General features: G+C 39.0%; 2 protein-coding genes, 1 long non-coding RNA gene, 1 other non-coding gene and 1 pseudogene across 4 annotated transcripts; 3 read left to right on the top strand and 2 right to left on the bottom strand.

Moving 5' to 3' along the window:
• The first annotated feature begins 12,061 nt into the window (after positions 1-12,061).
• Positions 12,062-12,164, top strand: LOC131503343 (small nucleolar RNA U13). Its single transcript, XR_009257432.1, has one exon. It is a non-coding gene; the product is annotated as a small nucleolar RNA U13 (small nucleolar RNA).
• Positions 12,165-83,456: 71,292 nt separating this feature from the next.
• On the bottom strand, positions 83,457-103,642 carry LOC131502145 (large ribosomal subunit protein eL13-like). The gene is given in 3 exon segments (XM_058712735.1): positions 83,457-83,606; positions 103,003-103,585; positions 103,587-103,642. Coding segments are annotated over 3 exon segments (789 nt in total).
• Positions 103,643-107,853: 4,211 nt separating this feature from the next.
• Positions 107,854-110,577, bottom strand: LOC131502144 (olfactory receptor 13H1-like). The gene is made up of 3 exons (XM_058712734.1): positions 110,545-110,577; positions 109,762-110,429; positions 107,854-107,890 (listed from the first exon to the last, which is right to left on the bottom strand). The coding sequence occupies exons 1-3, from the start codon at positions 110,575-110,577 to the stop codon at positions 107,854-107,856; spliced, it is 738 nt and encodes a 245-aa protein (XP_058568717.1).
• Positions 110,578-136,317: 25,740 nt separating this feature from the next.
• LOC131503350 (U2 spliceosomal RNA) lies at positions 136,318-136,416 on the top strand (annotated as a pseudogene).
• Positions 136,417-138,458: 2,042 nt separating this feature from the next.
• LOC131502782 (uncharacterized) lies at positions 138,459-140,711 on the top strand. Its single transcript, XR_009257185.1, has 2 exons — positions 138,459-139,823; positions 139,857-140,711. It is a non-coding gene; the product is annotated as an uncharacterized LOC131502782 (long non-coding RNA).
• The last annotated feature ends 3,468 nt before the right edge of the window (positions 140,712-144,179 follow it).

Genomic DNA, 144,179 nt, shown 5'->3' with positions numbered 1-144,179 from the left:
GGCTCCAAACAGTCACAGGGCTCAAACACACTACCTGTGAGATCATGACCTGAGTTGAAACCAAGAGTTAGTTGGACGCTTAACCAGTTAAGCTACCCAGGTGCTCCTGTTCACCCTTTTTATAATTCCACAGTCTTGAGGCAAACACTGACCACATCTTTACATGTTCCTAACCATGTGTTATATTTGTCAAAATATCTTGATGCATTTAAATTTACATTACATACATATGTACATACATGTTTATAATAATTGTTTATTTTCTTGCATATATTTTTCATTTCATTCCTTTTTCTTTTTTGTATTTTATGAGTATTTTTACAGTATACTTTTGTTATCAAAAAGCATGATTTAAACATATGAACAAAAGCTGTTTTTCTATTTATGAAATACCTTTTTTGTATATAATATTTAGTTAATATGGGATTCTGATAAGTGCACACAAAGTGACCTAAAAAATTACTCTAATCTGTGTGTATTTTTTCTTTAAATGTAAGTTGGATAATAATATATGTTGGAATTTTTTCTTGTTCACTTAGTTTCCTTTTTTTTTTTTTATTTTTAAATTTTTTTTTTCAACGTTTTTTATTTATTTTTGGGACAGAGAGAGACAGAGCATGAACGGGGGAGGGGCAGAGAGAGAGGGAGACACAGAATCGGAAACAGGCTCCAGGCTCCCAGCCATCAGCCCAGAGCCTGACGCGGGGCTCGAACTCACGGACCGCGAGATCGTGACCTGGCTGAAGTCGGACGCTTAACCGACTGCACCACCCAGGCGCCCCTTAGTTTCCTTTTCTTAATCCACTCTTCATTTTTCTGCACTTACCTATGTGTCAAACAGCTGACCTATACTGACTACATAATCTGGTTGTATTGTTATAGTTTGTCATACAGGGTTCTGGTAGGATTTCAAAGATAGGTTGAGGTATTTATTTAATCAGATATGTGGGTTTGGCTTCATGTCTTGATCAAATATCACTGATCTTAACAGAATCCAGGAGGAGTAATGGAAATGATTGGTAAATAGCCAATATCATAATAGTATAAGGGAGGAAAAAAAATTTTCCCTCATCCCTTCTAGGTTTGTAGCTGAGACACCCCTGCCATAAAAAAGAAAGATTAACAGGAGAAAAAAGTTTAATAACATATATACCACCTGTATATGTAGCAGAGACCCTGGAATATTGAGTAACTCCCTGAAATGGCCAAAGCCATCACCTTAAATACCACTTTCAGCTAAAAACAAAAGGTGTTGGGAGTAGGGAGTCAGTTAAGGTGTACAGGAAAAGCACAGTAAACAAGGGTATGGTTGTTAATGCAGATTTAAGGCTTTGTCTTGTCCATTGGTAAGAGCTTTTAGAGATTGAATTATACCCCTTTTACCGGTACAGCAACAAAGACACCCTTACAAATGGTGATTTTTCCTTATAAATTAAATGTCTCTTACAAAAGTGTAACTTCAACTTGGTTTTTAGAGTTTCTCTCTTGTCTGCTTTTTAAAAAAATAAAAAAATAATCCTTATGCCAATGAGGCATATTTTGTGGTGCCAAATTATGCTCTTCAATAGCATACTGAAAAATATAGAAATAATATCAACACACACACATCCATATATTCAAATAAACAATGTCAGTATTTTTCTGACTCTTAAAACATTGGTATGTGAATGTGGCCGCATTCCTCTCCACTCCCAATTCCAATTTATCATCTTCTGAGCCAAAGGAGTTTTTGGATCTATAGGTGGCTGAGTATAGGTGTGAATTTTCTGGGAATTTCTCCCTTGGGTTGCTTCCCTAAAATAAAATCAATTTAGGGGGAATTTACAAAGTTTTAAGGCTTCCAGTGAAAAGCAACAGATGGTAGAATGGTGGACTAATGATTGGAAAGTCAACCAAGTCTGATTTATTTCTCCCTATTGTTCTTGTATACCAAGAATTTGAGATAGAACTGAATTTGTTACCTGAGTTTCCCTGCATGTGAGGCTTAGAGAATGCAAGAAAATCAGGAAAAGTTGGGCAACTGCCTCAGTGCTTCAGAAGTGGGGTTACAGCTTGCCTCTCCAGTGCTTAATAATGTGAACTCTGACGTCTGGCTCATCTGATTTTAAAATTTGTCTCTAACTGTTATTGGGTTTGTGACCTTGAATAAGGTATTTATACTTTTCCTGCTACCTTTCCTTATTTATTAACTGGTAAGAATCATATTACTTATCTAGAAGGTTGCTGCAAAGAATCAATATAAGAATCTTTATCAAGAGCCTTAGAATATTCACTGGCACATTGTAAGTACTCAATAATTGTTAGCAATTGTTGTTGTTGCCCAGAAATGCCCTAATCCTTCCCTTGAGTTTTCAGAATTTTTTTATTCCTTTTAAGCCTAACTCCTTGAGACTTGCCCTCTACTACTTGATAACATAGGGAAGTGCATGAAATGTAAGGCTGACATGAAGAAGAACAGAACTAGGACAATTCAAAATTGAGTTCTTGCAAAAGAAGATGCCTGATGAGGATGGGTAGTTTAAGCCTCAGTTCTGATTTCAGTTGGGAACCAAAAGCAGAACAACAATAGTGTGAGCTTCTTAAAACTGGGCAAAATTTAAGGCAGAGAGATGACAAAGAAGAAAGAATAGTTGAAGAAATAATGGCCAATGTACACATCCAAGAAGCTCAACAAACTCTGAGATAGCAAAGATGATCCACATTATAATCAACCTGGCAAAAGTCACAGATGAAGTGAGAATCTTGAAAGCATCAAGACAGTCTCAACATATACAAGGCATCCTCAGTAAGATTAATAGTTGGTTTCTTCAGAAATCATGGAAGCCAAGACATTGAGAGAACGTATTTAAATTCTAAAAGAAAAAAACCTGTCAACCAAGGATTTCATATCCAGCAAGACAAACTTTCAAAAACCACGGTGAAACTAACACATTCCTAAAAAAGAAAAACAAATGGAGTTTGTTACTAGAACACTTCCCATACCAGAAATGCAGAAGGGAATCCTCCAAGGTGAAATGAAGACTCTAGACAGTAACTCAAAGCCATATGAAAAAATAAAGAGCAAGGATAAAGGTAGCTACATAGATATAAATGCCAGAAGTATTTTGTTTTGTAACTCCATTTGTTTTCTATATGATTTAAAAGGCAAGTACAGAAACAGTAATTCATTTGGCACATAATGCTTGATGATGTAATTTGTGAAAATAAGATAAAAGTTGTTGAAACTGTAAATGAGCAGTTTTGTGTAGTATAAAAACTGTTATTTAATCAAAATGATGGTTATACTGTTAAGATATTAATTGTATTCCCCAGGATAACCATTAAGGAAAACATTTAAAATATACAGCAAAGGAAATGAGAAAGGAACAGAAATGCCGCACTGGAAAAAATCAATCACAAAAGAAGGTACTAACTGAGGAATTGAGAACAAATATTTATAAGACCTATAGAGAAAAAATAGCAAAATGGCAGTAGTCTTTTCTCACCAGTATTAACTTTAAATGTAAATAGATTAAAATCTGCAATTCAAAGACAGAGATTGGGAGAATGGATTTAAGAAAATATGATCCAATTATTTGGTGTCTAAAAGAGACTCCCTTTACATCTAGTTTGCACGTAGGTTAAGAATAAAATGATGAATAAACATATTCAATGAAAATAGAGATAATGCCTGATATAATACACATTTAAACAACAATTCCTTCAAGAGGCAAAGAAGGACATTATGTATTGGTAAAGTTTCAGTATATCAAGATGGAACAATTATAAACATCTTCACTTCACAAGTGTCCCAAAATATATGAACCGAGAACTGAACCAAACCAAGAGGAAAAATAAGAGTTCTACAGACTAGATGGACTTCAATACACACTTTAAATAAGGGATAAAACAACTAGGCTGAAGACAATTATGGAACTAGAGAATGTGAATATTTCTAAGTACACATGGAGTATTCTCCAGGATAGATGGAATGTTAGACCAGAATACAAATCTCAAAAAATTTAAAAAGATTAAAATCATATAAAGTGTCTTCTCTGACTACAGTGGAATGAAACTATAAGTTAATAACATAAGAAATACTGGAAAAGTCACTGCATAAGTGTTTTCCAGAGAAAAACATACACACACATATATATAATGTACTATATTTTACATATATAGTTACAATTACATATTAGATATTATGTATTATATATGTAACATAGTTATTACATACTATAGTGTATATAATATATAGTATATAATAGTATGTATTATATATAGCATAACGGTATATATGTTATACTATCATATTTATTATATATTACATATTATATATAATACATAGCATAGTATGTAGTATATATAAAACATAACATAATTGCATATATTATAGTACATATATATTACACATATACAGTATATAGTATACACTACATATTATAAGTAACATATAGCATAGTATATAGTATATTGTATATGATGTACAGTATACAATATGGAAATATATGATGTAATCAATGTATTTATTAAAATATATGTATAATGCCTCATAAATTACATATATTATTCCACAAATTCTTTCAATTTGAAATTGAAATCTGGAAAAGAGAAGATACCCAATGATGGTAGGTGTCCCATAACTCAGTTTGATATCTAATGGAAACTGAAAGCAAAACGCTAAGATGCTGTTTCTGAGCAGGTTTCCTCAAACTGAGCAAAATACAAGGCAGCCATATTTTCCGGTGTCTTTGCGTCTCCACGGTGTTTTTTCAAACTCGAAAGGGCGGGAGGACAACGTCTCCAAGCGGGGTTATTTGGCTTTTCTGAGACAATACTGCCATCCTGCGGAAATAGTTTGATCAGTCCCAATCCCTGAACGGTTCCTCCCTGCATGGCCTCGCCACTGAGGGATTTCAGGCCAGTGGGAGGCTGGACGGGTTCTGGACCCAAGCCTGGCCTCCCTACCTTTTTTCTCTGTGGCCTGGCAGGAGAAAGGGACCAAGTCAGGGTCTTGGTGTAGCATCGGCTAGGTTTAGAGGCCAGCACCCTGCCAGCGGCCACCAGGAAGTCCAAGCACAGGAAGTATGGAGGCGGGGCTTGACTCGGTTGCCTAACTGTGTGGGCTGGGACTTCAGCCAAGTGCAGGCCTTGGGGGCATGTCTTGAGAATATGCACTTTGGGGGTTTAGACAGGCTGGCTAGCCTGGTGTTGTAGGCCCAGGCTCATTATGATAGCAGTGGCAGAGCACAGTGCACAGGCCACTGCCAGGTACCATATGTAGTCAATGTCATTGATGGAGCTGAGGCACACCAGAGGTGTAGTGTAAGACTTGTCTGGAGCAAGATGGGCCTGTATAGAAGCAGTGGGGGGACACTGACATGCCAATGTGGGGCAGAGCATCTTCTAGGAGACTGGAGTTGCTCGAGTGGATGAAAACCAGAAGTGTAATGGGAGGCCTTGAGGGATTCTCAGAGCCCACCAGCTAGCAGTTTCTGTGGCTCTGCAGGCTAATTGTGAGTGAGGTCCAGGGTTAATTCCTTTCTCCCGACAGGATTCTGATGGCATGTCAGCTCTTGCAAGGAGAGCAGAGAGGTGGTGATTTTTGTTCGGTATTCCCCTGAGGAGGATAGCATTATTTAGGCCTGAGGAAACCATTCTTCACCTCATATTAGTGTTCTTCTCTGTGCCAGCTTCGTACATAGTTCCTGATGGATTCCTCAGTGACCTTATAAGTTATCCACCCTTTTGGTATGGAGACCTCCAGATACCTCATCCTCATAATTGTAAAATTGAGAAGGGTGGCTAAAATTTCATATGTGCCTCTCTCCTTGTATTCTTACTCTCTATTATGTCAGTATCTGAATTCTTAAAGAAAGGAAATAATGTTGGTCTGGTGCTCTGCTGTGATGTTCCAGTGGTTCAAGATATGTTTTAGGTATGGACTTTCCTGGACTCTGATGGTCCAGGCAAACATTCCACTTTGAAAGACAGGCTTCTATCAGTACTGAAGAAAACTAGTGTTTATGGAGTGCCTGGGTGACTCAGATGGTTAAGCGTCGGACTCTTGATTTCAGCTCAGGTCATGATCTCACTATTCGTGAGTTTGAGCCCTGCCTCAAGTGCTCTGTGCTGACAGCATGGAACCTGCTTGAGATTCTCTCTCCCTCTCTCTCTCTCTCTCTCTGCTCTCCCACTCATACTCTCTCTCTCTCTCTCAAAATAAACAAACAAACTAGTTTTTGTTATATCCTCACCTGTGCCTAGCTCTCTTGTAGCATGGTCGTGGTCGAGTTCACTGATGGTGTGTAGACATTTTTGCCATTGGCTGCGATAAGTTCCTTGGAGATTCTTTGGGGAAACTTGCCTCATTTTTGTGAGTGAGAGAAATGACCTCTACCCTTCTATTTCACCCACAAAGTATAGACCAGATGAGTTGTGCTGTGTCCTATGGAGTAGTCGACATAACTACTTTATTAAATACATAAAAGTACAGCCTTATGTATGGAGATAACATCCTATATCTAAAGCTAAAAATGTAGTTTCTTTTCCTTGTGGAATTCTTTAGGTTCAATACTCTTGTGTTCATATCTTGCTGACTGTCTTTAATAAAACCATGTGCCTGGCAGTGGTTGCAAGCCTAAGGCAATCACGCTTATCCAAGTCCAAGTGGTAGAGCCAAGGAATTTTGTTGACATGTCCTTTGTAAGCAAGGATAGTGTGTGTGTGTTGGGGGGGGGGGGCAGGGAAGGCTCAATGAGCCCATCATTCTGGTTGTTTATGGATCAATTCGTCTGAGCTCTATCAAGTATTCTCTTCAGCTTTCATGAAGACTGAATTCCATTGTCTTTGTCCTGATAGAGACATTTCCTGTTATTAGGGAGAAAAGCAAGATGTTGGACTTTAAGGATCAAAACATAAGTTTTCTCACACCAGGTAAGAGAAATGGTAAAACAAATTGTGTTTTATCCTACTTCTAACATATGTGAAAAATTTAAGCCAAACATGCACAGATTTATGTATTCTAGAAAGCCAATATTCCCATTTGGATATATGCTTAAAAATTTGAACAAAACAACTAAAAGCGTCTTCTTTTTTAAAGTAATTTTTTGGGGGTGTACAAGTTTTACATATATATAGTGAAGGCTTAAAATGTTGACAAACAAGGCTTAGTTTTTGATAATATTCATTGTAATCTTATATTTTGTATAAAGACACACTGCACTATCTACATGATGGAATGTTTAAATATTTTGTTTTGTATAGTCAAGGAGACTAAATGCTTCTAATAAATTATTACTTAACATAAAATCCAATCCTCTAAAGTATATTTAGTGACATTTAAGTAGCTTCTCTGTGTAAGATCTAAGAGAAATGAGAGAAGGAAGAATCTTAAACCACAAGGAAATTTCACATAAATGATGTTTTCTGAAATCTGTAAGAAATAAAATTTTCACACACATACACACCTGCTGCAACCCCTACATAAATACAAGTAGACAATCAGAATTCAGTAAATACAAATAGTTAAGGAAAAATAAAATAAAAACAGGGAGGCAAACCATAAGAGACTCTTAAATACAGAGAACAAACTGAAGGTTGCTGGAGGGGAGGGGGATGTGGGGATGGGCTAAACGGGTGATGGGCATTAAGGAGGGCACTTGTTGGGATGAGCACTGGGTGTTATATGTAAGTGATGAATCACTAAATTCTACTCCTGAAACCTGTACTACACTGTATATTAACTAACTTGAATTTAAATTAAAAAATTAAATAAAAATAGTTATTGAGCTTCTGTGATAAGGAATATTCCTCGCTTACCTTTTTATAATTGTTCAATTTTGCATTTCTTTGCTAGAGTTTATATTTAGGATTTCAGCAACAGTAAAGAAATGTTTTGAGATTTAGTAAGAAAGCACTATCAGTTATCTCATGAATAGTTTATGCCATTGGAAATTTCCCATTACCTAATAATTGTGTGAAATATCCATGCACTGAATTTTACCTGTAGTGTGACCAGATGGAATTGAAGAAAGATCTGATGTGATTGTCCATGTATGTGTGTGTTTGTGTGTTTGAACAGTCCTTTGAGCAAATAGGGGAGTGTATTGATGAGCCTTTAACTAGTTAGTTAAATGGTGTCAGCTTTTGTGAGCAATCATATATAATATTTGTATGTATGTATCTATCAAGTTGCTAATGTTGGTTGCCCCAGGAAAGTGAGATGTATGATAAAGGATTTCTATTTATCCTTCAAATATTTATGAATTCTAAGAGAGTTTTCAGGAAGCTGTCACATGAAGAATTTGAAGAATGCTTGATGACACAAGAAAGTGCTGTGTTCTAATGTTAAATGATGAAACTGTGAGACAAAACCCTGCATAACTTATGACTGAAATTTATACACATGTAAGTACAGGTATCATGCCATGTGGAGCAGTGTATCGTGTACCGTGATGTGAACTATCTGGGCTTTCCTCGATAACTCTTCCAAACACTTGTCACTATATTCAACATGAGACTAGAAAATGGAGGGCTCCGTGGTTGCCTGGGTACAAAGCCAGGTCAGAGACTGCTTGGGTTTGTGAATTGGCAGCTGGGGTTGGTCTACAGTCTTCAGGTAGTTTCTTCCGACTTTTCTCCCTGGATCCATTTATCACTTGAGGAAGATGATCTGATGCCATGTGAAAAGACAAGTAACATTGAATGAAGAAAAGCTGATGCACAATAGACTAGTTTCAGTGGAAATTTAATACCTGAAAAACAAGATGCCTGATGAAGGTGAGTAGTTTTATTTCAGATAGAAATGAAAAGCAAGTGCAGTGGTGTGAGCAGTCCCTTGAGGGGGCAAAACGCAAGGCTGCCATGCTTTTTGGCGTCTTTGTCTCTTTCTCTTTAAGACTCAATGGGCGGGAGAAGAGGGCACCCGGACAAGGCTTGTGGGCATATCTGGAGCACTACTGCCATCGTGAGGAAATAGTTTCAAAACACCCTAAGTTGTTACAGCTTTCTTTGTGAGGCCTACTAGTTGGCTGGAGCAACTGTTGACACTGAAGCTTTCAGGTACACCCAATTCGTTGGAGACCCATTGCTTGGAACTAGGAAGATCTAGGAGTTGAACCAACCAGTCAGGCAAAGAAGGTTTAGTTGTTTTTCTACTGGAGCAGATGGGCATAAACAGATGAGCACCAAAGCAGTGAAAAGAATCGAAGATTAATCTACATTTTAAAAGTCCTTGTCTGTTGGAGGTGGCATTACCTGTGCTCTTGTTTCATTCACTTCATAAATGGCTCTTATAGCAGGTATATTATAAAGAAGTGTGATTGTTTCTAGAAGTGTAAAACCAGGTGGCAAATGTGACATCAATGAAAATGGTGGAATTGGAAACCTGAGTTCTGTATCCTTCCACAAAAGCAACTGAAAACACTCAACAAGCTAGAAGTAGAAGGGAATTTCCTCTACATGATAAGGGACATTTGTGAAAAACCCACAGCTGATAGTATCCTCAGAGATAGAAGACGAAAATAGTGAAAGACTTTACTTCTAAGATCAGGAACAAGTTAAGAATGCCCACTGTTGCCAATTCTGTTGAACATTGTACTAGAAGGTGTATCCAGGAAAATTAGGCAGAATATCTACAAGAAATACAAATTAGAAAGGAAGAAGTAAAATTATCTCTGTTCACAATAACTTAACTATATGTAAAGAAAATCCTAAGAAATCCACAAAAATAATATAGGTACTAATTAATGAATTCAGCAAGTACTACAGGGTAGAAAAGCAACTCGCAGAAATCAATGTACAATCTGAAAATGAAATTAAGAAAATTCTGTTCACAGTAACATCAGAATGAATAATATACTTAGGACAATATTTGACTAAAGAGATGAAAAACTTGTACATTAAAAATTGCCAAAGGAATTAAAGATGGCCTAAATACATATCCTTTGTTTATAGGTTGGAAGATTAAATATTGTTAAGGCAGCAGTACCACCCAAAGAGATCTATAGGTTCAATATAATCTCTATCATTATCCCAGCAACTGGTTTTGCAGAAAATGTGTATGGAATTGCATAAAACTTCTGTAGCTAAAACAATCTTGATTATGGAAAAACCAAGCTGGAGGTGGCCCTTCCATATTTCAAAAATTATTACAAAGCTACTGTAATGAAAGCAGTGTGGTACTCAAATAAGAATGGACACATGAGAGTACCTGGCTGGCTCAGTCAGAAGAGCATTTGACTGTTGATCTCAGGGTTGTGAGTTCAAGCCCCACGTGGGGTGTAGAGATTACTTAAATAAAACATGAAAAATAGACACATGGATCAATAAAAAGATTGAGAGCACAGAACAACCCCATACACTATGGTCATTGATTTTCAACAAAGGTGTCAAGGTCATTCAATGGGCAAAGAACAGTCTCTAACAAATGGTGCTGAGACAACTGGATGTCCATATAGAGAGGAATTATTTAGACCCCTCCTTCACACCATATGCAGAAATTAACTCTACATGGGTGAAAGTTCTAAAAGTAAAAAGTGAAAGTATAAAACTTTAGAGGAAAATATAACAGCAAATCTTCATGACCATGAATTGATAATGGTTTCATAGATATGCCACCAGAAACACAGGCAACAAAATAAAAAATAAATGAACTTCATCAAAATTTAAAAAACTTGTGCATCAAAAGACACCATGAAGACAGTAAAAAGACTATGTGCAGTATGGGAAAAATATTAGTAAATCATTTATCTGACAAAGTTCTAATATCCATATATAAGGAACTTTTACAGCTTAACAAAAAGACAAATAATTAAAAAGAACAGGTAAAGGACTTGAATATACATTTTTCCAAAGAAGACAGATGAATGGCCAAAAAGCACATGAAAAGATGCATGAACATACTCAAGATAGAAATGTAATTAAATTAAAACCACCAAGTCATACCACTTCATGGCTAGTAGAATGGCTACAATAACAATAAAAAAACTTACAAGTATTGGTGAGGATGTGGAGAAATTGGAACCCTCATACAGTGGTCGAGGGAATGCAAAATGTGCAGCAGCTATGGAAAAAGGTTGGCAGTGCTTAAATTTAAACAGAATTACCATAGGGCACAAAATTCTTTCAAAAATTTTACTATCACAACTTTGTGTCCGAAGGCAAGATCCTTTCATTTGAAGATAATAAGAATTTCAGGTTAACTATGAAAATAAAAGACTATTTGGAGTTCTTTTAGAGTTTACAAACTGCAATAAACCAAATTAAATATTTAATTAAATCTGAGTCTAGTTCCAAACAATGCAAGCCAAAAGAAAAAAAAAAAAAGCCTAATTTTAAGATGATCCTTAATCATAGGTCACTCACCCAGGGATATTGCTAAATGTGTGACAGACAAGTAAAGCAGAAAGGCTAAAAAAAACCCAAAACAAAACAAAACAAAATTACCATATGACCCAGCAATTCCACTCCTAGGTATATACCCAAAATAATTGAAAACAAGTACATGTATACACATGTTCATAGCAGCCTATTCACAACAGCCAAAATGTGGACTCAAGCAATGTGACACACACATATAATAGATATTATTCTGCCATAAAAAGAAATGAAGTATTGAAGATGTTACTACATGGATCTTGAAAACATTATGCTAAGGAAAAAAGGAAAGCCACAAAAAGGCACATATGGTACAATTCCATTTATATGAAATAACCAGAGTAGGTAATTTTGGAGAGGCAATAAGCAGATTAATGTTTGCCAGGGGCTGAGCAGAAAAGGGAATGGAAAGACTATTTAATGGGTCCTGGGTTTCCTTTCAGGGTAATGAAAATGATTTGGAAGGAGATAGAGATAATACTTGCACAGCATTGTGAATGTAATAAATGCATTGAATTATACCCACTAAAATGGTATAATGCATGAATTTTACCTCCATTTTAAAAAATGGCAATATTTTTAAACATGTCAGTATTCCAAAGAATTATTAATGATATTTGAAAAACATTCAGGCATAGTAAAGAACACTTGTTTTAACAATTATTGTACTGGGGAATTTAAACAGTATTTTATAAACGTACAGATCCTTTTGTAGTTCATAAGCATGATGATTGGGTGTTCACGCCGTTGTGTGACATGTGCCACCTTAAACCTTGCTCTGACATCAGCACATTACCCGTCTGATGTTAAAAAAAAAAAGTACATATTATATGTGCATAAGGAAAGGATGATAATAAATGGCAAAGACATTTTGAAAGTGATTATTTCTTCTCACTGATGGTCCATATACCATATATTTTTGATTATAATTTTTTAAATCTGTTCTAGAATAAAATTCAAGAAAATTCAAGCACTCAAAAATATACATTGATATATTGATGAAATGATATAAGGTGGTAGTAAAGACTTTGTGCAAAAGTACAAATAAGTTCTGTGTCTCAGTTACTAAGGAGGAAATACCATAAGACTAATAATCCTTAAGCAAAAAATAGTGACAAACATACACAATAAAGTCATAGGAAATTGTCTTAAGGCCATTTAATGGCATAGAAAATGCTTGTTTCCCAATGATACACGATGACACCATTAGACAAAATCATGTGTCCCATTTGGAATTTATAGTAATTTAAGTATGTGTCACTCCTAGTAGGTATTGTCTGGTATTCAGGCTTGAGAGCTATCTGGACCTTACCCGTAGAGCTCCACCAAATGGCTACCTCCAACTCAACACACAGGCCTAATACTTGCAGACCCTGGGAAACTCGGGAAGTGAGATAATAACCACTGGGCCTATTGCCTAGGTTTGCTCTTCTTCAAGCCCTTAAGTATAATTTTCTTTTGCCCCCTGATACCATCCCCCCCAAAATTGATAGCTTGAGAAAATGCTAGAGATACAATACTGAGTAAAGAGCAGATGTAGGAAACGTTATCAGATAGAAACCAAACTCTGGAAAAGAGAAATGCCAGACAAGAGTAGGTGTCTCAGAACTCAGTTTGATATCTAATGGAAACTGAAAGCAAAACGCTAAGATGCTGTTTCTGAGCAGGTTTCCTCAAACTGAGCAAAATACAAGGCAGCCATATTTTCCGGTGTCTTTGCGTCTCCACGGTGTTTTTTCAAACTCGAAAGGGCGGGAGGACAACGTCTCCAAGCGGGGTTATTTGGCTTTTCTGAGACAATACTGCCATCCTGCGGAAATAGTTTGATCAGTCCCAATCCCTGAACGGTTCCTCCCTGCATGGCCTCGCCACTGAGGGATTTCAGGCCAGTGGGAGGCTGGACGGGTTCTGGACCCAAGCCTGGCCTCCCTACCTTTTTTCTCTGTGGCCTGGCAGGAGAAAGGGACCAAGTCAGGGTCTTGGTGTAGCATCGGCTAGGTTTAGAGGCCAGCACCCTGCCAGCGGCCACCAGGAAGTCCAAGCACAGGAAGTATGGAGGCGGGGCTTGACTCGGTTGCCTAACTGTGTGGGCTGGGACTTCAGCCAAGTGCAGGCCTTGGGGGCATGTCTTGAGAATATGCACTTTGGGGGTTTAGACAGGCTGGCTAAACCATTCTTTACCTCAAGTACCTCAACTAGTTTTTGTGATATCCTCACCTGTGCCTAGTTCTCTTGTAGGGTGGTCATGGTTGAGTTCACTGATGGTGTGTAGCCACTGGTGCCATTGGCTGCTAGAAGTTCCTTGGAGATTCTTTGGGAAACTTGTCTCATTTTTTTTTTTTTTTTTTTGTGAATAAGACAAATGACCTCTACCCTTCCCCTCCTATTTCACCCATAGAACCTCTACCAGATGAGCTGGGCTGCCTCCAATGGAGGAGTAATTTGACATGACTGTTTTCTTGGAAGAGTACAGCCGTATGTATGGAGATAGAGTCCCATTCAGAAGCTACAAATGTAGTTGCTCTTAGACCTGGAATTCTTAAGTTCAAGACTTGTATTCATCCTTTGTAAACTGTCTTTTTTAGTGGCCATGTACCTGGAAGTGCCTGGAAGCCTAAGGCAGTCCCACTTATGCAGGTTTGAGTTGCAGAGCCAAATTTTATTGATATTTCCTTTGTAAGCATGGATAGTGTGTGTGTGGGGGGGGGCGTCATCGTGGATGGGTTCATCATTCTAGTTATTTATGGATCAGTTCAGTTGAGCTACACCAGGAATTCCCTTCAGCCCTCACAAAATCTGAATTACATTGTCTTTGTCCTGATAATGCAGAGACATTCTCTGCCTGTGATTTAGGGAGAAAAGCAAACTGTTGGACTTTGAGGATCAAACCATAAAAGTCTGCAGATAGCAGATAGGAAAAATGGCAAAGTAAAGTGTGTTTTACTCTACATCTAACATGTGTGATAAGATTGAACCACACAAACATGTGCTCTAGACAGTGTGCACTTTGGATTGTACATATAAAAATTCAGGGTGCCTGAGTGGCTCAGTTGGGTTAAGCGTCCAACTCTTAATTTTGTCTTAGGTCATGATCTTGTGTTGGTGAGGTCGAACCCTGCACTGGGTTCCGTGCTGACAGTGCAGAGCCTGCTTGGGATTCTCTCTCCCTCTCTCCCTGCTCCTCCCCTCCCTGAAAATAAATAAATAAACTTAAAAAAGTTTTTTTTTAAATTCAGACAAAACATCTAATATTGTTACATCCAACATCTAACTCTGCAAATCAATCTTTTAAGGATGTACTTCAAGTTTTTGCATTACACATATATAATAATATAATTTACATCATATATATAACACACATATAATGCAGGCTTGAAATATTGAAAAACAAGGCTTTATTTTATTTTATTTATTTTTTTATTTTAGAGTGAGAGGAAGAACATGAGCAGGAGAGAGGGGCAGAGGGAAAGAGAATCTTTTTTTTTTTAATTTTTTTTTTAACGTTTATTTATTTTTGAGACAGAGAGAGACAGAGCATGAACGGGGAGAGGCAGAGAGAGAGGGGGCAGAGAGAGAGGGAGACACAGAATCGGAAGCAGGTTCCAGGCTCTGAGCCATCAGCCCAGAGCCCGACGCGGGGCTCGAACTCACAGACCGTGAGATCGTGACCTGAGCCAAAGTCAGACGCTTAACCGACTGAGCCACCCAGGAGCCCCGGGAAAGAGAATCTTAAGCAGGCTCCACACTCAGTGGCTGGATCCCACATCCCTGTGATCATGACCTGAGCCAAAATCCAGAGTTGGATGCTTAACCAACTGAGCCACCCAGGTGTCCTGAAAAACAAGGCTTTTAATTGGTAACCTGTGAATTCCTTCCCCTCAGTGCTTCCTTATTTGTTTGTTTGTTTGTTTGTTTGTTTGTTTGTTTGTTTTTAGAGAGAGAGAGCAGGGGCAAGCAGGAGACAGGGGCAGGGGAGAGAGAGAATCTTAAGCAGTCTCCATGCTCAGCATGGAGCTGGATGCAGGGCTTGATCCCAGGACCCTGGGATCATGAGGGAAGCTAAATCAAGAATCAGATGCTCAACCAACTGAGCCATTCAGGCACCTGTGCCCTCACAACCCCCCTCATGCTTTATAAAGTAAACACTTGTTCTGATCCAAATCACACTGTAATATATAAATCCAATTTTAATACAGATATTTTTGTGTGTGAAACTAAATCTAGTATTATATACATATATATATATGTTGATTTATATATATACATATATATATATGTATATATATATGTTGATTTATGATATACATAATCCAAAATGTTATCAGTTGTCTTCACAGGTTTTGAGGTAGTTTGTTGTCTTATTTTTTTAGTTAAAAAAATTTTTTTTAATGTTTATTCATTTTTGAGAGACAGAGAGAGACAGAGCGTGATCAGGGGAGGGGCAGAGAGAGAGGGAGACACAGAATCCGAAGCAGGCTCCAGGCTCTGAGCTGTCAGCACAGAGCCCAACACGGGTCTTGAACTCACAGCCTGTGAGATCATGACCTGAGCTGAAGTTGGAAGCTTAACCGATTTAGCCACCCACTCACCCCATTATTTTTTTTTAGTTTTTCATCTTCACATCGTTATTTTCTGAATCCTTGGATGCACTATTGCTTAATTCACTGAGGAGAAACTATTGTAACCCTCCATCTAAGAGATAAAGAGTAACACATACAAATGTACACAAAAACACAATAAAATAACAGGAAGTAATGTAATAATGTTTATTGGCATGGGAAAAGACTGTTCTAATGTTAAGTAATGAAATCATGGGATAAAAGTCTGAGTTACCTCTGTTTGGGATTTATACATATGTAAGTGTATGTATCATGCTGTGTATGGCATGCAGTAAAGACAGCTGGTCCCTCCTTTTATGGCTTATGCCAAATTGTTGCCTACAATTCAACATAAAAAGTGACAAAATGAAGTACTCCTGTGTTGTCTTGGAGATGATCCTGGTCAAAGATCACTGGGACTTGTGAATTGTTGGCTTGAGATCTCCCGCTTTCGGGCAATTTCCTCTCCTTTTTCTGTCTGAATGTACCCAGTTTATCCCTTGATGGAGGAATTTGATGCATGGGAAAATACCGGACATGTGAAACTGAGTGAAATAAAGCAGACTCCCATAGACAAGGTCGGGTGGAAATTTAATTTCTGACAGGACAAGATGTCTGATAATGGTAGGTGGTTTTTGGTCTCAGTTTCATTTCAGATAGAAAATAGAAGCAAAAGTGTGGAAGTGTGAACAAATTTCCTCACACTGGACAACTTGCTAGCAGCCATCTTTCTTGGTTCTTTTGTCTCTTTGTGGCGTTTTTTCAGGCTGGAAGGGTGGGGTAAGAGTTCTTCAAGGACAGGGCCTGTGGGCATATCTGGAACACTACTGCCATCGTGAGGAAACAGTTTCAAAACCCTAAATTGTTATAGCTTCCTTCCCTTGAAGCCAACCAGTTAACAAAGGTCTAACCTATCAGGAAGTAGAACATGCTTCAGTTCCAGGCTGGACCTAGTGGCCTACTCCCCTAAGGCCTTAGAAGGCACTTGGACATTGGCGGTATCGGGATGTGGGACCTGGAGACCTGGAAAATGAGGGGACCGTAGTGAGCCTGCAGCTTCCAGGAGGTCCAGTCATAGGAAGTCATGGGGCAGGAGTTAATTTTCAAGGGCAAGAGTAGAAGAATCCACCCAAAGACAAATGTAGCCTCTTGTGGGCATTTATCTCCTGTTCTTGTCCCTTGCAGCAAGAGTTAATGGGCTTTCCCATGGTGTCCCTAAGCTATGGGGCTAGGTCCTTTGTGGCTGAAGTGTCAGAGTCATATAGACAAGCTTGTTCCAAGGGAAGTTGAGGAGCATCTGGTATGTTTATGAGTCACAGACCACACAAAATACTATACGCCAGTATAACTTTGGCTAGCAGAATAGATGCACACACCTAAATGTGATCGTCAAATGGCGAAGAAGACCAGGAAGAATCCTGATAATATATATTTTTAACATTTATTCATTTTTGAAAGACAGAGAGACAGCGTGAGCACGGGAGGGGCAGAGAGAAAGGGAGACACAAAATCTGAAGCAGGCTCCAGGTTCTGCACTGTCAGCTCGGAGCCCAACGTGGTCCTCAAACCCATGACCTGTGAGATCATGACCTGAGCCGAAGTCCGGCACTTAACTGACTGAGCCACCCTGGCACCCCAGGAAGAATTCTTTAAGTCTAGAAGAAGGAAGCAGCTACACTATATTTGTAGCTGATTTCTCAGGCCTAGATAAAAAATTTGATGGAGTGTTCATCTTGTCTCAGGTATCACAAGAGAGGCCTATGAAACATCTTTGTTTCCAGCCATCTATAAACCAGAGAACAGAGAACATTGATTGGCATAATGGGATTAGTGGTCCCAGACTTTAAGGTGTTGAGGAGGAAAATTTTTACTATGCACTTCAAGATTCTTCTAGCTGGTATAAGAATTAAACTGACATGAGAAAGATAAATAGGAGGAAAAAAACGTTTAGTTGCATACTCACAGAGGCCCAATAATGAAATTGAGAGCTAAAGAAATGACCAGGCAGGCAGTTTTTTATACTTTTTAGACAAAGACAATAAATTTGTGAGGAATTGACAAGACAAAGAAAACCTATGTTCAGGAGCTTCAATTAGTAAGGAATTCTAAACAGAATTTGGACTGGGATAGTAAATTATTTAAAAGTAACAACGTTTGTTTATACAGCTTTTGTGTCTCTAAATTTTTTATCTTTGGTGATAGAGATGTCTCTTGACCTAAAACAGGGAGGGTACCTTTCACACAGATTTATTTCCTGCTTTCTGGAGACAAAGGAGAGTCAGAGCGGGGTTTTTTTGTTTGTTTGTTGTTTTTTTGTTTTTGTTTTATTGTTTGTTTGTTTGTTTCTTTTGACACTGCCTGTTTCTTAAGTAACTTTTCATTCAAAATCATCAGTATGCCAAAGTGGAACACTGTGGGTGGGGGTGAGGGCTGATGGAGCCCCTACAATGGACCTCGATTTCCTGTGGAAAAACCAATAAATAGTTTTATGCCCTCCCTTCTTGTAATATATTCTGTCTGGGGTAGTTGTTGTTGTCGTTGTTTTTGTTGTTGTTGTTGTTCTTCTTCTTCATTTTCAGCTAGACAAAATTAGACTGAGTGGCTTAGCCTTTACTCCTAATCAGGCTCCCCTTACTCCAGTCAGTGGGGCTCCAGAATTTTGTGTAATTGAGATCCTTAGCAATCATACCAAATGCTGCTAAACTTCCCTTTAAACAGGCCTGTCCTTTGTGCTCTGACACTTCAGCCACAAGGGAACCATAGCATGTGAGCACCATATGAAAGCCCGCTGCCTAACTCTTGCTGCAAGGGGTAAGAACAGGAGACAGTTGCCCACAAGAGCCTACGTTTGTCTTTGGTTGGATTCTTCTACCCTCGCCCTTGAAAACGAAGCCCTGCCCCATGCCATCCTATGCTTGGACCTCCTGGAAGCTGCTAGCTCGCTGCAGTTTCCTCAGGTTCTACATCCAGATATTGCCGATGTTCAAGTGTCTTGTAAGGCCTTAGGGGAGTAGGCAGTGAGGTCTAGTTTGGAACTCAAGCCTGTTCTACTTCCTTATAGGTCAGACTTTCCTTAACTGGGTGGCCTCACAGGAAGGAAGCTGTAACAACTTAGAATGTTTTGAAACTGTTTCCTAACAATGGCAGTTGTGCTCCAGATATGCAAACAATTTTTATGGCCAGACCTTCTCTTGCCCTGACAGTCTGAAGAAACCCCACCAATAGACAAAGGCGCCGGGAAACACGGCTGTTTAGCATTTTGTCCAGTTTGAGGAAACTTGCTCACAGTGCTACATTTTTGCTTTTGGTTTTGCTGAAAAACAAAATTCATTTGAGTAAATGTGAAAATTTAATTGGCTTTATTAAGTGACTCATGAATCAGGCATCATCCCATCCAGCAAGTAGAGAGATGGTCTGGGGAGTTATACAAAATGGAAGGTTTTTTATAGGCAGGAGGGTGTGGCAAGGAAGTTATTATCAAAACAAAAGAATGGATTTTTTTGAGGCTAAGACATCTTTTTGGGGAAAAGAGAGTGGCAGTGTTTTTGTCATGCAGATGGCCTTACTAGTACTGAACCCGAATTTCAAATTGAACTTTAAAGGTCACATTCCTGAGACAAGTTGAAACTACAATTAAATCTTGGTTTTCTGTCTTGGGGGTGGATTAAATGACTTCATTTTAAGCTTGTTTCTTTAACTTTTTAATATTTGAAATCAAACTGAGACCTTAAGTCATCCACCCTCATCAGGCATCTTTTGTCTTTTGGAAATTAAATTTCTACTCTACCTTGCCTATGCATTTCTGCTTTTCTTCATTTAGCATTTTAGCTTTTTTAAATTTTTTAACGTTTTATTTGTTTTTGAGAGACAGCACAAATTGGAGAGGGGCAGAGAGAGACACACAGAATCCAAAGCAGGTTCCAGGCGCTGAGCTGTCAGCACAGAGTCCTACATGGAGCTCGAACCCATGAACCATGAGATCATGACCTGACCCGAAGTTGGATGCTTAACTGACTGAGCCACCCAGGCGCCCCTCATTTAGCATTTTAATATCCTGTATTTTCCCTTGGCATGTTGTCTGCCTTAAGGGCTAAGTCTAAGATATCCATTTTTAAGAAAAGAAAATGCTGGAAGTTAGCTTAGAAAAGGGTTTCTCTAGCCATTCCCTTTACTTCTGAAGCTTTCATAGATTGATTCCATCTTGTGATCAAGCACTGATACCTCTCTTTTATGGGAAGTTACCTTTTACTTAGTTCAACAATAGGGTCTACGTAGTGGTTTTCATTGTATTCAAAACAATGTCTCACAGGGAGTGACACATCTCTGTACGCTACTTTCATAATAAGTATGGTTTTTTTTATGCAGTGTATGTATGCTTGCTGTTCGTCTCATTTAAGACTGTAACAGAAGTACCTTCCAGTTACAAAGTCCTCTCTTCCTTCTATTATCTTAGGATTTTTTCATTATTATTTATTGGTCGGTGTTACCATTTTCTCAGTAGAAAATACCTTTTATTTGTAAATGGATTGAGGAAATAAAGAAATGTTCTGCAAACAAGAAAATCACTGATGTAAACAGACCATGTTAAAATAAGCACTGATTAGATTCATGAGTATTCACTTCTGATTCTTTTGCTTTACACATACATCAATCTTTAGGTTCCTGTAGAAGACGGAAAATAGAATGATTCGATCAATAAACATAAGTTACCTATTAAATATGATATTTTACATTCCCACAATTAGAGAATGAGAATTTTTAATAAGATCTTAGAATATTTATATAACTTAATCATTTGTTTGGCACAAAAATTATTTGATATATTAAAATAGGTATTTTGCAGTCCACATTGTCCATTGACCAATAACTTTAGAAATAATTAATGAAAAGTTACTAAATCTTACCTAACATGAAATTAAGGAACGTGTTTTAGATTTCCTTGGACTCAAATAGGAAATAAAAAGGGAACTTTACATAACATTTGTTATGGAACCAGGCTGGAACGTTGGCAGAAAAACCAAGCGGCACTTGGAGATCTTGGTGAATCAGAGATTTATTTAACACTGGCGGGCTCAGAGGAGACCGTTTCTCCAAAGATCTGAGTGCCGAATGCAAGTGGGAAGGGTAATTTATAGTTGTCAGCTTCCATATCTGTGGGGGTTTTTGCGTGCGCGGCAAACAGGGCAAGAAGAACCCAGAAGAGGGGTCTCTTCTAGAGACCAGAGCTTTTTTTTTTTTTAGTCCCGTCCACCATCTTATGATGTAAAACTTTATTCATTTCTCCAACACATCCAGGAAGGAATTAAAGAAAAAAGACATCAAATCCAATTTTACTATTTAAATGCTTTAGTGAAAGGAAGGCTTTCATCTATACCCCATTATACATTTTTTAATTAAAGAAATAACACAAAAAATAATGAACTTATTTTACTAAATGTTAATAAAGGACTCCCACCCGAAAATGGAAGGATTGAGTCAATCATTATAAAAATCAAGTAAAAAAAATAGAAAGCCTAAAGTGCAATACAAATAATAAATGAATTCCAAAGTGATTCTTTGAAGACAGCAGTAAAATATAACAACCTATTTTAAGTGTGATTAAGGAATGAAATGATTAATATTCATAAAATATTTTTCAAGTTTAGGCTTCCTTAAATATGCAATGTTAATATTGAGAAAGGCACTTCTAGCCCTGGCCAAGTGAGGATACAAAATTCTCTCTCCAAAGAGCAACTACAAAGCTGTATAAAATTAACAAAAACAGCCATTTCTGTGCTCTGGAAATTAACTAAAAGCATTCAAGAATGTTAGTCTTTGGGTGAGAAATGTTGGAATCTGTGTTACTGTGGCCTGGACCTTTCCCATCCACCTCCTGCCTACCTCCATCAATAAGAAAGTTCTACCAAAGTGAAATAAAGACCTTCCTAAAGAATGACTGGGGCAATTCCATGCTAGCAGACCTGTATTGTAAGAAATACAAAAGGAAGGCCTTCAGGCTGAAAAGAAATGACTAGATGATGACTTGAATCCAAGAGGAGAAATGAAGAACACAGGAAATGGTAATTAACTGGGTTAATATAACACTCTATTTTTTCTCTTCAATTATTTAAAAGACACACGACTACATAAAGCAATAATTGGGGCACCTGGATGGCTCAGTCAGTTAAGTGTCCAGCTTCCGCTCAGGTCATGATCTTGCTGTCCGTCAGTTCGAGCCCCACGTCAGGCTCTGTGCTGACAGCTCAGAGCCTGGAGCCTGCTTTGGATTCTGTGTCCTGCCCTCTCTCTGCCCCTCCCCCACTCATGCTCTGTCTCGCTCTGTCTCTCAAAAATAAACAACTTAATGTTAAAGTTAAATGTTAATGTTAAAAAAAACTTAAAGCAATAATTTTTTTTTTTTATTTTTTTTTATTTTTTAATATATGAAATTTACTGTCAAATTGGTTTCCATACAACACCCAGTGCTCATCCCAAAAGGTGCCCTCCTCAATACCCATCACCCACCCTGCCCTCCCTCCCACCCCCCATCAACCCTCAGTTTGTTCTCAGTTTTTAACAGTCTCTTATGCTTTGGCTCTCTCCCACTCTAACCTCTTTTTTTTTTTTTTTTTTCCCTTCCCCTCCCCCATGGGTTTCCGCTACGTTTCTCAGGATCCACATAAGAGTGAAACCATATGGTATCTGTCTTTCTCTGTATGGCTTATTTCACTTAGCATCACACTCTCCAGTTCCATCCACGTTGCTACAAAAGGCCATATTTCATTTTTTCTCATTGCCACGTAGTATTCCATTGTGTATATAAACCACAATTTCTTTATCCATTCATCAGTTGATGGACATTTAGGCTCTTTCCATAATTTGGCTATTGTTGAGAGTGCTGCTATAAACATTGGGGTACAAGTGCCCCTATGCATCAGTACTCCTGTATCCCTTGGATAAATTCCTAGCAGTGCTATTGCTGGGTCATAGGGTAGGTCTATTTTTAATTTTCTGAGGAACCTCCACACTGCTTTCCAGAGCGGCTGCACCAATTTGCATTCCCACCAACAGTGCAAGAGGGTTCCCGTCTCTCCACATCCTCTCCAGCATCTATAGTCTCCTGATTTCTTCATTTTGGCCACTCTGACTGGCGTGAGGTGGTATCTGAGTGTGGTTTTGATTTGTATTTCCCTGATGAGGAGCGACGTTGAACATCTTTTCATGTGCCTGTTGGCCATCCGGATGTCTTCTTTAGAGAAGTGTCTATTCATGTTTTCTGCCCATTTCTTCACTGGGTTATTTGTTTTTCGGGTGTGGAGTTTGATGAGCTCTTTATAGATTTTGGATACTAGCCCTTTGTCCGATGTGTCATTTGCAAATATCTTTTCCCATTCCGTTGGTTGCCTTTTAGTTTTGTTGGTTGTTTCCTTTGCTGTGCAGAAGCTTTTTATCTTCATAAGGTCCCAGTAATTCACTTTTGCTTTTAATTCCCTTGCCTTTGGGGATGTGCCGAGTAAGAGATTGCTACGGCTGAGGTCAGAGAGGTCTTTTCCTGCTTTCTCCTCTAAGGTTTTGATGGTTTCCTGTCTCACATTCAGGTCCTTTATCCATTTTGAGTTTATTTTTGTGAATGGTGTGAGAAAGTGGTCTAGTTTCAACCTTCTGCATGTTGCTGTCCAGTTCTCCCAGCACCATTTGTTAAAGAGACTGTCTTTTTTCCATTGGATGTTCTTTCCTGCTTTGTCAAAAATGAGTTGGCCATACGTTTGTGGGTCTAGTTCTGGGGTTTCTATTCGATTCCATTGGTCTATGTGTCTGTTTTTATGCCAATACCATGCTGTCTTGATGATGACAGCTTTGTAGTAGAGGCTAAAGTCTGGGATTGTGATGCCTCCTGCTTTGGTCTTCTTCTTCAAAATTACTTTGGCTATTCGGGGCCTTTTGTGGTTCCATATGAATTTTAGGATTGCTTGTTCTAGTTTCGAGAAGAATGCTGGTGCAATTTTGATTGGGATTGCATTGAATGTGTAGATAGCTTTGGGTAGTATTGACATTTTGACAATATTTATTCTTCCAATCCATGAGCAGGGAATGTCTTTCCATTTCTTTATATCTTCTTCAATTACCTGCATAAGCTTTCTATAGTTTTCAGCATACAGATCTTTTACATCTTTGGTTAGATTTATTCCTAGGTATTTTATGCTTCTTGGTGCAATTGTGAATGGGATCAGTTTCTTTATTTGTCTTTCTGTTGCTTCATTGTTAGTGTATAAGAATGCAACTGATTTCTGTACATTGATTTTGTATCCTGCAACTTTGCTGAATTCATGTATCAGTTCTAGCAGACTTTTGGTGGAGTCTATCGGATTTTCCATGTATAATATCATGTCATCTGCAAAAAGCGAAAGCTTGACTTCATCTTTGCCAATTTGGATGCCTTTGATTTCCTTTTGTTGTCTGATTGCTGATGCTAGAACTTCCAGCACTATATTAAACAACAGCGGTGAGAGTGGGCATCCCTGTCGTGTTCCTGATCTCAGGGAAAAAGCTCTCAGTTTTTCCCCATTGAGGATGATGTTAGCTGTGGGCTTTTCATAAATGGCTTTTATGATCTTTAAGTATGTTCCTTCTATCCCGACTTTCTCAAGGGTTTTTATTAAGAAAGGGTGCTGGATTTTGTCAAAGGCCTTTTCTGCATCGATTGACAGGATCATATGGTTCTTCTCTTTTTTTTTGTTAATGTGATGTATCACATTGATCGATTTGCGAATGTTGAACCAGCCCTGCAGCCCAGGAATGAATCCCACTTGATCATGGTGAATAATTCTTTTTATATGCTGTTGAATTCGATTTGCTAGTATCTTATTGAGAATTTTTGCATCCATATTCATCAGGGATATTGGCCTGTAGTTCTCTTTTTTTACTGGGTCTCTGTCTGGTTTAGGAATCAAAGTAATACTGGCCTCATAGAATGAGTCTGGAAGTTTTCCTTCCCTTTCTATTTCTTGGAATAGCTTGAGAAGGATAGGTATTATCTCTGCTTTAAACGTCTGGTAGAACTCCCCTGGGAAGCCATCTGGTCCTGGACTCTTATTTGTTGGGAGATTTTTGATAACTGATTCAATTTCTTCGCTGGTTATGGGTCTGTTCAAGCTTTCTATTTCCTCCTGATTGAGTTTTGGAAGAGTGTGGGTGTTTAGGAATTTGTCCATTTCTTCCAGGTTGTCCAATTTGTTGGCATATAATTTTTTATAGTATTCCCTGATAATTGTTTGTATCTCTGAGGGATTGGTTGTAATAATTCCATTTTCATTCATGATTTTATCTATTTGGGTCATCTCCCTTTTCTTTTTGAGAAGCCTGGCTAGAGGTTTGTCAATTTTGTTTATTTTTTCAAAAAACCAACTCTTGGTTTCGTTGATCTGCTCTACAGTTTTTTTAGATTCTATATTGTTTATTTCTGCTCTGATCTTTATGATTTCTCTTCTTCTGCTGGGTTTAGGCTGCCTTTGCTGTTCTGCTTCTATTTCCTTTAGGTGTGCTGTTAGATTTTGTATTTGGGATTTTTCTTGTTTCTTGAGATAGGCCTGGACTGCAATGTATTTCCCTCTCAGGACTGCCTTCGCTGCGTCCCAAAGCGTTTGGATTGTTGTATTTTCATTTTCGTTTGTTTCCATATATTTTTTAATTTCTTCTCCAATTGCCTGGTTGACCCACTCATTCGTTAGTAGGGTGTTCTTTAACCTCCATGCTTTTGGAGGTTTTCCAGACTTTTTCCTGTGGTTGATTTCAAGCTTCATAGCATTGTGGTCTGAAAGTATGCATGGTATAATTTCAATTCTTGTAAACTTATGAAGGGCTGTTTTGTGACCCAGTATATGATCTATCTTGGAGAATGTTCCATGTGCACTCGAGAAGAAAGTATATTCTGTTGCTTTGGGATGCAGAGTTCTAAATATATCTGTCAAGTCCATCTGATCCAATGTATCATTCAGGGCCCTTGTTTCTTTATTGACTGTGTGTCTAGATGATCTATCCATTTCTGTAAGTGGGGTGTTAAAGTCCCCTGCAATGACCACATTCTTATCAATAAGGTTGCTTATGTTTATGAGTAACTGTTTTATATATCTGGGGGCTCCGGTATTTGGCGCATAGACATTTATAATTGTTAGCTCTTCCTGATGGATAGACCCTGTAATTATTATATAATGCCCTTCTTCATCTCTTGTTACAGCCTTTAATTTAAAGTCTAGTTTGTCTGATATAAGTATGGCTACTCCAGCTTTCTTTTGGCTTCCAGTAGCATGATAAATAGTTCTCCATCCCCTCACTCTCAATCTAAAGGTGTCCTCAGATCTCAAATGAGTCTCTTGTAGACAGCAAATAGATGGGTCTTGTTTTTTTATCCATTCTGATACCCTATGTCTTTTGGTTGGCGCATTCAATCCATTTACATTCAGTGTTATTATAGAAAGATACGGGTTTAGAGTCATTGTGATGTCTGTATGTTTTATGCTTGTAGTGATGTCTCTGGTACTTTGTCTCACAGGATCCCCCTTAGGATCTCTTGTAGGGCTGGTTTCGTGGTGACAAATTCCTTCAGTTTTTGTTTGTTTGGGAAGACCTTTATCTCTCCTTCTATTCTAAATGACAGACTTGCTGGATAAAGGATTCTCGGCTGCATATTTTTTCTGTTTAGCACACTGAAGATATCGTGCCAAGCCTTTCTGGCCTGCCAAGTTTCAAAGGAGAGATCAGTCACGAGTCTTATAGGTCTCCCTTTATATGTGAGGGCACGTTTATCCCTTGCTGCTTTCAGAATTTTCTCTTTATCCTTGTATTTTGCCAGTTTCACTATGATATGTCGTGCAGAAGATCGATTCAAGTTACGTCTGAAGGGAGTTCTCTGTGCCTCTTGGATTTCAATGCCTTTTTCCTTCCCCAGTTCAGGGAAGTTCTCAGCTATAATTTCTTCAAGTACCCCTTCAGCACCTTTCCCTCTCTCTTCCTCCTCTGGGATACCAATTATGCGTATATTATTTCTTTTTAGTGTATCACTTAGTTCTCTAATTTTCCCCTCATACTCCTGGATTTTTTTATCTCTCTTTCTTTCAGCTTCCTCTTTCTCCATAACTTTATCTTCTAGTTCACCTATTCTCTCCTCTGCCTCTTCAATCCGAGCCGTCGTGGTTTCCATTTTGTTTTGCATTTCGTTTAAAGCGTTTTTCAGCTCCTCGTGACTGTTCCTTAGTCCCTTGATCTCTGTAGCAAGAGATTCTCTGCTGTCCTGTATACTGTTTTCAAGCCCAGCGATTAATTTTATGACTATTATTCTAAATTCACTTTCTGTTATATTATTTAAATCCTTTTTGATCAGTTCATTAGCTGTTGTTATTTCCTGGAGATTCTTCTGAGGGGAATTCTTCCGTTTCGTCATTTTGGATAGTCCCTGGAGCGGTGAGGACCTGCAGGGCACTTCCCCCGTGCTGTGGTGTATAACTGGAGTTGGTGGGCGGGGCCGCAGTCCGACCTGATGTCTGCCCCTAGCCCACCGCTGGGGCCACAGTCAGACTGGTGTGTGCCTTCTCTTCCCCTCTCCTAGGGGCGGGATTCACTGTGGGGTGGTGTGACCCGTCTGGTCTACTTGCACACTGCCAGGCTTGTGGTGCTGGGGATCTGGCGTATTAGCTGGGGTGGGTAGGCAAGGTGCACGGGGGCGGGAGGGGCAGGCTTAGCTCGCTTCTCCTTAGGTGATCCACTTCAGGAGGGGCCCTGTGGCAGCGGGAGGGAGTCAGATCCGCTGCCGGAGGTTTGGCTCCGCAGAAGCACAGAGTTGGGTGTTTGCGTGGAGCGAGCAAGTTCCCTGGCAGGAACTGGTTCTCTTTGGGATTTTGGCTGGGGGATGGGCGGGGGAGATGGCGCTGGTGAGTGCCTTTGTTCCCCGCCAAGCTGAGCTCTGCCGTCCGGGGGCTCAGCAGCTCTCCCTCCCTTTGTCCTCCAGCCTTCCCGCTTTCTGAGCAGAGCTGTTAACTTATGACCTCCCAGACGCTAAGTCGCGCTTGCTGTCGGAACACAGTCCGTCCGGCCCCTCCGCTTTTGCCAGCCCGACTCGGGGGCTCTGCTTGGCCGGCGAGCCGCCCCTCCGCCCCGGCTCCCTCCCGCCAGTCCGTGGAGCGCGCACCGCCTCGCCGCCCTTCCTACCCTCTACCGTGGGCCTCTCGTCTGCGCTTGGCTCCGGAGACTCCGTTCTGCTAATCCTCTGGCGGTTTTCTGGGTCTTAAAGCAATAATTATTACACTATATTGTTGGCTATATATCATATATTGATATATATAAGAGTACAAGAGTTCAGTTATGGAACTCTATACAAGAATCTTTCTACATTTTACTGGAAGTAAGATAGTATTAATCTGATCAATATTTTGATAGGTTCAAATACATACTGTAACCCCTAGAATAACGACTAAGAAGCTAACCAAAAAATATAGTTACAAATTAAAAGAGAAATTAAGGGGTGCCTGGCTGGCTCAGTGAGTAGACTGTGCAACCCGATCTTGGGGTTGTGAGTTCGAGCCCCACATTGGGTTTATAAATTACTTAAAAAAAATCTTAAAGAGAAAGTAAAATGGTACGTGAAAAAATAGTGAACATAAATGAAGGCAATGAAGGTAGGTCAAGGAAGAAATCATAAAGGTAATTAGAAAATATTTTGATGTTAAGGCAAAGTTTAGAAAGAAATTTATTATCTTTAAAGACCAAATCAGAAAAGATGGATAAAGAAGACGTGGTATAAAGATACACAATGCAATACTACTCAGGCAAAAAAATGAAATATTGCCATTTGCAACGATGTGGATGGAGTAAAATGTATTATGCTAAGCAAAATAAGTCCGTCAGAGAAAGACAAATATCATATGATTTCACTCATAAGTGGAATTTAAGAAACAAAACAAATGAACATATGGGAAGGGGAGGAAAAAGAGAAGGGAAACAAACCACAACAGATTCTTAATGACAGAGAACAAACTCTGAGGGTTGACGGAAGGGAGGTGGGTGGGCAATGGGATAGATGGGTTGATGGATATTAAGAAAGGCACTTGTGATGAGCAGTGGTGTTGTATGTAAGTAGTAAATCACTGAATTCTCCTTCGGAATCCAATATTATACTGTTTATTAACTAATTAAAATATACATAATAAAAAATACACTTTAATGAAAAAAAAAGAAAATTTGTGAATCAGTAATCTTATTTGTCCTTTAAGAACCTAGAAAAAGGAGAACAAAATAAGTCCAAAACTAAATAAATAAATAGATGATAGATAGATAGATAGATAGATAGATAATAAAGACTACAGTGGGGGCACCTGGGTGGCTCAGTCGGTTGAGCTTATGACTTCAGCTCAGGTCATGATCTCACTGTTTCTGAGTTTGAGCCCTGCATTGGGCTCTGTGCTGACAGCTCAGAACCTGGAGTCTGCTTCAGATTCTGTGTCTCTCTCTCTCTCTGCTCCTCCCCCACTTGCATTCTGTCTCTGTCTCTCAAAAATGAATAAAGGTTAAAAAAAAATTTTTTTTTTAATTTTTTTTTCAACGTTTTTCATTTATTTTTTGGGACAGAGAGAGACAGAGCATGAACGGGGGAGGGTCAGAGAGAGAGGGAGACACAGAATCGGAAACAGGCTCCAGGCTCCGAGCCATCAGCCCAGAGCCCGACGCGGGGCTCGAACTCACGGACCGCGAGATCGTGACCTGGCTGAAGTCGGACGCTTAACCAACTGCGCCACCCAGGCGCCCCAAAAAAATTTTTTTAAATAAAGACTACAGTCAAAGTCAAATATAAAACTAAAGCAAGAGGGAAAACCAACAAACTCAAAATTGGTTCTAAGAGGAAAAAATCTACAAAGTTGACAAATCTTTAGACAGATCAAGAAAAAGAACAGGCACTTAAGTATCAAAATTAACAATGAAATTAGGACATCACTATTGATCCTACATAAATTAAAAGGATTGTAAAGAAATATTATGAATAATAGTATGCCAGAAAATTATACAATTTACATGAAATTGAAAACTCCTAGAAAAAAAATCAAAACACACTTAAGAAGAAATAAAAAACATGAATAGACCCCCCCAAGTGAACTGTTTAAATTAGTAATCCAAAATATTTCCACTAAGAAAAGTCCGTACTAAGGTGGCTTAACTGCTAAATTCTATTAAATATTTAAAAGAAATAATACCAGTACTTCACTAATTGTTTCAGAACATAGAGGGTAGGGAAACATTTCTCGACTTATCCTGTGAGATCAGTATTTGTCCAAAACCAAAGCCAAAGACATCAGAAGGAAAGACTACAGACCAATATGTCCCTCATGAACATGACACAATGATACTTCAAATATTGGTAAACTTAGTCCAACAACATATAAATAGGATAAATAGCATGACTTGAGTGGGATCTATCCTATGAATGTAAGGTTGATTATTAAATAATCAAATGTCAATGTACTGTACAATAGTAATAAAGCATTAAAATTATATGATTTTCTCAGTAGATGCAGAAAATATTTGATAAAGTCCAACACACATTTATAATAAAGAGTTTCAAGAAACTGGGAATTGAGGGAAACTTTCTCCATATGATATAGGGCATATATGAGATACCCGGAGGTAACATTATACTTAATGTTGAAGAAATGTATTATTTTCCCCTAAGGTTACTAACAAGGCACAAATGTTCACTTTTTCCACATCTATTTCAATACTTCATTGGATGTTCTAGCCAGTGCAAGAAGGAAAAAAAAGACATGAAATATATCTAGATTTGAAAGAAAGAGTTAAAACTGCTTTTGTTCTAGAAAAAAAATCAAGGAACAAAAATTACTAAATGTAATAATTGAGTTTAATAAATGCATATGATATGATATTAATATATAAAGTTGATTATATTGTTACATACCAGCAATTAACAACCTGAAAATTAAACTAAGAATACAATTCTGTTCACAGTAGCATCAAACAGAATCAAATACTTAGGGTTAAACTTTACATAAGAGTTTTATGCTGAAAACTACAAAACATTCCTGAAAGAAATCAGAATATCTCAATATATGGAGACACATTCCATGTTCATGGATTGAAACAGTTATCATCAAGGTGGTGATCATACCCAAATGATCTGTAAATTCAAGTCAATCTCTATTTAAATCCCAATAGATGTTGATAGGATGGTCCTAAAATTTACATGGAGATGGCAAATGATCTAGAATAGCCAAAGCAAATTCTAAAAAGTACAAAGTTGGAAGACTTACACTAACTGCAAAACTTACTGTAAGACCACAATAATCAAGACAGTGCCATATTGGCAAAATTACAGGTATATGGTTCAATGGAATGGAACTGAGATTCTGGAAAAAAATCCTTACATCTACATTCAGCTGATTTTGGCAAAGATACCAACACAAATCAATGGAAGGAGAAGTTGGTCTTTTCAGTGAGTCATGCTAGCACCTTTGTCTATACACATTCATAAGACAAATTTAAACCTTTACCTCACAACACAGCCACAGAGAAAAGTTAACAGACTGGATCATAAGCCTAAATATATAAGCAAAATATATCAAACTTCTAGATAGAAACAGGAGGAAATCTTTGTCTTTGGGTTAAACAAAGATTGACAAATAGGATTCAGATTTCATCAAAATTAAGAACTGGTTTTTTAAAGTCTATTTTATTTATTTTGAGAGAGAGAGAGAGAGAATGTGAGTGGGGTTGGGCAGAGAGAGAGGGAGAAAGAATCCCAAAGAGGCTCCACTCTGTCAGAATGGAGCCTGACACAGGGCTTGAACTCATGAACCATGAAATCATGAACTGAGCTGAAATCAAGAGTTGGACGCTTAACTGACTGAGCCATCCAGGTGCCCCAAGAACTGCTTTTGAAAAGACACTTAATAGAATGAAAAGGCAAACCAGTCTGAGAGAAGATACTTGCAAAACATGTATTTCATAGAGGACTTGTGTGCAAAAAATACAAATAACTCTCAAATCTCAGAAAATAAAAAATTAAAATGGGTATCTTAGTTCAGGCTGCTATATTAAAAATACCATAGACTGGATGGCTTAAATAACAAATGTTTATTTCGAACAGTTTGGAGGCTGGAAAGTCCAAGATCAAGACACTGCAAATCTGATATCTGGTGAGAGCCCACTTGGCTTGTAGAGGGCCACCTTGTCACTATATACTTGCATGGCTAAGAGAGAGATCATCTCTTGTGTGTCTTATAAGTGCATTAATCCTTTCATGAGGGTTCTACCCTCATGATCTAATTACTTCCCAAAGGCCTTCCCTCCAGATACCATCAAGTGGAGATTAGGCTTCAACATGTCAATCTGGGGGAATGAAAATATTCAGTCCATAGTAATGGGCCAAATAACTTACATATTCTACTAAAGATATATTTATAGCTAATAAGTACTTGAAAATATGCTCAAACTTTACTAGTTATAGGAAAATGTAAATTGAAATCACAATACAATGCCACAACAGACCCATTAGAATGGCTATACTTTTGTTAAGTTTATTTATTTATTTTGAGAGAGAGAGAGAGTGAGTGAGGGAGGAACAGAGAGAGGGAAAGAGAGAATCCCAAACAGACTCTGTGCTGTCAGTGTGGAGCCAGACATGGAGCTCGATCCCATGAACCGTGAGATCATGACCTGAGCCTAAATCAAGAGTTGGATGCTTAACTGACTGAGCCATCCAGGCCCCCTTAGAACAACTATAATTTTACAACAGATAATTCCAAGTGTTGCTGAGGGTGTGGAGAAACTGGAACTCATACATGCCAGTGGGAGTGTAAAGTTGTATTGCCACTTTGGAAAATGGTTTGACTATTTCTTTAGAGAGAAAACAAGCCAGAAACCACTACGTTAAATTAAAGAGCTTCTGAAGAGCAAAGGAAACAACACATTGAAAAGGCAACCTACAGAATGGTAGCAAGTATTCACAAACCATGTATCTGCTAAGGGGTTAATATCCAAAATATATTAAAAAAAACTCATACAACTCAATAGCAAAAAAAAAAAAAAAAAAAGAAAGTAATCCAATTAGAAAATTGACAAAGGACCTGAACAGATATTTTTCTAAAAATGCATAAATGGCTAATAGGTGTATGAAAACATGCTCAGCACAACTAGTCATTATGGAAATGCAAATCAAAACCACAATATCACCTTATACCTATTAGGATGGCTATTCTCAAAAAGACAAGAGATAAAAATGTTGGCAAGGATGTGGAGACAAGGGAATCCTTCTATACTGTTGGTGGGAATGTACAATGGTATAGCCATTATTGAAAATGGTATGACAGTTTCTCAAAAAATTAAAAATTGAACAACTATATTATTCAGCAGTCCCCTTCCTGGGTATATATGTGAAGAAATTGAGGTCAGTATTTCTAAGAGATATCTGCATACCCATGTTCATTGCAGCATTATTCACAATAGACAACATAATGGAAACGATTTCAGGGTCCCTGAAAAGACAAATGGACAAAGATGTGGAATATTAAACTATGAGAAGGGGCATCCTGCTCTTTCTGAGAACATGGATGGACCTTGAAGGCCTTATGCCGAGTGAGATTAGTCAGAGAAAGACAAATACTGTATGATATAACTTACGTGGCCAAACTCATGAAAACAAAATGGTGGTTACCACAGAATGGCTGGTGGGGGAATTGGGGAGATGTTGTTAAAGGGTACAAGCTTGCAACTAATAGATAAATAGGTAAGTTCTGGAAATGGAATGCACAGAATAGTTTCTTGTGTTGGTCCCAGCCTATTGATAGTGTTATTGTTTAGAAATGCCTGGGGCATGCACCTGGGTCCATGGCAAAACCCCACAGACATCTCTCCTTTTAGAACAAGTGTTGTGGCTGGACAGGCCCTTGTGGTTCTTAGCATGATTGCAAGATTCACTGCAGCGATAACCATCAGGAAAATTTGGAAAAAAAGAAGTTTACTATTCACAATTCCTGATGGGTATACACCAGGCCTGAAGGCCACACAGTGAGGTCGTGATGAGAGACAGAGGAGAGAGGGTGTGAGTGAATTCAGGCTTGGGGTTCTGCTTTTATTGAGGTCCAGGTGGGGACCTCGAGTTTCTCATGTTCACTCTTTATGAATTTTAAACAAGAGAGGGAATTAAAACTTTGGAAAGGAAAAACAAGTGGCCAAACTCAATTATCTAAATTAACCAAATATTTCTAAAACAAAAGAACTTCAAGAGCAGTGCATCCTGGCTCTTTCTCTAGTAGTCTTATAACGGGCAGTGTCTTTGAGAAAGCTGTCTTTGGAGTGGATGCCTCAACAATCAAAAGCTGAATGCATTGCAAAAAAACAAACAAGAAAACCTGTTGGGGGGGGGCTTACATTATTCGTAGTTACTAGTCAGCAATACTGTACTATAAGCTTCAAAGTTGCTAAGAGACTAGATCTTAATTGTTCTCACCACGGGAAAAACAAAAAACAAAAAAGATGATGATTATGTTATGTGACAGAGTGTTAGCTAACGCTGTGGTGGTAATCCTATTGCAATATATAAATGTATGAAACCAATACATCATACACCTTAAACTTATATGATGTTATATATGTCAGTTATATCTCAATTTAAAAAAATAATAAAAACTATAAATATAGGATATGGCCCAGCTATTCCCCTTCAAGGTATCTAACCAGGAGAGATGAAAATGTATGTTCACACAAAGATACACACAAATTTTCATAGCAGCATTATTTAGAGTAGCCCCAAACTAAACAGTGCAATGTCTATCAGCAGGTATATAGATAACCAAAATGTGTTATATCCATCTAATGGAATGTTATTCAACATTTAAAAGGTATGAACTACTAGTAAATACTACAGCATGAATGAACCTCAAAAACATCACACTAAGTGAAAAAAAGTCTGATTCAAAAGAAAGCATATTGAATGATTACATTTTATGAAATGTTGAAGCAAGGCAAAGTTATAGAGACAGCAGATAAATGTTTGTGAATGGATGAAGTTGACAATGAGAAATTAATTGCATACTTTGCAAATTAGTTTCAAATTAAATTGCAAAGTAGTTAATTTCACAAACTGAAAACTAATTGCAAGTATGAGGAAACTTTTTCAGGAGATTGAAATGATCTAAAACCAGATTATGGTAGGTATAGAACTATGAATTTACTAAAAGTCATTTGAGTTTTACACTTATAAGGAGTGAATTTTATGGTATGTAAATTACCCTCTGAGTAAGCTGTGCAATTTTTTTTTCATTTTTTAATGTTTATTTATTTTTGAGAGGGGGGGCATGAGCAGGGGAGGGGCAGAGGGGGGGCAGACAGAGGATCTGAAGCGGGCTCTGTTCTGAAGCAGAGAGCCCTATGCGGGCTCGAGCTCACAAACTGTGAGATCATGACCTGAGCTGAAGTTGGATGCTTAACTGACTGAGCCACCCATGCGCCCCACTATTAACATTTTTAAAAATGAGAAAATAGAATAACTACACATACAGGAAAGGTTAACGTGATAAGTGATTTACTCGAGAAGTTTTTTTGTCATTGTATTTGAAAAATGAGAAGAAATGGATGATTTCTTATAGAATTCATTTATTCATTCAATAAATCTTTATTGGGCATCTATTCCATTCTCATGATATTCTGTTTTCTGCTGTTTACAGAATGAACACACTCTCTCCCTTAAGGAGTTTCTGTTTTATTGGGAGGAAACAGAAAATAAACAAATCACCTTTGTTTATTATCATATACAATGTGGTGATGTGTAATAAAAATACAACACGGTATATAGATAGAATGATGTAGTCAGAGCACCTGGGTGGCTCAGTCAGTTAAGTGTCCAACTCTTGCTTTTGGCTCAGGTCATGATCTCATGGTCTCGTGGGTTGGAGCTCCCCATTGGGCACTGTGCTGGCAGCATGGGGCCTGCTTGAGATTCTCTCCCTCTCTCTCTGCCCCTCCCAACTTGCAATGTCTCTGTCTCTCTCAAAATAAATAAATAACCTGAAAAAAATTCTTTTAAAGATAGAATGATGTGGAGGTAATATTTTTAGATGGAGTGATCAAAACCTAGAACAAAAATCAGGAAATGTATCATCATATTCTGTTGCATCAACAGGTTAAATGTAAACACTATGATTATATCAATGGATGCATGTGATAAATTTTAGCAGCCATTTATTTTAAAACTTTTAAATAAAATAGTCATACAAAAAAAGCTACATAAAAGTAATAGCAACACCTGGCTGGCTTAGTCAATGGAGCATGCAATTCCTGATCTTGGCGTTGAGAGTTCAAGCCCCACATTGGGTATAGAGATTACTTAAATAAATAAACTTAAAAAAAAATAAAGGTAATAAAGATTGTTACTGAAGCCTAAAGATGATATTAAAGCAAATGATGAAACACTAAAACAATTTAACAAGACAGATATACCTGCTTTTACCATTGCTATTAACACTGCCTCAGGGGGTCAAATGAATAGTATAAGTCAATGAAATAATGGAAATGAGTTTGGAAAAGAATAAGTAAGAGTACATTGTTGATATTGTAAATTTAAAAATCCAAGTGACTCTAGAGAAAATCTATTCTCCCTCCATGAGAGTGTAAGTTCCATGAGAGCAGAAATTTTGTTTAGTGTAAAAACGAAAAACCAAATAGACTACTTGTAATCATATCTAAAACTACCATACTTAGGAAGGGTGTTAACAGGAAAGGCCTACCGGGGAGTCTAGTTCTGAGCCAAAATTCTATGTGTGATCTTTCAATCCCAACCACAAGTAATTACAAAGCCTTTACTTGGCAGGCCTCTTGTGGATAAACTGCCCTCTCCACACCAGACTCAGTACACAAGTTCACTGCAGTCTCTAAAAGGAGTCACATTCAAGGTCTCAAGCTCCCTTGGCCAGGTGTGTTCATACATTTATTTGTATTCCTAGCCCAGGTGACTGCATTCAGAAGTTTCTTTATTGGGGCCCTTGGCTGACGTCTCTGAGGAGCCCCTGCAAGATTGCCCAATCAGATGGTTTCAAAGATATTTTTTTCCACTCTGACTTAGCACTCAGTACTTTTACATTGCTGCCCTGACCCCTGGGTCCGTAAGATGGCAGGGCCTTTTGTTTGATGTTTCCTTGGCAATGAGACCATTCCCTCTTCACTGATACATCTATCTGACCCTCTCCCAGTGCCATTCTGTGGGGAAAATATTGGACATTTGTAGGAGCCAGAGCTCCCTCCTCTTGCTTATACAATTGTCATGCATGAATAAATTGTTACTTTCATTTTGCCTTGTTGTCTTTTTTTTTAAGTTTATCGATTTCTTTTGAGAGAGAGAGTGCATGCGTGAGTTGGAGAAAGATAAAGAGGGGGAGAGAGAATCCCAGGCAGGCTGCACACTTTCAGCACAGAGCCCGGTGAGGGGCTTGAACCCACGAACCGTGAGATCATGACCTGATCTGAAATCAAGAGTTGGATGCTTAACTGACTGAGCCACCCAGGTGCCCCCTGTCTTGTTGTCTTACTTGCCTACTCCAACATCTGGCAGGCAGTTCAACTTGCTCCAGCTCATCTCACCCTCTGACATCTACACGAAGAAAAGTGTAGGATAATATTGATGGATTTCATATATTATGTTCCTGGGTGGGCGTGTTATTTAATAAAAATGTTCATCTTCCAAAACTAAGATACAAATTTAATGGCATTCTACTTAAAAGCCCAATAGAATGTTTATTAAATTGGTTTTAAAGTTGATAAGGGGATAGTTTTCAAAAAGACAGGCAAGGAAACAATGTGAACGAAGTAGAGCAAGAGAAGAACTTGATACTGCAGATATCAGAATGTAATCATATAAAATTATTGCAGTCAAATTAATAGGTTATCAAGAGACAGCTCTCTTTTTAAAGAGATGTCCTAGGGTTGGAGCAGACCTCAAAGACTGGCCTCAAAGACTGGCCCTGCAAAATGACTGACTAATTGGATCACACTGTGGAGCAATTTATGCACGATCGAATTGTCAAAAAAGGAAAGGCGATCAGTTCACCATTAGTGGAGGCGAACAGCTGCATGCGAGACAAAGCGAGGCACACCAGCCAGAAGCTTAACAGGGAGATCATGGAAAGAGACGCTCAAAACGATCCCACTTAAAATCACAGTCATCCTTCCAGATCTCCATCCGGTTCTGTGGCATCTCCTTAGGATCAGAGGCTGTGGGCATTCTCATCTACCCCAGCTTCAATTTACAGAGGCTAAATTCCAGGCAAGTGCAACTGAGATGTCTAGGGCTATCTTCCACCAAGCCCTGATTCATAGGGCACACACTCTTAGCAGTGGCATGGCAGGCCCAAAACACTGAGGCCCAGATCACCCTTGTCCCAGCTCACTAGTAGTGTGGAGGTTCCTTGATGGGGCAGGCAAGCCAAAATTAGCACAGGCTCCTGTTCCAGCCCAGCACCTTGCCTATAAATTGGGAGGGGCGGAGGGATGGGGTTACTCCAAGAGAAGTAGGCCCTTTAGCTCCGGAGCGGCTGGCTCAGACATTTTGCCCAGTGGGGGAGAGGCGTTGTAAGAATAAAGAGCTTTGAAGCTCTTCCCAAGGCAACTGGCTTTATTTGGAACAGAGTGTAGGGAATGTCACACCTAAAAATAGTGCCACAAACAATGGAGATTTTGGTGACAAGCAATTAAGGAAAAGGGAGCTAAGAAGAGCACTCTCCTGGGACAAGAAAAAACCTCAAAGTCTTCTCAAATTTTACTCCTGCAAGGAGACCTGACATTAAAGGGATCCCACTGTGTAGCAGTTTGTGCCCCAAGGGATCACTGAAAAGAGCAGATCAACTGGCAATTAGTGGAGACTTGCTGTTAGGTGTGATACCAACAAGGGCAGACAGCTTAACAAAGAAGTGAAAGAGACTGACAGCCTACCTAAGACAGCTGTCATCCTAGGGTGACTTTGTGCATGATGAGAATGCATCTCTACGTGGTCAAAGGCTGAGCCTTTGGAGGAGTGATGTCACAGGCTGTGCATTGCTGGAGGAATCTTCTTCACCGAACTAGTCTAGCTACCAAACAAAGTGAAAAATAAACAAGTAGCCGGAGGCTGTGTGGGGGCGATTGGTATCCAGAGTTGATACAAAATACTATTAACATGTTCAGTTTTCAACAAAAATTGAAAACACGCACACAAATGGGAAAGTGTAATCTGTGTATCGAGAAACAAGTTTCTCAAGCAAGCATGAGAAACTGCCTTCGTGTGGGCCCAGATGTTGGACGTATTAGGCAAAATCTTCAAAGTAGGTATGATGTTAAAAGAACTAAAACTATGTTTAAAGAATTAAAAGAATGTGTGATGATAATGTCTCATCATAGAGAATATCAATAAAGGGAAATTATAAAAAAGATCCAAAGGGAAACTGGAGTTGAAAAGTACACTCACTGAAATGAAAAATTCACTAGAGTAACAATAGATTTGAGCTGGCAGAAGAAAGAATGGCGGAACTTAAAGAGAGATCAATAGAGATTATGCAATCTGAAGAGAGCAGAGAGTTAGAAGGAAATGAACGGAACCTCAGAGAGATGTGAGATACCATTAAGAACCAAACACCATGTATGTACCAGCATACACATAACAGAAATACCAGAAGGAGAGGAAAGGTACAGAAAAAACTAATGTAAAATAATGATTGAAAACTTTCTAAACTTGATAAAAAGCATTAACCTAAAAGGTCAACAAACTCCTGGCAGGAAAAACACAAAGAGATCCACAGCTAGATAGATACTGTCAACACAAAATGAGCAAACCTTTTAGAATTTCTAAAAAAAAAAGGAAGAGTTTTATTTGAGCCCAAGTGAAGACAGCTGCCCAGGATACACAATCTTCACAAAGAACAGAGTGCTCCAGAGAAGGAATGTTTAATACAGTGTTATATGTGTTTTTTTGTTATTTCAAGAGTTACAAATCACCATGACAAAGGGCATTCCAGAAAATTACAAACTTTATCTTATGCTTTTGACATGTGTCCGGTTGTAGGCGCTGGAGATATGGGAATGGAATTTAGGAAGATTCTTATTATTATCTTTAGTTTGAATTTTTTTTTTAGGTTATTTGCTAAGGAAGCAGATGTACAATGTGTGCTCAGGGCAGAAATAGACCCCATGCTTTGAAGTTTGAAGTCATTCTGACCTTAGTAAAAGTTAAAGTATAGCCTCCCTGAGAGCGCAGGAGCAGGGCCCACAAACATTAAAAGAGTTGTACATTTCCTTTGTCAGTGCATCACTGTCAAAATGTTGAAAGACAAAGAGAAAATCTTGAAAGAAGCAAAAAAATGACCCATCATATGCAAGAGAACCCGTGTAGCTGCACCCTAGCAGACTCTAAGCCAAGGATGGGTGATGGGCTGGTGGGGCCAAAGAAAAGACAATGATGGAAAAATCCACTGCCAGAATCTACACGCAGCAAGCTTTTATAATGTAGCAACTTAGCCCAGCAACTGTCTGTAGCTCTTCCCCTCCTAGCATAGCCAGCCTTCCAAAGAAATCAAAGCCTGCCTTCTGGACATTCTCTAAGGGAGATGCTCAATGTTGGCCACCCCCGAGGCCCTGACCTTGAAGGCAGAGCAGCACATTCTTCTACATATTCTGCCTAATAGGAATGTAAAGGGAGGACAGGATCTCTACATTCTCAAGATAGTGATTAACAGGGACATTCAGGATGTGCTTGCACAAACCAGCCTTCCAGCATGTACTATGCAAACCCCAATAACATTAACAGCCAAATTCCCATTAGAAAATAAAAATGCAACATACAAAATCTTATGCACCTAAATGCATAAAATGCACCTAAAGCAGTGCTTAGAAGGAAATTTATGGCTCTAAATGACCATATTAAAAAACAATATACTCTCAAATCAATAGCTTAACCTTTAACCTAAGAAACTGTAAAAAGAAGAGCAAACTAAACTACGTCAAGTATAAGGAAGTAAAAATTAGGGCAGAAAGTAATAAAATAGAGAATAGATAAATAACAATAAAAATCAATGACACTAAAAATGGTCCTTTGAAAAGATCAATAAGATTGTCAAATCTTTAGCTAGATTGATCAAGAAAAAAGTAGAACACTCAGATTACTCAAATCAAGAATGAATGAAGGACATCAGGACTAACATTGCTGAAACAAAAAGGATTAAAGGGGATACTATGAACAATGCCAACAAACTGTGTAATGTACATGAGATGGCAAAACTGTAAGAAAGACATGAAAGACTGGAACTGACTGTAGAAGAAATAGGAAATCTGAGTAACTCTGTAACAAGTAAAGAGATTGAATTGGTAATCAAAAAATTTTCTACAAAGACAAACCCAGGCCAAGAGGACTTCACTTGTGAATACTACTCAATGTTCAAAGAAGAATACCAAAATTTCCCACACTCTTCCAAAGACTAAGAGAGTGACACTTCCTAACTCATTCTATGAGGACAATATTACCCAGACACTAAAGTTAGAGAAAATATCACAAAAAAAGTAAGCTAAAGTCCAATATCTCTGGTGAATATAGATGCAAAAATAAACAAAATACTAGTAAACTAAATCCAGCAGCATATTAGTAAGGGTTATGCACCATGACCAAGATGTGTGATGTATTCCAGGAATGCAAGTTTGGCTTAACATATGAAAATGAATCAGTGTAATGCATTATATAAATATAGGATAAAGAATTATAGAATAAACTACAAAAAACACATGATAATCTCAATATATAGGGGAAAAGCATGGGACAAAATCCGACATTCTTTCGTGATAAAATCATTCAATAAACTAGGAATATGAGGAAACTTTTTTAGCCTGATAAAGAGCATCTATGAAAAACCCACCTGTGACTGGGAATGCAAGCTGGTGCAGCCACTCTGGAAAACAGTATGGAGGTTCCTCAAAAAACTAAAAATAGATCTACCCTACGACCCAGCAAGTGCACTACTAGGCATTTATCCATGGGATACTGGTGTGCTGTTTTGAAGGGACACATGCATCCCCATGTTTATAGCAGCACTATCAACAATAGCCAAAGTATGGAAAGAGCCCAAATGTCCATCGATGGATGAATGGATAAAGAAGATGTCGTATATATATACAATGGATTATTACTTCGCAATCAAAAAGAATGAAATCTTACCATTTGCAACTACATGGATGGAACTGGAGGGTATTGTGCTAAGTGAAATTAGTCAGTCAGAGAAAGACAAAAATCATATGACTTCACTCATATGAGGACTTTAAGAGACAAAACAGATGAACATAAGGGAAGGGAAACAAAAATAATATAAAAACAGGGAGGGGGACAAAACAGAGACTCATAAATATGGAGAACAAACTGAGGGTTACCAGAGGGGTTGTGGGAGGGGGGATGGGCTAAATGGGTAAGGGGAATTAAGGAATCTACTCCTGAAATCATTGTTGCACTATATGCTAACTAATTTGGATGTAAATTTTAAAAAATAAAAAATAAAATTAAAAAAAAAGATATTGATGCTGATAAAAAAAAAAGAAAAGAAAAGAAAAACCCACCTGTGACATGTATAATGGTGAAACACTGAATATGCCCCCCACTAAGATCAGGGAAACAACAAGGGTGTTTATTCTCACCACTTTTATTCAACATTGGACTGTATATTTTAACCAGATTTATTAGGCAAGGCAAAGAAACAAGTCATATAAATTAAAAAGCAAGAACTAAACCTGTGTCTATTTGCAGATGGTGTGATCATGAATAAAGAAAACCCCAGGGTAAATCCACTAAAAAACCTCTTGCTCTAATAAACCAATTCTAAAAGATCATAAGACATAAATGCAATATACAAAAATCATTTTGAGTTCTACACACTAGCTATGACATTCTCAAAATGAATGTAAGTCAGTTCTATTCACAATAGCCTAAAATTAAAATAGCTATAAATTTAATTAAAATAAATGCAACACTTATACACTGAAAATTACAAAATGTTATTGAAAATATGTGAAAGACCTCTATTTGCAGAAAGTCAACCCATGTCCATGGGTTAGAAGATTTAATATTGTTAAGATGACAGTATTCCCCAAATTAATCTTCAGATTCTACATGATGCCTATTAAAATCCCAACTGGCTTTGGTGTGGAAATTGACAAACTGATCCTATAATTCATATGGAAATGGAAGGTACCCAAAATAGTTAAAACAATTTTTTTTTAAAAGAAGAACATAATTGGAGGATTCACATGTCCAATTTGAAAAGCTACAGTATTCAAGAGAGCGAAAGGTTAGCAGAAGTACAGACATAGAGATCAATGAAAATATAGAGTGTGGAAGTAAACTCTTATTTATGGTCAATTAATTTATGACAAGGATGCCACAGCAAATTAAGGTGGAAAAAATAGTATTTTAACACATGATGCTAGGACAACTGGATATCCACATGCAAAAAAAATAAAGCTGGAAACTTAACTGAGGCAAAAGACTTGTACACTGAAAACTACAAAGCATTACTGAAAGAAATCAAAGAAGATATACATTAATGGAAAGACCTCTCATGTTCATGAAATGTAAGACTTAACATTGTTAAGATGTCAATACTACCTAAATCAATATACAGATTCTGTGCAATCCCTATCAAAATCCCAGCAACTTTTGTAAAAATAGACATATCCATCCCCAAGTCTCATATGGAATCTCAAGGGACCAGAAGAACAAATTTGGAGGTTTAATAGTTCCTGATTTGAAAACTTATTACAGTGCTACAATAATCAAAATGGTGGGTACTGGCATAAATACAGACATATAGACCAATGGAATAGAATAAAGAGCTCAGAAAGAAACCTGTGTGTATAAGAGCATATGAGTTTTGACAAAGGTACCAAGACCATTCAATGAGGAATGTACAGTGTTTTCAACAAATGGTGCTGGGACAAGTGGATATCTACATGCACGAGAATAATGGCTCTTACCTTACACCATGTACAAAAATTAATTCAAAATGTATTAAAGACTTAAATGTAAGACTTAAAATTACAAAACTCTTAGAAGAAAATATAGTGGAAAAACATTCATGACATTGGATTTGGCAATGATTTGTTGGATATAACACCAAACGTACAGGCAACAAAAGTAAAAGCAAAGGGAAAAAAAAAAAAGCAAAGGAAAAAAAAGTAAAAAAGCAATTGGACTACATCAAAATTTAAAACTTTTGTGCATTGGACACAATCAACAGAGTGAAAAGGCAATCTACAGAACTGGAGAAAACATTTGCAAATCATATATCTGAAAAGTGGTTAATATTTAGAATATATATGGAACTTCTTAAACTGTAGATGTTCTTCTAAACACGTGGACATTATGCTAAATGAAATAAGCCTCTCACTAAAAACCAAATACTGTATAATTCTAATTATATGATCTATCCAGAGTCGTCAAACTCCTAGAAACAGAAAGTAAAACGGTGGTTTCCAGGGGCTGGGGGGAGGGACGACTGGGAGTTCTTGATTAATGGATATGAAAAAGTTCCAGAGATTGGTTGCACATCAATGAGTATATACTTACTACTGAACGGTACACTCGACATGGTTAAGTTGGTAAACTTTATGTTATGCATATTTTACCACGTTTAAAAAAACTTACTCTTGCACATCAATACTTGTGATTTTAAATCGTGTTCTGGGAGATAACATGATACGTTGCTAGCATAACAAGGTGAAATTGCCTGACCACTCTTTATTGCTCACTCTAAGTATAAGTATTGTGGTTTTTGTATTATGCATTATTTTGTAGAATTGGATTTGAATCAAATTCTTTTTTCTAATTGTTTAATGTTTATTTTGAGAGAGAGAGAGAGCAGATGAGGGGCAGAGAGAGAGAGAGAGAGAGGGAGAGAGAGAGAATCCCAAGCAGGCTCCGTGCTGCCAGTGCAGAGTCTGACTCAGGGCTTGGAATTCTGAACTGTGAGGTCAAGACCTGAGCCAAAATCAAGAGTCGGCCATTCAACCAACTGAGCCACCCAGGCGCCCTTCAAATTTGAATCAAACTCTTGCTCACACCTAAGATTTAAGCAATAATTAGAATTATTGAGTCATCTGATCTGAAGTAAAAGGAACCACAGTGAGTCCTATCCTTCCAGGGAATAAGCCACTCCCTAAAAGTGAGTGTGGCCCTTTATACACTGCTCCAGCTCTTGCTGACCCACTGAATGCAATAAAAAAAAAGTTGATTAGTGGGAACAAAAAGAAATTTCAGATATGGATCCCAGCATATATGAAATATGAATTAATATATGACCAGATAGGTGTTTTGTGTCTCGGGCAAAGTGTAGTTTCTTTATAAATGATGCTAGCCTAATTTAATATTTACAGAATAAAACTAAGCTAGCCTTTTTTCTCATACCTTGTGTAAAAATATCATACAGATGGATTGATGCCTAAAATAAAACGATACAATGTTATAAGAAAACTGGGGATGCTATTTCATGATCTTTGTATAGGAAAGACCTTCGTAAGACGGGTTACCCAGAAGTCACAAGTCATAAAAACATTGACATGTTCAATTCCATTAAAGTTAACAAATTTTATACATCAAAAATCACTAACAACAAAACCAAAAGAGAAACAATAAACTGAAATATGTGGCATACATGTTACATGAATGCTAATGTATCTTGCTCTGAGTAAAGCAAACGAACCAATGGGAAAATTAATGAACAAGATATTCTCAGAAGAGAAAATACAGATGTCTGATAAACTCATGAAAAGATTCTTCGTTTTTGGTGAGGGAGATGCAAAATGAAGCTATAACTAAAGGAAACAAAACATCTCCTGTTGGTGCAACTGAGAGGGAGAGAGCCATTCACACACACACGCTGTTGGGGGGTGTGTATGTGGGGGGATAAATTACTGAAAGCTTTTTATGAAATACTTATGGTAATGTCTGGTAAAAGTAAAAATACACATGTTCTTTTACTCAGTACACTCACTGTGGGGAATCAATCTTTTGGGAATAAAAACACTTAATGCACAATGGTATTTGTACAAAATGTTTATTTCAGCTTTATTTGTACTGTCAGAAAACCGAAACCAATTTGAAGGTTTATCTAGAAGCGAAAGGAATGGTTGAATAAAGTATGGTTCAATCTGCTATCAATTATTATGCAACTGTTAAAAATAATTATGTATATATAATATATATATATAATCAGTTGACTTGGATGCATGTCAATCATCTACTAAGAAAAAAGATTCACATAGTAAATAATTGCAGTTTTGTGAAAACAAGTAGTAACCACCTAGTTCTGTTTATATAGCATTATGTTAACTTTGAAGAAATGGAGAAATGACTTTTTCTTCATGTATCTTTTATAGCATATATTCTTTTGTAACTACATTTTATTTTACTTTATTTGATTTTTGTAATTACATTTTAAAATAAATACAATTACATGTTAGATACTTGCCTTTATGTTCCTTTTTTTGTTTGTTTTGCAAGACAGAAGTATCATTTACTAAATTTTTACTTTTAGCTACTCATCATAGTTCAGCATTTCTCCAGTGGAGAAATATGTTTGTGAGTGTGTGTTAAATTGCCTGGGAAGGGTTCTGTTTTTGTTTTTGTTTTTGTTTTTAATTTTCTTTTTTTTAATGTTTATTTACTTTGAGAGAGAGAGAGCACAAGAATGGGAGGGGCAGAGAGAGAGAGGGAGAGAGAATCCCAAGCAGGCTCTGCACTGTCAGCACAGAGCAGGATGTGGGACTCTATCTCACGAACCTGAGAGATCGTGACCTGAGCCGAAATCAAGAATTGGATGCTTAACCGACTGAGCCACCCAGGTGCCCCCTTTTGTTATTTTTTAAAGTGTAACTGCCTCTGTGCTTTCCTTTCTCCCACCCTTCCTTCCAGGGATGATGGGTGCAAGTGGGCAGGGCATTTATATTTTTTAAGTTTCACAAGTGTTTCTGACAACTACCAAGTCCGTAGCACTTGAGGCCCCGATTGCAGCTAGAAATTGTAGCTGAGTTTTAATCAAATAATGCATTTTCCTAAGTAAGAAACAACGTCTTCCTTTTCTGAAAGCGCAGTAATTCTCTGGAGGAAAAGAATGACTTACAATTTCCTCAATTTGTTTTGTGATTTTGTTCTCTGTGAGAGAGACCTTACAGCATTTTTAAAAGCACTGTAGAAGTGCTTTTAAAGCATTAGCCAAATTGAATCATATGAAATATATTTCTGAATCCATCTTTAGAGAAGTTACCTTCAACATTTTTCAACACACTGAGTCGTTGTCACCACATGAAAACAGCCTTCTGACTCCTTTGTAGGGTTTAGTCTCCTTTGTTCTGACCAGTCCCTTGTTCCCTGCTTACTTCGGAATCTTTCTGCTTTCTGACCTAAACATTCCATTCTGTTGGTTTATAGCAGCCTCCCTTCATTCAACCGAACTAATGCCAGACCTGATGTTTCATAGGGCTTTTCAAGTTCTGATCTTTGCCTTTGTTCATGCTTAGCTGCTTGATTACATCGGTTCTAGGAGCGCTGTGAACATACCTTGTTCACATTCCAACAACCTCCTAAAGTCCTTCACCCAGCACCGTGCTTCTCTGCCCACCAGGGTGAGGACACAGTAGGAGGGCCCTCAGCCCAGAGCCAGCTTCTCTCTGGGACACCACTTCCTGACACTCCAGCTGTGGTTTATTAAATTGTGCGTGTCACAAAACCCACGGTGGACCTGATGACAGCTACGGGGAAATGCACCAGCACTGCTTTCGCATATGACTCCGTGGGGGGGGGGGCGGTTAGTTTTCACAGAGACTCCCGCCCTTCCCCTGCACCCCCAAGTGAAGAACCCCTGCTCTGTTCTGTTCTCCCCACTTGCCAGCTTCACACTCGCCCAGCCTGCGTTAGGTGTCCTATGCCCCAATGACCGCTAGATGCCGACAGAGACCTGGCAGGACTCCTCACCTTCTCTTCCAGGGCCCAGGGCAACCTTTTCATGGGTCCAGTCTGTCCTTGCCCAAGGGATGAAATTAGGGCTCAGGACAAACCAATGGCCCCAGATCCGCCCCCTCACCGCTCACAGGCATTTTTAAGGGCACAAAGGCAGAAACCCACTCCCTGCTCGCCCCTGGGAGCTTCTCCCTTCTCCAGGTGATAGGGTTCTCTCTTGACCTCAGCATAACCCAACTACTAGGAGTACTGTGGGCGGGGCTAAGGACAGGGGCCACATTTTAACAGCTGTGTGACTTTGAGCTCATTATTTAGCCTCTCTGTGCCTACATTTCCTCATGTATACAATGAGAATTGTAATGGTACCTACCTCATGGGGCTACTGTGGGACTGAAAGGACTCGATATTTCTAAAACACTTATGACAATACCTGGCACGTATTAAATACTCACTGTATGTTAGCTATTCTAATTTGCCCTCTTGGGCCCTTGTAGTAAGACCTCAATAATTATTTACTTTACTTGGCATTCCCCATGTATAGCTTCTAGTTTTTGATTGCGGCTCTTAACTTTTCCTTAAGTTACATGACTTGTTTAATTTTATTTCCTGTTGGAAGGGATCTATTCTGGTAAAGTACAACTTTGAGTCTATAAAAACTACCCAAGCTCCTGGCTTCTTCAACTGTGTCTAACATTTCAACACTTTTTGATTCTGGTTATCTACACAGCCTTGGTTTTGATGGTGGTGTTGCTATGCTCTGGGTTGTGACAGGTCTGACATTATATTACTGGAGTCAGTATTTTCTGGGAACACATGAGAGAAACAAGAAGCTTATCCCTTTACCTGCAGATAGAAAAACTTCCCTTCTGATACAAATATTTGACCCTGGAGCACAGGTTCAGAGATCATGCCACAAATGCTGCCCTGGGGATATCAGCCAAACTTTCCCCAGAAGATCCTGTGCCACTCAAGTGCACAATACTGCTTGATCATGACCAGTCACGGGCCCCAGGGTTCTCCAAAGTGGATCTGCCACACAGAATTTTGCACACAAGTTCAGGGTGGTCCAAAATTTCCTTCTTGTATCTGTCCTGCATTTTCTTACATGTCCTTTTTCTCTTCTTTGTTTTTAAATTTATTTTGAGACAGAGAGGGAAAGCATGAGCAGGGGAGGGGCAGAGAGAGGGAGAGAGAGAATTCTGAACAGGCTCCACGCTGTCAGCAAAGAGCCTGATGTGGGGCTTAAACCCATGAACTGTGAGATCATGACCTGACGCGAAATCAAGAGCTGGATGCTCAACTGACTGAGCCACCCAAGCGCACCTCCCCCCCGTCATGTGTCTTTTTTTTTAATTGATATATAATTCATATATTATAAAATTCTTCTTTTTAGAGTGCACAATTCAGTGGTTTTCAGTATATTCACAAAACTTTGCAACAAGCACCACTATCTAATTCTAGAACTTTTCATCAACCCAAAAAGAAACCCCATACCCATTAAAACACTCATTCCCAATTCCCCACCCCTACCTCCAACTCTTGACAGCCACCAATCTGCTCTCTGTCTCTATGGATTTGCCTGTTCTTGACATTTCATATAAATAAAATCATATAACATGTGGCATTTTGTGTCTGACTTCTTAGCATGATGTTTTCAAAGTTCATCCATATAGCAGCATCTATCAATACTTCATTCCTTTTTCATGGCTGTGCATGGATAAACAAAATGTGGAAGGCCTTCTTATCTTTTTTTTTGAGGGGGGTGCTTCCAAGCAGTCCTATTTGGTGCTCTGTGATTGGACCTGCTTAATTCTGGCCATTCTGGGTGACAAAATCTAACTCTTGCTATAGTGCTGTGGGAATTAATATGAGTCTTCCCTTTAATTTTTTTTAATATTTATTCTTGAGAGAGAGAGAAAGACAGAGTGCAAGTGGGGGAGGATCAGAGACAGGGAGACCCAGAATCTGAAGCAGGTTTCAGGCTCTGAGCCGTCAGCACAGAGCCCGACGTGGGGCTCAACTCACAAACCACTAGATCATGACCTGAGCAGAAATCAGACACTTAACTGACTGAGCCACACGGGTGTCCCCCGCTTTAATTTTTTATACAGGTCAAAATTGGTTGTAAAAAAAAATATGCCATATGCAATGGCTTCAAAGGAGAAGATAAGCCATGGCAGAAGGAACCTGAGTTGACGAGTTGAGGGCATGTGCAGGAGACATATGCCTGGCGGCCGACTGTATATAAAGCCTCCATATTTTTTTGAGGTGTATAAGTAGGTAGAACAAACCTAACTTTCTAGGACTGATGGAACATGTTTCCATGCAACATATGCCTTCTGTTTCAAGACCAGAACCCCATGGTCTCCCACTCTTGCCATTTTCAGATCAGAATCCTTTTGTTTGCACACAGTTGTGATATGGCAGCTCAAATCCTCACCTCCATTCCAATTGCCAATCATTACTATTGGAAAGATACGGTAGGGACTTATCTGGACCCTGTTCTCTGAACTCTGAGATGGCATAAACTCAAAATAAGTCACTTTCTCGGCCCAGGTCCAGCCCAGAGATGTACCTTTGTAAGCAGAGGATAGGCTGCTGAGCCCCTTGTGTATGGGTCGATGTACCCACAGAGTCTCGAGACAGAGTCACAGAGGTGAAAGCCAGGCCTTCCCTTAGAGAATGCTTGCTGTCCCTTTTTGGACCTGCCACTCATCACCAAGCTTCTTTTCTCCTCTCACAACCTGTAAAAGTGAATTTGCTTTTCCTCAATCCTGTTTCTGGGGTTGGGTGTCATGTATACTTATGACCACAAGATGCCAATAGAGAGCTTGGCTGGAAGTCTTCCCCTTTGTCTCCTGGGGCTGAGAGCAGCCATTTCATTTGATTCAATTACATTCATTCCACAATACATAGGAAGCACCTACTATGTCATGGCTCTGTGTGAGGCTAGGTCACAGAGTTCACAGAATAACTCAAGCTACAGTATGTGAACTCTGAACTCTATAAATGAGTAGCTTCCACATTCCACAATCTCATTGTTTTCTCCAAAGGGATAAACTAAAAAAAAAAAAAATGGCATCTCCTACAGTGAGCATTATAAGACCTCTGGACACAAGGTCTTGCCAAGGTCACTTTTATTTTCCACAACCTTGTCTCTTCCCTGCAAAGCCACATGTCACAATGCTCTCTGTATCACATCATACCTAATTAGCTCTTCTGCGTTATTTCTTTGGCCCCAGAAGTGCTCATGTATAGTTGTGGAATGTGAGTTTATCCATGGGCTCAACATAAATTCTCATGAGGTCCAAATATTGTGAATTGCAATATTTTCAAGGGCAGGAGCCATGAATTTGTCATGTTTTATTCATATACTATGTCAGTATTTTTGGGTACCTGCTACTTGCCAAGCACTGTGTTAAATTACACATATACAATAGTGAGTTAAAAGAGCATACTCCCATTCCTGGAGCTTATTGGGTTTCTATATGTGCCAGGCACAATGGTTAGTGTATATTAGAAGTTCAGTCAATGTTTGCATCATTTCTTTTTTTAAATTTTTAAAAGATGTTTATTTTTGAGAGAGAGCATGCGTGTGTGCACATATGCACGTGAGGTGGGGAGGGGCAGAGAGAGAGGGAGACAGAGGATCCAAAGCAGGCTCTGCTCCAATAGCAGAGAGTGAAATGCGGGGCTTGAACTCACGAACTGTGATACCGTGACCTGAGCTGAAACCCAACACTTAACCGATTGAGCCACCCAGGTGCCCCCACAGGCGTTCTTTATATGAAAGATTGTAATTATATTTAAGATGAAGCAATGATTTTAATTGTGGCCCATTCTAGTCAAGTGTCTGAATAGCAAAACACATTAATAACACTTTCAGTGAGCTTCAAAGATTCGACTAAAGGACATATATTTAATAAATTTAAATGTTAGAGAATCTTACTAAGAAGATTACCATGGGCAATTTCAAAAGATTATAATATAGGGTTACTAAGAGAGGTGAAGGATCCTTAACATCAAAGGTAAAGAATTCTGCAATGCTTCATACTACCGTCTTTAACATACTGGAAATCCAATACGTTGGTCAGTACAGATTGTAACTTTTCTTTATTTTTCCGTTTTTATTTTTATATTTTTTGAGAGAGAGAGAGTGTGCACACAAGCACAGGGAGGGGCAGAGAGAGAGAGAATCTTTTTTTTTTTAATATGAAATTTATTGTCAAGTTGGTTTCCATACAACACCCAGTGCTCATCCCAACAGGTGCCCTCAATACCCATCACCCACCCTCCTCTCCATTCCACCCCCGTCAACCCTCAGTTTGTTCTCACTTTTTAAGAGTCTCTTATGTTTTGGCTCCCTCCCTCTCTAACCTCTTTTTTTTTTCTTCCCCTCCCCCATGGTCTTCTGTTAAGTTTCTCAGATCCACATAAGAGTAAAAACATATGGTATCTTTCTCTTTATGACTTATTTCACTTAGCATAATACTCTCCAGTTCCATCCACGTTGCTACAAGAGGCCATGTTTCATTCTTTCTTATTGCCACGTAGTATTCCATTGTGTATATAAGCCACAATTTCTTTATCCATTCATCAGTTGATGGCCATTTAGGCTCTTTCCATAATTTGGCTATTGTTGAAAGAGAGCGAGAGAGAATCTTAAGCAGGCTCCACGTGGGGCACCTGAGTGGCTCAGTCAGTTAAGCGTCCGACTTTGGCTCAGGTCATGACCTCACGGTTCATGGGTTTGAGCCCGTGTTGGGCTCTGTGCTGACAGCTCAGAGCCTGGAGCCTGCTCTGGATTCTGTGTCTCCCTCTCTCTCTACTCCTCCCCAACTCACATTCTGTCTCTTTCTCTCTAAAAAACAAATAAATATTAAAAAAAAAATTTAAGCAGGCTCCATGCTCAACAGAGATCTCGATGCGGGGCTCAATCCCACAGCTGTGAGATCATGACCTGAGTCGAAATCAAGAGTCGTACAATGAACTGACTGAACTACCCAGACACCTCATAACTTTTCTTTAAATCAGGTGGCTTGTTTAATCTTATTTTTTGTTAGAATGCATCTACTCTGGTAAAGTATAACTTTGGGTCTATAATATTCTGCCCATGGCTGCTCAACTTCCTACAGAGTTTCATGGATGTAGGTGTTTTACCTAGCCCCTGGAACAGAAGAATGAGAAAACTCAAAATTGTTCCTAATGTTTCAACATATGTCACCCAGAAATTACCAGGTGAGCCAATAAATATATACAGTGAGGTAAAGCATTGGGTTTTGTATAAAAACATTTGAGTTCAAGCCTTGCCTATTCCATTTACTAAATGTGTAACCATGCTAAGGATAAATATTTTACAGAAATATTGGAAATACCAAATGAGGTGGTTCCTGGGAAAAATGCTTTGCAAAATGGCAAACTTAGGTCTAAGATCTGTCATTCTCAAGAATCATACCAGATTAATCAACAAATTCTGCAAATATTTATTGGACACCTACGCTGCACCAGATCCTGTGCTCTGTGCTGGGCACACAGTAATGATTTCGGCATCTTAAATTCTAGCAACTGACAGTCTATTCGGGAGACAGTCCTGCGAACAAGAAGGCCGTCATGTATTGCCAGTGCTGTGATGGCAGAACGCATAGTATATGGCATGTCCGGCCGGGCAGACTTGTGTCATGGCAAGGCAGAAGAATGTGATAAAAGCATGCTCATTTAAATACTGGACTACCTATGTGACCTCAGGTCTCTGTGCCTCAGTTTCCTTACCTGTGAAAGAGGGGAGAGTCATGATAATTTATGAGGTTGTTGTGAGAGCTAGCTGAGGGCATCACATACAAAACACCCAGGACAGGACCTGGTATAGAGTAAGGACTATGTAAATGTTAGCTGTGTTTTGTTCTTATTCTGTCAGCAGTGTCAGGTAGAGAGCTTCGTAGAGGCTCTGACCCATGAACTTCGTCTTGAGTGATGAGCAGTTTTTTGTTTTGTTTTGTTTTGTTTTTTTACCAGGTGGACATTGGGAATAATGGGGATGCTGCTAACAGAGAATGATGAACTTAGGAGACTCGTGAGAAGGTGTATAGAAGGAGGCATACATCCTGCAAGGAGATCTCACAAAAAGGAAAACCACAAGAGAAGTTGTAGAGATGGCTGGAGCTGCACCACGGAGGCCCTGGTTCATCATTTTTTAGTGTTTAGACTTTGCCAGGTGGGTGATGGGGAGGATATATGGAGGCTGAAAAAAGAGGAAAATGTCTAGGAAGAACCTTCAGGTTTGTGACCTTTGACACTGGGGTTCTGGTACGGATGACCAAGAGATACAAGAGGTGTGTCTTAGCCTGAGTTCACTAGAAAACAGAGACTGAAGTACAGCTGTTGTACTAAGGGTTTCTTGAAGGCTACAACTACAGAGCAGCTAGAATGAGCAGAGGAAGGAAATGAGGCGAGGAAGGAGAGAAAGCAAATATGAAGTAGCACATTACAGAGATTTCTACAGCTTCTCGAGGAAACAGAGCTGGTGGCTTGTTCACATTGGATGTGTCTGGGTAAGCACTGTGAAACTACCTTGGTTCAGCTGATCAACGCCCTTGAACTTCTAGGTTGTGTCAGTTACCCCTTGAAGTAATCACCAGAAAGTCGGAACTCGTAGCCCATGTCATGGCACTACATTTGAGGCTAGAAGCAGGAAAGCCCGAGTTTCCATGAGGTGGGTCAGACCTTTGAGGAAGCTGTGGCCATTTGTTTTTCTTTTTTAATTTTCAAATTTTAGTGTAGTTGCTACACAGTATTACACTCGTTTCGGGTGTACAACATGGTGATTCCCCATGTTTACACGCTATGCTGTGCTCAGCTCAAGTGTAGCTACCATCAATATCATTGGTTATATTTCTTATGCTGTTCCTTTTATTTCTGTGTCTTATTCATCCCATAACTGGAAGACTGTATCTCCCACTCTCCTTCCCCTCTGGAAGCCATCAATTTGTTCTCCGTATTTATAGGTCTGATTCTGTGTTTTGTTTGTTTATTCATTTGTTTTATTTTATGTATTTTAATTTTTTTCATGTTTATTTATTTTAGAAAGAGAGAGAGGGACAGAGTGTGAGCAGGGGAGTTGCAGAGAGAGAGGGAGACAGAATCTGAAGCAGGCTCCAGGCTCTGAGCTGTCAGCACAGAGCCCCACGTGGGGCTCGAACTCATGAACCATGAGATCATGACCTAGCCAAAGTCAGACGGTTAACTGACTTAGCCAACCAGGCGCCCCTGTTTGTTTTATTTTAGGTTCCACATATGAGTGAAATCGTAAGGCATTTGTCTTTCTATCTGATGTATTGCACTCAGCATAATACCCTCTAGGTCCATCTATGTTGTTGCATATGGCAAGATTTCATTCTTTTTTTTTTTTTTTATGGCTGTGTAATTGACATTTTCATTGAAACAGCTATAAAGGAGGATCTACTGGAGCTTGGATCTCAGCCCAGGGGATTTCATGAGAGCTGGTGCTATTAGCAGACAGGGTGACAGTGGTGACAGCCAGGGATCTCCTTTGAGCAAGTGGCCAAGGACTCCTCTTGTGTAAACTGAAAGGAGGCATAAATACAAGATGCTACAATCTACCCCTTGATAATGTAATCTGGAGCCTCCATTTTGGTGAGAACAACCCGTTCTCATTTCTTTTCTGGATGAGGAAACAGTCTTTCACATTGGTGGCCAGTTATATTCTCCTCAAAAGGAGGGTTATTCTCCTAATGAAGGTTAGTACATCAAGACACAGCTCCTGCTACTGTATTTGGTCCAAGAACCATAATTTATACTAATCATCTCCTTGTACAACCAATGTGTTTATACGTTCCTCACAATTAACTAGTATGCTGGCTAATTTAGTTTTCTTGCTTGGTGGGGTGACCCAGACCTTCATCCCGGAGGGGTTTGAGTACTTAGTTGCCTTTCCCTTCTTTCGGTCCTGGTTGCTACAATTGGATATTTACAGTTATCACTGGGGATAGATGCATTAAGAGATGTTGAGTTTCAAACAGAATCCTCGCTATTTCTGTGCACCCTAACTCCTAGTAGAAATTAGGGTGATTACCTCACAAGTATAAAAATGTCTTTCTTTGCTTGTTGTCCCACTGGCATTAGAATCTCGAAACTGCGAGATGGGAATGGCAGTTTCTGGTTCATTGGAACATTTACTGTGTCGTCAGGTAGAAGTAGCTTCCGATCTTGGAGCCAGTATATCAAGCCCAGCATAGCTTAGGTTTGTGGGAATGGGGAAGCAAAAGTTCCACAAGCGGGTCACTGGAGGGATAGTCGGTGGAGCCACTCCTACTACTGCCTTTCAGTTCCTGGACCTAAGTTTTTAAGCTATTCAAGAAAATAATACATTGCCTATGGTTTCAGTGATTATACTACATCTCAAGATGTTGTGAGTGAGCTGGTGCCTTAGCTTGTCCTTCAACCGGTCTATCTACCATTGTCTTAGGCTTGCTGATTCTGAGTGACGAGGTACGTGACAACTCCAGGGATTCTCATGTTCATGACCCATTGTTGCACCTCCTTTGCTATGAAGTGGTCCCTTTGGTATTGGGTATTATTGTGCAGAGTTCAATGTCAGTGGATCCGGATTTTTCTCAGCCTTTGCATGGTGGGGATGATGGAGGCTCTACAGATAGACAAGGCGAACACATATCTGCTGTATGTATCTATTCAGATAGAGATGAATTGCTGCTTTTCCCCAAACTGGAAGGGGTTTGATGTAATTGATCTTCTGTCAACTGTCTGGCTGACCTACCTGAGTAATGGTGCCATACTGGGAACTAATATTGGCAATTTCTACTACAGATGGTTTGGGATATTCAGCAGTTGCAGTGGTGGGACTCATGCATAGCTGGTATTCCTTTTTCCACGAGCACATTGTACAAGTACTGGGGTAGCTGAGGAGGGACATGGGCTGAGATCCACTGGATGAGTCTCTTGTTCACATCGTTGTTAAGAGAGTTCTCTGCGATGTATACTATTTGGTGGGTATGAACTTGAGACAAATATCTGTATGTTTGTGTCCATTTTCACAGATCCATCCATATACCTTTTCCTTATACTCAATCTTCTGGTTTTGGCCACTTGAATGGAGTTGTAATGTGGCAGCAGCAGTCCATTTCTGGCTAGTGCCAGCATACTATGCTGACCCATCTGTAAATCAAGCCCTTGTGATTTCCTCTTCTGTCAGTTGGTTATAGAGAGTTCATGAGGCCATTGGTGTGACTCGAAGAATAGGAGTTAATGCAATAGAGTTAGGTGACATGGGCATCTTGACCACCTATTCATGTAGTTCATTAGTACCTTCTGGACCTGCTTGAACATAGTCCCAAATGTATTGCTTCAGCATTCAGGGGGATAAGTGGATAGCTGTTAGAACTACCAAATTTATGACATGGTGGACTTGTTAACACCATGATGTTTTTATGGGCATCTCTGTTTGCAAAGTCTTTTGGTATCTTGTGGTCAGGTACCCAGTGTTGACTGGGTGTGGTAACACAGCAGATGTTTTGCAAACAGAGAGTATCTCCCTGCCACAGAGGGCTTGTTATTTCTCTACAGTTCTAGGTGTCTATTTTATGACGCTCCTATTGGGGACAAATAAATACTGTTCCTCTCTTGGTGGTAAGAGTTACAAGGTGTGACAACTTGTTCTTTATTTTAGAAAAAGGCTAGTGTCTTCTAAGACATGCCCTGCTTCTGCTAAAACTTCACCAATACGGCAGGCCCTGAAGCTCTATGTGGTTTATTTACCACCTTTTGGCATACAAGTGAACCCGTTAACATTTCAACAATATCATAGGTTCACAAAACTTATAGAACTTATTTCCCATCTCTTAGTATATAAATGTCTTATCCAGCCATCGAGGGTAGCTGTCATTTCCAGCTCAACAGGTACAATTAAAATGAAGTGGACCAGAATGATAATCTGAAGAGTGTCAAGATATTCAAGGTCCCAGTGGACGATATTATGTCAAAGAGCAAGAGAGTTACCATAGCACTCAGGCAAGAGGATGTATGTACTTGGCTATTTTTGACATGCAAAAGTAAATTGCTTTCAATCCTCCCTGCTGATGTGTGTCACAAAGAAAGTATTCTGCCAAATCAATATCTTTGTACTAAGTGCCGAGATGATGTTGATCTGCTTTTATAAAGATAGCACATCCAGCAACTGCAATCAGGGCTCCTGTTTTGTTAAGTCCACTGTCACCAGGCATGAGCCACTTGATTTTGCAAAGGTCAAACTGGAGAACTGAGAGAAATGTAATAGGATCTGTCTAGTCCATCTTTTAAATCTTTGATAGTGATACTAGTTTCTGCAGTACCTTTGGCAATGTAATGTTTCTTCATCTTTTTAAATTTATTTATTATTTGAGGAGGGGAGGGCTAGAGAGGAAGAGGGAGAGGTAGAGAGAGAATCCCAAGCAGGCTCCATGTTGTCAGCACAGAGCCCTACACAGGGCTCAAACTCAAATCTATGAGATCATGACCTGAGCCAAAACCAAGAGTGGGACGCTTAACCGACTGAGCCACCCAGGTGCCCCTGTAATGTCTCTTCTTATTTAGATTTCTGGAAGGGGAAGTTTTAGGGACTTTCACGTGGCCTTTCCTATTAAAATGGTCCCTTATCCATAAGCCAGAGAAGCAACGGGAGAGATCTTGCAGAATCTAAGAATGTACATTCCAATTATACATTCAGAGACCAGAGAAGGACCAGAACAGTGTGGGTGTGTGGACCCACTGACCTGCTATGAGATGGGCATTACTTTCTGGACCAGGGTTTGCATTAGATTGAATCACATGAAATTATCCTGGTTTGAAGACTTTGAAGGACTATGAAGTCCTACAAATTTATACCTAAATATTCATGGCCTCAAACCATCAAACCAAAGCCCAGAGAAAGTATGTAAATTAAATATAGTACTTGAAGAGTATATACATTTCTATACTCTTTGAAAGTCATTAGGAGACCCATGCTTGCATTTTGCATCCATCAGCATCCATAAGCGAGCACTGGTCTTTATCAGGAGGGACTACATGACCTACAGGATGGCCTTGAGTTGGACTGAGGCTCTTTCTGTGGTTTCTATCTACAAGCACTGCTAACCAGTGGAAACCATTAAGTAAGAGATTCAAGCTGGTTCTTCTGTCACATCCACTGCACCTGGCCCTGTTGCAAATTCTAGGGCCAGTCCTAGGTTCATTCTAAGTTTGGTTACAAAACCTGTCACATTTCAGTTCCAACTCCTCATATCTTTATGTATAGCCCCCAACTTCCTATAACCACCTTTTGTAGAGCTCACTCATTTCTCACACGTTTATATTCCATCTGAATAATCAGAGAAAATAAACTGGAATATTTATTGTGGAGTATCTGTTCCCTGCCACCTTCAAGACCCATATCAGGGCTGAACCTGATATGAACAGTGCTATTGATTCCCATGAGCATACTTCTAAGATAGGATTGTGCCATATAGCAATTTTCCATGTCAGTATGAATCTCAATCTATGCCCAGCCAGAAATATAACTATTTTTTAATGTTTATTTATTTTTGAGAGAGAGACAGAGAGACAGACAGACAGACAGAGACAGAGCATGAGCAAAGGAGGGGCAGAGAGAGAAGGAGACAGGATCCAAAGCAGGCTCCAGGCTCTGAGCTGTCAGCACAGAGTCCAATGTGGGCCTTGGACCCATGAACCATGAGATCGTGACCTGAGCTGAAGTTAGACACTCAACTGACTGAGCTACCAAGGCACCCCATAACTATTTTTTTTTAATTTAATTCTATTTGAGAGAGAGAGAGAGAGAAAGAGAGCGAAAGTGAGCAGGGAAGAGAGGCAGAGGAAGAGAGAGAGAATCTTAAGCAGGCTCCAAGCCTGATGTGAGGCTCCATCCCTGGGATCACAGCCTGAGCTGAGATCAAAGGTCGAATGCTCAACTGACTGAGCCACACAGACTCCCTGAAATATAACTTTTTAAAATAAATAATTCAGGGGCGCCTGGGTGGCGCAGTCGGTTAAGCGTCCGACTTCAGCCAGGTCACGATCTCGCGGTCCGTGAGTTCGAGCCCCGCGTCAGGCCCTGGGCCGATGGCTCGGAGCCTGGAGCCTGTTTCCGATTCTGTGTCTCCCTCTCTCTCTGCCCCTCCCCCGTTCATGCTCTGTCTCTCTCTGTCCCAAAAATAAATTAAAAACGTTGAAAAAAAAATTAAAAAAAAATAATTCAACTTACTTCTACTTTGGCAGAGGGGCAGAAATATAATTTTAGTCACTTTGTTTGCCCCCCCCCTTTTTTTTTTTTGCAAGATTGCATCTATGTTTGGAGGAGGGGTTTGAATGCACTGGGTAGGAAACTAGTCTCAGTAATTTTCTGGTCCTTGGATATTTTTCAGTCAGATTTTTGCCGAGTAAACCTCATCACTGCCAGACCTCTCCATATCTGGCAACTCTTCATACTACTTTCTCTCCCCTGTATATGCACTTCATTGTGATAGTAAGAATACAATAATTATACTGAGGTAAATAGCTCACGAGAAATAGTGATACTATTTGTAAATATATTCTTCTGTATTATCTTGAAAAAAAATGAATTTGAAGTTAGGTGTCTTAAGCTAGAAGAATATGATCCTCAACAATAAGCTGATGCAAATGAAATCTTGAAAATGTCAATGTATTTTTAAAATTCTAAATTGTGGCAAAAACACATAACATACAATTCACTATCTTAGCCATTTTAAAGTGTACAGTTCAGTATGTTTAAGTATGTTCCCATTGTTGTGCAACAGATTTCCAGAACTCTCTTCATCTTGTCAAACTGAAACTCCATACCCATTAAATAACAACTCTGTTTCCCCCACCCCCTAGGCACTAGTAATCATCTTACTTTCTGTGTCTATGGATTTGACTACTCTTGATACCTCGTATAAGTGGAATCAAACAATATTTGTCTTTTCATGACTGCACTATGGAACTTAGCATAACATTCTCAAGGCTCATCCATGCTGTAGCATGTGAAAGAGTTTTCTTCCTTTTTAAGGCTGAACAATATTCCATTGTTTGTATATACTGCATTTTATTTATCCATTTATCTGTTGCTGAACATTTGGGTTGTTTTCACCTCTTGGCTATTATAAATAATCCCTCTATGAGCATGGAGGTGCAAATATTTCTTCAAGACCTGTCTTTCAATTCTTTTGGGTATATACTCAGAAGTGAGATTAGTGGATCATATGGTTTAAATTTTTCAAAGAAGCGCCGTAGAGTTCTTCACAGCAGCTGTGCCAATTTATATCCCCACCAATGGTGCACAAGAGTCCCAATTTCTCCACATTTTTGCAAGCATTTGTTATAATAATAGTAATAATAATAATTATTATTAATAGTAGTCATCCTCATGGGTATAAGGTGCTCTTGCTATTACTGTTTCCCCTTCCCAGTGCATGGGAATAAACCTCAATTGCAGAAGCTATTATGGGAAACAGTTGTGGTTAAGCCTTCAGCTATATACTTACATTATCTGCATCCTAGTAAACTTGACAGAGTGAGCCACGTGGTTCACATCCCTCCACATTTCCCCAATGTCAAAGACACACCAGCGGAATAGCAACCCAGGCACTGGCATTGCCTTCTTAATCTGGGTTCTCATTTATGCTCATGACTGGGATGAGCAAGATTTGATTAGAGTACACAATGGGGATTTCACATTCAATTTTACATACATTTAACAGGGTCCTCTAAAGCAATGTGCAAGTATTTACAATATTTGCTACATTCCTACTGTGCAAAATGCAACATCTGAAATACATAAAGTGTTTAATGAATGTTTATTTATCAGCGTAGGTAAAGAGAGGGAGAAATGATAGGGAAAGAATTAAGGAGAATGAGAGAGGCAGGGAGGAATATTGGAAGAATAAAATAAGGGAAAAGAGGAAGGAAGAAATGGAGGGAGAGAAAGTGGGAGGAAGGAAAGAAGGAAGGAAAGAAAGTCTACTGTGGGGTGCCTGGGTGGCTCAGTCAGTTAAGTGTCCGACTTTGGCTCAGGTCATGATCTCGTGGTTCATAAGTTCAAGCCCTGTGTCGGGCTCTGCACTGACACCTCAGAGCCTGCTTCAGATTCTGTCTTCCTCTCTCTCTCTGCCCCTCCCCTGCTCATGCATTTTCTCTCTCTCAAAAATAAATAAACATTAAAAAAGAAAAATAAGTCTATTGGTCATAATTTTCAGATATGGAGTCTGGTTAAAATTTTTTAAAAGATGTTACACAGGTGACTTTGAAGCGTAGTCAGTTAAGAATAATTGATACGTTCTAAGAACATAAGTCCTGGAAAGGGCAGGTCCATGAGAAGTACCAACAATTAAGTAATGGGGAGAGAAAGAGACTCCAGTAAAGAGAAGGAAAAGCAGTAGATAAGGAGATAAGAGTAAACCAGGAGACTGTGATGTAATGGAGCCCATGGAAGAGAAAACTTCTGGAAAGTCATATTCAGCATTATCTAAGGTGGTGAGAAGTCAAACAAGTTTAGACTGAGGCATGCTCAGTCACAATGGCAAAATGGAAGACATTTCTGAAGTTTTCCAGAGCTATCATTGCGGAAGTATGGGTGTTTAAGTTGTAGATTTGGAGTAAATGGGAATTAAGTAATTTTAGCAAGTGTAGACTTCTTATTGAAGAAGCTAGTAGAGAGTGAGAGGTTGAAATTCTAGGAAATAAGGTAATTAATGAATGGAAATCCTGGAAGAAGAAGATGGTGGTGTGACCAAGAAGACACACAGATCTATCAGTGTGAAAGGAAAGAAGATACAACTGTGCAGAACCGGGTGTTGCAGGTGCCTGTGTTTATACTTAAATAGGTGGAAGGTGGAAGAGAGTTGAAGCGATTTATATTTAATCGTTTTAATGGTATTAATGATATAATGTTCATAGTTATTGGGTGAGAACATGGGAGGTAGAAATTTGGTTGGGGAACTTGAGAGAAGTCACAAACATTTAGAATATCGGTTACTAGAATGCTAGAATGGAATGGAAAATGACCGAAAACAATTCAAAAGAGAGGATCAGTGAGGCCCAGCTGAGTTTGTGGGCCCTGAATCAGAATCAGGGTTTTTCTCCAGCAGCGTCCAGAAACTCAGACACAGGAAAAGAGAAATGTGGATATGCGACTAACACTGGGGTTTCACTTTGCAAAGGAGGTGTCTCGTAGCCTGGTGGAGCAGAAAAGCAGTTGCAGGTATCAGTGGGTATAGTGCAGGCAAACAACTGCAGGCTCCTGTATTAGGAAGGAAGGGCTGGCAAACGGGGAAAATGGAGGGTGGTCAGGGGACTGCAGGGGTCTAAGGTGGTGAAAGAGTGGTGTGCTAGGACATCAATGAATGGTGACAAGGTCTAAGGCATGACTGTGAATATGGGTGACTCAAGTGATAGTCAACTACTGAGAAGCCCTACAGTTAATAAGGAGGGATGGAGAGAGCTTTGAATGAATTGTACAAATAGCAGAACTTAGAACATGGAGAAGCTTGGACACCAAGGTCCTTGATTAATGTGGTCAGTAAGTAACGTGTAATGAAACTGTAAAAGTTGAGAAGGGATAACATGGTGTTATAACTCTCCTAGGCAGGAAAGTTTTACATAATAGTAAAGGAAGAGTAGCTATGATGTAGCTGTGGTGAATTAGAGGTCAGCCTCACTTATAGGCTCCTATCACATAGGGCAGAGGAGGTCAAACTTTCTATGAGTTCTGGTGACAGAAAGTCATAGTTCAGAACTTCACTCAGCTACCGTTTCTTGTGCACGTCACATCGCCTCTCTAATATTCTATGTTTAATTTGCGAAATTGATAACGATTACAGCATTTACCTCATACAGTTTTTGTGAGGATTAAATTAACCGGTTCGGGTACAGAACTTAACACAATGTCTGGTATGTATGTACTTAATGGACGTAAGATAATGTTATCTAAACACAATGTTATCTAAATTTAAGATTTCTGAAGACAAGCAGTTTTGTATCTGTTCTTTTCTACCTCACAAGCCTCTCCCCCACCTCAGCCCCAGCCCAATTATCCCACAGTCTGCCTCATTACAGTTAAATAGCAACTCCATCATTCTATTTGCTCAAGCCCCAAACAACCATCTTTGACTCTTTCTTTCAAACTATACCTTCAATCTTTCAGCTTTGTCTTTCAAGTGCATCCTTAACCCAATTTCTGCCACCAGTTCAGATGTAGAAAGTTTCAGGAAACTGTCACTCTTATTAAAAACCAAAACAAGCTGAATAAAGCACACAGCCATAACTTTAAAAAAATGTGTCGTTGGGCTGGAGACACAAAGTAATCCAATGAACTAAATTGCAGAAAATGAAAAGCCCTTTACAGAAGGAAGATGCCTATTGCCGGGCGTGTCTTTGGCGAAACTGCAGGAGAAGAAGGAATTCACCATAGACAGTGTAGGGAGAAACAAGGTAAAAAAATACCAGTTTTTAACAGCTCCTGTGAAAGGGTACTGTCTGAGAGGCAGAGAGGGCCAGAGACTTAATCCATATCTAGGGAGTGTGGATGTATTGGGTATTTATCATTTTTCTCTCCGGATTCATTTTCGACTCTTCTCCACCCAGATCTCCTTCTAGACCCAGGAATGATGGCCTCTATTGCTTACAATGAAGTACTTCCTTACCATTTGTTTTTTGATCGGGTTTGGCCAAAGGGAGACACAGGCAGGATATTGGGAGGTGGGGGAGAAATTGAAGTCAGAGTATTTGTTCCTCTGGCTCCTTCCTTGAGGAGTCACTATTGTTGACTTCGAGTGGCCTACTGAAGGTCACAGCTCCTGTAAAATTATCTGAATATATGGCTACCCTCTCTGGGTTCCAGTTACCACCGCTTTACATCTTCAGGCCTAGGCATGGTAACCTCTTCCCTCTTGTCAGTAATGGAATACTGCACTAAATCTGGTACATTTCACTAAATCTGGCCCACACTTTTACTAATGGTCACTCTATTAAACTATTCTCAAATTATCCAGTGTGTGATATCTGTTTCCCTCAACGATCCTGACTGAGACAATAAGGCATCTAAGGTCAAGAGTAGTCTTGAGCAGTGTATCCATTATGACAAAGTGGAACATAGCCCTAGGCTGAAGGAAAATACAGTTCAGGGAAACTGCCACCTAGGGGCCCTTCGAGGTCCTAATTGGGTAAACTAAGTCTTTTGGTTCTTTGCTCTTCATGTTTGTAGATCACACATTTCCATAACTTGAATGTACTCTGCTAGACGCAGGCCGCCCATCTCTGTATTTGAGTATTTTGAAATTTAGTTCCTACAAGCAATGGCTGTTCCCCCCCCTCCAGCTTTATTAAGATATAATTGACATAGAACATTGTGTAAGGTCAAGGTGTACAATGTGATGATTTGATACATGTATATATTGTAGAATGATTACCACAATAAAGGTTAGGTAACACACCCATCACCTCACATAGTTACTTTTTCTTTTCTTTTTTTTTACATAGTTACTTTTTCTTTTTTGTGGTGAGACGTTGTAAGATCTACTCTTTTAGCAACTTGGAACTATACAATACGATATTGTTAACTATAGTCACCATGTCATACATTATAACTCCAATGTTTATTTGTTTTATAACTGGAAATGTATACCCGTTGACCACCTCCACTCATTTTTCCAACCCTCCCACCCCTGCTCCTGGTAACCACCAATCTACTCTGTTTTTATAAGTTTGTTTTTTTTAAGATTCCACATATAAGTGAGATCATACAGTGTTTGTCTCTCCCTGTCTGACTTATTTCACTTAGCTTAAGACCCTCAAGTTTCACCTATGTTGTCACAAATGGCAGAATTTCCTTCTGTATTATGGCTGAGTATTCCATTCTTATGTACACACATTTTCTTTACAGTGATGGACACTGAGGTTGTTTCCGTGTCTTAGGTGTTGTAAATAATGCTGCAATAAACATGGAAATGAAGATATCTGTTTTCATTTCCTTTAAATAAATACCTAGAAGTGGGACTGCTGTATGACATGGTAATTCTGTTTTTTAAAGTTTATATATTTATTTATTTTGATGGGGGAGAGGGGTAGAAGGAGAGAGGGAATCCCAAGCAGGCTCTGCGCTGACAGTGGAGAGCCCCCAGTAGGGAGCTTGATCTCACGAACCATGACACCATTACCTGAGCCAAAATCAAGAGTTGGACGCTTAACCTTCGAAGCCACCTGGGCACCCCTCTGTTTTTAGTTTCTTGAGAAACCCCCATACTGTTTTCCATGGTGGCTACAATAATTTATATTCATATGAACAGTGTACGTGTGTTCCCTTTCATCCACATTATTTAAAAAGTTCTCAAGTTAATTTTGAGAAAGAGAGGTGGGGATGGGAGAAGAGGGAGGAAGAGAAGATCCCAAGCAGCCTCTCCGTTGTCAGCGCAGAGCCTAATGTGGAGGCTCTATCTCACGAACTGAGATCATGACCTGAGCCAAGATCAAAAGTCAGATGCTTAATTGACTGAACCACCCAGGCGCCCCTTCGTCTACATTTTTGCCAGCACTTTTCTCTTGTCTTTTTGATAATAGCTATCCCAACACGTGTGAGGTGATACCTCATTGTGGATTTGATTTGCATTACCCTAATGATCAGTGATGTTGAACACATTTTCATGTACCTGTTGGCCATTTGTACATCTTTTTTGGAAAAATATCTATTCAGGTCCTTTGCCCAATTTTAAAATCAATTATTTGTTTCTTAGCTGTTCAGTTGTATGAGCTTCACGAACACTGCTTGCTATAAGCCCTGCCCCCTTTTTCGGTCTATCTGATCTTTAGTGGTTGAGCCCCACAGATTCCCTTAGTGATCTCTATCAGGCAAAGATTTCAGTGGGCCTCTCTGAAAGTGTTCTGCATGCCTGGGGAGCTGGGTGTGCACCTTGGGCTATCTTTTCACACTGGAGCGACCGTAGGCCCAGGGGGGCCCTCTCAGTGGCCCTCTCCTATCCTTCCAATGTGGTCTTTCTCAGTCTCTGTGGTCCAGAGAGGTACTTTAGCCCCCCTTAGGGTTTGGGATTTTCACAATGGAGTCTTTTGCATGGATAGCTGCTAGTTGGTCTTCTTGTAGGAGAGACTTAAATCATCAACAACCTATGTCATCATCTTTATGATGTCACCTTGACAGTGGCTCTTTCTAAAGCACTGCGTAGCTCAGTCCTAAGGATGTTTACATAGAAGAGAGACCAGCAAAATATAACAGCACATCATTCTGCAGATTCTTTTGGCATGAAATTGTTTCAATTATGAATGGATGAATGGCCCCCATGAGTCAGGGCATTTCATGCTTGGGTGATGGGAGAAAAAAAGCCATTATTTTTCAAAACTTGTTCCTTTTTGAGAGTTAGCTAGTTAGATAGCAAAGAAGTTTGGGATAATAATGTCAGTTGGTAGTATTATGGCAAATTGAGAAACTTCAGGGTGACCTTTGATAGTTGGCTGGGGACAAGTAGGTCCATCTAAGACTTAGCCTGTATCACTGTTACTTGAGTGACTTTCACCTGCATCATTCACCCTGGAAAATATATATGCCACAGGGACTTGACCTCAGGCTGCTCAAAATGCATACTTTCTCTGGTTTCCATGGAGATGGTTGCCAGCTCAGGTCATGTACAAGGCTGTGTCTGGGGAGTACATTAGAATTGTGTCTGTGGCTAGTTCCACTCCCTTTCCAGGACAGAGCGTGCATTACTCTTATTTGATGCTAGAATACTTGGGGGCATGGAAAAGGCCAAAGGGCATGCCTTGGGTTTTGAAATGGCCAAGCCTCCTCTGAATTGAAAGAGAACACTAGTCAGAATACAGACATAATGTAGAAGATTGAGGGCTGGAAAGCAGGGTGAATTTTTTTATAAAAGTTAAGCAGGAGAGGAGCCACAGACTGTGAGGAGTAGTGTGAGCAATAAAATACGCAAAAGCTTAGTGATCAAGGGGTTACCCTGTCTGGATTGCCTCAGAGACACTTGCTGCCCACTGGAGAAAGGGACATTCAGGGCACTGCATGGGTTGCATCTTCAAGATGAGAAGAGGAGCTTTCGAGGGGTGTAAGATATACCCGGAGGTGGCAATCAAGAAATTGGGGATGGGAGGGAAGGAGGGAGCTCCACCTACTAGGGACAAAGACCCAAGTCAGAAGGGAGTTTTAAATGATAGAAAATGGAGATGGTAAAAACTCTGTGTTCTATAACTCCCCGATACTCTTCCAGGTCTATTACGTTTGATATATTCTATTTTCCAGCATAAACTTTAGTAAAACCCTTAAACAGAGAACATCCTCTTTTTGCCGTATTCTTTAGCAATGCTTGAAGTGAGAAATAGAAGACATGGGGAGAGAGAGAGGAGGAAGGAGAGCAGACTAAAAACCCCAGGTCTTAAACCAAAGAAGGAAATGTAGCCAGAAGCAGTTGATCAACAAAAATACCATATCAGACCATCCTGATTAGCTGATTAGTAGAAGAACCATGAGACCAAGCTACTGCAGAAGATACAGAAGAGTCAATTAGAAACTAATTTTTATGAACACAAACCAAAAACCTGTCCTGTTTATAAATGGCGTATAATGCTTTGCTGGCTGAAAAGCAACTTCTGTCGTGAAAGCAGATCTGTGTGAAAGTAGACATTAATGTGAAGCTGAATAGCTTCATATTTGCTACTTCATTGAATTCCAACAATTCCAGGAAATGAGTACTGTATTTATATCATCACATTAGACATGAAGAAAATCATCAAATAGGTTAAGAGCCTTAGATAGGTTAAGTGAATTACCACAGGTGATATGATTAATAAGTGGCAGAGCTGAGTTTCTCTGGACATTTGCCTCTAGATTCCTGGTCAAATGCACCATCCTTTTGACCACAGCATCCTCATAGTGTTTCCTGTAGAAATTCCAAATGAGAAAGACACATTTAATGAAAAGAAGTTTCAACTGGCATAGTGGGCAGGTTGCCCACCTAGACAGGTTACTATAAGAAACCATTGCCTTATTTTTTCATATTTTTAAAAAAAATTTATTTTTTATGTTTTAAAATTTTGGAATCAAGGTAATGCTGGCTTCATAGAAAGAGTTTGGAAGTTTTCCTCCCATTTCTATTTTTTGGAACAGTTTCAAGAGAATAGGAGTTAATTCTTCCTTAAATGTTTGGTGGAATTCCCCTGGAAAGCCATCTGGCTCTGGACTCTTGTTTTTTGGGAGATTTTTGATTACTAATTCAATTTCCTTACTGGTTATAGGTCTGTTCACATTTTCTATTTCTTCCTGTTTTCGTTTTGGTAGTGTATATGTTTCTAGGAATTTGTCCACTTCTTCCAGATTACCCATTTTATGGGCATATAATTGCTCATAATATTCTCTTATTGTTTTTATTTCTGCTTGCTGGTTGTGATCTCTCCTCTTTCATTCTTGATGTTAGTTATTTGGGTCCTTTCCTTTTTCTTCTTGATCAAACTGGCTAGTGGTTTATCAATTTTGTTAATTCTTTCAAAAAACCAGCTTCTGGTTTCATTGATCTGTTCTACTGGTTTTTTGTTTTTTTTTTTTTTGGTTCTGATAGCATTAATTTCTGCTCTAATCTTTATTATTTCCTGTCTTCTGCTGGTTTGGGGTTTTATTTGCTGTTCTTTTTCCAGATCCTTAAGGCATAAGGTTAGGTTGTGTATCTGAGGTCTTTCTTCTTTAGGAAGGCCTTGATTGCTATGTACTTTCCTCTTATGACCGCCTTTGCTGCATCCCAGAGGTTTTGGGATTGTGGTGTTGTCATTTTCATTGACTTCCATATACTTTTTAAAATCCTCTTTAACTGCTTGGTTAGCCCATTCATTCTTTAGTGGGATGTTTTTTAGTCTCCAAGTATTTGTTACCTTTCCAAATTTTTTCTTGTGGTTGATTTCAAGTTTCATAGTGTTGTGGTCTGAAAATATGCACGGTATGATCTCGACCTTTTTGTACTTGTTGAGGGCTGATTTATGTCCCAGTATGTGTCTATTCTGGAGAACGTTCCATGTGCACTGGAGAAGAATGTATACTGTGCTGCTTTAGGATGAAATGTTCTGAATATATCTGTTAAGTCCATCTGGTCCAGTGTGTCATTCAAAGCCACTGTTTCCTTGTTGATTTTTTGATTAGATGATCTGTCCATTGCTGTGAGTGGGGTGTTGAAGTCTCCTACTATTATGGTATTACTATCGATGAGTTTCTTTATGTTTGTGATTAATTGATTTATATATTTGGGTGCTTTCCCATTTGGCGCATAAATGTTTACGATTGTTAGGTCTTCTTGGTCTACCAACCCCTTGATTATGATATAATGCCCTTCTTCATCTCTTGATACAGTCTTTCTTTTAAAGTCTAGATTGTCTGATATAAGTATGGCTACTTTGGCTTTCTTTTGTTGACCATTAGCATGATAGATGGTTCTCCATCTCCTTACTTTCAATCTGAAGGTGTCTTTAGGTCTAAAGTGGGTCTCTTGTAAACAGCATTTAGATGGATCTTGTTTTCTTATCCGTTCTGTTACCCTATGTCTTTTGGTTGGAGCATTTAGTTCATTGACGTTTAGAGTGAGTACTGAAAGATATGAATTTATTACCATTATGTTGCTTGTATAGTTGGAGTTTCTAGTGGTGTTCTCTGGTCCTTTCTAATCTTTTGTTGCTTTTGGTATTTATATATTTTCATCTTTTCACCCCTCAGAAAGTCCCCCTTAAAATTTCTTGCAGGGCTGGTTTAGTGGTCACAAACTCCTTTAATTTTTGTTTGGGAAACTTTTAATCTCTCCTATTTTGAACGACAGCCTTGCTGGATAAAGAATTCTTGGCTGCATTATTTTTCTGATTCAGCACACGGAATAAATCCCGCCACTCCTTTCTGGCCTGCCAAATTTCTGTGGATAGGTCTGCTGCAAACCTGATCTGTCTTCCCTTGTAGGTTAAGGACTTTTTTTCCCTTGCTGCTTTCATGATTCTCTCCTTGCCTGAGTATTTTGTGAATTTGACTATGATATGCCTTGTTGATGGTTGGTTTTTGTTGAATCTAATGGGGGTCCGTGGTGCGTCCTGGATTGTGATGTCTGTGTCTTTTCCCAGGTTAGGAATGTTTTCCACTATGATTTGCTCACAAAACCCTTCTACCCCTATTTCTCTCTCTTCCTCTTCTGGGATCCCTATGATTCTGATGTTGTTCCTTTTTAAAGAGTCACTAATTTCTCTAATTCTTAAATATTGCTCTTTTGCCTTGATCTCCCCCTTTTTTTCTGCCTCATTATTCTTTATAAGTTTGTCCCCTATATCGCTGATTCTCCTTTCTGTCTCATCCATCCGTGATTGCAGCTCAGTTATAGCATTTTTAATTCCATTCTGGCTATTTTGTACTTCTTTTATCTCTGCAGAAAGGGATTCTAATCTATTTTCAACCCAGCTTGTATTCTTATTATCGTGATTCTAAATTCTGGTTCAGACATCTTGCTTGTATCTGGGTTAGTTATGTCCCTGGCTGTTGTTTCTTCCTGCTCTTTCTTTTGGGGTGAATTCCTTCATTTTGTCATTTTGAAGGGAGAAAAGGAATTAATGAGGGAGAAAAATTGAAATTAAGAAAAATTAAAATTAAAAAACATTAAAATTAAAAATAAAAACACACCCACAAAAATCGAATAGATGATGCTAGATCCTAGGTGTGTTTTGGTCTGGGTGTTGAAAGTGGTTTGACAGATTAGAGAAAAAAAAGGGGGGGGGGGGAGAAAAAGGAAATTGTTTGAGAATTTGAAAAACTGAATACACTGAAGTAGACTAAAATGAGATGATGGGGGTAAAATAGAATTTGAAAAACATACACAAAAGTAAAGAATATAGTAGAAAAAATTAAAGAAAAATATTTTTAATAAAAATTAAAAATAAATATGAATTTTTTCATTTTCTGTATTTAAGAAAAAAGAAAAATGAAAAAGAGAAAAAAGATAAAAAGGAAAAAAAGGAAAGAAAAAAAGAAACTGTTTGAAAATTTGAAAAACTGAATACATGATAGTAGACTAAAATAAAATGATGGAAGTAAAATAGAATTTGAAAAAATTTACATAAAGGCAAAAAATATAATGATGAAAATTAAATAAGAATATTTTTCATAGAAATTGAAAGCAAAAATGAAGGTTTTTTTTCTTTCTGCATTCAAGAAAAAGAAATGAAAAAGAAAAAAAAGGAAATTGTTTGAAAATTTGAAAAGGTGAATACACTGAAGTAGACTAAAATAAAATGATGGAAGTAAAGTAGAATTTGAAAAAAATTACACAAAAGTAAAAAAATATAGTAATAAAAATTAAAGACATTTTTAATAAAAATTGAAAATAATGAATTTTTTCTTTCTGTATTCAAGAAAAAGAAAAGAATTGTAAAAAAGAAAAAAAAGAAAAAAAGAGAAAGAAAATTGAATAGAAGACCCTGCTAACAGATTGAAGTAGGACTGAAATTGTTTCATTTTTCCCTAGGAGTCAGTCTATGTAGCACTTTATAGTCCTTAAACTATAGCCTGCGATGAGACTTGTGTTCTTGAAGAGTGAAGTTGGCCCAGTTGGGCGGGGCTCAGTGTAACAGCTCCGCTCTCCACTAGATGGCGCTGCTATCCTACTGGGGTGGATCCTTTTGGTGCTTGTAGGTGCGTATGCGCATGCGTGGGAATGGTAAAAATGGCTCCACCCAGCTGTTTTCCCGGCCCCTTACTTCCGAAGGACTGCGCCTTTGACCCGTTCCACCCCTCTGCGGGAGGGTCTCACCGAGCAATGGCTGAATATCGGCTGCACCCAGGAACACCCGCTGGACCCTGTTGTTGCTGGAGCCCTGAGACTGCGGCCAGTTGCCAGCCTGTCCCAGAAAATGTTCGCGAGACAGTGTAGCAGCAGCGTTTCAGGGATTATGGAAAATCACGACACACATCTGGCACCAGGCTTCACCCTTAACGACCTTGCCCTAGCACCAGCGAATGTGGCCGCCTTCTGGGGTCTGCTGGGACCAGGTGTCTTCAACAGTCTCTACCAAATGTCCTTCCAGCAATGGAACCGCTTTTCCCTGTGTGGCCCGAGAACCTCCCGGACCCCACTCTGTTCCTGGGGATTTGCCTTTCCCACCAGAGCACCACCAGGTATCGAGCTGCGGACTTGCAGCCTTTGCGCTCCCGTTGTTTACAGCCTTAATGGAATTTAAACCCTCTCCTTTCTCCCTTTTTAGTTTAGTCCCTGCGGCTGTTTCCAATTTTCCATTTTCTCTCCAGCTGCTTTTGGGGAGGGGTGCTTTTCCCATATTCTCTCCCTCTCCCCAGTCTCCGTCCTCTCTCTGCCCGCAAAAGCGGTTCCCTACCCTCACGGGCTTCTCGCTCCCCAAATTTCCTTCCTGCCGCGTACCTGCTGAATTCTGTGATTCAGGTTGTGCAGATTGTTGTGTTAATCGTCCAATCAGTTTTCTAGGTGTGTAGGATGGTTTAGTGTTGGTCTGGCTGCATTTCATGGACGTGAGACACACAAAAAGCTTCCATGCTGTTCTGCCGTCTTGGCTCCTCTCCTTATTTTTTCACATTTAAGACCTTGCTTACCCTTCACACTCCATGGTGGGTGCTGCTTTTCTGGCTCTGACCTCCAGGTTCCCTCAGGGGTGATAGTTTAAACTCTTCTTCACTGTTCTGTTTTAGGCTGCTCATTGAATCCAGACAAGTCTCAGAGCTCTATAACCTAAACAAACTGGCTCCTTGGCCATGAGCTCTGCTGCATTAACTCCAAATTCATATGTAGCACTTGTGGAGGTAGAGACTTAGTAGACACATATCTTGGGTAACGTAGGTAAACTTGAGCTGTTCCTGACTATGCTGTTGAGGTTTCGTAGAATCGTGACGTAGACAAACTCTCCATAGCTCCTAATTAATCAGGGATATCTGAGATCTAATGTGGACGCAGTCAGAACTAGCTCATAAACAAGAAATTAAATCAAGATATGAGGCTAGAGGGATGGACATAAGTTAAAATTGAGGGAAAGGGTGTTTAAGAAGGAATGGACAAGGTTGTACATTTTTTATTTTTATTTATTTATTTATTTTTTAATTTTTTTTTTAATTTATTTTTTTTGGGACAGAGAGAGACAGAGCATGAACGGGGGAGGGGCAGAGAGAGAGGGAGACACAGAAGCGGAAACAGGCTCCAGGCTCCGAGCCATCAGCCCAGAGCCTGACGCGGGGCTCGAACTCACGGACCGCGAGATCGTGACCTGGCTGAAGTCGGACGCTTAACCGACTGCGCCACCCAGGCGCCCCAAGGTTGTACATTTTTTAAAGCTTTAATTTAAATTCCAATTAACATACAGTGTAATATTAGTTTCAGGTGTACAATATAGTGATTCAACACGTCCATTCAACACCTGGTGCTCGTCACAAGTGCACTCTTTAATCTCCGTCACCTATTTAGCCCATCCCCCCCATCCACCTCCCTTCTGGCAACCATGAGTTTGTTCTCTATAGCTCTATAGTTAAGAGTATGTTTCTTGGTTTGCGTGTCTCTCTTTCTCTCACTCTTTTTTCTCTTTGCTCATTGGTTTCGTTTCTTAAATTCCACACATATGGGTGAAATCATATGGTATTTGTCATTCTCTGACCTATTTCACTTAGCATAATACTCTCTACCTTTATCCATGTCATTGTAATGGCAAGATTTCATTTTTTTTATGGTTGAGTAATATTCCAGTGTATGTGTGTATACACACACGCACACACACACACACAAATATGCATACATGCATACACCACCTCCTCTTCTTTTATCCATTAATCAGTAGATGGACACTTGGGCTGTTTCCATAATTTAGCTATCGTAGATAATGCTGCTGTAAACATTGGGGTGCATGTATCCCTTTGAATTTGTGTTTTTGTATTCTTAGGGTAAATACCTAGTAGTGTGATTGCTGGATCATAGGGTTGTTCTGTTTTTAAATTTTTGAGGAAACTCTATACTGTTTTCCACACTGGATGCATCCGTTTGTATTCCCACCAAGAGTGCATGAGGGTTTCCTCTTCCTCCACATCCTCGCCAACAGCTGTTGTTTCTTGTGTTTTTTATTTTAGCCATTCTGACAGGTGTGAGGTGGTATCTCATTGTAGTTTTGATTTGCATTTCCCTGATAATCAGTGATGTTGAGCATCTTTTCATGTGTCTGTTTGCCACCCGTATGTCTTTGGAAAAGTGTCTATTCATGTCTTCTGCCCATTTTTTAAATTGGATTATTTGGTTTTTGTGTGTTGAATTTTTAAGTCCTCTACGTATTTTGGATACTAACCCTTTATCAGATATGTCATTTGCAAATATCTTCTCCCATTCTGTAAGTTGCCCTTTAGTTTTGTTGATTGTCTCCTTCGCTGTGCAGAAGGCTTTTATTTTGATGTAGTCCCAATGGTTTATTTTTGCTTTTGTTTCCTTTGCCTCTGGAGACATATCTAGAAAGAATTTGCTATGGCCGGGGGCGCCTGGGTGGCTCAGTCGGTTAAGCGGCTGATTTCAGCTCAGGTCATGATCTCAATGGTTTGTGGGTTCAAATCCCATGTCGGGTTCTGTGCTGACAGCTCAGAGCCTGGAGCCTGCTTCGGATTCTGTGTCTCCCTCTCTCTCTGCCCCTCCCCAGCTCGCACTCTGTCCCTGTCTCTCTCAAAAAAAAAATTTTTTAAGTTAAAAAAAAATTAAAAAAAAAAAAGAAGTTGCTATGGCCAGTGTCAACAAAGTTATTGCCTGTGTCCTCTTCTAGGATTTTTATGGTTTCATGTCTCACATTTAGGTCTTTCACCCATTTTGAATTTATTTTTGTGTAGGGTGTGAGAAAGTGGTCCAGTTTTTCTTTTGCATGTTGCTGTCCAGTTTTCCTGACACCATTTGTTGAACAGACTTTTTCCCATTGGATATTCTTTCTGAGCAGGTATGATTGTGTGTGTGTGTGTGTGTGTGTGTGTGTGTGTGTGTATAAACTTATATATATAAAACAAATAAATATATATTTATTTATTTTGAGAGAGAGAAAGTGAGCACAAGCTAGGGAGAGGGCAGAAGAGAGAATCCCAAGCAGGCTCTTGTCAGCACAGAGCCTGACTCAGGGCTCCGTCTCATGAACTATGAGATCATGACCTGAGCTGAAATCAAGAGTCAGATGCTTAACTGACTGAGTCACCCAGGCACTGCCTGAGCAGGTTGTTATTTTTATACATGAATCCTATAGTGGCTTCTGTGTGTGCTGTACATATACCCCATTTCCCCTCTCAGGACCAAGGTGCCTATTACCCTAGCTATCAGTAGTCTTGCATGTTGACAGCTCAAATCTGAATTCTTCCTCACAAATTGCTTTTAAACAAATATTCTAATATTCTAATATTATCTTATAATATTCTAATATTAGACTTATAATATTATGTTCTAATATTATGACTTCCTTTTCGGGGGTAGCCTGTATCCATTGACTGGTTGACTGGTTGAAGTAGGAGTCTATAGGCCCAACCCCCTTGCCTAAATGGGTGTCAATTTTCCAAGTGAATCCCAGCTCTAGGGTGCCCATAAAATTGGCTGAGTCCTCATTGTGACTATATCACGACTCAGCTTTTCTCTCTCCTCAGTCCTCTTTTTCTCACTCCCTGACGAGTGTTGTTAAGCACACCCCAATAAAGGTCCTGTGTGCAAATCACCTTTTCAGGATCTGCGCTCAGAGGAACCCATCTTGTGGGAGTTAGTTCCTGGTGTGGTCCTGGGAAACAGCACTAAAATAGGATTCTCAGGTAGACATTTGCTGACTATCTGACAAATAAGAACCCATCATTGATGGTAGGTGAAGTACTGATAGCCTCTGTCATGCATGTTAAATCTTTTAGTGTTGGAGGAAACTGGGATGGGATATCAATGCGAGGCACATACTAGGAGGTACAATGTCTTCAATGTTTGAGAGATATGGGGGGATGAGTAAATGTGAAGACTAACATTGGATGACTATTATTGGAGTCATTGATGTTTGGAGAAAGATGGCAAAAAGCTAAAAATGATTAAGCACTAATTAAAGACTAAACGTGCAAGTCAGAGATCTTCTTTAGCAGCCGATAAAGAAACTCTCATCTCATTCAGCCCGGGGACAGACAAAAACTGAAGATCAGCCCCACTACTGAATTACAAAAGAGGCAGAGCAGAGAATATTGAATTCTCAGCCCTGACAAGTTTTCTCAGAGCCCTCAGTGAGAAACTCAGAGGGGGTGGGGGGATATCAGGGTCAATATACACAAAAATGTTGAATCTAAAGATTCCCTTGCACATTCTGAGTCTGCGAAAGTGACCCAGTACTCCATGTTAAAGATTTATGCTTGTGGACAATCACAGGAAGGCAAACTGTGCCCACTCCCCGCTGCTCCTAGAATCTACCCTCACCTCCTCTCCTTACCACCAGAACAATAACCGGCATTAAAGTCACAACATAACCCAGCCGGGGAATTGCTAGTCCTGCTAGGATAAAGAAGGGATTATACCCCGCAACAATCATAGTACCTAGTCAATATTTATTGATAGGGGCTAAGAGAGTATGTATGGGACTGGATTCTGAGGGTGCTGGATAAGGATGTGTAGGATGGAGCATAACGTTGAAAAAAGGACATTTTTAAAATATGGGAGTGCTCCAATGATACAGTATTTAATATCTTGGTAAAGATACCAAGACCAGTGTTAAAATGCTTCTGGGTTAGCAGTTGGTAACTTGAATAAAGCAATGTAAAAGTAAAAAGGCCTGAACTGCTCTTGTGGATGGCAAAGAAAGGCATCAAGGCTCAGAGAAGTGAGCATGCTAGAGTGCAGTCTGTGTATACTCTAGAGTATATACGTTATGTAGGCTGGAAAACGTATATAATTATCTTCTTTAGGAGAGCTCTGAGAACATTCCATCAACCAAAGCAAAAAGAGTTGCACTGACAGCCACTGTAAAGAACAGTATGGATGTTCTTAAAAACTTAAAAATAGAATTACCGTATGATCCAGTAATTCCACTGCTGGCTATTTGCCCAAAGAAACAAAACCACTAATTTGAAAAGATACATGCACCCCTACAGTTATTGCAGCATTATTTACAATAGTCAAGATATGGAAATAACCTAAGTGTCCATCCATAGGTAAATGGATAGAGAAGAGGTGGTATATATACAATGGAATATTAGTCAGCCATGAAAAGAACGACAGCTCGCCATTTTCAACAACATGGATAGGTCTACAGGGTGTAAGGCTAAGTGAAATAAGTCTGTCAGAGAAAGACAATACCATATGATTTCACTCATATGTGGAATTTAAGAAACAAAACAAATGAAGAAATAAAAAAAGAGTCAAGCAAAAAAACTAGACTGTTAAATACAGAGGACAAACCGGTGGTTGCCAGAGGGGAGATGGGTGGGGGACGGCAGAAATAGGTGAAGGTGTTAAGGGTACACTTATCAAAATGAGCACTGAGTAATGTATAGAATTGTTGAATCACTATACTGTACACGAAAACTAAAATAACACTGTATGTCAATTCTACCCTAATTAAAAAAATTAATTAATTGAAAATAAATAAAAAATGTGTCTTTTGCAATCATTGTGCACAGTGTCTTATAAATATCAAAGCTACTTCATTGATAGTGTTGATCAAGTCCTCTATATCTTAATGAATTCATTCATGTCTTCTTGTTCTATTGATACTGATTTGAGAGTGTTGACATCCCCAAATATATTTGGGCATTTGCTTTATCTCCTTTCAGTTTTGCCAATTTTTGCTAAATGAATTTTGAAGCTTTGTTTTTTTGGTGTGTACACATGTAGCATTTGTATATAGTCTTTATTAATTTACTCTTTTATCATTATGACATTCCCTCCTTAGCCCTGGTAATAATTCTTGTCTTGAACTCCATTTTGTCTGATATTAATACAAGTTCTTCAACTTTTTTTAAAAAGATAAGGGTAAGCAGAGTATATTATTTCCATCCTTGAAGTTTCTAAATTTTTTATTTTTTTATTGAGGTATAGTTGACATGCAGCATATTGGTTTCAGGTGTACAACATAATTATTTGATATTTATATAGCAAAATGATAATCATATTAAGTCTAGTTACATATATTACCATATTATATACAGAATTCTTTTCCTTAAGATGAGAACTTTTAAGATTTACTCTCAGCAACTTTCAAATATGCAATACAGTATTAACTACAGTCGCCACGCTGTACATTACATCCTTGAGTACCCTGTGTCTTTATATTTACCATGTGTTTCTTGTAGATTGCACATAGTTGTCTTTTAAAATCCAATCTTAAAATATCTACCTTTAAAATTTTTTTAATGTTTATTTATTTTTGTGAAAGAGAGAGAGGGAGCGAGCGCAAAGAGAGAGGGAGACACAGAATCCGAAGCAGGCTTCAGGCTCTGAGCTGTCAGCACAGATGTAATTAAAGTCCCAAACTACTTCACTTTAAGACAGGGTTATATTACTAGATGAGCCTGTATTTTATTTAAATTCCACTTTAATTCTAATTGACTTAAGTATATAGAAATACTACTGATTTTTTTCTAGCCTACATGGTGTTATTTATTTTTTGCATTTTATTTTATTTTTAATTTTATTTTTAATTATTTAAAATTTACATCCAAATTAGTTAGCATATAGTGCAATGATGATTTCAGGAGTGGATTCCTTAGTGCCCCTTACCCATTTGGCCCATTCCCCCTCCCACAACCCTTCCAGCAACCCTCAGTTTGTTCTCCATATTTATGAGTCTCTTCTGTTTTGTCCCCCTCCCTGTTTGTATATTATTTTTGTTTCCCTTCCCTTATGTTCATTTCTTTTGTCTCTTAAATTCCTCATGAGTGAAGTCATATGATATTTGTCTTTCTCTGACTAATTTCACTTAGCATAATACCCTCCAGTTTCATCCATGTAGTTGCAAATGGCAAGATTTCATTCTTTTTGATTGCCGAGTAATACTCCATCATATATATATATATATATATATATATATATATATATATATATATATATATATATATACACACACACACGACATCTTCTTTATCCATTCATCCATCGATGGACATTTGGGCTCTTTCCATATTTTGGATATTATTGATAGTGCTGCTATAAACATGGGGGTGCATGTGTCCTTTTGAAACAGCACACCTGTATCCCATGGATAAATGCCTAGTAGTGCAATTGCTGGATCGTAGGGTAGTTCTATTTTTAGTTTTTTGAGGAACCTCCATACTGTTTTCCAGAGTGGCTGCACCAGCTTGCATTCCCACCAACAATGCAAAAGAGATCCTCTTTCTCTGCATCCTCGCCAACATCTGTTGTTGCCTGAGTTGTTAATGTTAGCCATTCTGACAGGTGTCAGGAGGTATCTCATTGTGGTTTTGATTTGTGTTTCCCTGATGATGAGTGACGTTGAGCATTTTTTCATGTGTCGGTTGGCCATCTGGATGTCTTTGGAGAAGTGTCTATTCATGTCTTTTGCCCACTTATTCACTGGATTATTTGTTTTTTTGGGTGTTGAGTTTGGTAAGTTCTTTATAGATTTTGGATACTAACCCTTTATCTGATATGTCGTTTGCAAATTCTGCAAAAAAAAACAGAATTCTCCCATTCTGTTGGTTGCCTTTTAGTTTTGCTGATTGTTTCCTTCGCTGTGCAGAAGCTTTTTATTTTGATGAGGTCCCAGTAGTTCATTTTGCTTTTGTTTCCCTTGCCTCCGGAGGCGTGTTGAGTAAGAAGTTGCTGTGGCCAAGATCAAAGAGTTTTTTGCCTGCTTTCTCCTCGAGGATTTTGATGGCTTCCTGTCTTACATTGAGGTCTTTCATCCATTTTGAATTTATTTTTGTGTCTGGTGTAAGAAAGTGGTCCAGGTTCATTCTTCTGCATGTTGCTGTCCAGTTTTACCAGCACCACTTGCTGAAGAGACTGTCCTTATTCCATTGGATATTCTTTCCTGCTTTGTCAAAGATTAGTTGCCATACGTTTGTGGGTCCATTTCTGGGTTCTCTATTCTGTTCCATTGATCTGAGTGTCTGTTCTTGTGCCAGTACCATACTGTCCTGATGGTTACAGCTTTGTAGTATAGCTTGAAGTCTGGGATTGTGATGCCTCCTGCTTTGGTTTTCTTTTTCAAGATTGTTTTGGCTATTCGGGGTCTTTTCTGGTAAAATACAAATTTTAGGATTATTTGTTCTAGCTCTGTGAAGAATGCTGGTGTTATTTTGATAGGGATTGCATTGAATATGTAGATTGCTTTGGGTAGTATTGACATTTTAACAATATTTGTTCTTCCTATCCAGGGGCATGGAATCTTTTTCCATTTTTTTTGTGTCTTCTTCAATTTCTTTCATAAGCTTTGTATAGTTTTAAGTGTATAGATTTTTCACCTCTTTGGTTAGATTTATTCCTAGGTATTTTATGTTTTTTTGTGCAACTGTAAATCAATTTGTTGATTTTTCTGTGGCTTCATTGTTGGTGTATAGGAATGCAACCAATTTCTGTGCATTGATTTTATATTCTGCAACTTTGCTGAATTCATGAATCAATTCTAGCAGTTTTTTGGTGTAATCTTTTGGATTTTCTGTATAGAGTATCATGTCATCTGCGAAGAGTGAACATTTGACCTCCTCCTGGCTGATTTGGATGCCATTTATTTCTTTGTGTTGTCTGATTGCAGAGACTAAGACTTCTAATACTATGTTGAATAACAGTGGTGAGAGTGGACATCCCTGTCTTGTTCCTGACCTTAGGGGGGAAAGCTCTCAGTTTTTCCCCATTGAGGATGATATTAGCGTTGGGTCATTCATATATGGGTTTTATGATCTCGAGGTATGCTCCATGTATCCCTACTTTATTGAGGGTTTTTATCAAGAAAGGATGTTGTATTTTGTCAAATGCTTTCTCTGCATCTATTGAGAGGATCATATGGTTCTTGTCCTTTCTTTTATTGATGTGATGAATAACATCAATTGTTAATTGTTTTGTGGATATTGAACCAGCCCTGCATCCCAGGTATAAATCCTGCTTGGTCGTGGTGAATAATTTTTTTTAATGTATTGTTGGATCCAGTTGGCTAATACTGCATTGAGGATTTTTGCATCGATGTTCATCAGGGAAATTGGTCTGTAGTTCCCCTTTTTCATGAGGCCTCTGTCTGGTTTTGGAATCAAGGTAATGCTGGCTTCATAGAAAGAGTTTGGAAGTTTTCCTTCCATTTCTATTTTTTGGAACAGTTTCAAGAGAATAGGAGTTAACTCTTCCTTAAATGTTTGGAGGAATTCGCCTAGAAAGCCATCTGGCCCTGGACTCTTGTTTTTTGGCACATTTTTTTTTATTACTAATTCGATTTTCTTACTGGTTATGGGTTTGTTTAAATTTTCTATTTCTTCCTGTTTCAGTTTTGGTAGTATATATGTTTCTAGGAATTTGTCCATTTCTTCCAGATTACCCATTTTATGGGCATATAGTCGCTCATAATATTCTCATTATTGTTTTTATTTCTGCTTGTTTTTATTTCTGCTCGGCAGATTAGAGACAAAAGGGGAAAGAAAAAAAAGGAAATAATTTGAAAATTTGAAAAAATGAATACAGTGAATTAGAATTAAATGAAATGATGGAAGTAAAATAGAATTTGAAAATATTTACGTGAACGTAAAAAAATATAGTAGAAAAAAATTAAAGAAAAAAAAAATTTTTAATTGTTTAACATTTATTCATTTTGGAGAGACAGAGAGACAGATCATGAATGGGGAGGGGCAAAGAGGGAGACACAGAATGTGAATCTGGCTCCAGGCTCTGAACTGTCAGCATAGAGCTGGACGCGGGGCTTGAGCTCATAAACTGAACTGTGAGATCATGACCTGAGCCGAAGTTGGATGCCAACCGCTGAGCCACCCAGATGCCCCAAGAAAAATATTTTTAATAAAAAGTGAAAATAAAAATATATTTTTTCTCTTTCTGTATTCAAGAAAAAGAGAAAAAAAAGAAAATTGAATAGATGGACCAACAAACAGACTGAAATATGATTGAAATTGCTTCGTTTTCCCCTAGAAGTCAAACTATGAAGTGCTTTACAGTCCATAAAGGAAGCAGGCAGAAAGACTTGTGTTCCTGAAGAGCGAGGTTGGCCCAGTTGGGCGGGGCTTAGTGTATCAGCTCCTTTCTCCACTGGATGGCGCTGAATAACTTACTGGTGTTGTTGCTGTGGCACTTGTAGGTGTGTATGCACATGCGCGGGAGCGGTGAAAATGGCATCACCCAGCTACCCAGTCTTTAGTATCGGAACTCTGTTCTCTCCAATCAGCAATTGCGCACCTATCCTTTGTCTCCCACTTCCGTCCACTTCCCGCTTTTACACTGTCCGTGACCAAGCTGTCAGATTGCCTGGGGGCACCTCCCTCCTGAGTTTTATCTCAGATGTGGCCGTGTTTCCCGAGGGACTGCGGCTTTGACCTGCACCACCCCACTGCAAATGGTCTCACTGAGCAGTGGCCGGGTGTCGGCCGCAACCAGGAATGTTGGAGAGACCGTGCTGCTGCCGAGGCCCAGAGACTGTGGCTGAGTGCCAGCCCCCCCCCAGAAAAAGTTCACGCGATTGTTTAGCAGCAGCGTTTCAAGGATTATGGAAAATCACAACACATACCTGGTGCCAGGCTTCACCCCCAACAACCTTGTTCCAGCACCAGCAAATGTGGTTGTTCTCCCAGGTCCACTGAGGCCTTTGCCTGTGGGGGGGTGCCGTACAACCTCTACCAGATGTCCTCCCAGTAGGGGAACTGCTTCCCATGTGGCCTGAAGACCCCCAGATTCCACTCTGCTCCTGGGGATTCACCCTTCCCACCAGAGCACCGCCAGGTATCGAGCTGTGGAGCCTCAGACTCTGCACTCCCCCTGTTTATAAAGTTTTTCTTAATGGAATTTAAACCCTCCCCTTTCTCCTTTCTCCCTTTTTAGTTCACTCCCTGCGGCTGTTTCCACTTTTCCACATTCTCTCCAGCTGGTTTTGGGGGGGTGCTTTTCCTGTATTCCCCCTGCCTCTCCCCCGTCTCTGTCCTCTCTCCACACACTAAAACAGCTCCCTGCCTTCTGCAGCTTCTCTCTTCCCCACTTCGCCTCTCCATGCCATGTACCTGCTGAGTTCTGTGGTTCACATTGTACAGATTGTTGTGTTAATCCTCAAATCAGTTTTCTAGGTGTGCAGGATGGTTTAGTGTTGATCTGGCTGCATTTCATAGATGCGAGACACAGAAAAAGACTTCCATGCTGTTCTGTCATCTTGGCCTCTCCATAAATTAACCATTTTAAAGTGTACAATTCAGTGTATTTAGTATATTCACAATGTTGTCCAACCATTACAACTAATACCTAAACATTTTATCACCCCCAAAGAAATTCTATACCCACTAGTAGTCACTCTTCATTACCCCCATCTCCTACTCTCTGGAAACCACTAATTTAACTTTTGTCTCTGGATTTGCTTATTCAGAACATATGATATAAAAGGAATCAGAAAATATGTAGTCTTTAAAAGTTTTTATTTCCTTTTCTAAGTTTTGGGTTTTTTTAAAAATGAAATTTATTGTCAAATTGGTTTCCATACAACACCCAGTGCTCCTCCCAACAGGTGCCCTCCTCAATGCCCATCACCCCCCCTCCCCTCCCCCCACCCCCCATCAACCCTCAGTTTATTCTCAGTTTTTAAGAGTCTCTTATGGTTTGGCTCTCTCCCTCTCTAACTTTTCTTTTTCTAATTTTTGATTTCAATTTATGTTTTAAATTATTTTTGACATAAAAAAGATGCACATAATATATACAACTTCATGAGTTTAGAGGTAAGTATACTGTGAAACAATCACAAGAATCTGTCCAGCTCATCCTTATATATTTATCTGTTGATGGACACTCATGTTGTTTCCATGTCTTGGCTGTCATGAACAATGCTGCAATGAACATGGGAGTGCAGATCTCTTTGAGATACAGCTTTAATTTCCTTTGTGTATATACTAAGAAGTGGGACTGCAAGATAATATGGTAATTTTATTTTTAATTTTTTGAGGGACTTCTATAATGTCTTTGATAATGGCTGCACCAATTTACATTCCTGCCAACAGCGTGCAGGGTTACCTTTTTTCACATCCTATCCAACACTTGTTATCTTTTGACTTTTGGGTAATAGCCACCTTACCATGTGTGAAGTGACATCTCATTATGGTTTTGATTTACATTTCCCTGATTATGAGTGATGTTGAGAGTCTTTTCATAAAGCTGTTGGCCATTCGTATGTCATCTTTGGAAAAAAATGTCCATTCAGGTCTTTTCCCCATTTTAAGGGGGGGCAGATTATTCCTTTGACATATTTTTATGTAAATCATTGATTAACCATTACAGCCATTATATTAGTATTTAATAACCAATGTATTCTGGTTACAAATGTGGAAAAATATAAGCAAAACAATCTGCTAGGCAGCCAGCTCAGTATATCATTGTACTATAGATTTCAATATGGATTATCTTGAATGAAAATGGATACTTCAGAAATTCTCAGTTAACTTTGGCTTTCTTACTGGAGTAAAATTGACCTTATTTTCCCCCAGCTTTATTGAGATATAAATGACATATAACAATGTGTATGTTTAGGGTATACAGTGTGATGATTTGGTATGTGCATGTCTTACCAAATTGTTACCACAGTAAGATTAGTTAACACATCCTTTATCTCATATGGTTACCTTTTCCTGTGTGTGGTAAAAATATTTACTCTCTTAGCAACTTTCAAGTGTACAATACAGTATTGTTAACTATAGTCACTATGCTGTATATTATATCCCCAGAACTTACTCATGTTATAACTGGAAGTTTGTACCTTTGACCAGATCACCCATTTTCTCCACCCCCTTGCCCCAGCAATCTCCAATCTATTCTCTGATTCTATGAGTTTGACTTTTTAGATTATATAAATAAGATCATACCTTATTTGTCTTTCTATGTCTGACTTACTTCACTTAGGATAATTACCTCAAGGTCCATCCATGTTGCCACAAATGTCAGAATTTACACACACACACACACACACACACACACACACGTATAATCACATTTTCTTTATTCATCTGTCAGTGGACATCTAGGTTGTTTCCATGTCTTGGATATTGTAAATAATGCTGCAATGAACATGGAGGTACAGATACCTCCTTGAGATAGTGATTTCATTTCCTTTGGATATATATACAGTAAAAACCTTGGTTTTGAGCATAATTTGTTCCAGAAACATGCTTGTAATCTGAAGTACTTGTATATCAAAGTGAATTTCCCCCATAAGAAATAACGGAAACTCAGATGGTTCATTCCACAGCCCAAAAATATTAATGTAAAAATGATTACAATACAAAATAATAAAATACAAAATATAAAGAAAAATAAACAAATTAACTTGCACTTACCTTTGAAAACCTTCGTGGCTGGTGCGAGGGAAACGAGAGAGGAGGGTTATTGTGTAGGATGACTTTCACTATCACTAATGGATGTCGACTACAGTACAGTATTAATAAACTCTTGTCATATACTGTATTTAGTGTAACTGGCAATAAGGCAGCAGAGGAAAGGGTCTATATCTGCAGGCAGCCTAACCTAGAATCAAGCAAAGCATTCCTAAGCTTATTCTTCTAAGGAAAAGCAAAGGACTGTCCATAAGCGCTCTGAAGTGACAAAAAATACACTAGTATGAGTTGTGGGCACCTTCCAACGTTCTGAAAAATCACTGATTTGTGTGAAACACCGGAGCCTGAGACCGAGCACCCGAGCATGGGAGATGATCACCCACAGTCCCGCAGAGAGAGAGGGAGAGAGAAGACCCATCAGCTCAGCTGTGATCATGTGACATTCGAAGTCACATACTACTGGTATTGCAAGACATTGCTCAATTGTCAAGTTAAAATTTATTAGAAATATTTGCTCATCTTGCAGAACACTCAAAGAACAAGTTACTCACAATCCAAGGCTTTACTGTATTCAGAAGTGGAATTGTTGGATTAGATGGTAATTCTATTGTTAATTTCTTAAAGGACTTCCATGTTTTCCATAGTAACTATACCAGTTTACATTCCACCAACAGTGTACAAGGGTTCCATGCCCATTTTTGAATTGGGTTACTTGTGGGTTTTTTCTTATTGACTTCTAAGAGTTAATTCTATATTCTGGGGTTAACCACCAATCAAATATATGGTTTGCAAATATTTTTTCCCATTCCGTAGGTTGCCTTTTCATTTTGTTGATTGTTTTCTTTGCTATGCAGAAACTTTAAGTTGGCATAGTCTAATTTTATTTATTCTTGCTCTTGTTGTCCGTGCTGTTGGTTTCAGATAGAAAATTGAGTCAATTTTTTCAGAGTGATAACAAGCATTTATTAGCTCAAAAGAATGAGTTAACTTTTGTATAAAGTGTGAATCTTTGTTTGAGGTTCACTTTTTTCCCTTTGGATTTCCAATTGTTCCAATACTATTTATTTTTGAAAATGCTATCTTTCCTCTAGTGAATTGCTTTTGCACCTTGCCAAAATCAGTTGGGTATATTTGTATATATCTATTTCTGGGTTTTCTATTTTGCTTCATCAATCTATGTGTCTATCACTCCGCCAATACCATACAGTCATTATTACTGTATTTATATAATAAATCTTGAAATTGGATAGATTGATTCCTCCCACTTTGTACTTTTTAAAAACTGTTTATAAGCTATTCTAGTTCCTTTGACTTTTCATATAAATTTTACAATAGTTCCTAACAAAACCTAGGCGAGGTATTTTTGTAGGTATATTGTTTATATACCTATGTGTAATAGATATATATGGGCTACAATAGATCTTGCTTGGGTTTTGGTAAGAATTATATTACATACATATATTAATTTGGGGAGGATTGACACCTTTATTCTTTTGAGTCTTTCAATTCATAAGCATGCTGTGTCTCTCCATGTATTTAGATTTTTAAAATTTCCTTTCTTGTATAGTTTTCAGCATACAATTTCTTTGCATGTTGTTAGGTTTACAGCTAAGTCTTTCACTTTTTTTTAGCAATCAGAAATGATGCTATATTTTTAAATTAAAATTTTGATATATACTTCTTCACTAGCTATTTGATGCCAAGTTGATCATGAGAGGGTCAGTGTTTTGTCCTTACTGGAATAGACGCTCTGGATAGGGTTTGCCTTCTCTATGCCATGCTTCTGCCAAAACTACCATTCATGGACTTACAGAATTACTTATGTACCCTAATGGTATTCCACACATCATTGCTTCCGATCCAGGAACTCACTTCGCAGCAAAAGAAATGTGGTAATGGCCCTGCTCATGGATTTCACTAGCCTTATTATGTTCTTCATCATCATGAAGCAGCTGGCCCAATAGAATGGTCAAACTGCCCTTTGATTACGTTGCTGGCTAGTGGCAATACCTTGCAGGACGGGGGCAAGGTTCTACAGGAGACTGACTATGCTCTGAATCAATGTCCTATATGTATGTATGGTGCTGTTTCACTGATAGTCATGATTCATGGGTCCAGGAATCAAGAGATGGAAATAGGAGTTGCACCACTCATTATTACCCCTAGTAACCCACTAGTAAAATGTTTGCTTCCTATTCCTGTGTGCTGAGCCACGAGGGAAAGATATGGCACTAACCAACCTAAGCTGATGTCTTTGTTCTCCCCTAGCCTACTAGACTGTGATGGACACATTCAAGCTCCAAGACTATTAGGGCAGAAGTCAATCCTCTGGGGAGGCCCCTCAGATAAGTTGTGGTGCTGGATGTGCAAACCATCTCTTTCCTTTCCCCTAGAAAGGCCAGGAGTCTGAGGATTTCTTTTTGATCATTTGGCATTGCACTGGGGGCAAGGACTTGGGCAAGATGTCTCAAATCATCCGACTAGCTTCGATGAGTCTGGTGTCACAGTCACTCAAAGTACAGGAACCTTTCACTTCATTTCTGGATTTCTCACGAATAAAATTTCTCCATGAGTTGTTGCTAAATGGGTATATTTGTCAGGGGAAGGATGGTCCTGAGCTTCCTACTCTGCCATCTTGCAGGTGTTACTCTCAAGGCTTTTTTCAAGCTTTGTTAGGATGAATCAAATATGAGCCTTGTTTCAGGTTTATTGTAGCCTTACTGCTAAGGTGTTATAGGGTGAAAAATGCTCCCACCTTCAAAGATATAGTCACTTCTAAATCTCCAGAATCCATCAATATTACCTTTTATTGTAAAAGAGTGAATATTACTGTATATGTAAATAAGTGATTAAGTTTGGATCTTGAAAAGACGAACTTATTTTGACTTATCTGGGTAGATTCTACATGCAATCACATGTATCCTTATAAGAGCGAGGCAGAGGGAGTTGACACACACACACACACACACACACACACACACACACATACATAAATACAGGAGAAGGTGATGTGAAGATGCAGGCAGAGATTGGAGTGATACAGCCACAAGTTAAGGAATGCTAAGTCATCCATTAGTCACCAGAAGCTAGAAAAGGCAAGGAAAGTATTCTATAGAACCTCTGGGGGGAGTGCAGCCCTGTTGGCACATTGATTTTGTGCTACTGGCCTCCAGAACTGCGAAAGAATAGGTTTCTAATGTTTTAAGCCATCAAGTTTGTGATAATTTGTTACAGCAGCCACAGGAAACTAATTCCTCTGAAATCTAGTGAGTGCTTCAGGTTTCAGTAACATTTATCTGCTTTAGCTGGATGGAAGTCAAGTGTGTCCTATCCCTGCATGTGAGTGCTAGAAATTATTCAACTGAAATCTTTCTATTAACTGTTATTTGCCTAGCCTTTTGGCATTTTACCTGATGCATGCACATCTTAGTATTCAACAGAATAGTCACAGGGAATCCTTAGGAGATTCCTGGTGTGATTTTTCTGCATAGTTTCCTCTCTCATACTCTGCTTTAAAAATTCTAGCTGCCTCAGCTTCTGTAAAATACAGTCTCTGTCTTCACAACCTTACTGGTAGTGTTTCACTCTACTTGGTTTCCCTCTACATGTGCCACACTTCAGAAAGTGCCTGTAGACAAAAAAAAAAAAAAAAAAAAAAAAAAGCTGTGATTGTAGGGCTCCTTGTAGCGTCAGTTGGGAAACTGACCTTGATATTATAGCTTGAAAATCAGCACATAATGGAATTATAGCAGAGATATGCAGAGTCATCTTAAAGAGCAAATAAAGGCAGAAAACTTACTTATGACATTAATAAGGAAAAAAAAATGTGTCAACCTAGAGTTGGGTTGATCCTGTTGAAAACACCCCAAAGAAGATGAATTAAAAAGGAAAGTGTTGGCAGGGACATTCTAAACTTGTTCAGGAAAAAATGTGTCCTAGAGTTATATATCTTAACTTTTGGTAGTTGTAACCAAAATGAAGAACCAAGAGCCTCAGGGACCAAAGATAGCTAATGCAAGAGGAGGAGGTTATTTAAACTAGAATTTGGATGTTTGCTGTGTCTTTTTTTTTTTTTCAGAGCTCTTTGATGCAGTCAGACACATGGTGGGTAGGTAGCAGTCAAATATTTTGACATTACCATGCTACTTCACTACCTTTTTCTTTGGGAAAGGCCAGTCAGAAATTTGACCTATGGAAAACAGTGCCTTCTGGAAGATTTTCAGAAAGTATGATTCTGTGGCTGCTTTTGTGGACGATAGTTTTCTCAATTGGTTTGGTACTTTTCTTGCCAAAAGTCTATCCCTTCCCCTGTGATGTACTCTGGTTCTCCTCGCTAGTTTGTTGGGTCTGCTTGGGAGTGGGCAGTGAGCCTAGGTTCCCAGTGAACAGACATTCTAGAGAATGGTGGAAAGTAAAATGTATGCAAATGAAGAGGTCAGTTGGCATCAAAAGAACAAGATAGTTGACTTGCTATCACCTCAAAAAGTCCCAACTGATCATCCTTCAGTGTGGGTGGTAGGTACTTGCCTATAAGCAGTTACATAGAATTTTTCATATGAATATCCTCCCTCAGTGTATACCAGCCTTGGCTTCAAGCCCTTGTGAAGATCTTGTAGTTCCCATAGTATTGACCAGTTAGCAGGTATTAGCTATCCTGGGGGTAGAAAACATGGTTGCTTTGTAAGAGGTATTTTATATAAAAGGATGTTTTATGTTGCTGTCCAATTCTTCTGAGTAGGTGGAAGTATTGAGTTATCCATAGATAGAACATCAGAAGTATTCCTTAAAAATTGGTTGTGCTCCATTTAGGCATTAATAATGGATACCATGATGAAGGGCTTTAAATGGTACTCTTCAAACTTGATCTTAGAAGCTTCAAAGATCCTGGAAACTACATAGATGAATAATTTAAATTATTATGGATGCGAAAGGATTAAGAACCAGAATAAGGATAAAGTGTGAGGAATTTTTAGTGAGGAATTCCATAATCACCAGATTGAAGATATAGCAGTGGCAGGGATGCAAGTTAATGATAAATTCTCATGTTGTTGAATCTTAGAGACACATATAGGGGCTATGAGCAGTATATTATATTCTTGACTTCCCAAAGGTATTTCTTGTTTTGGCCACAGGTCTCCCAGATGCTACTGTATTGGAGGATGTATAGATATGGATGCCCCAAAAGCCTACGTGAACTTTAGTCAACATCTTGAAAGATCACTGGACATAGGCATGGTATTTGAGGTCAGACTTTCTAAATTAGGGGGAAACCTATTAGTCTGTTGTTTTCATTTTTGTTTTGGGGTATACCCTACTTTTAGTCCAGCACCAGCATGGACTTCTGCTGCGAGATCATTTTTTAAAGTTTACTTATTTATTTGAGAGAAGAGAGACAGAGAGAGAGAGAGGGAGAGAGAGAAAGAGAGTGAGCAGGAGAGGGATAGAGAGAGAGGGAAAGAATCCCAAGCAGTCCCTGTACTGTTAGCATAGAGCCTGATGCAGGGCTCAAACTCACAAACCATGAGATCATGACCTGAGCCGAAATCAGGAGTCAGATGCTTAACTGACTGAGGCATCCAGGAACCCTGATCATTTTTTAAAATTATGGCTGGATACGGATGCCCTTAAAGGTATCAGTTTGCATGATGTGCCAGGACATGCTCGTTAGGGCAGATGATCTGGCCTCAAAACCTGGTGATTTGGGGTGTCCGGTAAAATCAAAGGATTATAGAAATGTGATATACCTAGCATTGTACCATTCCCCTGATAAATAGTAAGCACTCTGGTATTGGAAGGACTTGGCCTCAGGCTTAGGGAAACAATTCAAGTGCCTGATGTAACCATGGGCCTTAGATCCCAGATTAATCATATTCCCATGCAGTTTTGCCTTCAATTCTGAAAATGCTTTCTGGTAAGTGGTGTATTTGTCTCAAATCCCAAGTAAGGAAGAGACAGATGGTGTAGGGCCATAGTGGGCATAGCTGTTACTTAAGGCAGAAGTGCAGTGTAAGATAAAGAGCATAGATTTCCTTAGGATATAGTGAGGTACTTGGATCTTACTCTGTAAAGGCAATAGATTAGGAAGTCTATATGAGCAGTAACACACTGATAATACTATTTTTTCCATGTCTTCTTATGAGCATGTCAATATAATTATCTCTATTCCTCCCAACTAAGAGAGTTCCATTTAAACTAGGATGACATTGGTATGCGGTTACCAGTGTAAAGGCCGCAGCATACCACCCAGAATTCTGTTATAAAATGCCCTCCTCACTGCCTTTTGTAGGTAAGGGTAAAAGGTGAATCTTCTGCTCTCACTCTGGGACCCTGGTTAGTATAGCAATGAGTTTCCAGTGGTGGCATTGGAATTGGTGAACAAAGTGATTAGCCTTGCTTTGGTACATTTTCAGAGGCTAGCATGTCCAGGAGGCCTGTGGCATGGCTTCCTTTCTTTCTTTACTTTTGCAGACATATCTGTATTCATGCTCTGAGGCTTGTTATTTCTGAAAAAAATAATAGGACTCTGACCAATCCATCTTGTTTCCCCCTGTGACTTGCTGAGAATCCAGAATGCAGGGCTTATTCTTTCCACTCAACAAATGGCATTACAGGTTATCTCCTAACTGGTGGGACTACTGAAGAAGTATATTGCAAGCTCAACTCTCCTCATATCCTGCCAGAATCTGAAGTACGTAGATTCCTTCCTAATCTGGTGTTCCATGTTGTTAGTGAATTTCCCCAAAAGCAAGAGGGACGGGGCAGCGGTGCTGGTTGAAGGCAAAGGTTCCTAATTCTGTTCTCTCTTTGCCCCTGAATGCATCGTGCTGAACACTGGAGGGCACCCTTGTGCCATTAGAGGTTCAAAGCTCTGGGTATCAGTAGAACCTGCAAACAACTGTGTGGGATGCAGAGAATTTTGCTCAGTCTCCTGAGGGATATATCAGATGGTGCCACTGAGGCCTGGGCTGGGTAAGAAGACATGAGGAAGAAGATTAAATAATTCTTAGTAATTCAGGGATTGGTGGGATTACGTTTTAGGCAGAGCTCCTTGGGCCATGGACATGAGAGGAGAAATTAAAGGGGCCAATTAAAAGGGACATATGCTTTCAACTACCATCTGCATGCAGATTTCAGAATATATATTCCCAGATTTTTCCTCTGAGCTCCACATATATATGCAACCAGCTCTTCTATATATAGCCACCTGAATATCCATCAGACATCTTAAACTCAAAGTTTTCAAAGAAGCTAGTATTTTCCTTACTCTCCTTGCCACCCACTATCCTCGATACTTATACCCCATGCCAAAACCTTACCTACCATACCCCTTCTTTGCCTCACAGACTTGCTCATTTTCCAGTATTTCCCATCTTAGTAAATAGTACCACCTTGTTCAAGTCATCAAACTGGTGGTACCATCTGGGACACATTCTTCTTTCCATCTTCTTTCTCATCCAATTACCTCACTCATTTCATTCTGTTTTCTAAATATCTCTTGAATTCATGCAATTTTCCAAATTACTCATCACTGGCCACCATCTTCTCTCACTTGGATTACTGCAATGGCCTTATAGACATTCTCCCCACATGCAATGTTGACTTCTCCCATTTATTCTCCACCCAACAACCAGAGCCTATCTCAAATGTAAATCTAACCATGTTACTTCTCTGCTTGAAATCATTTAGTGGACATTCTTAGCCTTCAAGATAATGTTTACATGCCTTAGCATGAAATTCATTCATGTTTCCTTGGGAGCATCTATCCCTTTTTCCAGTGTCTGTCATTTTAAGTTATTTCCCCCAGCACTATTCTTTAGAAATGCAAGGGGTAGACCAATAAAATGCTGCTGTGGAAGAGATTCATCTGTCTTCTTTTCAATATTCCAGGCCAGGGGCACTTTGTCCAACAACTAGACATTGAACAATGATGATGTAGGACTGAAAATGGTACTTCGTCGTCTCTAATTTTTGAGCAAGCTCTGGGACACCCAGTTATTCCTCAATTTGGACTTTTAGGTAGACATACGGTGACTTCCTGTACTCAAAAGACTAAAGATGAAATCAGACTTTTCCATGTGAGCATGGAGAATGCCATGAAGCTCATTTCTAGCTTGGGCGAAGGAACATTCTAGAATATCTGCCTGATTGAAACCATTGGCAAGAGCACCTAATAAGGTCTTATCAGAAGTCTTCTTAATTGAAGGCCTTAGGGGTAATGCTGAAGGAAATTTCTGGAAAATCCCTAACATTTTGATTTCCAGTCATGTACAAACTATTTTGTACCTCTAACTCAGGTTATCACTTAAAGTTCTGGAAAAATAATCCTTTAGAGCAACATCCCAGTAACTTCCTGAGGACAGAACCCCAAACATGCTACTTCTGTTAAAGGAACCATAGTGGATTTTAGAAGAATATAGCAAACTATTTTGATCATGTCTGTACATGTATAATCTGAGGAGAGCCACTATATGGCAAGATTTCTGTATTCACAGGGTGTAATTAGAGGCACAACTACATACCAAAGGTTATGTGAAGGGCAGTCTCTGTGGGCAGCCACTCATTTGGCAGATGTTATTTCAGTGACAACTGCCCATGATGCAGTTAGAGGGGTCTTGGCTGCTAAGATTTTGCTTTTTGAGGAGCCACTTATTTGATAGGACTTGAGAGCCTTCTTCCATTTGGTACTTTTTCAGGCAATTGTAGGTGAGGCACATCTAGGAAAATATCGATATAACATATAGAATGGCATGAGGTTTATTGTACAGTGTGGCAACCATTAAACATGTGATTTGAGAAGGTATCTATGTGTGGTATGGTTTTATTTGCCAGGAAAATGCAGTGGGGGGAGAAGAGGCAGGGAAGGTCCTCTACACCATGTGACCTAAAGCACACAGGGTACTTAAAGCACAGTGGCTTATTTAGCAATAATTGAGGAGCCATCGATCTACATTGTGGCTTAGTATGACTTCAGTGCAAAGCCAGGAATGGGCCGTGACACTATAAAACTGGCCCTGGACAGGGCAGCAGAACCTGGCAAAAGCACTACATGAACACTGAGGTGATAGCAAAGATACTATTAGTAACAAAACAATGGAAACAGAACTAACTACCATTTGTTGAGCATTTACTATATACCAGGAATTGTTCAAACCACCTACTTCCTATACGTGTATTCAGTATTTCATTTAAACTCAACAATAGCTCTGGACAATATCTATGATCCTCTTTTTACACGGGAAGAAATTAAAGCTCAGTGAAGTTAATGATGCTAAACCGTGCAGATATTAAGTGGTGGTGCATGGGTTTAGAACCCAGGTCAGTCTTACTCCAAAGCCCATGGTCTTTCCATTAGACTGCTCAAATTTCAAGAATACTCTATGAGTTTTCTTTATTCTTCTTTTTTAAGAAATTTACTTATTTAAATTCAAGTTAGTTAACATATAGTCACTTGGTTTCAGTAGAAACCAGTGATTCATTACCTACATATAACACCCAGTGCTCATCCCAACAAGTGCTCTCCTTAATGCCTATTACCCATTTAGCCCATCCCCCCCCACCTCCCTTCCAGCAACCCTCGGTTTGTTCTTTATAGTCTCTTATAGTTTGCCGCTCTCTCTGTTTTTATCTTATTCTTACCTCCCTTCCCCTGTGTTCATCTGTTGAGTTTCTCAAATTCCACATGAATGAAATCGTATGATATTTGTCGTTCTCTGACTTATTTCACTTAGCATAATACCCTCCAGTTCCATCCATGTATGTTGCAAATAGCAAGATTTCATTCTTTTTTGATCACCACATAGTATTCCATTTTGTATATATACCACATCTTTATCCATTCATAGTCAATGGACATTTTGGCTCTTTCCACAATTTGGCTATTGCTGACAGCATTGCTATACACATTGGGATGCACGTGCTCTTTGAATCTGCATTTTTGTATCTTTTGGATAAATACCTAGTAGTGCACTTGCTAAGTTGTATGGTAATTCTATTTTTAATTTTTTGAGGAACCTCCATACTGTTTTCCAGAGTAGCACCAGTTTGCATTCCCACAAACAGTACACGAATGTTCCCCTTTCTCCACATCCTCACCAACATCTGTTGTTTCCTGAGTTGTTCATTTTAGTCATTCTGACAGGTGGGAGGTGGTATCTCATTGTGGTTTTGATTTGTATTTCTCTGATGATGAGTGACGTCGAGCAGCTTTTCATGTGTCCATCAGCCATCTGGATGTCTTTGGAAAAGTGTCTGTTCATGTCTTCCGCCCATTTATTCACCGGGTTATTTGTTTTTTGGGTGTTGAGTTTGGTAAGTTCTTTATAGATTTTGGATACTAAACCTTTATCCAATATGTCATTTGCAAATATCTTCTCCCCTTCTGTTGGTTGCCTTTTAGTTTTGTTGATTGTTTCCTTCACTGTGCAGAAGATTTTTATCTTGGTGAGGTCCCAATAGTTCATATATGTTTTTATTTCCCTTGCCTCCAGAGACATGTCTAGTAAGAAGCTGCTGTGGCTGAGGTCAAAGGTTTTTGCCTGCTCTCCCCTCTAGGATTTTGATGTTTTCCTGCCTCACATTTAGGTCTTATATCCATTTTGAGTTTATTTTTGTGTATGGTGTAAGAAAGTGGTCCAGATTCATTCTTCTGCATGTCGCTGTCCAGTTTTCCCAGCACCATTTGCTGAAGAGACTGTCTTTTTTTCCATTTGATACCCTTTCCTGCTTTGTCGAAGATTAGTTGGCCATACATTTGTGGGTCCATTTCTGGATTCAAGAGTTAAAAGATCTGTAAGTTGAAAACTATAAAAACCTTATGAAAGAAATTGAAGAAGACACAAAGAAATGGAAAAACATTCCATGCTCATGGACTGGAAGAAAAAATATTGTTAAAATGTCTATACTACCCAAAGCAATCTACATATTCAATCCAATCCCTATCAAAATAACACCAGCATTCTTCACAGAGCTAGAATAAGCAATCCTAAAATTTGTATGCAACCAGAAAAAAACCCGAATAGCCAATGTAATGTTGAAAATGAAAACCAAAGCTGGAGGCCTCACAATTCCAGACTTCAGACTGCATTACAAAATGTAATCATCTATGACTTTTAGTTACATTTAGTTCTAAGCTTTTTTCTCTTGGCTTTTACCAGAAGAAGGATCACTTATGCTGCAGAGTAGAGTAATAGGGAACTGTAGGAAGAAATACAATAATTGAAATAAATTAAAATCTCATTTAGTCCCCAAGGTTTCTCCAAGTTATTCTCAAACAAATGTCTCTGTACATCTCTCTAATCCATTTCCTCTTCTCCATGCCCACTTCTGTGTAGGTCTTCTCATCTATACTGTTGAAATGACTTCTTAAATAGCCTCTGTGCCTCCAATATCTCCTCCAAGTCTACCCTCCACACATATTCCCTAGTGATATTTTCAAAATACAGGGCTGATCAAGTCATTCTCATGCTGAAAACACTTCAATAAATCCCCATTGCCAAAGGAATTGAGAACACCAATAATTAGGTTCCTGATGAAAATTTTCCAGCTTCATATACTATGCTTTCAGCCATAACAAACCCCTGTCGTTTTTCAAGCACAACATACTCTCTTGGGACATTGGAATCCATCTCTAGCTTAATTTCACCTGAATTAATTCAACTCTTTTTCTACACTTAGGCCTTATTCAGGCCATCTTTTCCTACATGTAGGCTGCTAAGTATTGCTAAGATGAGATATCACAACTATGTGGATTTGTGCTTCTTAATATTTATGGATCTCAAGCTGTCTTTGACCCTCCATGCTGTATGATAATCTGATGTTTTCCTAGTGTACTCTCTCCTCCATTTCCCACAATAGCTTGTTGGAACCTCTATGAGCCTCCTCCCATCTTTTACTTTATCACTTCTACCTTCATTTTTAGTACTTGGCGTCCCTACTATTCCAGAGAATAGAGGTCTTTTCCTTCCTCCTACAAACACATATGCATGTGACCCATCACTGACTCTTTACCTCCTGCTTCAGTGGAAAAGTATCCTCATTTCTTTATGAAAAGTCCTTCTATCTGTGCTCTGGATTTCATTTCCTTCCACTTGCTCTAGAATCAATTTCTTTGTTTTGTTTTGTTTTTAGTACCTCACTTCCTTTTCTGTTGACTCTTATCCTACAAATATGTTCCAGTTTTTTTCCCACTATCCTATCCCTTCTCTGGATATCACTTTCTATCACAGTTCAACCTTTTTAAAAACATAGCAATCACTAGCCATAATCTTCACTACTCAGGAAAAGTCTATGAAAAGGAGAGATTCAGGAACGAATGTATGCGGATCATGCGTTTATGTTGAAGTAAAGAATAAAAATGGACATCAGGTAGGGATAGAGAAAGGAGTAAAGGGAAATAATAAAACAGAAGGACAGCAAAAAATAGGTGGGGTAAACTAGTGTTTGCTGAAAGAAAAAGACAATGTTGGTTTGCTACGTAAAACATCTGCAGTGCAGGAAAGTAAATACTACAGGTTCCCTAAAGATGGAGTCCAAGACTTGGAAGTAGTGGGAATAGAGAAATGGGTAATAGAAATTCAAATTGGTCAGAGAGGAATATCTATTTGTTTCTTTTTCTCCCTTAACTTTAACTCTTTTCTGTATCGGAACCTATCCTTTTTTTCTACCTCTGAGGAAGAAGCTCCCACCTGCCTTCTTGTCAGAGCTAATTACTGCATGTACATGGTTAACTGATTCCACTTCTTCTTGATTTTTCTGGATCTTGCTTCAGTAGTTATCCTCACTTCCCATGCTATCATTTTTACCCTATATTTTTATTCCCCTCCCTGCTTCCTTTACTTCTTTCCTTCCCTTCCCCCTTCTCCCTCCCACTCTCCTTGCCTTTCTCTCCCTCTAAATACACACATAGGGGCGCCTGGGTGGCGCAGTCGGTTAAGCGTCCGACTTCAGCCAGGTCACGATCTCGCGGTCTGTGAGTTCGAGCCCCGCGTCAGGCTCTGGGCTGATGGCTCGGAGCTTGGAGCCTGTTTCCAATTCTGTGTGTCTCCCTCTCTCTCTGCCCCTTCCCCGTTCATGCTCTGTCTCTCTCTGTCCCAAAAATAAATAAAAACCGTTGAAAAAAAAAATTTAAATACACACATATATCCATATATGTACACACAAGTGTGTGCATGTGTATATCCTACTTTATACCAAACTCCTTTCCTTATGCCTAAAATCATACAGTGGATTCTCCAGTTCTAAGAACTTTCATCCTTTCATCCTTATAAATTCATGAACTGTCTCATTTCTTACCAGCCTTCCCTAAAGAGTAGCCTACAATTGCTGCCTCTACATTTTCACACCTACCATCTAGCTCCTGCACCTTCCAGTCTATTGAAATATCTTATTTAAAGATTTCTGATGACTTCCTAATTGTCATACTTAATGCTTCTTAGAACTCATCCTCCTCTGAGGTACCTGTTGGGATGAGCACTGGGTGTTGTATGGAAACCAATTTGACAACAAATTTCATATTAAGAAAAAAAAAGAACTCATCCTCCTCTGTATCTTGGAAACATTCAGCATTGGTAAACACCTCCTTCCTTTAAATTCCTTATTTCTTTGGCTTCAATAATATTTCGGCCTCTGGATTCTTTTTCTGACTCTCATACAATGCTTTTTCTCCTTAACTTGCTTCTTTCTCTCCCTACTCCGTAAGTGTGGGTATTCTCCATGAATACTCCTTCTGATCTTTTCTCTGACTTAGTGTTTGGTGATTTCACTCACCTCTACAGTTTTAACTCTCATTTCTGTGTGGTGGACTTCCAATTTTTTTCTGTGTATTAAGCCTGTCAGCCCTGCATATCCATATATTTGATGAACAGCTCGATTGAATGGCTCTCAAGCAACTTACATTCAGTTATATCCAATTATGTTTGGTTTTGACCAAAGCCAGCAGGTACCCTTCTTTCTTTCCCTTGTTAAGACTTTTGCTCTCTTCCTAGTAACCCAAATAAAACATTTGGATTTATCTTTGATTCACTCATTCACTCTTTCAGTAAAGATTTGAGAGTCTATTATGTTACCACCATTTTAAAAACTTCCAATGGTTTATTCTTTACTATAGGATAAAACTGAACTTCTAAGGCTAACAATATGCTCTAGAATGTGCCCCACTTTATCTTTCTTTTTTTCCTACTATTTAATTAATTAATTAATTAATTAATAATATAATTTATTGTCAAATTGGCTTACATACAATACCCAGTGCTCATCCCAACAAATGCCTTCCTCAATGCCCATCACCCCTTTTCCCCTCTCCCCCACCCCCCATCAACCCTCAGTTTGTTCTCTGTATTTAAGAGTCTCTTATGGTTTGCCTCCCTCCCTCTGTCTGTAACTATTTTTTTCCCCTTCCCTTCCCCCACTGGTCTTCTGTTAAGTTTCTCAAGATCCACATATGAGTGAAAACATATGATATCTGTCCTTAATTTATAATACTAGCAAACTATCTTTCAGCCAATGGGAGCAGCCATTCTGAAATACACCCTATGACAAGCATTTACACTTTGGTGCAGTTTTTCTTGCCATTTGGAATGAATATGACATGATTGTTTCCCATACCACACTTTGCTTATTAAAATTTTAGTTATGCTTCCAAACCTACCTCGAATTCATCTGTCATAGAAATAATCCATATTTTTCTTACCCACAAATAATTTATCCAATTACTCTATCTCTGCAACATGCTGTTGCTTGCTTATAGTACTAGTCCATTATTCATATGACATGGTTTGTTTGAGTTTTTCTGTTATTGAAAAGGAGAAAGATACTACAACAGGATTTTTGGTAAAATATCATCATGTAAATGTCTCAAAGATAGGAGATCTGAATTGGAAGGCATGATGGAGGATGTCAATTAGACAGAAGAACAGCTTGGATTTGTAAATTAAGGATTCAGTGCCCTTTCTTCATTCTTCATAAAGTGGAGTGGTTTTGGAGAAGAGGGACATTTCAATTACATCTCAGAAGAGGGAATAGGGCCAGAGATAATTGGAAATTGACCAGTGGAGCTGAATACTTAGAAAATTGTGTGTAAAAATGTAGACTTGAAAGATAATTTGGAAGCGTATGCTAACACTTTGCAGAATGCTCACATAAAAGGGAAGTGATCCAGTAGGGTTGACAGGATTTATATGCAAGAGAGAGTAGAGGTCCGATGTATAAAATGAAAGATAGCACTTTTTCTGATCATGCAATGGTAATAGCTGAAATTAATTTCTTAAAAGCTTGGAAATTTGGCAGAGGTAAATGGGAGATGAGCAAATTCATATAAGTAAAGAAAAGGCATTGAAAATGATGAGGAATGGTCAAGGGGAGAGAAGCCCAGCTTTCATTTCAAGCTGTCAGAGAGGATTGGTACAGATGAAAAAATAATTTGAAGAAAGCTCTCAAGGAAAGAAATGAAGCCAAATGCTTTGAAGAGAAAAATATATTTTCAATTTTAGAACAAACTAATGGAGAGCACAGAAAATGAATAAAGAAATTAGAACAGAAATAGAGAAAATCAAAGAGCAAATGACAAACGTCTGCAATAGACTGAGAGAGTCTGGGTAATATAGGGAAGAAACAAAATCAAGCAAGGCTACTGACATTTTCTCAGGTGCAAGAAGGGAAGATAGTTGTCATGTGTTTGAGAGATTAGAGACAGATAAGCTAAGGTGACTTGAAGTCAGTTTATGAGGGTCATTTGTGGAGCTGTAATGCAGGAATGGGCTAACACAGGGGCACACAAAAGCGAGCAGAAAAGGAAAGAATGACTCAGCCACAGACTTCACAGCTCAAGTGTGAGTGAGCATCATGAAAAAGATGTTGAGAAAATCTGTATCTGCTTCTGTTATGGACGTGACGCAGTGCAAAATCTACACGCTTTGGGGTCAGAGATGGGTTTTAGTCCCACTTCTACCACTTACCAGCTGTGCAACCTTGGGAGAATCTTTGAGCTTCCAGATCCTTGAATTTCTCATCTGTAAAGTGACTTCACATTGTTGTGAAGATCAAATGAGATGGTATTTGTGAAAATATCTTGAACAAAATTTAGATATTATTATTCTAGGACTTTTTTGCATGAGCTGAGCAAACACTTATTTTTAGGTTTCTCCCCCCTGCCGCTGTATTGAGATATAATTGAAATATAGCCTTGTGTATGTTGAAGGTTTACAACATACTGATTTTATATACTGATATATGACAGAATGATTATATCTGTGGGTTTCTATAGTATATAGAATAAGAAGGAAATCACCAATATGATGAAACAAAGAGAGTGAATGATATTTGAGCAAAGAAAAACTTATAAACTGGAAGTCACTGACATTTTATATATATATATATATATATATATATACACACACACACACACACACACACACATATATGACTTTACATATACATATGACATTATATATACATATGACATTACATATCACATATACATATAACGTTACATATTAACCATACATATACATATACATAATCACAAGTTGCCAGTGATACTTTATTTTTTTCTTCTCAACATCCTGTTCTGCAGCTTCCTTGGCTCTTTTTGCCCAGATGCCAAAGAGCCAGGCATGGGCATGGACCACGTGAAGACCAGCGAATGCCTTGAAGTTCTCCTCTCTAATGACTCTGGCTTTCTCCTTCTTACAGACATTCCACATGGGCATGACTGGTCCTGTCAACTGGGTAGCCAATTTGAGTTCTTCAGCAGAGCCATCTCCCTCCTTAGGGGCTGATGGCTTCTTGGGGAAGAGGATGAGCTTGGAGCCATACTCCTTCAGCCACTTCACATTGGCCTGCAGGGACTCTGTGGACATGTTCCACCTTCTTGGACTCACTGAGATTCCAATGGTCCATGCCACCTTCTTGTGTAGGCCAGCCACCCATAGCCCTTCCATGCTGAAGCCCCTGCCAACTTGCACTTTGGTGTGATACCTCACTGTGGGGGCACCATGGGATGGGCTGGATGGGTCCGGACATGGAGGCTCTGGGCCTTGCTTTGGCTTCCCGACCTTGAGTCTGCAGATCTTCCCCGCTGGCTGGTTGAACCATGAGGCCATGCCACTGCCAGTCCTTATGGAAGTGGGGCTTCAACATCATGCCATTCGGGCTGGGTGCCATGGCTGCTGCCTACAGGCCTTCCTCCTCTGCAGGAAAATAACAATATATATTCTTAAAGTTTTTATTTTAATCACCCAGTGCTCATCAGGACAAATATATTCCTTAATCCCCATCACCTATTTCACTCATCCCCTCCTATCTCCCCTCTGGTAACCATCAGTTTGTTCTCTATAGTTAAGTGTGTTTCTTGGTTTCTTTATCTCTCTTTTATTTTTCCTTTGCTCATTTGCTTGGTTTCTTAAATTCCACATATGAGTGAAATCATATGGTATTTGTCTTTCTCTGACTGACTTATGTCACTTAGCATTATACTTTCTAGCTCCGTCCATGTCCTTGCAAATGGCAAGATTTCACTCTTTTTATGCCTAAATAATTTTCCATTGTATATATACACATCTTCTTTATCCATTCATCTATCAATGGACACTTGGGCTGATTATATATCTTTGCTATTGTAAATAATGCTGCTATAAACATATGGGTGCATGTATTCCTCTGAATTAATATTTATATGTTCTTTGGGTAAATACCTAATAGTTCAATTGCTGAATCATGGGGTAGTTCTATTTTTAACTTTTTGAGGAACATCCATGCTGTTTTCCGCAGTGGCTGCATCAGTTTGCATTCCCACCAGCAGTGCAAGAGGGTTCCTTTTTCTCCACATCCTCACCAACACCTGTTGTTTCCTGTGTTGTTGATTTTAGCCCTTCTGACAGTTGTGAGGTACTATCTCATTGTAGTTTTTTTTCCCAGCTTTTTTTTTTTTTAACATTTATTTATTATTGAGAGACAGAGAGACAGAGTGTGAGCAGGGGAGAGGCAGAGAGAGAGAGAGAGAGAGAGAGAGAGAGACAGAATCCGAAGCAGGCTCCAGGCTCCAAGCTGTCAGCACAGAGCCCGACACGGTGCTCGAACTCACAAACCACGAGATCATGATCTGAGCTGAAGTCGGACGCTTAACCGACTGAGCCAGCTAGGCGCCCCAATCTCATTGTAGTTTTAATTTGCATTTCCCTGATGATTAGTGATTGGCCACATGTATGTCTTCTTTGGAACAATGTCTGTTTGTGTCTTCTGCCCATTTTTAATTGGCTTACTTGCTTTTTGGATGTTGAGTTTTTTAAGTTCTTCATATATTTTGGATACTAACCCTTATCAGATATGTCATTTGCAAATATCTTCTCCCATTCCGTAGGCTGCCTTTTTGTTTTGTTGATTGTTTCCCCTGCTGTGCAAAAACTTTTTATTTTGTCCCAATAGTTTATTTTTGCTTTTGTTTCCCTTGCCCTAGTGGACCTATCTAGAAAAAAGGTGCCACGGCCAATGTCAGAGAAATTACTGCCTATGCTCGCTTCTAGGATTTTTATGATTTCAGGTCTCATATTTGGGTCTTTAATCCATTTTGAATTTATTTTTGTGTATGGTGTAACAAAGTGATCCAGTTTCATTCTTTTGCATGTTGCTGTCAAGTTTTCCCAGCACCAGTTGTTGAACAGACTTTTTCCTATTGTATATTCTTTACTGCTTGGTCAAAGGTTAATTGACCATAAATTGTGGGTTTATTTCTGAATTTTCTATTCTGTTCTGTTGACCTATGTGTCTGTTTTTGTGCCAGTACCATACTATCTTGATCATTAAAGCTTTGTAATATAACCTGAATTTCCAAATTGTGATGCCTCCAGCTTTGCTTTTCTTTTTCAAGATTTTGCTTTGGCTATTTGGGGTCTTTTGTAGCTCCATATGTTCTAGTTCTGTGAAAGATGTTGTTGGTATTTGGATAAGGATTATGTTAAATGTGTAGATTGCTTTGGGTAGTATAGACATTTTAACAATATTTGTTCTTCCAGTCCGTGTCTTTCCATTTCTTTGTGTCATCTTCACTTTCTTACATCAGTGTTTGATAGTTCTCAGAGTATAGATCTTTCACCTCTTTGGTTAGGTTTATTCCTAGGTGTCTTATTATTTTTGTTACAGTTATAAATGGGATTGTTTTCATAATTTGTCTTTCTGCTACTTCATTATTGATGTATAGAAATACAACAGATTTCTGTAGATTGATTTTGTATCCTGTGACTTTGCTGAATTTGTTTATTAGTTCTAGCAGTTTTTTTGGTGGAATCTTTTGGGTTTTCTATATAGAGTATCACGTCGTCTGCAAATAGTGAAAGTTTTATTTCTTCTTTACTGATTTCGATGCCTTTTATTTCTTTTTGATGTATGATTGCTGTGGGTAGGACTTCCAGTACTATGTTGAATAACAATATTTTATAGAAAAAAATTTGAGGCTCATAGTAGTACTATTCATGATTCATGAAATGCAACAGTATGTCTAAAGGAGTAACAGGTGAGGAGTGAACTTTAGAAATCATGCAAGGAGCCAGAGGACATTTATTATATTTAAACAAACATGTTTTATTTGAACAAAATGCAATTTTATATGCCATACAAAGTTATTCTGGATCAGAGAAGGGGGTTGTCATATATGAATAAAACACAACTATGTGACTTTGGACCCTACCCTCTCCATATCTCTATGTGTTCTTTGAATGTTAGAAAAGAAGTGAATGACGTTCATGATGAGATCACCCAACCCCTGAAACCCTTTATTATATCTGTGCTAAAGACCCTGCTTCTGAGAAAATGCATACTGAATGTAAATGAAATTGCGTATAAAAATGAAAAAAGAAGGGGTACTCCAATGACCTAAGTTTCTTCCAAATCCTTTTTGCTACATTCTTAGTTCATTTCTGCATCAAGTCGCAGATTATTAACAGCCTCCTAGTTGACTCTATGTCCAATCTTATACCTCTTCAATCAATTTTATACATTTTTTGTAAAAGTGAGCTTTTAAAAACACAATTCTGAACATGTTACCGATCTGCTTAAACATCTTTAATGGTTTCCCACCACCTATAACAGGGCTCAGCAAACTTTTTTCTGTAAAGGGACAGAGAGTAAATATTTTAGACTTTGCAGGCTGCCCACAGTCTTTGTTGAATAGGCTTCTTAGCTGTTGTTGTTATTGTTTTTCTTATATCACTTAACAATTTAAAAACCAATCTTAGCTCATGGGCTATGCAAACCTAGAGCTGGATTTGGCCATTTGGGCCATAATTTGTTGACCTGTAGAGTAAATAAAGTGCTAGCTCCTTAATATAGCATAGCAGTCTCTCCATAATCTGGCCTACTGCTTTCTTCGCGAGTTTTCTATATTGCCAAAACACTTCCCACACCTTCTGCTGTGGGAATTAAATTGTTGGCAGTATCTGGAAGTACACCAAGCTGGGTTTTGTACCTCAGTACTTGTTCATGTTGCGTCCATAATTGTCCTCCCTTATCCAACTGGCAAGCTACATCTCTCTCAAGACTCTACTAAAGGTGTCATCTCCTCTATTAAATATTTCCTGATTGTCTATTTAGAACTCGACTTTGTAACCTGTACAAATATGGATCACAGTATCAACAGCACTTCACTGTGCTTATTTACTCCCCAACTCCATTATGAATCTCTCAAAGGCAGCAAATAACTTACCTGGATTTGTATCCCTAACATACAGTAGCCATTTAGTAAATGTTTGTAAAATGAATAGCCCCAGGCATTGTGTTAGCAAGCCATCCAATACCAGTGATAACATAAAGAGAAATGAAGGGAGGACTAGTAGCCCTCTGAATTGTGCATGACCCATACATAGAAGAAAGTTATTACTTTTGTAGTCTCTAGAGAAGCTCCCTCAGCCCCACTCTTACATCTTGTAGATATTTCCCCATACACTCATCAGGGCATGAGGGTGGTTGCACTAGTCCTCATGGAAGACTTTTTTTTTTTTTTTTTGAAGTAGTAATACCATCGAACAGTGCCTGTGTTTTTAGAATCCAAATGTGGACTCAAAACCTGTCTTCCAATAAACACACTAAAAATGTTCCCAGGGCTTTTAGTATTATTAGTGATAGAATGGTGACCTAAATAGGTGTTGGTGAGCTGCCTTTGGAATGTAGCTACTCTGTCTCTGTGGGGAAAACGTGCTCTGAGTTCCAAGCTGATGACTTATGAGTTAACTTTTGAACATAACTCATTCCTAAGTTTGGGGCTGTCTCTACTTAAAATATATCAAGCATAGGTCAGAGGAACTGGAATAGGAGTTAAACAGATTAAAAGTAAAGCCATAAAAGCAAGAGCCAAAGAGGAATATGATATAACTGTGTTTCTAAAACTAGCACATGGGGTTCTGAGGCTTCTCGTCGTACACTCTGGAGTGGAGAATGTATAAAGGAGATTGACTTGGGAAAATAAACAGTAGGAGTGTTTGGAAACTTTCAGAAAATCACAATAATATCTTAGCAACCTATAAAAAATTTGCTATTCAAAAAATAGCAACTTATTGAATGCTTACTATATGCCAGGAACTATTCTAAAATTTTTGTATAGGTTATCAATTACACACACACACACACACACCCACACACCCCACAATGATCAACCTTCAGAAAGTAAAGAGAAAGGCTAAGGGTAGAAAATAATGTGACCAGATAACCATCTACCTAAGAAAAGAGTGTGGGAAGAAAGAAAATTTTAGAAACAAGACATAACCACCTCCTCAATGTGCTATGACAGAAAAATTCCAGAGTCAAAGTTAAGATGAGAAAAAGAATCAACAAATTACCATAATACAAAGTGAACAATACATGTTAATTGCCAATAATAGAAAGTGCATATGGCATCTTATTAAATGGGGAAGAAAGAAAAATAATCACAATCTTGGACTTGAAGATGCTTGGGTAGAACAGAAATGCTAAAGCTCATGAATGTGTATGAGAAGTGGGAGTAGAAATGACCAGAGGGTCGCTAAGGCACATCATGGAAGAGAAGGCAGAGAAATAGGAGAAGGCAAAAGAATAACAATTTCAGTTTAGACATTTTTGTAAGAGATTTATATGATAGAAATTTAATATTTGTAGAAGCAATGTTCATTGAGAAAAGATTTATTAATATGTATAACATGCAAACTATTTTAAAACAAGAAATTATAGGTATAAATTAGAATAATTTATTTAAAAACACTTTTTAAGCGATAAAGTGCTTTATACATACAAAAGATACTTCTTGCTATGAGAAGTTATCACCTAAATGTGGGAATTAAGGGATTATTTGTCCATTAGGTTCAAATTGGGGTAGACACCTATAAAATATACAATGGTTGTATAATCAGTGTGCTATATATGAATTTTATCCTTGTGTGGCAAGTACAAAGATGGTTGGTCACAAAAAACTGGCTCTTTATACCTCAGAAAAGAACCTGTCCCTGATAGACTACTACAGCTGTAGCATCCACCTTTACCTATCTCTTACTATTCTCTCTCTGAGCTATTTTGGGCACATTCATGGCTTTAGGTCACAATGTGACTTGACAAAATGTTACCACTTATGGTAAACTTGTTAATGAGTGTGTCTAGTAGGGACCTAGTAGAATGTTCAGTAAGATTTTTATTGTTGTTTGTTTAAACATTTTTTTTTATCTTTATTTATGTTTGAATGAAAGAGAGAGGGAGGGAGAGAGAGACACACACACACAACGCGAGTGGGAGAGGGGCAAAGAGAGAAGGAGATGCAGAATCCGGAGCAGGCTCCAGGCTCTGAGCTGTCAGCACAGAGCCCGATGCGGGGTTCGAACTCATGGACTGCGAGATCATGACCTGAGCCGAAGTTGGACGCTCAACCAACTGAGCCACCCAGTTGCCCCTGTTGTTTGTTTTAAAAAAAAACATTGAAATTTTACAGACTGAGTTCTCATTGTTTTTCCTGCACATTGAAGAGATTTAAAGAGAGCCATTAGGATTTTTCATTTCCTTTGGCGAACTTCCTCAGTGTACCTCTTACACCCTTGTTTCTTAGGGTGTAAGTGAGGGGAATTAACATGGGACTAACTGCTCCATAAAATATTGAGAAGTCGCGGTCCCTGAGTTCGAGCCCCGTGTCGGGCTCTGTGCTGACAGCTCAGAGCCTGGAGCCTGTTTCAGATTCTGTGTCTCCCTCTCTCTGACCCTCCCCCGTTCATGCTCTGTCTCTCTCTGTCTCAAAAATAAATAAACGTTAAAAAAATTTTTTAAAAAAATATTGAGACGAATTTGTCCTCTTCCTGAGATTTCTTTGAGGTTTCAGGTACATGTAGATGGCTATACCATTAAATATGTTGACCACAGTTAGATAAGGTCCACAGGTGAAGAAAGATTTGAGGCTGGCCTCTACAGAATGGATCCTCAGCACAATAACCACAATGTGGAAGTAGGAAATAAGGATGATAGTGAAAGGCAAGGTCAATATGAACACACTGATAACCAGACCCAGAATCAGACTGACAGGAGTGTCTGAGCAGATGAGCTTCAGCGGGGCCTGGATCTCACAGGTAAAATGGCTGATGGCATTCTGTCCATAATAACAAACAGGAATTGCAATGAATGGTAAGACTGCTACTAAGAATGCACTTGCCCAGGTTCCCAAGGCCAACTGTACGCAAACTTCATTATTCATAATGGTGGTGTAATGCAGGGGATTGGAGATTGCAACAAACCTGTCATAAACCATGACAGCATGGAAGAGACATTCTGTCATCCCTGGAAAGAGGGATGTGGTCATCTGGGCATAACAGCTGGTATAGAAAATAATGGGGAAGTCCCTGAAGCATTGGGCCAAGACATATGGTTCCCAGCTGGTGGAGTAACAGATATCAAGGAAGGATAAATTACTGAGGAAAAAAATACATGGGGATATGAAGTTGAGAATCCCATCACACTACAACAATAAAGTTATTCCCAAACATTGTGACCAGGTAGAAAAACAGCAGTCCCAACAAGGGAGCCTGGGTTTGAGGTTATTGGAAAAATTTAACGAGGATGAATTCAGTCACCTCAGAGGCATTGTCTGTCTTTAGACTGCCCATTTAGTCGTCTCAAGTACTGGGAAAGTGAAAATGTAATGTAACCTATATTAGGAAATAAGAGGAATAGCATCTCAGTAGCCTGTTAGAGTTCATGCTCTAGACTTCAGATTAATTGTTATGTGTCATTTGTTTTACTGAGTTAGACTCAGCTGCTCAAGTATCCAATGATGAAAATACAGGTTCTCTTCGTTTTCCTATCTTATGGAACCTTGTGAGGTTAAGTTGTTTGGACTGTGTTAGATCCCCATTAGAGGTACTTACACTTGATCAAGTAAGACCGTCATTAACATTGAGTTAAACAGAATTATTTCTCTCATAAAGGGTCATAGCTAGATGACTGACTTTATTCTTGACCAAAAAAAAGAGGCAAGTATCTACATCTCCCCACCAAAAATGCACATTTATAGACAGCTCTATTTAAGTTGGCTCACTGATTAACAAATAATTTTTAACTTTAAGCTCAATGATATAATTGTGAATGCTTGAAATGCTTATTTGCTTTTCAACTCTTTTTTTTTTTGCTTCTTACATGTCATATTAAAACCACATATGGATGGTAAATTAGAAAGTGTATATGTAGCTAAAGAAATCACTCAAGTCAATGGAAAAACAACACCAGCCAAAATGACATGAAATAAATGAAGCAACTTGTGGATTTACTAAAACATCACTCTTTGTTCAATTGTTTTGACATATATCTTCAATGACAGAAGCTTACTATGTTCAGATACTACCATCTCCGTATAATACAAACAAGAGCTTAAAGGGTGATGGGAAGATTGTATTAGATAAAAGGATTTTATGAAGACAATCGTTACTGGAAATTTTGAAGAGAGATAAGTCAAATTTTGGAATGCATGTTTCCAGAAGTGTGAAAGAAAAGAAAGAAAGAAAGTAAGAAAGAAAGAAAGAACAAGAAAGAAAGAAAGAAAGGAACTGAGAGAGGGAGGGAGGGAGGAAGGAAGGAAAAGACAGAGCCTTGTCAGTTTTGTGAGATTTCAGTAGGGAGTGAAACAGATGACCCATTGAAATCTATTTTGGCTGTAGGATTTTCTTATTTAGACACAGAATCAAATCTCTCCATATCGTATTGTTGTATTAGTGCTGCATATAATTGGGTAATTCTTCATACCCAAAAAGCAGAATGTCAAAATACAGAAAGAAAGTGAGGGAGTCAGTGGAATCTAAGCCTAAATTGTGGTTCAGCCACTAATAAGCTGCACAATCTTGAGAAAGTCAGTTTCCTTATATATTTAGTGGGAATATCACCTGGTTTCTTGCAGGATTGTTCTAAGAATTAGATAAGATTATGTCTATAGAGAACCTAGCACAGTGCCAGGCACAATTATTAGCTACATAAGATACGTTAGCTCCGTTCCCACTTTCACATCCCATGTAGACCTTTCCTTCTGCTTGAATTTCATCCTTGTAAACATGTGCCAAAATGTCATTTCATCCCACCTTTACTTGCGATATTATCACATTATTAGAAACAATACCATCTGAAGTTTTAGGTTTGAGTAACAACTAAAGAAAGTTTGACTGTGTAAGTCATTAAAATTTGTTCCTGATGGTAGGCGGGAAAAGACACATAAAAAGATGAAAATTACTCACTGACTTAGGGCTGGAGGACAGCAACAGAGAAGTGCACCTCATTCATAACAGAAGCATTTTGCAGTTGGCAACACCCCCACAAATGACTAATCTCCAAGAAGAAATTTGATTCCTTCAACTGCGAGGAAAAGAAGTTTAATACAAGCAGCTGTGGTAATAAATCTTCCTATCAGTTGTGGTTATAAGGCTGGAAAATCTTGAGTTAACTGTGCTGGTGAATCATGCACATTTATTTCTACTTGTTAAATGTATTTTTCTTTTATTTACACAGAGAAGTCTTGTAATGAGGCTACCATGAAAGGTTGGTGTCCAAAAAACAATAAAGAAATTCATTGTCTAGCATACATAATAATAATATAGTTCATGCCAGTTCATGACATGCAATTTTTCTTTGCCTGCACAAATATGAAAATGAAATTTCTTCTTGAAGTGTCCAAAATTCTGTTACTTTGTTCCAAGCCACAGAAAAATAAATTGAGGAGATGTCCTTTCTGAATACATCTAGATATTTTTTTAAAATATTGGTGTTTGCCAAAAATGTATAGTGTACTTACAGACCAAAAATATTTAAGTAGCGTTAAAAGAAGGCACAATTCAAATGCAAGAAGGAACCTTGGAAATTTGGATAATCTTGTGGTGGTTTTAAATTCATGACCTCAGTCTTGAAGAATAGTTTCCACTTTTGGGATTTAGGAGGTATCCTTGTCTAATACAAATAGAGAGAGAAGGCAAAGGAGGAAGAAGTTTCTGCTATATTTAGCTCATTAAAATAATGGTCACTTTCCTCCTAATCTGGTTTATGAGAATTTCAGTGACCATTCCATATAGCAGTGATTTTGGTCACTGAATATAGTGGTGTTGGGGAACCACAGCCAGTCTTCCTCAAAGAGAAACTTCATTCTCTCTGAGCAGTTCATCATTAATTTATTTTCTTTTCTGCTAGCAAGTTAAATGTTCAGGTAGTGCTATGAAGAATTTATATTGAGGAATTTTGGAGAACAAGATGTACAACATAGGATGATTGCATAACTTTTGCGTTTGCCGGGTTCTGCAAATGATAACGCTATGTTGGTCAATCCAGTTCTCTTTCAAGTATGATTGTGGGATCACAGAGGTTAGGTAAAGTTTTATTTTTATTTAGTTTTTTTTTTAACTCGAAGAATTTAGACCCCATATCATGGAAGTAAGGCTGAGTGTACATTTTGGAGTTTGTAAGCCCCTGGATTTAGTGACCATATCTGAGTTGCCTCTGTTTTCTCTGGCATTTCCTTGCACAGAGGAAAGTCTTGAAAAATGCTGAAATAAAAGCTTTTGATGTCACTTTGACTAAATGGATTCTTCCATTCAGGTATTTTTATATTGCATTTAATGATACTGTTTGGGGCCATCTGGCCCTGAATATCTTTTTTCCCCTGAATTTGTACTTGTCAATTTCTTGGTAAAAAAAAAAAAAATATTGTGTTGACTGACAGGACTGTAGAAAGACGACAGGAGAGGGGACTTTCAGCCAGATAGTCACTTCTTACTGGGCATTTGTGGGTCACTCCTTCCATAGAGGGTTGATGGTAAGGTTCTGCCTATGTGAGATACTCATTCCTCAAGATTCTATTCTAGGGACTTTCTCACCCCCAAATATTAAAAAAAAACATATTAAACCTGGATGGAAATCTGCAAAATATGAAGGAGAATAAGATGGAGAACATTTGCAGGAGCATACAAATTGGGAGAAATTGCTGTGCCATCCATGAAATATTTCACAGAGGACATGGTTGATGCTTCCCTAATGAAGATCACAGAACTGGCATTAGAGGCAAGCTACAGTAGGAATGGAAGGCTTCAGCTGTCCAGGCATCTGATAGAAGTCTCATTCCTCTGAAAGCAGAGCCTCTGATAAATTTGGGATTTGCCTTAGTGACAATTTCATTTCTCAGAAGGTTAAAGAAGCATTGAGGGGAAATGATGCTATGGACTTAATTATGATGGAATGGACCAGAATCTTGGGAGAAAATAACCATATACTTTAGGAGTCCCTAATGGAAAGAAATTCCATGGCCAATGTTTCTAAAAGGGAAGTTGGCTGTGGGGACATAGATACATTTTCTCTGAATCTTTTAATTTCAAATTTCTTAAAGTCTCTGATGATAGTTTGACCAGAGACAGATAATCACAAGAGATTTAAGATGAAAACAGACTTTTTTCATGTTAAGTACACAGCACAGAGCATGCAAGTGGCACAGACGCAGCTCTTCTGGGTGTAGACAATACTTATCGAGCAATCTCATAAGGCCTAATTGACAGCAACTTTCTTGCCTTGTAGCCGGAGTCTACTAGACCCAATCCCTATAGCATACTGATCTGTGTGGCCTACTCTGAGAGTTTACTAGGTAACTGAATTTTACTTATCTTGTGGGTATTTTTTCCTCAGAGCTTTTTGGTGTGTACATGGGAGGATTCAATCGAGGCTTCGTGGTCATACAGAATAATTCATTCGTTTATCCATTCAACACATATTTATTGATTTCTTACTGTGTGTCAGTTCTGTTCTATTTGCTGAGGATGTAGCAATGAACAAAAGAGACAAGAGTTCCCTTCTTATTTAACTTCTATTCTGTGGGGATGAGACAGAAAACAAGTAACAAATAAAGTAATTCAGATAGTAATAACTGTTAAGATGAAAGTAAAAGAGGATGATATGAAAGAGCAGTGGAACAAGATTGTTATCATGGATATTTGCTTTTGAGGAAAGTGATGTTTGAGTGGGGACCAAAATGACACAAAGTAACTATGTGAAAATTTAGGGGAAGAGAGAATACGGGAGAGGGAACAGCAAGCGCTAATAAGACTAAGGCAAAAACAAGTATAACTATTTGCTGGATAGGAGGTAAGTGTAGCGAAGCTCAGTGTAGGGTGACCAATCATCCTGGTTTGTCCTGGACTTTCTCATTGTTACCACTGAAAGTCAAATTCATGTCCCATGAAATTCTTCAATTCCTGTGTAAGATTTAGGATTACCGCAGAAACTCATTAGTGATAACAACCTCACAGAATGTATTCTCCAAGTTAACCATGGTCCTTCTATCTCAATTCAGATGATATAGTTTGTTCTAAGACCTTTCAATTACAAACCCAGATCTACTCCTGATTTTTTTTTCCAGTGTCCTCTTGAAGAGTCGTCCTTTGAACCATAAACCCTTCTGAAATCATGGATTGACCAGTGTCCATCATGGAGAAACTACAAACTGTGGCAGCATTCTTATACTAAGTGATCCTAGGATGGCCAGTTATTTTTTTTAGTAGTATGTTTAGCAAGGAAGTAAGGCCCCTAAACCTTGATTTTTCCACAGAAACTACTCTCAAAACAATTATATCACTTCTTGTGACTGACTGCACAACTGGTTTTCTTTTAACCTCAAGGCTCAGCTTTACCATTTGCTAACCAGTTCTTCATCTTGTTCAGTTTGGCCCAGAGTTCCCTTCCACTAAGGTCCTTTTGAATGCTAATTCTGGTATCCAAAACTTCACCTAAGTACTTCTTGCTTTTTTTGTATCACCCAAAAATTGGCACATTTGCCCTCTGGATTTTTACCAGAGTCATTTGATAAGTGTTGAACACAACAGGGTCCTTGGCATGTCACTGGAGACATCCTTGCAACATAGCATTAATCCCTTAATCAATATGTTAGGAGAAATTTGGGTAGAAATTAAATCTTAAAATTTCAACCCTACTACGTTACCCATGATTTGGGATATCACATGTAATAATGAGGCCAAAATATTGCTTGAAGATAAAGTTTCTCTCACTTGCTCTTACAGATTACTGGCAATAAAAATGATAATACTGGAAATGTGGCTAGAATAGGTGAACAACACTAGGTACGCCCAGAAGGGAGAGAAAGAGCCCTCGATGCTGGTTCACAGAGCTTACCCTTTGGGAAAGACCAGAAGAGGAGGGGGCTTGAGGAGAAATGAAGAGTTAAATGTCTTAGCTTGTTATTAAAGGTTTTTGTACTAATGCTACAGCCATAGAAAATATATAAACAAATGGGTGTTATTGTCTTCCAATAAAACTACAATTAAAAAGAACGTGTAGTGGGCCAAGTTTGATGGCTGGGCTGTAATTTGCCAGCTTCAATTTTAGATGATTCAGAATCACCTTTATAGAAATATCCTCATCCATGTATATTTTAATCCGAGCACACAGTTTCCCCCCACCACCCTTGTCTCCTCTGTTAAATTCTTCCATTTCTGAGCTTCAGAAATAGGTTGGGGTCTCCTTAACTGCTGTTTTGTCCTGATTTCCTTTCAGGTTTACTTCTTCCAACCTTTCTCTTTTATGATCTGAAACAGGGACTGGTTACCTTTTTTTTTGTAATCAGTCATGTAAAGGATATTTTAGATTTTGTAGGCCGTAGGTCTCTGTTGCAACTGGACTGCTTTTGACCCACATGCTATAGTTTGCCAATTGCTGATGTAGATGGGATGCTAATTATTCTTGAAATCATGTCCTCTAGCCTGCACACCACCTTGCATTTGCTTTTTGCATTATACTAATTGGGAACTACCCAGCCCAATGTTATTCCATTGTTATTCCTGTACCCAGTACAGGTCACTGCAAACAGTGGTTCCTTATGCATACACAGGTCTTGTGTCCTGCTTCTAACAGCACTCCTCCGTGATACCCTGTGTCCTCTGAATCCCTCCAAGAACTGGGGCCTAGAAACAGCCTGTTGATCTGACACTCCCCAATCTCAGAGTTCTCTAGAAGGCTGCTTTTAAGCCTGCTGGTTTTCATATGCCCTGCCCCTGGAGTGACATTTCTGCCAATTTAATTATGAGGTGATGGCAATTAGCAGGAATTAGCACCCATCATGTAAAAGTTCAGGTCCTTTCAGTGAATCCAACTCATACCCGGACACATTGACAACCATTTGCCAAAACAGTCTAATCTCCTCTTGCAGCAGAGGTGATGAGACTCCCTGGGTGACCAAAGGCACTTCCGGCAACAGGCACGTGGTAAGAGCCATGACTGAGAGGAGAAACTCAGGAGTAGGACGAGGGATCCCTGCAAGATGATCAGTCCAAATGACTGCTTTGTCTAAAAGGAGGAAACCAAGTAGGCATATTCATTGTTCATGTCCCGCTTGAATTTAGATTGACAGCTACATTTTTTAAAATGCACAGAATTCTTATTTCACCCAAAGTTTAGATTAATTAAAACATGAAATTCTACAGGAATAGACAGAAAAAGACAAATACTTTATGATCTCACTTATATGTGGAACCTAAAAAAAATTAAACTCATAGAACCAGAAAGTAGAACCATGGTTACTAGGAGGTGGTGGGTGGGGGAAATGGGGATATGTTGGTCAAAGGGTACAAATTTCCACTCATAAGGTGAATATGTTCTGGGGACCTAATGTACAGTGTGGTGATTATGGTTAATAATACTATGTATATATTTGAAAGTTGATAATAGAGTAAGATCTTAAATGTTCCCACTGCAAAAAAGAAATGGTAATTAGGTGACACGAGGGAGATGTTAGCTAATGCTATAGTGGTAATCATTTTTTAGTATATAAGTGTATAAAATCATCAAATTGCAGACCATAAATTTAGACCATGTGGTAGGTCAGTTATATCTCAATAGAGCTTGGAAATTATAAATAAATCCACATCTTCCTCAAATCTTAATTCAAAGAACAACTTAGTCTAAAAGTGCTGAGGCCAAATTTCTTGTCCTGGTTTTGCTAGAACATGCTGAACTTTAGGTTCCTCTTCTATAAAGCAAATGGATCTCACTATGGACAATTATTGTTCCTAATCAACATTGTCTCCAATCAGTAGAGAAAACATGGAAGCCATAGAAAACCATAGGTAACTGAACAAAACCACAGAGAATTCCACTGTTTAGTTGTGACCATTAACAGAATTTGGGCTCTTTCCCTGTTCCTATGCTATTTTCATAGTCATGATGTCAGCTATACAAAATGTGAACTGCTTTCCCACTCAAGCATTTTCCCGTGGCACTACACAGTTGTTCAGAACTCTTCTAGCTCTATGATTTCAGGTATGTTTAGTTTCTTATGGTCAATATAAAGTCCATAGAAAATCGTGGTGAATATTTGATTTTTTTTCCAATAAGCAAGTTAACATAAAGCTTTTCATGGAAACTAAATGGAATAACTGTAATAATAAATTATTGGTAAACTGATAAGGAATTATTAAAATCCTTTATTTATACTTGTTGGCCCTCGATTCGACTGTAGCCTAATGAGCAGTCCAGCATGGTAATTTAAAGAATAGATTATACCATTCCTTTCTCCTCCAGGAGAAGCAAGTGATCCATAAGACTAGAAGTTAGCTGTTATGAAAATTACTGGAGATGAATATAATGTTTAGAAAACATTAACTCTGAGTTAAGAAGTTTAGAGGCTAATTTTAGCACCTGTCAAAATAATGAAACAATATTGCTATGTAAGATAGCACGATGGCTGACTTTGGGAATGAATTATGGCAGGCTTTATGTGACAATAAAACAGTACTGAGAAACCAATAAAGCAACATTGGAAATTTGGAGTTTGGCCAAATATTGAACAACATCTCCTACATACGAGGCATTGGCTCTGGGCAACGAAAGTACTGTTATTGCTTGTAGAAACTCACAGTTGAGTGATGAGATGAGGGGTAATATTTTGACACAGCTGTCTTTAAGGTGAGGTGCAGAGTAGTAAGTGTCCTGGCAGACAGGTACTTGAGGGGTTATAGGAGTTTCTTTCTTCTGTTGACATGAAAGAATCCTTGGGCTGAATGAACAGTATCACATATGAACACATATGCTTTCCTTTCATTTAGCAGAGCCCTGAAGTTAATTCCAAATGTAACTCAAAAGCAGCAGCAACTTTACTAAATGGGGAGAGGAACACTCCCAAAGTCCAATTATTAGAAAAGGTCAGGGACAGAGGTGGAATCACACCTGCCAGGGGACACAGTATCAAAGGTTTCAAAGTTGCAAAGGGAAACCATTTCGAAGCCTCCAGGATTAGGTCCCAGAGAGGCAATTAGAAGGCCGTTCACATGAAAGAGTTCAGAAGTATTTACAGGAACATGCCCAAGAGAAGGAGTTTATTTCCAGACTACTAACACTAAAGTTGCTTTCCTCCTTAATTAAGTCTCTAGAACTTTGGAAACAAAATATTTCATTACCTTCCTGGCATGGCCTTAAATGGCATGGGAATCCAACATTTTCATCACAGTGCTACCAAGTGCCGGGATAATAGGCCAAGCAAATCTGCAGCAGTCACCTGGGTGATTCTAAATATCTGGATGGTTGACAAAAAGTTTAATCTGATGTCAACATCATTACCTCAAGGTAACATAGTCTGACTCCTCAGGTAGAACTCTGGTTCCCTTTTCTTATGCCCACACTTATCCTTCGGTGTTTTACCTATCTGTTTGCTTCTGTATCTCCCCCACGGGGCCTAATTTTAGGAAGGAAGACACTGTGTCCTTGCTCCCAGTTGTTTCCACAGTGCCTAGCACAGTGTTTGGAGCATTACTACACACTCAGTAAATATTAGTCAGATGAAAACACTAGGACGACGCGTGGTGGGCCATCACTAAGTGGATACGGTAACACTAAGGTAAGGCAGTGGAGAGAGAGCTCTGCCAAGGGTCAGCCGATTCCTTGGAGATTTGCCTACGTAGGTGGCACCATAGCTAGAGCTGCCCCCCTGTGTAAGGACTCTTTCTGTATTTCAGTTGACGATGATCAGGAACGATGGGGCTGGGGAAGCCAGCTGGATTGATATTCTGATACCATTTTCAGACCCGAACGAGGACCTTGGAGCCCATGTGGTGCCACTCCCATATTTTAAACATGGAGAAACTGGGGCACAGAAGGCAACAGCTGCTGTCCCTGAGGCACTAGCTAGCAGAGGACCCTTTCACACCCATGCCTCCAGACATGGTCAGTGCTCTTCCCTCTGCAATCAGCTGCCTCTCCTAAGGCCTGAAGGTCAACAGCCAGCGTTTCAAGGGCAGCTCCACAAAGGACATGACCACGTGGGTTCTGGGAGATATCTTCCCCTTTCCCCACCTCAGTTTCCCCACTGGGAAAATCAGCCTTATAACGTGTGACTCCCGGGGCCATGGTGAGCTAGCCTTAGAGGAAACAGTGCTTGGAATGTTCCTAGCGGAGTGCCTGTTACATAACTGATTCCCAGCTCCTGACTCCCTTCTCCTCTACCCGGGCACATGAGGCCTTTCAGGACATGCAGAGATGAAGAGTGTCTTTCGTGGTTGGGAAGGGTCAGCTGTGTAGAGGGTCTCGGCTGCTCAGACCCGTCTCATCCTTCAGGAGACAAATTTGGAGCTCAATCCTGCATCAATGTGCTCATACTCAGAGACTCTCCTCCCTGCTCACTCCTGACAAGCCCCAAGGAGACAGAGCTTCTAAACACAGACTTTCCAATTTTCCTAGTAAAATGAATGAAAGAACCTTTTGGGGAATAAAGTGATTTCTTTTTAGCTCCACTTGTTTACTTTTCCATAAGCTCCCAAGATGGCTTACATGTTAGCTGTTAATCACACCATCTGTTCAAACAGTACTTCAGTAAATGATTCAATTCATACTTTTCTTCTAAAAGAATCTTTTTAAAGACAGTGTTTATATCTCTGTTATCCTTCATTTGGCAACATAGTATGAGCTATTTTAACTTTGCTATCGTTGTAAATACACATTGAATTCCCTATTTCTTAACTGTGCAGAAAACAAGACAACTCGTCTGCATTGGTTCCATTTGACTCTCAGCTTGGCGGGGAAAGGGTGCTATTTATTAGAGATTCTGTATTTTAAATTTTTTAAAATGTATTTATTTTGAGAGAGAATGAGCAAGCACGAGTGGGGGAGGGGGAGAGAGAGAGAGAGAGAGAGAGAGAGAGAGAGAGAGAGAGAGAGAACCCCACGCAGCATCCATGCTGTCAGTGCAAAGCCTGATGAGGGGCTTGATCTCACGAACCCATGAGATCATGACCTGAGCTGAAACCAAGAGTCGGACGCTTAACCAACTGAGCCGCCCAGACACCCCAGAGGTTCTGTATTTTTTAAAAAGAAAAAGACAAGAATTTCCAGTCAGCGCTTTCTCTGATATCTTGAGTTTAGTGACAATGGCTAGGTTCTAGCCACATGAGACTATTCAGACCAATTCCAAATGAACAGAGAGTCCTTAGCAGTTGGAAACCATCAGCTATGCTGAGGAGCCAAGCCGCTCAAATGCATCTCATCTTTCAGGAGGCCAAGTTGCCACTGGGTTAGAGAGGTACCTGGGAAGAAGGGTTTGGATCTCCTCAGCAAGTCCAGGCCCGGAACTGGGGTGATACCAGGCCTGGGCAGGAAGTAAAAGGGGCTGGTGGGGACTTGGGGGAAAAGAGAGGCCCTGAGGTCAGTAGGGTGAGAAGTACAGGGGACTAGAGGTGGACTTCTTTTTGTTGCAAAATGTTCTATGGCCCTCTGAAGGCCCTATATCTATGTGAGTGTCTGGGGAAGTTCACACAGCAGCATGGGTTTGTCCTAGTGCTGGTTTCTCCTGCTTTCTAAGACATGGAAGGAGTGCTACATTGCGCAATCATGTACACAGTATAAGAGATGCACAAAGTCAGCACATACAAAGTTGTGTGTCGGGACCCTAATGAACAAGGGATTTTCTCTTCATGCTGAGAGACAAAAAGTAGTTGAAGAAAGCTTAAATTAGAGGAGATAATCTTGCTGGGTTCCTAAGATTGGATAGTTCACTGGTTTTAAATGCACCCATTTTGCAGAGTCCACATCAATCCTATATAGCGATTGGAAATGAATGAAGGGTTTGTGGGAATGGTAATACATTTGTACGGTGGGATCAGCAACAGTCAGTTCACCCACGCAGGCTGGGTTCAGATCTTTGAAGGTCTTAAATGTCACAATGAAGAGTGTAGCTTCTTGCCTCCAAAAAACTGGACATCATTGAGGACTTTTTTTCGAGTTCATTTATGTTAAGCGAAAGAGAGAGAGAGAGCAAGAGAGAGAGAGAGAGAGAGAAGGGAGGAGCAGAGAGAGAGGAAGAGAGCAGGAATTCCAAGCAGGCTCTGCACTGTCAACATGGAGCCCACACAGGGCTCAAACTCACAAACTGTGAGATCATGACTTGAACTGAAATCAAGAGTTGAATGCTCAACCTACTGAGCCACCAGGAATTTTAAACAAGAGTGATATACTCTGACACATCTCAGAAAGATAGGTGACACCATAGTGTGGAGCCTGTATTGGAGTGGGTTGCTCAAGAGACCATGTCTCAAATTGTTGCAATAGTCAAAGCAAGAAATGATGGGACCTGGAACACCTGGGTGGTGCAGTCAAACATCCGACTCTTAATTTTGGCTCAGGTCATGATCTCACAGTTGTGAGTTTGAGCCCCACATCGGACTGTCAGCGCTGTCATTGTGGAGCTTGCTTGGGATTCTCTCTCTCTTCTTCTCTCTCTGCCCCTCCCCCTGCTTACACTTTCTCTCTCTCTCTCTCTCTCAAAATAAACTTAAAAAAAAGAAAAAAAAAAGAAATAAACTTAAAAAAAAGAAATGATTTCCCTGGAAAAGGGAGAGACAGTAAGGTGAGTGACTAGGGATGGAATTGAGATTTATCACAGGAATATAATAGGCAAATCTTCAAGGATAATTACAGGTGGTAGTGAGGGCGGAAGAGGAATAGAAGATGACTCTAAGGTGGATGGTGGTACCATTCAATGAGACCCAGAAAACACGGGAAAGGGAGATTTAAGGGGAGAGATGAAGCTCTCTGTTTTTGAATGGTATTATATGGGTTGTCCATAAAACTTGAGGTAAATATGGGTCCATTTTCCATGAATGCGTGTGACTGGAGCTCAGAAGAGATGTCTGAGCAGTAAATAGAACTTTGGTAGTTATTACTCTAATAGTAACATGACAGTGTTCACGAGTTTGAATTTGCTCCAACCAACATCTTCTCAGGTTGTTTTGGAAAAGCCACGTTTAACCCATGCCATGGTATGTCCTCTCCTCATGGTTTGGGGTGGAGAATTAAATTAATTATAAAGCAATAATCACCAAATATACAGTGAGTAATAATAAATCAGTATGTAGGCAGTAAAGGAATTAACACTATGGATAGGGTTGAAAAATCTATAAATATCTATACTCCCTACCTATATAGGGAGGTATCTTTAGTCAGACATGCTGAGTATTAGAACATTGTGGAATTTAAGAAACAAACAAGTGAGCAAAGGGGGAAAAAAGAGAGAGGCAAAGAAAGCAAAAGAGTCTCAACTATGGAGAACACACTGATGGTTACCAGAGGGGTGGAAGCTGGGCAGATGGGCGAGGTAGGTGATGGGGATTAAGGAGTGCACTTGTCATGATGAGCACTGGGTGAGGTGTGGAAGTGTTGAATAACTATATTGTCCTCCTGAAACTAATATAACACTATGTTAACTAACTGGAATTTAAATAAAAACTTAAAAAAATTAAAAAATCCAATAATAAAAAAGAAACATTATGGAGAAAGGCATAGTTATCTTCAAAGGGAGGTGGCACACTGGCAGGGACAATGTGTCAGTCAGAATCAGTTTCAGCTTCAAGGGCCAGAAAATGTTTAGTGGTTGAAACAAGATGGATGGCTTTTTGTATGTCACATAGCAGATCACTGAAGATGGAAGCCCAGAATAACTATGGTGGTTCTGCAATATTCATGGATTCATAGCCCTTCCAGCTAACTATTCTGCCCACATTCTCATAGACCAAGAAGGTTGGTAGGGCTCTAGATATCACATTTACATTCTACACATCAGGATGGAGGACGGGGAGGGGTGTGCCTGGGTGGCCCAGCTGGTTAAGTGTCCAATTCTTGGTTTCGGCTCAGGTCATGATCTCGCAGTTCAAGAGCTCGAGCTTGGCATCAGGCTCTGCGCTGACAACATGAGCCTGCTTGGGATTCTGTCTCTCTCCCTCTCTCCTCCCCTCCCCTTCCCTTCTCCCTATCTCTCTCTTTCAAAAACAAACAAACAAACAAACAAACATTAAAAAACGTAATTCCATAAAGAAAGAATGGAGGATGGGGAAAAGATGGTGCTGATTTGCTTCTATTTAGGACTTGCTAGAAATTGTCCACAATTGTACTTCTACTTCCTTGATAAGAATTTAGTCACTCGGACACACTTAGCTTCAAGAAAATCTGAGAGCTATTGTGTTTTAGCTAGATATGTTGCTATTTGAATACAGTTCAGTCGTCTGTCACCAAAGAAGATTAGGAGAATGGATAATGGCATAGATAACAAGCAATCTCCGCCACAGGACGTAATCTAATTTGGCCCCATTTGGTGTGAAGAAATACTGAAAGGAAAGGATCGCCTCGAAGTTGCATGGGAAGACTTCCAGTCTGAGAAATAGCACATAATGTTTAAGAAGGTTGTCCAGGCAAACACTTGACATCAGGGAGATCCGACACGAGTTACCAGGGATGGTCTCACAGGCACTTCTCACAGAGAAGAGTAAAGAAAAAATGTGGGAATAAGTAATGTTTAGAAGGAAAGCAACCAAGTTGTGTATACCGGAAAGGTGAATCAGTTAGGTAGAAGGGCCCCAGTCACAGTATAGTATACCATTGCAGATTAGGATGCTAATGCACAGGTGGTGGTAATGGTAGAGGACACTGACTGGCAAAAGCACAGCAAGCTCTGAGTCCTGTAAAGAGTGAGGTACTAAGCAGATGTCTAAGGCAGAAGATCAGGTCCAGGACTGAGACACAAACTACGAGCAGAATAACAAAAAGACAGACTGGTTGTTGAGTCCCCAGCTCAGGCTCTGGGCTGACAGCATGGAACCTGGTGGGCTTCTCTCTCTCTCTCTCTCTCTCTCTCTCTCTCTCTTTCTCTCTGCCTTCCCCACTTGAGCTCGATCTCTCTTTCTCTCAAAATAAAATAAATAAACTGAAAAAAATAAATAGTATTTGAAGGTAAAAAAAAAAAAAAGGAGAAAGCAAACTCAAAACAAAGAACTCTTGTCCAAAATTCAAAATGTAATTACGTGGAAAACACAATAAAAAAGCTCTCTCCTACGCCTCTCCCTTTATCACCCAGTTTCCTTCTCTGGAGGCAGCCACTGTTACCTGTTCTTTGGGTGTTCTCCCAGAGATATTCCATGTATAAGGAAACAAATACGTGTGTGTGTTTAGTATTCTATACACACTGTTTGTATGAAAAAGGATATCTTGAAAAGCATTGCATGTCAGTACATAAAGAGTTTTCTAATTGTTGTTATGTCTGCATAGTAGTCTATTGCATGGATTTACCAAATTTAACAGGCACTTATTAATGGAAATTTTTATTTCCAACCATTTGCTACTCTAAACAGTGCTTCACTGAATTGGCTCAGTACACTCTGTGAAATTGAATGAAACTAACTACAAAGAACTCATTACTTTACTTTCTTTTCTTTTCATTTCAACATAGACTGCTAAAAACTTTACCAGCACCAGCACCTTTTCATGTACTTGGGAAACACTTTTATGCACTTCTCCACACCCTTGAAGTCATCCAGGCTTGTGAAATGGGCCATTCGGTTTTGGCTGTCAGTCGCCTCCTTTATGAAAAAGTGGAATCCATCCAAAAAGGTGGTCTATCTCACCAAGCAGGGCCTGAGTTTCTGTTTCCAAGCACTTTTTCTCATACTGTGTTCTCTGTGTTGAAATATTTTTCCTATTTGGTTTTTTCCTATTGTCTTTTGTAACCAGCCACTCCCATAACACAAAGAGATTTGATATGGCTAGACATGAGATAATTAAAGGTGCCAGATGTAGCAAAAAAAAAAAAAAAAAAAAAGACTCAGGCACTTGGGTGGATCTGGCACAGGGAGAAAAGGCCATACTCTGGTGTTGGGATATATTAGGCATCTTTTTTGTACATCCTGGCTTCACTTATACATTATTCTAGCTGTCACTATGGTGGTCAGCTGTGTGGGTTCCGACATACTTCATGCAGGTGCAACCAGACAATACCTCATCTCATACCTTCATTGTATGCCTCTCAACTCCTGAGTTGGGATTTACTAGTAAACACTACTGTGAGACCATCCTTGATGCCTACATATATATGTGTAACTTAGAAGCCTAAGGACTGGGTGGATGGGTGAATCCTTATCTACTGGGAGATGGGACATGGTGGCTAAATTCATCCCCCTGGAGACAGTGCTGAATAGTGTTTAAGGGTCCTGGAATCCTGCAGTTTGAGCTAAAATCCTGGCTCTACCATTTATATGCTGTGTGACCATGGGCAAGTTGTTTAACCGTTCTGGGCCTCAGTTTCTTCATTAGCTACTGTAGAGAAGAATAGTCCCTATCTGAGATTTTTGGTGTGTGGGTTCCACAATGTCACATATATAAGGCACTTAGCACAATGCAGGGCATGAAGTAAGTATTCAGGAACGTTGGTTAATGATGATTTTTTTCACCACATCACTGTCTCCCAATTTGCCGTCAGAAATTTGGGAAAAAAATTAATTCATCCCGCTGTTTCCACCCATGAATGGGACTGAGTTCATACAACTTCTTTAAAAAATTCAACTGGATTAAGCAGAGAGTCTCACCTAGCTGAGGTCCCCTCAATAACATATCCTTGAATTGGCTTCCCCTGCTTTCTTGATTCATTATCCATGTCCCGTTTTCTTATTTTCTGAAATTGTACTCCCAATATAACATCTCCATGTAATTACTCTGCGTCAAATCTAGGTAGTGATATGAGACAAGACCTTGTAGGTAAGACATAATTTAGGCAAGGGTGACTAAAAGAAACAAGTAGAGGATACACATCACCAGTCAGAATTGGGGGTTAGTGATAACGAAAGCTTACCCAGACATGTTGATGGGACATGGTAATCAGAAATTCATTGTGTGTGTAGGTTCAGTACTAAGTAGTTGAGGCAGACAATCATCACTTAGGAATTTTGACAGCAGAAAGTTGTACTGGTCAGGTAGGATTCTAGTCTCTGGAAGGAGGACGTAACACTGCTGGCAAGAGTAAGGCTTCTCATGAGTCCTAGAGAGCCTAGACTACTAGACAGCTGACCATGACCCAAAGAACTAATTGGAAGAAGGTAATGGAAGTCAACTGAAACACAGGGTCAAATCGTGGAATAGAAGTTGATTTCCCTGATATTTAATCACAAAAGTATTTAGAGCTACCTAAATATTCCTTGTCTAAGTTCAAGATTGAAATTGGGGTGGGGCTCAATAGGTAGACAGCTAGGTAAAGTAATCCCTGCTATGTGGAAAGAAGTGTTTCACACACCAAAGACTGGGAATGACATAGAAATTGACAAGACCTGGTAGTTGAGATGAAAGAAGTAAGTTATTTACTCCTCATACAGGAGTAAACCCCATGCCTCTTGGTTTAGCATTTCATGTTATGACCTAAATTCATATTTTTTCAGTTGTTTGATTAGAATACTTGAACATGCCACCAAAATGAATGGCAATCAGTTTGCATTAAAACAATTTACTTTAAGGCACATGATGTACCTACCATGGAAACTACACTGGATTTATACTTAAGACACCTGAGTATAAGTTGTGCCTTTTGGTGAATCATTTGACTTCTCTGAGTCCCTTTTCTATTCTGAAAATGGGGCTAATATTTGCCCTATCTATCTCATAGGTTTGCTGGAATATGAAATATTATAACATATGTGAAAATAATTTATAAATTCATAAATTGTTAAGTGTTATGTAAATGCTAGCTATTATTAAAAGAAAGTACCTTTAGTACTGAGGGGAATAGAGTTCCTTATATGATTTGCCTTAAGTTTTGCAATGATACCAATGCAATAATGTGGGCTTCAGGGTGGACAAATTTCATATACTTATGATGTTAGGTTACTGGGCCACTGCTTTGTCCTTTCCATCCTGATGCCAAAACTATGGCCCACAAGCCCCTGTCTATGCAGCAAATGTCTCATTATCCTCTGGAGAAGTCCCAGTTTAGATGTTATTTTGTAAACAACATCATTAAGGATTAAGAAAGGCATCACTGAGTCATTGTCACATAAGCTATAGAGTCCTGACTAATCCAAGGTAGAAATCCGTTCTTTATGGAAAAATGTATTCTTTATTCTCAGTGTTATAGAAATGCATAAGAATTATAAAATATAATGTCTAATTGTTTAAGGACTTCTGTGTGATTTTATGTATGTAAATTTTTCTTCTACATGAGATTGTTCACACTCTGGATACTCAAATGTGTGGTCTACATACTGGTAGCACTGGAATCACCTGGAGGCTTGCTAGAAATCTAGAAATCCAGAATTTCAGATTATAACTCTGACCTATTGAATCAGAATTTGCATTTCATCAAGATACCCCATTTGATTCATAGAGTTTGAAAACCAGGGGTCTACACTCACCTGCCCTCTTAAGTCAGCCCACTTCAGTCTCCTTAGGCTTTGTTCCTGTGCCTCTCACTCTTCTTTGATCTGGTATCCTTATGTCAATCCGTGACTCTAGCCTTCTTGACTAGTCTTTCCTTGTAGTGCATGTGTTCCCCTCACGTGTCTGAAATTCTACTTTTCCTTATGAATGTTGGTTTACTAAACCAACGTGGTGTCCCTGTTGCTTTCAACATATAAATATATACTGTGTATATTGCAGCTCTACCTCTTTAGAACCCAATCTCACACCCCTTACCCATTCAACACAGCTAGTACTGGGTAAGCCAGACCAACTCCATAGGAAGGAAGGGAATAGGGGAAAGCCAATTCGGCAGCACCATAGATGTTACCTAGAATAGATGGGGTATGCACATCTGAATCTTGCTAAATTTCTTATTCTTCTAGTCTTAGATCTTTAGCAGTCACCTGGTCCTTTTCAGAGTATATGCTCCGGGAAGATATACAGACCTCTCCCTTTACTTTCTTCCCTCTCATTTCCGTTTGTAGGTAGGGAAGTGCTAGGGTAGGCAAAACAAAGCAAGAGCTGATCCATACGTCATTCTAATCTGGCTCTGGAAATTACAAACTTGTTGCAGCCAACATATCGAGATAAATGGCATGCCAGGGAGAATGTGGAGTGTACCTCCCTGCCATATCTTTTTCTCTCATCAGGTGAACACCATGGTTACCTAGCTGCTTCAGAGCTAGTACGTGAAATGTGTTGCTCTTAGTGGGTTAGCATCACATGTGTTTGTGGCTACCCCTTCTCTGGGAAGGGGCAGTTTATAAGCAAGGGCATTCTGTTTTGTTTGTATGTAAAACAGCAGTTTCCGTCGTGTGGTACCACAGAGACTAGATTGTCCACTGTATCCCAAGTTCTAGCACTTGCTTTTCCTTGGTTATGATTATAATCAGTGAAAAACAAATTCATGCACTAAAGAACCATCTTCAGGATCCATGTTCTTAAAGATGAAACTGTCATGGAAAAGAGTCTTTTGACAACACCAACTTCCATTTGATTGCATCTGAGATAAGTTCATCTTTTATTCAATTCTGTTTTGTGGACAATTGTGAAAAGCAGAGGATTGGTGACTCATTGAAAAGGATGCTGGGCAAGATACCTATGGCCATCAGACCATTATCCTTCCTTTGACCACCTTCATTAGGGCATCTTTCACATCCTTGTTTTTCAGAGTGTAAATAAGTGGGTTCAGCCTGGCTGTTACTGCCCCATACAACACTGAAATGATCTTACCCTCATCCTGGGAAGATTGAGAATGTGGGCACATGTACGTGAAGATTGCTGTGCCATAGTAAATGATGCCCACGGTCAAGTGGAAGCCACAGGTAGGAAAAGCCTTGAGTCTGGCCTCTGCAGAGTGGATCTTCAGGATAGCCACAGCATAACTATACCATTCTGGAGCTGAACAGAACTCAAAGAACCAGTGTGAACCATTGGAAACAATACTGAAGTAAGGGCATTTTAGTTTTGGTTTGACCATTTACTTGCTGTGTGACCTAAGTGGGCTGCTGTTTCATTATCTATAGACTGATGAAAACATACATGCCTTCCCCACCTCACTTCACAGAATTGTGAAGCCCTAACAAGATAATGGGTTGGGAAACGCTGTGAAAATTACACACATATGCAGATATAAAAGTGATTATTGTTTCTGAAAGAAGAAATATAACTAAGATTTCCTCTTGTTTAACCTTATTGTTTCTTTTCAAGGTGTAAGGGAATCTAGGAAGTCAGTAGTGCATTTATGAGCACCTTTCCTTCCCCTCTAATGTTAGAAACAATATTCAGCCAGAGAAGAGCTTTATAAACAGTTTCTTTAAGTGCTGGAACAGATTTCCCACCATCTCTGTATGCCTGTCAGTAAGCCCTTAGAAAAGCAACAGAATAGCCCATTCAAGCTAAGGCTTCAGCATTTGAGAGGAATAGCGAGGAGAGTTTAAAGAAATGCAGTGCTGAGTGATGTTCTCCAGGATCCTTCACTCTCTTAATTGAACCTACTAAAGGTAACTGACTCAACTCCCACATATAGGCAGGGGCCATACACAAGTAAAAAGTAACTTTAAAAACTTTAATGGTTTTGTTTGTGAAGCAAAAAAGAGGATTTTAAAATGTTCAACCTAACTTTTTCTTTGTGAACCTAAAAACACTTTAAAAAAAACAAGAAACCTAACACTTCTTTACATAAGACTGGCTGCACAAAAACTAGTTTAAAATATACACTTTTATACATTGTTTTCAGAGCTAAAAATGTGGTGTTCTGAATACATCGATCTGAATACTGATGCCTACATATATCTATACTTACATTTACATATATGTTAAAAAGTGAGGCCAGTTTACTCAACCACTTGAAACTAAGGATATTAAGCATATAAGCATTAAGAAACTTATGTTTAGTTTGTACTTCAGGGCCATCGGTGACAGAGAACAGGAAGTGAGAGGTAGGAATGAGGAATGGAGGGAAAAGAGAGTGGAAGTATCAAGAAGGAGATACGGAAGAGAATAGTTGTGTTTGTGGCACTTGAGGGTAGAACAGGGACTGGGAGAAAGCGAAAGGGAGGCATATTTCAGCTGAGTAGAAGGACAGGTTTTTCGTCTAGAGAACTAAAGTCATTTAATATGATGGAACAAGCAGTTTTATAAATTAGTGAGCTCACTCCCACATTGATGCAACATTCAATTTCAGCCCGGTCAGCAGTACAGTAGATGGATTTCCTGTATTGGATCACAGGCTGAACTGGGCCCACTGTGCACCTGGAGAGTCTATGATGTCATAATTATGAGAAAGACGACATGGCAGGAAGAAATGGGGTTATAGAGAAGGCAAGGGAGAGAAGAGATGTCTAGGAGAACGAGAGATCTAGGGGGCAAAAGTAGGGTGATATGGAGGAAGAGTATAAGCAAAGAGTGATGGAAAGAGACATAAGGAATCATGTTTATCAAGAGAGGCACAGCACTAGTTAAGCAACTTCCCTTTCTCACCAAGTTTTTATTTATTTTTTTAAATGTTTTTAAGAATTTACTTAAATTCAAATTAGTTAACACACGGTGTAGTATTGGTTTCAGTAGTAAAAACCAGTGATTCGTCACTTCCATATAACACCAGTGCTCATCTCAACAAGTGCCCTCCTTAATGCCCATCACCCACTTAGCTCACCCCTCACCCCGCCTCCCCTCCAGCAATCCTCAGTTTGTTCTCTGTATTTAAGAGTCTCTCTCACCAAGGTTTTAATTTGGGGATAAGCTCATCACTCAGCTCCACTTCCACACTCCCGGTTAGCTCCTCAGCTCAATGTGACTTTAAGAAAACACTTTATTGAGGCATGATTGACATACAAAAAGCTGTACATATTTGTTATATACAACTTGATGAGTTTGGAGGTAAGTATATACCTGTGAAACTGTCACCACAAACTAAGCCATAAATATATTTACCTCCAAAAATTTCTTCCTGCCCTCTTTAATTATTATTATTATTTGTGACAAGAAATTTGTGACAACATAAGATCTACTCTCTTAGTAATTTCTTTCAGTATAAAATACACTATTGTTAACTGTATGCTCTATGTGGTATGGTAGATCGCTAGGACTGATGATCCAGCAATCCCACTTCTATATCCAAAGGAATTTAAATCGGGATCTTGAAGAGATGCCTGCACTGCCATGTTCGTTGTGGCATTATTCACAGTAGCCAAAACATGGAAGCAACCTAAATGTCCACTGGTAGACGAATGGATAAAGAAAATGTGGTATATTTGAGGCATTTAGAGTACATGGGCACAAGTCCCGAGTGAAAAATGTTGTGCACCTGGGGTGCTTTCTGCTGGCAACTGTGGTTAAACTGCTTCTCTTGCAGAGCAGAACCAGGATGCCTTGAGGATGCAGTCCCAAATACAAGCCGGACTTAAAACAGAGGACATGTAGCTCCAAAAAGCACCAACGAGCTGCCTGAGTTGCCTTCCAACCAACGAGGACGAGGGAAGTTTCTTTATATAAGCAGAGCCTTCCCTCTGGGGAGACCAGCCTAACTATTCTCTGTTGGTGTTTTGTCTTCCTTTAACTAAAGCTTTAGCCCCAGTGAGGCCTTACCTGTGCCTTTGATTTTAGGATCCAGCCTCATTTTTATGGTTGTTGGGCTCAAGAACCTGACTCTGGTCACATATGCATACAATGGAATATCATTCAGCTTTAAAAAAAGGAGGGGTGCCTGGATGGCTCAGTTGGTTAAGTGGTCCAACTCTTGGTTTTAGCTCAGGTCATGATCTTACAGTTGTGAGTTTGAGCCCCACGTCAGCCTCTGTGCTGACAGTGCAGGACCTGCTTGGGATTCTCTCTTTCCCTCTCTCTGCCCCTCCCCTGCTCATGCTTGCTGTCTCTCTCTCTCTCTCTCTCTCTCTCTCTCTCTCTCTCTCTCTCTGTCTCTCTCAATAATTAATTAATTAATAAAAGGAAATCCTGCCATTTGTGACAACATGGATGACCTGGAAGGTGTTATGCCAAGTGAAATAAGCCAGGCACAGAAAGACAAATACTACATGAAACTACGTACATAAGGAGCCTAAAATAATCAAACTCATATAAGCAGAGAGTAGAATGGTGGTTTCCAGGGCCTGGGAGGATGGAGAAATGGAGAGGCTGTAGTCAAAGAATACAAAGTTTCAGTTATACAAGAGGAGTAAGTCAACTCACAGCTTCTGTTTCTTTTTTTTTTTTTTCAACGTTTTTTTTTTTATTTTTTTATTTTTGGGACAGAGAGAGACAGAGCATGAACGGGGGAGGGGCAGAGAGAGAGGGAGACACAGAATCGGAAACAGGCTCCAGGCTCCGAGCCATCAGCCCAGAGCCTGACGCGAGGCTCGAACTCACGGACCGCAAGATCGTGACCTGGCTGAAGTCGGACGCTTAACCGACTGCGCCACCCAGGTGCCCCTCACAGCTTCTGTTTCTATCACACAACTGAACCTACTAGAAAGTGACCCAATGAACTACTAATGATTGAATCCAATATTCTTTCTCTGTCTTTAATTAATTTCACCTAACACTTCTTACCATTATCCCTTCTTGAAATTTTTTCTTCCCTGTCTTCTAAGATTCACTTTCTCTCAATTCACCTCTCACTTTTTTGATTATTCTTTTACTATGTCAGCTCCCTCTTCTTTCTGATCACTAAATGTATGCATTTCTAGAGGGCATTGAGCAGGGCACTTGTTGGGATGAGCATTGGGTGTTTTATGTAAGTGATGAATCACTGGAATCTACTCCCAAAGCCAAGAGCACACTGTATACACTGTATGTTAGCTAACTTGACAATAAATTATATAAAAAATAATTTAAAAAATTTTCCATAACCTTCGAGATAATCTAGCTTACTGTTAAGCAACAAACAACCCCCAGATTTTGAATGGCTTGAAACAACATGTTGAATTGTGCATTGCCTCTTTATGCTTCTGCCTGGAAGTGACATAAGTCACTTCTTCTATTCATGTTTAGTTGGCTAAAGTAATCATATGGCAGTGATGTCATGTGTCTGGTAAATGGCAATGATGTCATGTATCCGGTGAAACATGAGAATTGGAGTACCTTTGAAAGATTTTTAATGACCACCATATATGCCTTCCTAATTTCTGTAACTCGACTCTTTCCATAGATGGTCATGTCTGGCTTTATGATTTTGCATAATTCTTTGTATTCATGGCTTCCAAATCTTATAGATACAGGCCAGGTATCTAAAATACAGGCCAGGGGCGCCTGGGTGGCTCAGTCAGTTAAGTGTCTGACGTCGGCTCAGGTCATGAACTCGGTTTGTGGTCGAGCCCTGCATCAGGTTCTGTGCTGACAGCTCGGAGCCTGGAGCCTGCTTCGGATTCTGTGTCTCCCTCTCTCTCTGCCCCTCCCCTGCTCATGCTCTGTCTCTCAAAAATAAATAAATGCTAAAAAAATTTTTTTTAAAATACAGGCCAGGTATCTTTCTTTAGCCTAAGAGTCGTAAGTCCATTTGACTTACCAAGCCCCAGACAGTTGAAACCTAACCTAAATTTAAAAAATGTTTTTTGGAATATATTCGTTAGTATCCTATTTTGAAACTATCATTTTTACTTTCCTACTTCTACTAATGGCACCTGAATTTTCCCAATAAACCAGGTTGGAAAACTTAGTTATCATCCCTCTTTCTTTAAATTTCTTCTATCAGTCATTAAGGTTTGGTGATTTTTACCACTGCACTATGTCTTCATTGTGGCTCCTTTGCTCCTTCTTCTTAGAGATGCCCTGGTCAAAGTCTTCTGTGTATCTTTCACATGGACTCCTGAAATAGGTTCCAAAATAGATTTTTACCCATTTTGATACATACATCCTGATGTTTATAGCAGCATTGTCAATAATAAATTATAGAAAGAGCTCAAATGTCCATCGACTGATGAGTGGATAAAGAATATCTATATATCTATATATCTATATATCTATATATCTATATATCTATATATCTATATATCTATATATATATAGTGGTCATTAAAATCTTCCAAATGTGTGTGTGTGTGTGTTTGTATACATATATACATACACACACACACACACACACACACACACATTTGGAAGATTTTAATGACCACTATACATATATATATTCATGTATATATATATATATATACACATATATATATACATATATATGTATACACACATATATATATACATATATATTCATGTATATGTATATACATATACATATATACACACACACACCATGGGATATTACTCACTCATAAAAAGAATGAAATGTTGAGTGGAGCTAAAGAGTATTATGCTATGCAAAATAAGTCAGAGAAAGACAAATATCATATGATTTCACTCATATGTGGAATTTAAGAAACAAAATAAGCAAACAAAGGGGAAAAGAGAGCTAGGCAAACCAAGAAATAGACTCTTAACTATAGAGAACAAACTGATGGTTACCAGAGGGGAGGTGAGTACAGGAATGGGTGAAATAGGTGATGGGGATCGAGGAGGGCACTTGTGATGAGCACCTGGTGATAAATGGAAGTGTTGAATCACTAAATTGTACACCTGAAACTAATATTACACTGTACATTACCTAACTGGAATTTAAATAAAAACTAAAAAAAAATATTTTACCCTTTTCATCTTCACTGGACATTTTTTTCCCAGAATAATCTTATGTTTTGATTGTATCACTCCCTTATCCAAAAACCCTTTCATTCTCTACTGCCTCCAAAGTCAAGTCATAACTTCTTAGCCTGACATTCAGTACCTTTCATTATCCTTTATTATCTGTACTACCTAGTTTTCTGTTTGTTGTATTCACCGATCCTTGGTTTCTCTTTTATTTATTTGCTCTCTTTGATGTAGGTACCCAATGTCCCACACATATTTAGAGTGACCAACAGTCCCTATTTGTCTGGGACTGAGAGTTTTCCTGGGATGCAGGAGTTCCAGTGCCCAAACCTGGGAAATCACAGGCAAACTAGGATGAGTTGGCTTCCCTAGGTTTGATATACACACCATTCTCCAGACATGCCACTTTCTATTTTCTATGACTTTGCTCCCATCCCTCTGACCAGAATGGCTACCCACCCATATTCTCTCCATTAAAATTCTAGCCATTTATCGCTTCTCGGCCTTTTGGCTAAGATCAAGTGTAGTATCTGTTCTTATCAGTTTAAAATTCTAGCCATTTATTTCTTAATCTCTTCCAAGAAGTCTTTCTCCTAAGTCAGAATTAATATTTTCCTCTAGTGTTCTCTCACAGTAGTTCTGTTTTTTCCTCCTCTGTTATAACACTAACCACTTTCTTCAATAAATTGTGAATTGAGTACATATTGTACTATTCATCTCCTTCTCGAGACTGTAAGCTCTTTGAGAGCAGGAACCACATGTCATTTATGTCCTTACCTGGCATACTGTTTTATCTACAATAGGGATAAATAAATACTTGTTTGATGAAAATTAGGGATCAAAAAGAAAGATGAGCGCAAGGAAATAAAGAAATGTGACCATAGAGGGGTTACAGAGGGTAGAAGAGACAGGTAATGGGGGAGTCTCATGCATGTCCCCCTCTTTTCTCCTGCAGTAGTATTCCACCCAAACAGTTTTCCTAATAACTATCCCAAAACAACCAGTAATCTACTTAGATAATTGGTTTTCATCAACTTCTTACTGATTACCAAGTCTTGTTTACTGTTTACCTCTGCTGGAAACACCAATTTATTTACTTACTGCTCTCTACCAACCAACATTATACAACTGTCTATTCCTTATTTTCAGAGGCTCATACCCCCATATCCCTTTTAGCTTGTCACTTTTTACCCATCCATCTCCTACCCCCACCATCTCTACCCCTAAGATTTTCACCAGTTTGTTTCATCTCTTCTAGTACTATCTTCAGTTTCAACCCACTCAACTTATTTCTGGGCCACACAATAATAGTATATTCCCTAAGATTACACTTGCAGAGTAAAGTGTTGGGGTAAAAACACCTAAAATTAAGGAATCGGTTCTTCCATTTTAATATCCTTAGTCTGTGTGCTGGTCTTAATTTGGGGAAGTGGGAGGCATGGGGGAACTTGCACTGAGGGCACTTGGTTTTCGATGCTTACTGTGGCCGTGATCTACCTCATAGGTCATGGTCCCCTTTTACTGAGCTAAACTCCTCTTGAGGTAGATTGAATTTAACAAATGGATATTGAGCATCTGTAATGTGTGTGACACTGTGCTACCTGATGTGTTCGTACCGTACTCTGCATATACTTCTATTAGAGCATTCTGTATATTAAATTGCAGCTGTTGGTTTAGAGTTCAGTTTCTTCAATAAACTGAGACGGAGAATACATTTTTTCAAGTGTATCCAGTGCTCAATACAGTGTCAAGGACACAAAGAGTGCTCAATAAATGTTGGAAGGATAAATGTATAGGTACTTCAGAATGAAAACAGATGTAAATTAAAGACATGGTCCCTGCTTTGGAAGAGGTCACAAACCAGCAGGTAGAAGGGGAAAAGAGCTCTGAATACAAATAACTTTGAACAAGTCAGACAAACACGTCTTACCATTCTGTTTTATAGAACCAAGTGAAAAACTGAGAGATTCATTTTGACCAGGAGATCTTGAGTCTATTTAAATTTGAACTCAATGATACTTTGGGGGATTACTTAATAATGGCTTATGGCCGGTTTATCTTTGTTCCCAAATTTCCCATTTCCCATATTGTCTTCAAATTAAGCTTTTCTTTTGTCTTAAAAAGTCATGATTTGATGACCAGTTTCATTTTTATGCTAACCAATATGTTTTTTTCTCACCATGGACAGAGGGACTAATATTGAAAATCAAAGTAGGTTTGTTGTTTTTCTTGGTAGAGGAAGAAGAAAAATGAGAAGGTACAGGCATGGTAACTGAATTCTCTGAATCTAACACTGATACGGATATTTTGACAAGTATGAGTCAACTCTCAGGAGCATCATGAGGGAATATTAGAGCTGGGAATTATCTCATGTAATTCAATTATGAGGGACAATGTGGTGTTTAAGGCAATGGGCTCTGCAGACAGACATGGTTTTGAATCTCGGCCCTGTCACTTCTATGTAACCTTCGCCAAACCATCTAACTCCTCGGAACTTTATTTTTGTCATCTGTAAAATAATTTTTATGTTAGAGTGATGTTACAAATATTAAATGAAATGCATAAAGCATTATCCTTAGTATACATTAAGCACTCAGTAAATTTATTTTTATTCTTCTATTATTGCAGGAGCCTGAATATGATGCTCAAGTGACACAGGCATTGACTACAAGTTGGACAAAATGGCCTTTTAGTTTATGCCAGGCCTGAGACTCTGAGTTTATAATTCTCCGGCTGGGGGGAAGTAAACTTTACTCACCAATGCCTGTGCTGATCAGATAACCTCAAAGCCCAGACACACTGCATAATTCTCCGACAGCAATAACTCAGCTGGCAGTTCCCAGGCAGAGATGTGGGAGAAAGTCCAATATCCGGGAAGCGCTAGGATCTACAACTTCCTGTGGTCTGCCTAGTGAAATTTGACCAGATAAGAACAGTTAATAAGAAGCTCTTGAGATAGAAAAGCTCCTTTTATTTCTGAATGCGGGTATATTGATGTTAAATACCTGAATGGATGAGGTTAATTTGAATAATCTTCTATTGTTGCAAGAAATATGGAAAAGTATTCAGGAAAACTAGAAAAATTCTTCATACTTGTGGCATGAACTGAAAGAAGTCTTTCACTGTTTTGACAAATGATGACTCCACTGTTTTGTGTGAGGGTAGAAGCTTTTAAGGACTGGACCCCAAGGCACCCCATTGTGGTGCTTAGGAAAAGATCAAGCCTCATATTCTGGACCTTCCTTCTATAACACTTTGCAAGTCATGCCAGATTCCCATCAAGGCTGAACAATTTGCCTTGAGGCCCCCAAATATTTCCAAATGTAGTTAATGGCTTCAAAAAGAAAACAAGCATTGCAATGAAAGCACTTAATGTCTATAAATTCAATTGCCAAGAAGTTCTTCTCTTTTGAATACTCAAAGGACAGGATCCCTGGGCAATGACTTATTGTTTCCCTTGCCTGCACTGCAATGATTACAGAGACTGTCCAGGTAAATATTGTGATAACTAGATTCTGCTAGTGATCTCTCCCTTCTTTATTTTCTTGAAACAATTTTATAACTGTGATCATATTCCCCCTTTTCTCCTGTCATCATGTGGGGATAAGCTTACTATAAAATGTCAGAAGCTGCATTCATGGCTCAAAATCCCTTGGTAAACAAAACCGAGCTATGGGCCTGATAAAGATTTAGCAAGAAAGCAGCATAGCTTAGTATTTGACTGAGAGGTCTGTTGTCAGGCGGATCCTGAATTAAATCCCCACATCTGCCACTTACTAATTGTGTCACTTCTGTGCATCTCGGTTTCTTCATCTGGAAAATGGATATGATAATAGTCATACTTATCTCATAGGATTGCTTTAGGGGTAAAATAAAACAAAGCACAGCCGTGCCTGATTAAAATATTCAGTAAATGGTAACTACTGTTATTATTGAGAAGCAGATTTCCTCATCAAGTTCTTAAGATGAGAGGATGTCGTGGAAGTGGTAACTGAGAGTAGTACTTTATGAAGTATAAGGTAGTTCTGAGAGTATACCATCAATTATCCTGTTGAGTTGGCATAATCTAAGATTAGAGGTATTTGTGGAGAGCTGCAACTGTAGTCCTTTAGGGCCTCTGCAATGCCTGGGACTACAGCAATATTAGAGGATGCTTGGACAGTAGCGATTTTGAACACCTAAATCCTTGGCCACTTGAGCAAAGTAGGTAAAGGATAGGGGTAGCCTTTAGTTACATTACAAGACAGGATAAACACAGGGGTATAATATCTTGTGCCTGTCTTACTGTTTTACTTCTCCAGCAAAAGGCTGACAGCTCACTATTTGGCTTTTGCATCGAATATCATAAACCCAATAAGGTGGTAGAAATGCCTTTATAATTCTTGCTTTGGGGGATATGGCTTGGGTAAGGTGGAGAGCAAAGGTGAGGCATTCTGTGAAGAACTCCCATTCTCTTAGGAGTTTGAAACACATCAGAGTTCTGCACCTGAAGAGAGAAGGGAAGCTGGAAGACACAGTGGATTGGCTTTTCATACATCTGGGATTGGACTGAAGTGGGAGTGGACTGATTGGACTGAAGTGCTAAGAGTATGGAATTGTTCATTTTTGTTGTTAGAGTATCAGTTGCCTAGAATAAAGGTATTTGTTGACACAGTGAGGTCTAGGTCTTAAGGCACATACATGAACTTGACACAAAACTTTGGGGAATCCATTTGCCTCTGCCTCTATGAGACTTAAGTTTTCTTTTCTTTGTCTTTTTTGAAAATCAGTGGAATTTACATATAGTGAAATACACATATCTTAAGCATGAAACTGATGAATTATGACAGACGTGTACACCTATGTAACCACAAGCCCAATAAAGGTATGGAATACTTCTACAATCTCCCCAGAATCTCTTGCATTCCCTTCTAGTCAGACTCTACTTCAGTTGGCAACCACTGTTCTGTTTTCCATTTCCCCAGATTAGCTTTGCCAGTTCTTAAACTTCATAAAAGCATACAGTACGCATTTTTTTGCATCTAGCTTCTTGTACTTGACATAACATGTTTGAGATTTATCCATGTTGTTGCATGTATTAGTTGTTTGTTATTTCTTATTACTGAGTAACAGTCCATGGTATGAATATACCACAGTTGGTTTACCTATTCTTCTATTGATAGAATTTGGGTTGTTTCTGATTTGGAGCTATGTTGAATAATGCTGCTATAAACATTTTTGAACAAGTCATTTTGTGGCCATATGTTTTTGGTTCTCTTTGACAAATACCTAAGAGGCTAGTTGCTGGGTTAGAGTAGATACAGGTTTAATTTTTTTAAGTTTTCAGATGTTTTTTGAAATTGTTTGTAAAATTTTACATGCCCACCAGCAATATATGAAGGTGCCTGTTTCTTTATTTTCTTGTCGAAAATTGGTGTTGTTGGTATTTTTTTTATCTTAGTCATCTGGTGAGTATCTCATTGGTTTTTTAAAACTATTTTTGAAATCATTGGATCACATGGTATTTTTCTATTTTTAACTTTTTGAGGAACCTCCATACTGTTTTTCACAGTGGTTGTACAAATTTATGTTCCCACCAACAGTGTACAAAGGGCATTTACCCAGAGAAAATGAACACACGAATTTGAAAAGTTATCTACATTCCTGTGTTTATTGCAGCATTATTTATAATAGCCAAGATACGGAAGCACCCTAAGTATCCACTGATAGACAAATGGATAAGGAAGATGTGGTATATATACACAATATTACACAGTCATAAAAGAGGGTGAGATCGTGTCATTTGTGACAGTATGGGTGGACCTGGGGGTATTATGCTAAGTGAAATAAATCAGACTGAAATAAATCAAGACATATACCATATGATTTCACTCATAGGTGGAATCTAAAAAAAACACAAATGAATAAACAAACAAAACCCAGAATCAGACCTGTATATACAGAGGATAAACTGTTGGTTGCCAGAGGGAAGAGGGATGGGGGAAAAATGGGTGAAAATGAGTGAAAGGTAGTGGGAGATACAGGCTTTCAGTTATGTAATGAATAGGTCATGTGAATAAAAGGCACATTAGAACGAATATAATCAATGATATTATAATAGCCTTGTATAGAGACAAACAGTTCTCATACAGTTTCATCTTAAGATGGCCCTCTTATTGTGGTTTTAATTGACACTTCCCTGATGACAAATAATGCTGAGTAGATTTCATATGACTACGGGCAATTCGCAATCTTCCTCTCTGTGAAGCATATGCTAAAATCTTTTGCCTTTTTTTTTTATTGGGTTGTCTTTTTGTTGTTGATTTTTAGGAGTTTCTTGTATATCCTAAATATAATAACTTTATCAGATTAGAAATAATGTGAATATTTTTTTTTAAATATATATATATATATATATATATATATATATATATATATATTTTTTTTTTTTTTTTTTTTTTGAGACAGAGAGAGACAGAGCATGAACAGGGGAGGGGCAGAGAGAGAGGGAGACACAGAATCGGAAACAGGCTCCAGGCTCCGAGCCATCAGCCCAGAGCCTGACGCGGGGCTCGAACTCACGGACCGCGAGATCGTGACCTGGCTGAAGTCGGACGCTTAACCGACTGCGCCACCCAGGCGCCCCTGTGAATATTTTTTCTCCCAGTTGGTGGTTTGCCTTTTCATTTCTTTTATTGTATTTTTGAAGAACAGAAGTTTTAAATTTTGGTGAAGTTCAATTTCTTTTGTGATCTGTCCAGGAAATATTTACCACTGCCAGTGTCATAAAGATATTTTATATTTTCTTCTAAAAGCTTTATGGCTTTAGCATTTAGTTTGGTGTATGATCCATCTTCAATTAATTTTAGAGTATGGTGTGAGGTAAGAGTTGAGGTTCACTTTTTATACGTATCTATATTCATTTTTAGAGGTGTCATAACAAATTGCCACAATCTGGGAGGCTTAAAACAACAGACATGTATTATCTCACAGTTCCAGAAGCTAGAAATACAAAATCAAGGTGTCAGCAGGCTCCGGGGAAAAATCTTTCCTTACTTCTTCCAACTTTCAGTGGCTCCAGTCATTCCTTGGCTTGTCTCAATGTCTGCCTCTGTCTTCACATGGCCTTCTCTGTATGTGTCTTCTTTTCTCCTCTTCTTGTAATGACATCAGTTAATGGATTTAGGGCCTTTTCTAATTCCAGTATGGTATCATCCCGAGATCCTTAACTAATGATATCTCCAGAGAGACTTTCTCCGAATAAGGTCACATTCCGAGCTTTTGGGTGGATGTAAATTTTGGCGCGGGGGGGGGGGGGGGGGGGGATGCTATTCAACTCTCTGCAATATCCAATTGTTCCATCACCATTTCTTGAAAAGACTACCTTTTTTTGCTAATGAATTGCCTTGCAATCTTTGTCAAAATTATGGACTCTGTATGCTGATCCATTGTTCTATTTACTTATGCTTAAAGCAAGATCATTCTAAATATAGCTTTCGAGCACGTCTTCAGATCAGGTGGTGTGAGCCAGTCAACTTTTTTTTTTTTTTCAGAATTGTTTGGCTATCCTAGGTCCTTTGTTTTTGTTATGTGTTTTATTTTATTTTTATTCAATTATAATTAACATAGTGTTATATTAGTTTCAGGTACATAATACACTGATTCAACAATTCTATACATTACTCAGTGCTCATCATGATAAGTGTGCTCTTAAACCCCTGTTTCACCCTGTTTGTGATATATATTTTAGAAAAAAATTCCTTTGAGACTTTGACTGGATTGTGTAGAACATACAGATCAGTACAGAGAGAATTAACATCTCATAGAAATGAAATTGGTTTTTGTATGTTGACCCAGTCATCAGTGAACCTTATAAATTTACTTATTGCTACTAGCTTTTTATATTCATAAATGCCTTAGAATTCGCTACCTACAAGATTTTGCTGTTTGCAAATACAGTTTTCCAGTTTGATGTTCTTTACTTTTGTTTTCTTACCATATTTTACTAGTAAGAGCCTCCAGTGCAACACTGAGTATTAGAGGTGTGAGTGGACACCTTTAATTGGGTCCTAAACTCAGGTGGAGATAATTTAGCCTTTCACCTGAAAGACACTAACAGTAGAGTTTTGTTGTTTATGACAGATACTGTTAATCAGGTTGAGGATGTTTGCCAAGAGTTTTTATCGTTAACAGGTGTTGAATTTGATCAAATTCTTTTTCTGCATTTATTAAAATGATCATGTGATATTTCTCCTTTATTGTATTTACATAGTGAATAGCATTGATTTATTTTTTGAATATTGAATCTGCCTTGCAGTCCTGGGATACAGACACATACTCATAACGTAGCATCCTTTTAATGCATTCAATTGTA

The sequence above is a fragment of the Neofelis nebulosa genome, chromosome X (genome assembly GCF_028018385.1).
Source record: "Neofelis nebulosa isolate mNeoNeb1 chromosome X, mNeoNeb1.pri, whole genome shotgun sequence".
Classification (NCBI taxonomy): domain Eukaryota; kingdom Metazoa; phylum Chordata; class Mammalia; order Carnivora; family Felidae; genus Neofelis; species Neofelis nebulosa.
This window is presented reverse-complemented; position numbering and strand designations above follow the sequence as displayed.

What these genes read in the sequence shown, in the direction of transcription:
- LOC131502144 (XM_058712734.1), bottom strand. Translation starts at nt 110,577, where the DNA reads ATGGGCAGTCTAAAGACAGACAATGCCTCTGAG. An exon ending in AGACAGACAATGCCTCTGAG is followed by an intron (nt 110,430 to 110,544) that starts GTGACTGAATTC and finishes TTATTGTTGTAG; the next exon opens with TGTGATGGGATTCTCAACTT. An exon ending in CTCAGGAAGAGGACAAATTC is followed by an intron (nt 107,891 to 109,761) that starts GTCTCAATATTT and finishes TCTCCACTCCAG; the next exon opens with AGTGTACGACGAGAAGCCTC.